This window comes from Prunus dulcis, chromosome 5, assembly GCF_902201215.1.
Source record: "Prunus dulcis chromosome 5, ALMONDv2, whole genome shotgun sequence".
Classification (NCBI taxonomy): Eukaryota; Viridiplantae; Streptophyta; class Magnoliopsida; order Rosales; family Rosaceae; genus Prunus; species Prunus dulcis.
Genome location: NC_047654.1, coordinates 2,296,085 through 2,437,551, shown reverse-complemented (window position 1 = coordinate 2,437,551; position 141,467 = coordinate 2,296,085). Strand labels below are relative to the sequence as shown.

The 141,467-nt window shown below is 35.8% G+C and overlaps 13 protein-coding genes, 1 long non-coding RNA gene and 1 pseudogene across 18 annotated transcripts in view; 10 read left to right on the top strand and 5 right to left on the bottom strand.

Annotated features, from left to right (window-relative positions):
- The window catches only part of LOC117627778 (DEAD-box ATP-dependent RNA helicase 5-like), a 10,676-nt gene extending 7,887 nt beyond the window's left edge, over positions 1–2,789 (bottom strand). Inside the window, exons 1-3 of the mRNA XM_034360019.1 lie at positions 2,141–2,789; positions 1,921–2,045; positions 447–554 (exon numbers count right to left, since the gene is read on the bottom strand). Coding sequence (XP_034215910.1) covers positions 447–554; positions 1,921–2,045; positions 2,141–2,648 — 741 coding nt within the window. The 5' untranslated portion in view covers positions 2,649–2,789. The remainder of the gene's footprint in view (positions 1–446; positions 555–1,920; positions 2,046–2,140) is intronic.
- A 3,426-nt stretch (positions 2,790–6,215) lies between these two features.
- LOC117627779 (rRNA-processing protein UTP23 homolog) lies at positions 6,216–10,456 on the top strand. 2 transcript variants are annotated; one of them, XM_034360021.1, is made up of 6 exons: positions 6,216–6,408; positions 7,683–7,978; positions 8,050–8,170; positions 8,379–8,681; positions 9,727–9,792; positions 10,102–10,456. In XM_034360021.1, the coding sequence occupies exons 2-6, from the start codon at positions 7,695–7,697 to the stop codon at positions 10,189–10,191; spliced, it is 864 nt and encodes a 287-aa protein (XP_034215912.1). In that variant the 5' UTR covers positions 6,216–6,408; positions 7,683–7,694; the 3' UTR covers positions 10,192–10,456. The 2 variants fall into 2 exon arrangements, with proteins under 2 accessions (XP_034215912.1, XP_034215911.1); XM_034360020.1 differs by lacking the exon at positions 6,216–6,408 and adding an exon at positions 6,776–6,941.
- Positions 10,457–15,970: 5,514 nt separating this feature from the next.
- LOC117627860 (secretory carrier-associated membrane protein 4) lies at positions 15,971–23,351 on the top strand. Of its 2 annotated transcripts, XM_034360124.1 has the most exons (12): positions 15,971–16,166; positions 17,647–17,760; positions 17,840–17,902; positions 18,135–18,168; positions 18,272–18,394; positions 19,943–20,005; positions 20,110–20,203; positions 20,466–20,511; positions 20,591–20,658; positions 21,252–21,300; positions 22,368–22,433; positions 23,059–23,351. In XM_034360124.1, the coding sequence occupies exons 1-12, from the start codon at positions 16,104–16,106 to the stop codon at positions 23,089–23,091; spliced, it is 816 nt and encodes a 271-aa protein (XP_034216015.1). In that variant the 5' UTR covers positions 15,971–16,103; the 3' UTR covers positions 23,092–23,351. The 2 variants fall into 2 exon arrangements, with proteins under 2 accessions (XP_034216015.1, XP_034216016.1); XM_034360125.1 differs by lacking the exons at positions 20,466–20,511; positions 20,591–20,658 and having other exon boundaries at positions 16,006–16,166.
- Positions 23,352–28,186: 4,835 nt separating this feature from the next.
- On the top strand, positions 28,187–32,014 carry LOC117628536 (phosphoribulokinase, chloroplastic). Its single transcript, XM_034361012.1, has 5 exons — positions 28,187–29,369; positions 30,463–30,547; positions 30,637–30,721; positions 30,833–31,077; positions 31,475–32,014. Exons 1-5 carry the CDS (start codon positions 28,792–28,794, stop codon positions 31,724–31,726), a joined length of 1,245 nt encoding a protein of 414 aa, XP_034216903.1. The 5' UTR covers positions 28,187–28,791; the 3' UTR covers positions 31,727–32,014.
- An 832-nt stretch (positions 32,015–32,846) lies between these two features.
- Positions 32,847–38,820, bottom strand: LOC117628534 (plastidal glycolate/glycerate translocator 1, chloroplastic). Its single transcript, XM_034361011.1, has 8 exons — positions 38,375–38,820; positions 37,952–38,267; positions 37,064–37,325; positions 36,775–36,890; positions 34,647–34,756; positions 33,891–34,068; positions 33,482–33,611; positions 32,847–33,154 (listed from the first exon to the last, which is right to left on the bottom strand). Exons 1-8 carry the CDS (start codon positions 38,678–38,680, stop codon positions 33,004–33,006), a joined length of 1,569 nt encoding a protein of 522 aa, XP_034216902.1. The 5' UTR covers positions 38,681–38,820; the 3' UTR covers positions 32,847–33,003.
- An 8,347-nt stretch (positions 38,821–47,167) lies between these two features.
- LOC117628533 (CSC1-like protein At1g32090) lies at positions 47,168–56,456 on the bottom strand. Its single transcript, XM_034361010.1, has 11 exons — positions 55,960–56,456; positions 54,417–54,569; positions 53,503–53,638; positions 52,870–52,971; positions 52,623–52,742; positions 52,374–52,454; positions 51,763–52,103; positions 50,543–50,788; positions 49,835–50,159; positions 49,202–49,435; positions 47,168–47,712 (listed from the first exon to the last, which is right to left on the bottom strand). The coding sequence occupies exons 1-11, from the start codon at positions 56,271–56,273 to the stop codon at positions 47,365–47,367; spliced, it is 2,400 nt and encodes a 799-aa protein (XP_034216901.1). The 5' UTR covers positions 56,274–56,456; the 3' UTR covers positions 47,168–47,364.
- Positions 56,457–60,796: 4,340 nt separating this feature from the next.
- Positions 60,797–63,812, top strand: LOC117627542 (annotated as a pseudogene).
- A 2,051-nt stretch (positions 63,813–65,863) lies between these two features.
- Positions 65,864–71,969, top strand: LOC117628177. The gene is made up of 4 exons (XM_034360564.1): positions 65,864–66,297; positions 66,583–66,686; positions 66,787–66,871; positions 71,540–71,969. The coding sequence occupies exons 1-4, from the start codon at positions 66,067–66,069 to the stop codon at positions 71,627–71,629; spliced, it is 510 nt and encodes a 169-aa protein (XP_034216455.1). The 5' UTR covers positions 65,864–66,066; the 3' UTR covers positions 71,630–71,969.
- A 7,918-nt stretch (positions 71,970–79,887) lies between these two features.
- On the top strand, positions 79,888–94,749 carry LOC117627541 (DNA (cytosine-5)-methyltransferase CMT2-like). Its single transcript, XM_034359664.1, is given in 23 exon segments — positions 79,888–79,916; positions 80,478–80,554; positions 80,557–81,524; positions 82,647–82,681; positions 83,153–83,255; positions 83,672–83,776; positions 83,872–83,991; positions 84,124–84,217; positions 84,669–84,874; positions 84,996–85,061; positions 85,147–85,377; positions 88,495–88,553; positions 88,623–88,689; positions 88,780–89,109; positions 89,347–89,415; positions 89,496–89,582; positions 89,657–89,744; positions 91,003–91,121; positions 91,217–91,321; positions 92,850–92,893; positions 92,982–93,051; positions 93,127–93,230; positions 94,215–94,749. Coding segments are annotated over 23 exon segments (3,354 nt in total). The 3' UTR covers positions 94,393–94,749.
- A 4,482-nt stretch (positions 94,750–99,231) lies between these two features.
- On the top strand, positions 99,232–100,475 carry LOC117627540. The gene is made up of 4 exons (XM_034359663.1): positions 99,232–99,553; positions 99,729–99,837; positions 99,901–100,147; positions 100,398–100,475. Exons 1-4 carry the CDS (start codon positions 99,232–99,234, stop codon positions 100,473–100,475), a joined length of 756 nt encoding a protein of 251 aa, XP_034215554.1.
- A 10,456-nt stretch (positions 100,476–110,931) lies between these two features.
- LOC117626913 (P-loop guanosine triphosphatase YjiA-like) lies at positions 110,932–119,134 on the top strand. Of its 2 annotated transcripts, none has more exons than XM_034358715.1 (10): positions 110,932–111,314; positions 111,528–111,593; positions 113,515–113,695; positions 113,933–114,129; positions 114,301–114,351; positions 116,768–116,859; positions 117,436–117,500; positions 118,068–118,156; positions 118,591–118,695; positions 118,815–119,134. In XM_034358715.1, the coding sequence occupies exons 1-10, from the start codon at positions 111,045–111,047 to the stop codon at positions 118,950–118,952; spliced, it is 1,254 nt and encodes a 417-aa protein (XP_034214606.1). In that variant the 5' UTR covers positions 110,932–111,044; the 3' UTR covers positions 118,953–119,134. The 2 variants fall into 2 exon arrangements, with proteins under 2 accessions (XP_034214606.1, XP_034214605.1); XM_034358714.1 differs by having other exon boundaries at positions 110,934–111,314; positions 117,436–117,506.
- A 1,976-nt stretch (positions 119,135–121,110) lies between these two features.
- LOC117627186 (myb family transcription factor PHL11) lies at positions 121,111–123,528 on the top strand. Its single transcript, XM_034359131.1, has 6 exons — positions 121,111–121,685; positions 121,932–122,008; positions 122,083–122,149; positions 122,258–122,339; positions 122,975–123,044; positions 123,131–123,528. The coding sequence occupies exons 1-6, from the start codon at positions 121,529–121,531 to the stop codon at positions 123,512–123,514; spliced, it is 837 nt and encodes a 278-aa protein (XP_034215022.1). The 5' UTR covers positions 121,111–121,528; the 3' UTR covers positions 123,515–123,528.
- Positions 123,529–127,665: 4,137 nt separating this feature from the next.
- On the bottom strand, positions 127,666–130,512 carry LOC117627184 (isoflavone reductase homolog). Its single transcript, XM_034359129.1, has 4 exons — positions 130,149–130,512; positions 128,968–129,208; positions 128,484–128,687; positions 127,666–128,062 (listed from the first exon to the last, which is right to left on the bottom strand). Exons 1-4 carry the CDS (start codon positions 130,476–130,478, stop codon positions 127,899–127,901), a joined length of 939 nt encoding a protein of 312 aa, XP_034215020.1. The 5' UTR covers positions 130,479–130,512; the 3' UTR covers positions 127,666–127,898.
- Positions 130,513–131,728: 1,216 nt separating this feature from the next.
- Positions 131,729–134,055, top strand: LOC117627189. Of its 2 annotated transcripts, XR_004585745.1 has the most exons (3): positions 131,729–131,965; positions 133,087–133,167; positions 133,864–134,055. It is a non-coding gene; the product is annotated as an uncharacterized LOC117627189 (long non-coding RNA). The 2 variants fall into 2 exon arrangements; XR_004585744.1 differs by having other exon boundaries at positions 133,087–134,055.
- A 1,072-nt stretch (positions 134,056–135,127) lies between these two features.
- On the bottom strand, positions 135,128–137,833 carry LOC117627185 (isoflavone reductase homolog). Its single transcript, XM_034359130.1, has 4 exons — positions 137,504–137,833; positions 136,068–136,308; positions 135,711–135,914; positions 135,128–135,452 (listed from the first exon to the last, which is right to left on the bottom strand). The coding sequence occupies exons 1-4, from the start codon at positions 137,831–137,833 to the stop codon at positions 135,289–135,291; spliced, it is 939 nt and encodes a 312-aa protein (XP_034215021.1). The 3' UTR covers positions 135,128–135,288.
- Between the last annotated feature and the right edge of the window lie 3,634 nt (positions 137,834–141,467).

Below are 141,467 nucleotides of genomic sequence, written 5' to 3'. Positions count from 1 at the left end.
ATACCGTGGTTGTTACATGACCCGCAAAAAAGGGAAAGCAAAAGAGGGAAACTGTTGAGTGCATCAAGTGCAGGATCAACTTCACATAATAGAATCCTCCATCATTTTACCACAATTAACTACAGGCAAAACTTTCAATCAAAAATATAAAAAATTCCATACATCATAATGGAGAAATTAACCTCATAATGTCTATGCAAAAAAGGACAAGTTAGCATTAAAATTTAATCCAGAGAGCCAACCCAATCATGATGACGGGTTTCCAAGTCACAAGATTACTGATCCAGTTTAGAAATTGAGGTTGATTCTGATATTTTCTTATTCAATTGCACATAGTGTCAACTGTGAACAAGTGTGAAGTCTAAATGAAAGGGAAGGAAGAATTTCATGAAAAATCAAATGAAATCAAATTTGTGCCATATAATCAAACAAATGGAGTATCTTACAACACCAGACTTCAGAGCAGATATTTGAGGTCCTTTAGATGCTCCGCCATACAAACAAACTGATATCACACCACAAGGTTTCCCAGCCTCAAACAGAACATCCGAAATCTGCAACCAGAGATAAAACAAATGGTCAGTCCCCCTTTTCAAGAACTAACCTTTAATTAATACAATTAACAAAACACATGACAAAGCAGCAGCTAAAAAAGGAATATGTGCAAGAACAACAAGAAAACCAGTATGACCAAGTTCCAACCTAGTAGCAAAATCCACAAATTGTTTTCACTCTATTATTCATAGACACACCACCCATATTAAGAATCCTTTGTATGCTTAAAAACAATTCCCCTTCTTTTTTTTACATTGGGAGCAACGGAACCCTTGACCTATCCTAATCCAAACCCGTTCCCCACACACCCTCACCACTTGGGCTAACCCCAAGAGCTAAAAGTAACTCACCATCATTGACAAAATAGTGCATAACTATAATTGACTTCTACATTTTTGTAAAGAAATGTAGGCATGAATACCAAGCTCATTATTTGTGCAAATATATGGTTTTTTTTTTTTTTTTTTCCAATAAACTAGATAGAAGTCCATGTAAATCAATAAATACACCTCATGTCTGTCATGGGAGAAAACATTTGTGTCAATGTCCATGGATCATATGCTTCCCTGTTTAAGTGAACTGTCACTTCCAAATTAATTTGCACAAGACTACATTTTTAAGCCCTTAGACTTGTTTATGCCACTACTACAAGCTCCCATTTTTTTCTTTCCAGGTTTGACCTATCAATGTGAACATAAGAGTAGCACTAACATTCTTATTGGTCATTAATAAGCAACAATGTAAAAGAAGGTTATCATCTTCTCTCAGTTTTCTGGTAAGTAAATGTGCTATTTGCAGTATCTCTGTTCAAAATTGATCTATGTATTATTATAGTGGCATATATGACCATCTCTACTCACTACGTATGTGAGTGATACCCCATTTCATTTTCTCGGATAAGAGTAAAATTTTTGAGAAGATTGTCTGGATCATGTATTGTCACATACTATACAATCTTTTTAATTGAATTTACCGCATAATGATATCTCTGATTTCCAACCTTCTTATTTTCTAGATTTCCTTTAGGTCAAGTATAACTGCAAAACATCCCATCAACATTACATAAGAAACCTGAGCATCACAGCCCATCACCATATATCTATGGCACATGATTATAAATGCCGACTGGCTTTACTCAATTTTCAAGGATTTAGGGTCTTAGAGAATTTAAACCTTCTGGAAACAACGAAATCTTGGAACCCTATGCTACAAGAGGTGAATTGAATCACTGAAATACTCAACGCCACCTCAGAGACACAACTCACCGCATAGCATATAATTTTAATTCTATGATCCATACTGAAAATAAAAATGAGAACCAAACACTAGTTCACATAAATGCATCTTGGGTTAATATGCACGTACTTGTTGAGCTAACTCCCTTGTAGGTGCAAGTGCAAGGCAAAGAGGAGTTCGGCCCTTCGAAAACTTACCCTTCCTCTTATTTAAAACGTGCATAATAGCTGGTACCCCAAATGCCAAAGTCTTACCTGCACACAAAAAACACAGAATTAGCTCGACCAGACAAAACAGCTCACAACACAACCCAAATTTCAACTTCCAAAATCCAAACCACAATACGCACCTGACCCCGTTTTCGCAATCCCAATAAAATCGCGGCCGTCCAATAAGAATGGCCATGCCCGGGATTGAATCGGAGAAGGACTCTTGAAATTCTCACAGCACCGCAAAACCTCACTCGGAAGCTTCGCTTCCGCAAAGGAATTCAATGACTTGTATTTGGCTTCATTCGCATCTTTCCCAGTAACCACAACAACCTGTTCTCTAGATTCACTTTCGCCGGCATCCCCATTTCTCTGTGGCTCCTTCACATTGTTTTCTGTTTCTTGCTCCTTATCTTTGGATTTCTTGTGCTTCTTGTTCTTCTTCTTATTAGAATCTGAGTTATCTTCTTGAGGGGCAATTTCTTCCAGCTTTCTCTTGGGACTGAGTTGGGTTAGTTGGCCTTGTTCTTCTTGGTCTTTGTTTTTCTGCTTCTTCTTCTTCCTCTCAGGTTTGGTTTCGCGAAGGTTTTGGGTTTCCTGAGCTTCTGGTTCGCTGAGATTGGAGAGGTCTTTGAGTTTGCGACCCATTATTGAAGCCGAACGAACTGAGCGCACCTGATAACTGCGGAAGCGAAGCGAACACAGGGCGACGGGTTTTTCAGAGGGAAACGGCCTAAGGGGTTTAATCTAGGGTTTTGACCTTATGCATACACGACCAAAAACAACCTTTTTTCTTTCTTTTAATTTTTCTATTTAAACCCCACTTTCTTTACCATAATATTTAAATCATTAATCTCTTAAATTTTATTATTGTGTAAAAAGACAAAAAAGTTTATTCAACTTAATGTTTTACCCTAATACATCTGTACACACACATCACCCATATTCATATCAGTTCTTCTCTTTTGTTAGTGTAATTTTAATTTTTGCATTTATCATTACGTTGTCTTTAGATTTAAGTTTATTGATTTACTTTTAATTGTTATGGGATTTTCTTTAAGTTTAATTTAATTTCAAATTGTATTATTTTATCGCCTTATAGTTCATACCATTCTTGTTTCGTCCTTACTTAATTTTACGTTTGTTGTTGCTTTGATCTTATTTTTACATTTACTTTCTTGTTATTTTGTTTAATCACCTATTTATTAAATGCGCATCATTATCACTAAATCCCAAAAGAAATCCTTAAAATACCCATACGAAGCCTAACCATCCTTGACTCCGAGGAAGTGAAAGAACCTAGGCCAAGAAGAGGTTCCTTGCTCAGCCGATCAATCGGTTGGTTAGAAGTCAGAAGCACGAACACAACAATCCAACTTTTCCATTCAAGCCAATCAATGGCTTAGTGGTAGCACGCCTACGCAATCTAAAAAAATGACCAAAAGTTCATTCCATTGGGCACCTAGGCAGAAATGAGGGAAACAACCGGCATCATTTCTTAGCCTTCATATATATAAGTTTGCTCAACCATAACACAAAAAATCATACAATAGTCATTTCAAACAATTTCGACTTACCATATTGCTTTTTCACCCTCCTCTTCAATCTACTTGGACAATATTTCTTCCCTGGACAACAACACACCTACTGAAACATGGCAAATCTAAAAAAACTCGTGATTTCTTATGTTGCAATATCCAACTGCAAACACCATCTCTCTAGTCTTTTTTTATTAGTTCTGCTGTGTCTAGATTTGCTTTAATCCTGGACTCCCTCCCTTTATCTTGTTGTAGCTTTTGTTTTCATTCTCTCTTATCCTCCTACTAGCTTGATGGACTGTTCAATTTGTGCGCTTCCCTCACATGACCAATTTTTTCTCTTGTAAGTAGCTTTATATGTACTAGTTTTTGTAATGCTTTCTCTGCTTGTACCGGAATACATGTCACTTTGTATGCTTAAGCTAGTACATTACTACATGTCGAATTGTTTTGTTGTATTAAATTGGTTACTCAATTAAGATGTCTTGAAATCAGAACCATTGGATCAATTAAAATTTAATCTAACGGTTACCAATAAGGGTCGGTACAGTCTAGATTGGATCAATTTTATCTCAAAATTATAACCGAACCAATTACAATATAACGATTTCGTGTGGTTCAGTTTTGGCAAAAGTCATGAAGAAAACCAAACCAATTTAAGACAATTTTGTTCAGTTTGGTTCGCCAATTTGGGCCTAAGCCAAATTCTCCTTCCTTTTGCATTTTTTCAATATTGTTAGCCTAATTACAATCAACACATTCACAACTTGCTCCATGCTTAAATCATTTTCTAGAGTACAAAACCATCCTAAAGCTCAACATGCCATAAAACTTCAAATTTCAATTACTAATATAGCTCAATTCAAATATTCATATGTAGTTATTACCTAATTGGAGTATTATACATGTAAAATATAATATAAATAATAAATATACACATAAACGGTCTGGTTTGATTTAAACAAGTTTACAAAAGCTCAAAACCAAACCAAACCATATATGGTCCAGTTTGATTTTTTCTTGGTCAAAATCAAATCAAAACGATAATTAGGGTTTAGTTCGGCCGGTTTCATCGGTTCGATTGGATTGATGCCCATCCTAGTTACCAAGGCTTTGTACATGCAAGGACCGAAGAAAAATCACAAAATAAAACCCCCTTTCCATTTGACAAAACATTTCGGCAAAGGGAAAAAAAATGCATTACATAAATGTATATACATAAAGGTTTTTTGGTCGTTTCGAAAAAAAGATAAAGAAAGAGTTTTTCTATTTAATCCCTGCACTTTTCTTTGTTCACCCCATATTCTAAGTTCACCTGAACTTCTACTTCAAATTTTTACAATTTGTAAGAAAACCCAACTATCTTCCTAAACTACCCCTAAATACACACCCAACCAAAAAAAAAAAAAAAAAACTCATCAACTTCACACACCATATCCTGCTATTTTGCCCCTCTCCACTCTACTTTGAAGCTTGGTGATTAACAACTAATTCTAGCTATCATTACTTATTGTAAAACAGAGAGACTCACAGTCTTTACCTTCCTTAAGGAGCCCTGCCCAAATTCTTGCATAAAATTCAGAAGTTTGAATGGGGAAATCAATAGGTTGTCTTCCTGATGGCGACTTCTCACATTACATACCACAATTGACGACTCACAAGCCACTATTTGCATACCGTATATTTAGGGTTTGTGAAGAGAAGATGAGAGTGTAGCTTTGGGATCTGGCCTTATATTATAGAGGAGTTTGTGTCTTTTTTTAAATTGCCAGTTTGGCATTGCTATGCTGTGAAAATACTCGCTGTCGGATTTGCTGTGAGAGAAAGCAAGTTGGCTTTTGATAAACTTTTTGTTAAGAGTGTTGTTGATACTAATTCCCACGTAATCAGAAAATGATTTTCACATAATCATTAAACCTAGCGCCTCTTTAAAACTGATTTCGGCATAATCAGAAAATGAAAGCACCTCATTAGTTGCTTTGCCTTATAGCTTTCTCTCACAACAATTTTTAACAATAAGTGATTTTCTCATAGTTTACCAAAAGGGCTGGGCTTCCCAAATTTTTTTTAAAATCACTTATGATCCCAAATAAGCAATGCCAAACTGACACTAAGTGAATGCAATATAACATGCAAACTTTAAAATGAATGAAAGAGAGGGAATTTGAGAGAAACGTACCTTCTCAGACGTTCAAATGAGAAATATTAGATGATGGAGGAAGTTAAAGAGACAGAGTACACAAGGTAGTTTCTGTGACAAGAGAAACACACAAATTTATGTCTGGTAGGTATTTTGGGTGTTTAGGGTTGATTCATAAATTCATAAATTTATTGACAAGAAAGGCGCGACTGGTGAAGTACGGCGCCACTGTCATGAAGAGGAAATGCGCGTTTTTTCGAAACAGGCGTGACTTGACACTTAGGCTAAGGGGAACTGCAGCCTACCCGTTTTTACTATAAGCTTGCTTTTTCTCTTTAGCCATTCAGATAATTTGGATGGCTGAATTTAATTCTCATATAAGGTTCGCACATAAGCGTTCTCACTAGATAACCTCACATTAGTCAAATATGTTACATTTGCTGGATAAGGCCTAAAATGTCAAAAGGGGTTTTATTTATTTTCGGTATGGGCTGAACTGGTATTATCTTTGTTTTGGGGATTGGGTTTGTTGTTGTGGGCTTAAGGGCCCAAGTGAGACTTGATTTTTCACCTTCGCACGCATCAGCTTCTTCCTGCCGCGCCGCCTCTGCAACTCCAAAGTTTTTCTTCATCTTCGCTCCACCTTCCGTCGTTGACTGCTGCCGCTGCCGCTGCCGCCGTCGTCTCTGCCAATACGACACACAAAGTCGGAATTCCTTATTTAACTTTGGTAATTTTATTTGCAAAGTCTTATATATTTTTGTTGTGAAGATTGCACAATTTGTTACCTGCCTCTAGTGGATGGTAATATATTATTAGTGAAGTAATTATTCCATTAATTACTGAAATGCACAGATGCAATCCACAAAGGAGCAAGTGGTCTAGGGTTTAGGGTTTATAAATTACCGACTTTTTTAAAACTTCCCCGACGTCACGAAGTCGTTCCACTGCTGCCCGATAACTCCCTGCCCCAAATGAGTTTTAACACTCAATTCAACCTTCAAACCGTAAATCCCCAACCCCCTAATCCTACCCAACCTTCACCCAATCCGACGGAACTCTCTCTCTCTCTCTCTCTCTCCACTTTGTCTTGTACAAATACTCTCTCTCTCTCTCTCTCTCTCTCTCTCTCTCTCTCTCTCCACTTTGTCTTGTACAAATACATACGACCGAATTGGTAAAACTAACTGAAGAAACTTTGACAGCAGCAACCGCAGAAAATACGTCCTCTAATAATAATCGTTGTCTCTTTGCTGTTTAAAGGTCAGTCCCTTTGCTCTCTTTAGTGATCTTTCTGCAATTCATTTCTTCGTTCTTCTTTGGGCCTTCTAATTTCTACAGTTCATTGTTCCAAGGAACAAAATTTCTGTTCTTTTCATTATTATAAATGGACCAGTCTGATTTGGTGTTCATGTGTGATTAGTGGATTGATTGTTTCAATTTTGAGTTTTACTTATGTTCTTTTTGGTTTTCTATTTCAATTTTGGATTTGATGTTCATTAATCATTTCAAGTTTGAGTTTGGAGTATGGTATGGACCTTTTTGTGCTCCACTATGAATCAACGTTTTGTTAATTAATATTTAAGATCTTTCTCTTCAAACTAAATGCTTTGCACTCCCACATTTCGCCCCTAACACTAAAAATTCCTGGATCCACCACTGGTACTGCATATCAAACATTGTCTTTACTGTACATTCATTCTTGACATGTTGTAGACAAATGTATTTAGTTTGGAATCCGTTTGGGAGGAAATTGTATTATTTACCTATACTTAATTAAATTGGATTATATATAGGAAATTGTATTAGTTTGGAATCCGTTTGGGAGGAAATTGTATTATTTACCTATACTTAATTAAATTGGATTATATATAGCTTTGTGAGACTGTTTCTTTCAGTTGATTGGTTTTACTTTTGTGAGAATGCAGCATATGCATCATTTGCTTTTTCTTTTATCTGTTTTGTTTATAAAGTTTAAGACTGAAAGGATTATCTCTGCTGCAGTAGGGTAGAATTATGAAAGTGAAAAAGCAGAGGAGGCACAGGAAGATAGTGCGGTTCTACACAGCATGCTATGGGTTGAGACAGCCGTACAAGGTGCTATGTGATGTGAATTTTGTGCATCACCTCGTTGTCAATCGCATTACGCCTGCTGACAAGGCCCTCGCTAATATCCTGGGTGCCCCTGTCATGCTTTTCACCACCAAATGCGCCATCAGTGAGTTGAAAAAGCAAGATCTAAGACATGTTCCTTCCCATTCTCAGGCTCTTGAAGCTGCAGAGAGCCTCATTATTGCAAGGTATGCCTCTCTTTTTCTTTCTTTGGAGATTATTTCACTGTTTCTTACATGGAACTATGTTTATTTCTCAGGTGCGATCATGAGAGAGCCGTGAGTGCTGATGATTGCATCATGGATATTATTGGTCAGAATAATCCCGAGCACTTCCTTGTTGCTACTCAGCATGCCGATCTTCGTGAGAAAATTCTCAAGGTTATTGACTCACTTTATTTCTTACTATTATTTTGGCAGTTGTCATTGTTGGTGTTACTTTTTCCACTGTATATCAGTTGTTGCTCTCACATTTACCCACATAAATGGCATCTTTGCCTTTGTTAAGCAATCTGGTTTGATGTGCATTACATTTGTCATATTGTATGTCCTTAAGCATGTATCCATGGAGACATTTTTTCACTTGCAGATACCAGGTGTCCCAGCTATATATGCTCTGAGAACCGCTCTTTTTCTTGAGTCCCCATCTGCCGTTCAACGGCAGTTTGTCAAAACTTCTGAAGAACAACGCTTGCATATGACTGACTTGGAATATGAGATGTTGACAAAGGGGACAAAAAATATGTCGACTACTCATCAAGAAAAGGATCGCTCTGATGAAGATGGTTTTGGAGATCAGAACTTGGAAGTGCAGGCTGTAGCAAAGAAGCATACTGCTAGGAAAGGATTGGGTGTGAAGGATAAAGTTCAGTTTAAGAGAAAGAAGGCAAAGGTATTACCAATTTCTTTCATTTTCCTGTATATTTATTACATACTTTTTTTTTCTCTCCTTCTACTTGTCTTCTTATTCTTAATCTTATGTAAGGTGTTAAGAGTTCACCCCATCTAACTTTTTTGATATGGACTGCACATAATTTGAAGTAGAATGTTGGAAGGACATCTGTTGTGTTTATATGGATTATGAAAACTCTTAGAATTTTTAGTATACACGGATAGGCTTGGTATAGGTGCATCATGGATTGACATTAATATGATTTATTTCTATTACACCATTCTTTATGACGCAGTATATGTTTCAACTCTATTCCCCATTTTGCTTACCAAGATATGTATCCCAGTCTTGGCTTGTTTAACTACGTAATGCCCCTGTCTTATGTAGTTAAACAAGGCAAACTGAGATATTTATATCAAGATATCATATTATGCAAGTAATCGCATGAAAAAATTATTTTTCACTAGGAAGATGCTTCGCTGGATCTACTTAAAATTTTAATGCAATCTTATTCATGCACCTGATACTTGAAGGAAGATAATAATGTATGATTGTAGTTAGAAGCCAATTTTGCTGATTACTATGCAAGTCTACAATGTTCACCCAATTCTATCTTCCTCACTTTCTTTGCATATATATTTTTATTGGATGGGGGACTAGACTCTAATGAATGCTATAAAAGTGAGTAGTGTTAAAGAACTAAGATAAAATAAGAACTGTTTAATCGTACAGCCTGTAGTTTCCTTATTCAGTGATTAGTTATTCATTTATTGATTCTGTATTCAAATTTATTTTGATAGCTCTTTTGTAATGGACAATGTTGAAATCAAATGCATTTGCAAGCCAGATGTTTCTGAGAATGTAATCATTTAGCTGATGTTCAGTGTGTTGACATATGTTATTTTTTTCAAATTTTGGGTGAAATTAAATAGAAATTGATTGGGATTAATACGTTGTCGATGCATATGCTAATACTGTTAGAAAATGGTTCCTTAAGATGCTGTTTCAATGTTTATGACTTTACCCTTTTTCTTCCACCTTGCAGGGTCCAAACCCCCTTTCGTGTAAGAAGAAAAAGACTTTGAAAAACCCAGATCTTCATTCAGTACAGGTGAGCTTGCAAATATTGTTTATAGCATGCCCCACTACTGGCTAGTCATTAGTTGAGGCAATATTTCGATGTCTCACTATCCCTTATAAAAAATTGCATGCCTATAACTATTGGTACTTGTGGCCCATGATGAAACTGATTGATATCTCACATTAGTTTACAAAGCTCTAAAGAACAATGTAGAATCACCTGGGAATTCAATTTCAATTGAAGCATGGATTAGAAACATTTTCTGATCTTTTGGAGAAGAGATTAGACATGATCACTTTCTCTTGCTTTGTGTGTCTTTTGATATTCTGTTTCATGCAGGAAAGGAAGGATGGAGATGCTACTTTGAGGAGTCGTAAGAAGCGGAATAGGTCGCGGAAAGGCAAAAGGCCTGTCGAGGCAGATAGTTAATGTTCCTTGGCTAAAAGTTTTGAAATTTGGCTTTCATTGGATGACGGGTTGAATGAGCACGCTGTACTTTGTTCAATTTGGAGGGAGATGATATTTTGGGTTATATTAGCTTATTTGTGTCTCCTTCAAAGTTGGGAGTTATTTTAGCATATTCATGTTTCCTTCACAGCGATAATGAAGGGAGCTCGCTCACACATGAAGCCAAAGTTATGATTTACATTAAAAAAAAATCAAAAGCAAGTGTACCCTTTTTGTTTTTTTTCAATTATTATTTATTAAACAAAGTAGACTCAAAATAAGTGCCACAGTATATGGAAAATTAAAAAAGGGTGCCCTTGAAAAAACAGACGCAAGGAAAAATTCTACCGTTGAAAAAGAAGCCTTTAGATATCCTTTACCTCTTAACAATAATATCATTGTTTTAGATTTCAATTAAAACCTTAAAATCTGTTTTCGTAATAAAACATTTGTAATACAAATGTATTGCTGCAATTTCAGTTCGAAGAACAGAAGCGTATCCAATAGGATAAGTGGAACTTAACATTTATTTTTGGCCTCGTCTGGTTATATTTTTGGAAATCATTTTCGCAGGACATTTTTAGAAAACAAAAATGAGAAAATGGAAATGCATTTTGGAAATTCAAGAATTTGGTAGTTAGTTTTAAAAACAGTTTTGAAAAACAAAAACAATGAAAACACGTCTAGCAATAATCCGTGAAAATGATAAAAACAGTGAGTATGCCTTGGGCTTGACAATTTTAAATTATGTTTTTGACATAATATTTTCAGGAATTTATATATATTATATATATATATATTTAAAAACTCATTTTATATTATGCATTAATGAACCAAACATATTTTCCTAAACTCAACTAGATAAAATTTGATAAGAAAAAATATTAACAAGTAACCAAAACACAATTCCATGATCTATGTGTTCCTCCAAATTATCATCTTAAAGACTAGCTAAAAAGGGTATTCATAGTCATACAAATCTCTGGACAAAGTATTACAAAAACAAAAATAATATAATTAAGAGCCTTAGGTAAAATCACGCCACAAATCTGCTGCAATCTTATCTCTAGTGATCGCAATCTGTGCAATGTTTCTTGAAGACATATCTATATTTGGCATTGCCATAATTTCACCATCAACAATCATGTCTTGTACTTGAAACTCTTCAAACATCCTATCATGAAATGCCTCCATTCTAATAAAATTATGTAACACACAACATGCAATAAAGATATGTCGTTGCGTACGTGGATAATATTGTAATTAAAAAATAAAGAATAATAAATAAATCAAAACGGTAAATTAAGACCGATATTCGAGCTTAGGGAAAACCAGTAATTAAACCAAAATAATTTTAGGAGTAGTAGAATTTCTCTATAAAAAAAAATTAGGAGTAGTAGATTCATGGTTGTGAGGTATTCCAAGGAGAAAATAAGAATTAGTAATTTTCATTTTACTACGTTGAAGTTTACTGAATTTCAGCTTTCAATACATCAAGTTTTTTTTTTGTCTCAGCTGCATGCATAACGTTTATTTTTGTATCACTTTCATACCTCTAATAGCTTGACCATCATGTTCTCCTTTAAATAATAACGTAGCAATTAGTGTTGCTAGCGGCAGATCCATGAATTTTTCGGCAGAGGTGCAAATTCCAAAAGCTAAGAGCTCAAAAAAAAAAAAAAACAAAAAAGACAACTAAACATCCGTATAATTTAAACAACACTAATGTTATTCATAATAAATTTAAAAAAAATAACATTACAATTAACCTACAATTGTTGCCGACAAGGTTTCATATCATACTGATCTTACTAATACAGAGAGAGCTAAATAAGAAAAAATAAATTTATTAAAAAATAAAAAATAAAAAACAAAAAACAAAAAACAAAATTGGCGTTTTCTCAAGAAATAAAAATGCATTCGACTTACTTTGGATTGGCGTACTCAAGAAGGAAAAAAAAAACATAGGATTCTTGTGATGCAAACACACTTTGATGAAATTGAGTAATGTTAAATTGGTCCTTTATAAAGAGAATTCCAATCCCACTTAAATAAGGAATTCCCAAAACCCAATTGAATAAAGATAACTCCCACTTAAAACCCAATTAAGTAAGGAATTATAGAAATTGGAAAGCCCAAGAGAAATGGCCCAGCAGCTTCCGTTTTTTTTTTTAAAAAAAAACCTTGGTCCAAAATGACGTTATTTTGGCCAGTTTTTTTTTTTTTTTTAAAACTTTTTTAAACCTTGGTCCAAAACGATGTCGTTTTGGCCAGACTGTGTTAAAAAAAAAAAAAAACGCGCCGCGCCCAGTTTGGTTTAGGCATTTTGTCGAGCATGTTGTGTGCGTCTCTAGTCCGTCACTGAGTGTTGCTACGTAGACTCACCCATATGTTTCCATGTGGACTAAATAATGTAAATATATTTAATTAATTAATTAGAATAATAATAAAAAATTTAACTGTGCTTTGTTCCCACTCTCTTCTTAGCCTTCACTCTCTTATGCGTGCTCACTCTTTCTCTCTTCTTCCTTTCCAATCCTCTTTCTTCTCCTTCCCCATCATCCTTGATTTACCAAAATGCCCTTCACTCTCCCCAAATTTCCACCCATGTCTTTGTAGCAAATCTCCCCAAATCCCTCAACTATTGCCTGCGGGACAAGTATTGGGCTTTTGAGCCTAATTCCCGGCTTGGTAGTGATGCGAACCACGAAATCCCGAAGACCCATTTGCCCAAAAGCCTTGAACTTTTGCCATATCCTGATAATGCATTGATCGAAACAGTGCATTGTCGAGTACTGGATTTTGGGGGACTTGATAAACCATTGGGAGAGAGAACTAGGTTTCTTGCCTAGAAGGTTTTCAGTCTTGTCAAAGCCGACATAGTTTTCATGCTGTTTTTTGCGACTTTGAGTGCAAAATTGCAACTAACTACTTCTTAAGGAGCCTTGAGGAACAAGTCTAGGAATGATGACTATGAGAGGCATAGGCAAATAGTTGACTTTATGAAGAACACCAAGGCTGGATCGACTTCAATTTCTTTCCGGCATCGAGCCGCATCACTTGGATTGGTAAGTTCATTTGGGTGCATACTATCAATTTGCTGCCACATAACATGTAATTTCTCATGGGACACATTCATGGGCTCACCATTCTGACATGTGGTCACGGATTGTCTTCAAAGTTAAAACAAACGAGAACTATTATGAGTAACAATATAGGTTTTTGGGCAGCATCCCAGACATTACTAGCAGTATGACCCTTGAAGTTAGAAGATATCTTAATGAAGATTGAAGATGCAATTTGTGTTTTTGAACTTGCAATATGGAATCCATGTTTTTGCAATTGCAATATGTTTTGGAACTTGCAAATTGTATTTTGGAACATATGGTTTATGTTGTCTTGGAACTTAATATACACACTTTGTTTTGAAAATTAATGGTTTGTACACATGTTTAGTTTGTTTTGGAACTTAATTTGTGTTCTTAATGGATAAGTGTAATCTTTGTTTTGCCTATTTTGGTTCAGCAAATGCTGGCAGAGAAATTACACCAATTTGCACCATTTCATAACATCATCAACACTGAATTACAAGGCAGAGAAGTTATATGACAAACTTCACTAAACAAACCTTCTAAAACAGATTTCATAATTCAAACATGCTTCATCACAACAAACATAAACAAGAAAAACAACACAACCACACATTTTTCTTGATTTTTCTCGATTTTTTGCATTTTTCTTTTCCAATCTATCAATCTTTCAAAGCAACCCAAGTATCACCATTTTCGAACATTCACAGATTTTAGGAGCAAAGCACTCCCAAAAACCACATCCTTTCTACCCTCTTCCCTGCATCAACCCACACAAGATTTATCATTTCTTGCTGTCAAATAACCAAGCATGAAGCATCGTATTTAGGCTCCTTCCTACCTTCGACTTTGGACATACTAAATCTCATTCCTGGGTTAGAATTAGTCCATGAAGTCTGAATTCTTGCTAACTTTCCACAATGACACTGATTCCTTCCTTTTCCAATCTCCATCTATTCTTCGATGAACTAGCATGCCTTCAATATGAACCAATTAAACATGCGTAACTTCAATAGCAGCAATGAAGACCCAAATTTGCTCCCCTCGTCATCAATTGATGCCAACCTTCAATTCCCAGGGCATTGAATTAGTGACTTAGGGCAAAATTAGGGAAATATGGTCAAGTTTTGCGGATATATAACCAAAGTGCATGAAATGTTGTAGCTGACAAATATACCCACGTTTTTCTACTATGTGGCTACTACATAAGCAAAGATAACAATTTATGTGAGGAAATAACGAAAAAGGGAAACGTAGGACACAAAAACAAGGCACATGAGGCATATCAATAACTAAGGGCCTGTTTAGGAGTGCTTCTGGAACAGTTAAAAGCATTTTATGACAACCAAAAGCGCTTCTAACAACGGTTGACAGAAAAGTTTAGAAGCGCTTTTGGGCTATAAAAATGTTTTCTGGAGAAGCACCTGCCATGTGCTTCTTCAGGAAGCACTCCCAAGTGCTTTTCCAAGAAGCACTCCCAAGTGTTTTTCCAAGAAGCACTTTGATTTGTTATGAAAATTTCAACGTTTTTATAATAAAAGCGCTTATAAGTACAAGTGCTTCCTAAAGAAGCAGTCACAAATGAGCCCTAAGTCTTAGGCCCCGTTTGAGATTGCTTTTTTTTTTTTTGGTTGTCAAAAACCTGCTTTACTTTAAAGTTAAGCAATTTAAGGTGTTCGGTAAAAATAAAATATCCCGATTATTTTAAAAGCAGTGGCCCTTTGACAGCAGCTTTTAAAAGCAGGCTTTGAGTTGATTTTCAAAACTGCTTTCAAAAGAAGCAGAGATGAACTTTTAAAGAATTTTTTTAATTCCCAAAATACCATCATTCATTTTTAAAAAATGACACCACCTCCACTTCCACATCCAACTTCACCACTTGCACCACCACATTCACTACCTCTACAACCACCGCCACCGCCACCACCACCACCACCACCACCACATCCTTCTCCTCCTCATACTCCTCCACCACCTTCACCACCTCCACCTCCACCTCCACCTCCACCACCTCCACCTCCTCCTCCAAGACCTCCACATCCACTACCACCTCCACAACCAACACCACAACCACCACCTCCACAATCGTCATCCCCACCACCACCACCACCACTATCACAATCACCAACTCCACCTTCATCACCACCACTACCTCCACTCCATCACTACCACTACCACCATATGATTAGTACATAACACTTTTAACATCATGTCTATTTTAGTCATTATTCACAGTTACAACAATTTTATATTAAAATTTACCAAACAGTTTTGACACTGATTTTTGTACTAACAGCACTTTAAAAATACTATTTACCAAACATCTGCTTTACTTTATAACAAATTATTTTCAAAGTACAGCAGAAGCAACTTTTTAAAAAAGTGATAGCAATCCCAAACTGGGCCTTAATTTTATCTTCTATCTTCTTCTTTCGTTTTCAAATTTTGAAATTGTTTTGGTTAAAATATTCATAAAAGAAAATCATGATGAGGTGAATCATTCTTGAGAGAAAAAACTGTTTGAGTTCGGGGTATATATGAATAGTTGTATTTTGGGAGGGATAAAATTTTAGTATTGGAGATGGCAGCAAAAGTAAAATTCAAAATCTTGGGTGGATACTGCAAACCGAACTTCATTCCAATTGTTATCCCGCGTAGGCGTAGCAAATAAGCCTGTCTCGCAGATAATAAAGTCGGTGGGAGTGTAGTGTGACACATTGCCCAACAGAGACACTGCCACACCCGCTTTCTCTCTCTCTCTCTCTCTCTCTCTCTAAATTTTCTGCAAAATTTGGGGATCTAACGATGAATCGGCACCACGACCCCAACCCATTTGACGAAGAAGTGGTCGAGGTCAATCCCTTTTCGGTAATTACAGCCAACACCCTTTCTCTTTCTCCATTTTTAACTGTTTTCTTCTTCTTCTTCTTCCTGTTTAGATCTGCCCTCTATTTCAGTTGTAATTTGAATTCCTGAATGTTGGTTTTTTGGGATCTGGATCGGAACCCTAGGTTTTCAATATTCCGACACTAAAGTGAATGTTTTTTTTAATAAAAAATTTGGAAACAATTATATGTAACCTATAAAATTGAGTTAAGAATTTGAAATAACATGTGGATTTGCAGTCTTAATCTCTTAATGACAGTAGAAACAGAGCCAATGCTCACTATGCAAGAGTCCTTAGCTTAGAGCAGATTTAATATGTTGAAAATCAGCTTTGAAAGATGACATTTTTTCGAGTTAAAATGCTTAAGAAATCTTAAATAAGTTAGGTTTTTACTTCTGTTAATTTGAATAAACATTGAAAATTTAATCAGAAGTTGAAAAGTTATACCTCATTCACTTCAAAGTCAGCTTTGCGGAAAAAAAGAAGGTGGTGAATTTGGGATACATTTCTCAACATATTCATTAAAATTAAAAATTATACAATGTCCTGGTCAATTTGGAAGAGGGGTATAATGTACAGCTTAGCGATTGATGTTTGGTTTTGAAGCTTTCTAACACTTTCAGGCAGTAAGTTAATTAATTTTCAGTTAAAGAGTATTTTTTATTTCATACTCTTGTTTTTTTCTATTTTTTTGAAAATTGTTTATCACTGAGCCCCCTTCCCCCTTTTACGAAATGTTGTCCTTTTACATTGTTCTGGCCTTCTCATTCTACTGTTTTAGTGTATTTAATCTTTTGCATTTTTCCCATAATGTATTTATTTAATAACCTAGTTATGATTTGTACCGCCAACCTCCCCACCTTAATATCGACATGATAGTCTTCAAGAATCATAGATTTGTACATATTCTGAGAGTTTAAAGAACGTTTCTCATTAATGTGTATAAAGTTCAAGCTATCTTGATTTTTTTTTTATGTCATTCGATTTTGAACCTCTGCTAAACATTATGAAACCATGATGGTTGACCATTTCAGTGATGCAACATGATGTATTAATGGTGAATTGGAGTTGTTTAACTTGCTTCCAAAAGGTTAATTTGGAATAGTGAGGGTTGCTAATGCAGTGCTTTGTGCTTCCCTCGCATCTTTATGAGGTCTCAGTTCTTTGTACATGGGCATTTTAGAAGTTATAAATTCTATTCCATGTCTTTGTGCATAAGCTATTTGATTGTCAGGCTGCTTTTAGATGCAAATAAGCGACGTTAAAGTCATGTTGCCACTACATGTGCGTGGTGCAATTTGCATTTTCTAGGATACCATACAAAATCACTTTCGGATTTTAAGCCATACGGCTTCATGGTTAAGGCATGCTTATCAAGACTAGTAAAAAGCTTAGTTGATATGTATTTTTCTTTTCCTTATAGTAATGTTCTAAATGTGCCATAATTTGAGAACTTTGCAGAATGGTGCTGGTGCTCCCAAGTCAAAGTCACGTGTTCCACCATTGGCATCTGAACCTCTGGGTTTTGGGCAGAAGCATGATGCAACAGTCGATATACCATTGGATACAATGAATGTAATGTAGTTTCTTTTTCCTATACTATTTTCTCTACTTATTTAGCTTGGTTACGTATTGTTCGGTATGATATCTACAGGATTCTAAGCAAAAGGCAAAAGAGCTTGCAACTTGGGAAGCAGATCTCAAGAGGAGAGAAAAGGTTAATTGTATAAATTTTATGAATGATTACTTATCTATAGGTCTGCCTTTATTGTTAATCTTTTAAACTGGAGTTTATTACATTATGAATCTATAAATTGCTCACATATCTGAAATGTTTCCTGTAATAATCTCTCATTTGTGCCATTCCTTAGTATTTCTCAAGTGTGCTGCTTAATGTGTTCCTATATTTTGTTTTTAATAGTGTTTGTATTTACATTTAACTTTTACAGGATATTAAACGGAGAGAAGATTCTGTTGCAAAGGGTAAGCACTATGAATATGCAGCCTAAACTATTAAAATTTGGGTTTTTTGTTGGCTTTTCTTAAATTATGAGTAATTACTTTTTCCTTCTTCTTTGTGAATCAGCTGGTGTCCCCGCTGATGATAGAAATTGGCCTCCATTTTTTCCAATTATTCACCATGATATAGCTAATGAAATACCAGTACATGCTCAAAGGCTACAATATCTGGCTTTTGCAAGCTGGCTAGGTAATGGAAGTTTATTATTCAAATGTGTTGCTATGCAGTTTTACTTGTATTATTTCCAAGTGTTAAGGTTGCCTTCTTTCGGTGTGACCATATGGTTGCTGTTCATAACCAGCCTTTTGGGTTCTTTGAATGGATAAGCTTTGCTATTTCCATTTTTATCTCAATAACATGTTTTTTATTCGGAAAAATGGAAACTGATTGATCAAATGGATGTAGCATTAAATTTTTTCTACATGTCTTTTCTGCCCTCAGTTTCTACATGTCGTGCCCAGAAATACATATCCTTCTGATCCAAATAGCACACTTTTTTTTGTGTTGGAAGACTGATTATCACATTTTATTTGATCAAAATAAAGGAAAAGCTCTAAGAATAATTTATTTGTTGGAAATTTTTTGACCTAATTATATAATTCTGATCTAAAGTTGAATTGTAAATAGAAAATGCAAATTTATATTTGCAACTCTTTTCTTCAAATAATTATATTTTATTAGGGTCAAAAAAACGATATATGAAGAGACAGCTCCAAATTTGTTAACTGAATGAATTCTTTAAGTTATTATTAATAAATAAGGTTATTAATGTATATTCTTACTTTTTAGAAGGATATTCTTTTGTTTTCATTGGAATTATATATAACAAAAGTATATTAGAATTATTTTCAGTAGAGACGAGGAAAAGTTATTTAAAAAATCAGTGGAGATTAACTTAGGGCATTATGAATGTGGAAAACTATTTCAGATAGTCTGGTAAAATTTAGGACTTGTCTTGTTGAGAGGGAAATGGGCCATTTTGTACCAGGACACACCCTCATTTTTTGTTATGCTAGCATGTTTTCATTGTTAAGGACCTCATAGTTAGGGGTGGGCGTCAATCCGGCCGAACTGATGATACTGGCTAATCCAAACCGTAATTACCAGTTTGGTTAATTTTTGACCAAGAAAAAGTCAAACGGTTTAAAAACCCAAACGGACCATATATGGTTTGGTTTTGACCTTTTGTAAACCGACCTATACCAAACCAGACCGTTTATGTGTATATTCATTTATTTATATTTTGTTTTACATGTGTAATACTCTAATTAGGCAATAGCTTTATATGGATATTTGAATTAAAATTAGTTATGAAATTTAAAGTTTTATGGCGTGTTGAGCTTTAGGATGGTTTTGTACTCTAGAAAATGATTGAAGTATGGAGCAAGTTGTGAATTTGTGGGGTTGTAATTCGGTTAACAATGTTGAAAAAATGCAAAAGAAAAGAGAATTGGGCTTAGGCCCAAACCGGCTGAACCAAACCAAACCGTCTTAAATTGGTTTGGTTTCCTTCATGAATTTTGTCAAAGCCGAACCGAACCAAACCATTATATTGTAATTGGTTCGGCCATGGTTTTGAGGTGATACCGATCCAATCCGGACCGTCCCACCCTACTAAAAGTAATGTTATATAGCAATATATTATGCCTTATTTTTTGTTTTTAAATTTATTTTGGTAATGCATGTAAATAGCAGGATGATATGCCCGTCTAATACTTAATAATATTGTCTTTGCAGGCATAGTTCTTTGCCTATCTTTTAACGCAATTGCTATTATTGTTTGTTGGATTAGAGGCGGAGGTAAGCTTTACAGAGTGATGTTTCATTATTTGTAGATTATATGTAGGATTAGCTCTTTGTCTATGATGCTAATTAGAGCTTCTGATGATGTTCATAAACTGCAGGTGTTAAAATATTTTTGCTTGCAACGATCTATGCTCTACTTGGATGCCCTCTTTCATATGTTCTGTGGTACAGGCCTCTCTATCGTGCAATGAGGTAAATATTTAAAGAGGGATTTGTTTCTAGTTTCTAGATAAATATAGGATTTGTAGTTCATCTGGAGCTCACAAGCTGCTTGTTAGCATAGAACTTTTGGCACTACATAGAAATATTTGTCGGAAATATCATGGATCATAGGCATAGCTAAGACAAGCTAATAACCAGATATAAAAGAATAAGCATTTGCATGTCTCACAAAATTATCTTTGTCTTCACTGCTTGTATTGATTGTTGAGGGGGTATTTTTTCCAATTTGCAGGACAGATAGTGCCTTTAAGTTTGGTTGGTTTTTCCTGTTCTACATGGTATGTACTGATACTGTATCCTTTTGAATTCTTACTGCTTAGCTTATTGATCTGATTTGTAATCAATTTCATGAGGCAGCTCCATATTGGGTTTTGCATTTTTGCGGCGATAGCTCCTCCAATTGTCTTTAATGGGAGATCATTGACGTAAGTTCTTCCCTTTACTTTTTTGTTTGTTTCTTTGTTTCTTGGGTATAATTTTCTATAGTAAGATGGTTGGCAAATGAAAATTTTGCATGGAACTTACCACCAAGTCAAAGTACATTTTGACAAGCCATCCGTAAAAGGAAATTTCTTGGCTCATTAGCTGCTGCATTAAACACATGTTTAGCAATTGGAAGTGTAAAACTAATAACTTATGCATAGGTACATTTGCTAATGTATACTTTCTTTCAAATTTCATTTCCTGTTGTCATAATGTTGATTGATTTGAAGTAAGGGAAGAAAGTTACTTCTGCAGTTTGTCATTTGAAATTTGTTTGTAACCATTTTCATATTTAACTAAATATATTTTTTTGAATTTTTACCTTGGTGGAATGGCAAGCCTGGAGATAAGTTACAACAGTTCAATTTCTGGTGGACTTTAAGTTATTAATAAGTTTCTTTTTCTTACTAAATTACATAGAGTTTTTCATTGAGTATAATTCTTTTCATGCTGTTTAACTGAACCAGTATATTTTCTTCCTTTATATTGATGCTGTTTCCTACTTTTTTGGTTTTTATTTCACAAAAAAATACAGGGGCATTCTTCCGGCAATTGATGTCTTCTCAGACCATGTGGTGGTAGGGGTAAGTTTGTAAACATGCCTGTATCTGTCTTTCATCAGCTTCAAAAGTGTGTGCTTGTTAACTTATATAATGCCTGCTAGAGGCTGAGTTGCCCTGAGAAGTGTGTGTGTTTTCTCCTGTTATTTTTTGTTCATTTGATTTTATAACTCTGCAGAGTATTAATAAGTAACAGATTTTATGATGAATTATGTTCTTAGAAGAATGTTGTTGGAAATATAGTGTTTCTTTTATTTTCATGCCCTAGTATGTTTAGTTTTTATTACAACTTCTAAAGTTTAAGGAACAGAGTAGACAATATTAGTTAAAAGCTTGTTACATAATACATACGTAGAGCTGTTTATAATACATTCAATTCAAGATACGAAACAGCAAACTTTTATGAAGAATTTGGACTACATTTAATCAGGGAAAAAAAAAAAAAAAAAAAAGAACAAGCATGATCTAAATCATGAAGTAGGTCAAGAAAGAAATACAAAGGTGCCTGCTGGTTTTCTGTGGAAGTCAAAACTTAAACCTGCTTTCGTATCTTTGGCATGTCTTCACTTTTGACTCCAAATTAATGTGTCTTCTTCCCCAAAATACTCTTAACAAATGAAACAGCAGCCACCTTCTCTGATGATCTAAACTGGGAGAAAAGATAAAAACAAGCGTGATACGTACAATGAACTTTAACTCACTTAAAAAAGATTCCATTTTCAAATTTCTCAATGCTATGCAAAGAATTCAGAATATCAGATTGTTGTTAAACCTTTGTTTGCTTAGCATAGCTGGATAGTCATAAATTTGTGCTATGCATTGACAAGGTACTGTAACAAGTTTGGTAAAAGAATATGTGTGCTTTTAATGTGGGACACATCCCTTGTGGGTCTTACTTACGTGTAGAAAGACTCTTAAGACAGAACAGTGAAGGTGTATTTGTTTGTCCAGAAAAAGGACAAAAGGTATATTAGTTGGTAAGGATATATTCATCATGATTTGGATTTCAGATGACAAAATTGCTTGAATGTTTGGGTTATAATATTATAAGATTACTAATATCATTTTGCTTTTTTTTTTTCTTTGTGCAGATATTTTACTTAACTGGGTTTGCCTTGTTTTGCTTAGAAACCCTTCTAAGCTTTTGGGTACTTCAGGTGAGATACAGAGTTTGCCTTGTTTTCAATATGCACTTTCAAATTTTAGTATTATCTTCTTCAGATGTATAGGAAATGCTTTTGGTGGCTCACAAAGAGATGCACTAAAGTAATCTGTAGATTTGGAAACTACTCTTAGTTTATGGAGCTGTAGACCACAGTGATTGTTCCTTGAAAGTGGTTTGTGCCCTGATATTTTGCCTCCACCAAATTTAGTCTGTAGTTGGAAACTTGGAATCAGACAATTACTTTAAGCTAAATTGCTACTTATTATTTCCCTTGATCTCTGCCACAACAAAGTGGTTGCTGAGATCACCTGAGGGTAATAATGAGTGAAAAGCAAATAACTTTCCTGTATTAAACTGATACTTGCAAGTTATAATTTATATGATTTGGATGAGATTTAGTGAATGGAAATAGATTATTTATTAATTATCTAGTTGACACAAGAAACACAATTTATCACTCACTTTCACCATATCGCCTTTTCAAAGATTGGAATTTCTTTACTAGTCTGAATGATTTTTTATTTTATTTTGGGGCCTAGTTAGAATGAAGTCATTGTTTACATGGTATTTATCCTTGGTATATATCTGATTGTCTTTTTCCTCTTCGGTTTGTGCAGAAAGTATACATGTATTTCAGGGGGAACAAGTGAGATTTGATCCTGGGGTTGTGTCCAATTGGGATTCAGAGTTACGTTGTTCTTTTCGAGTGATTTTAGTATATTCTTCTGCGGCCTATTATTATGTTGCATTTTGTTGCGGTAATTGCATTGCATGAGTAAGTAGAAGAATGATTTGTAAGATAAATATATATGACAAGAGGATGTATTGTTCTACCCTTAACTCTAAAAGTCTGTCTATTGTCCCCGTTTCCTCATCAAACTACCTAGTCTTATAATTGCTTTGTTTGTTATATGTTCATGTTCATCCAACTACCTGTGCAAAAGTCACTGCGAACATTATGAAAAATATATATGCCAGGCACAAAAGCTCTTTGGGATAGGCAACTGCAGGCTCGTATGGGACGGCTTCAACAGAAGCATTCATGCTGCTAAATGGTTTTATTAGAAGCGTTTTCAAAATCTGATGCTTCCAGTTGATGAAGACAATGTCAGAGTTTGATTCACCTCAATCATAACTTTGGGCTCCAAAAACTGTAAGGCCAGCTCCCTTACGTTTCGTTGAAGCTTTCTGAATGAAAAGGATCTGCAAAATCCCATCTACACCCAAAATAACCAACCGAAAAAGAAAAAAAAAACCACCTGCATATGTGTCAGAGCCAGGGATTGTTTGATGAATAAGAACTTCTTGGACATGTAGCAGGAGTAGATTATTTTCTGTTCCAAAACAAAAATCATGGTAACTAGTGATGTCACCTAAATAAATATTAAATTGGGAAACTGGTTAAATGACCAGACCCAACAAACAAACAAGTCTTCATAAACTATATATATATATATATATATTAAAAAGGGAGTTTTTATTGGCATCCCATTATTTGCTTTGTGCACCTTATACTAATTTTAAACATGAATATTTTATTTAACTTTTATACATAACTACCGTTAAGGACAAAAAACATTTATAATCAAAATTAAAATTTGCCCACTATACCCCACATATGTTCTTGCAACCCTAGTTAGACTTTTTTTCTCAAACCATCATGTTCCTACAACTCTAGTGAGGTTTATACGCTTATATTGGTGAAAAAATATATTGTATTTATTCAAGAATGGTGAGATTGAAGTTAGAGAGGCTTTGAATGAGGTATGAGTTTATTTTTTGGCGTTTTTCAAGCTTAGGATTTCATGATGGTTTGCTGGTTGCGTTCAGCACACCAGTACCGAACCCGATAGGTAAATTCGGTGGGATGCTACTGAAACATTGCATCTATTTCAGTTGTGTTTGAGCGACCGTTAACTTCAGATGCAGTGGAGATCCACCACAATATGGCAATTCAGTGGCAACGAACTGAAATATATTTATTTTTTCAGTAACTTATTGTTGACCACAAATTTAATGTAAGCTATTTTGACCTTACTCCCATTCAAGGAACAAAAACAAGGTGACGCCCTTAAAATAGATGACACATCATCCAATGTGATGGTCATCTCACCAAAAGGCATGTAAAAGATGCTCGTTTTGGGATGCCATCTCTCAACACGAAGGTAGATACAACAATCTTATCTGCATTCTGATAAGAACACCTAATAAGTTGCTCTAATCCAGACCTCTGAATGTACCATTTGAATATACCATTATTTGGATTAGCTCACCAATTTCACTAACGAAGGGTAGATGTCTTCGACATGCACCTAAGGTGCTCATATTCCTAGTCAAAAACAATATTAAGTACAAACTCGATAACAAATTCGATAGATGATCACTGAAATAAAAAACGAATTCACGGAAACAAAAAACAAATTCAGTAGACTACCACTGAAAAATGGAAACATATTCGGTTGACTACCATTAAAAAACTGAAACAGATTCGGTGGACTACTACTGAAAAATGTAAATACATTCGACGGATAGCCACTGAAAAAAAAAAATTCGATGGACTACCACTGAACAAGGTAACGATTTCAGTGGGGTTTACACGGGTCAATTAAGGAATGGGGTTCACGAGGGCAATCTAGGAAGAAAAATAAGGTGTAGTGTGTAATTTTAAAATTTACTAAAATTCAGTGGGGTATAAGGAGAATAGGGGGTGCAAAGAGCAAATTTTGAGGTGCCAATAAAATCACCCAAAAAGAAAAGAAAGAACTGTAGAAAGTTTATGAATGGAAGGACTTGGTATAATTAATGTATTTATTTTGGTTAATTTTCACACATTATTCCAATGGTTTACAAGGAATGCACACTTGATAAGAAATAGAAGTGTATATGTATGCTTGGTCAATTCATACGACACCAACATTATTTGAATATATATATATATATATATATAGAGAGAGAGAGAGAGAGAGAGAGAGATAGCTTCCATTGAGGGATTCCTCAAATTAGCTTATTTGAGGGATACCATTGTGGGGCCCATTCTGTATTGTATTTCATTAATCCAAACTGTCTCTTTTGTAGATACTCATTCAAAGATCATCTCTACAAAAAATCACTTGAATCCGATATCATTTGACCACTCAATTGAATTATTGAAATTTTAGTACTTTTTTGAAGCACCATATTCATTGATTTTGTATGACACAATTGGATATCGAAACAGTTTCCGATTTGTCTAATTTTTTTCAAGGATGATCTATGAATATAGACTTAAAAAATAGATGGTTTCGATCGTTGAAAAAAAGTTCGTAGGGGACCCTAAAGGGTGTCCCTCAAATAAAATTATTTGAGGGATCCCTCCATAGAAGGGTACTGATATACAGAGAGCTTCCATTGAGGGATCTCTCAAATTAGCTTATTTGAGGGATACCATTGTAGCCCACTCTGTATTGTATTTCACTAATCCAAACCGTCTCTTTTGTAGATACTCATTCAAAGATCATCTCTACAAAAAATCACTTGAATCCGATATCATTTGACCACTTCAATTGAATTATTGAAATTTTAGTACTTTCTTGAAGCACCGTGTTCATTGATTTTGTAGGACACAATTGGATATCGAAACAGTTTCCGATTTGTCTAATTTTTTTCAAGGATGATCTATGAATATAGACTTAAAAAATAGATGGTTTCGATCGTTGAAAAAAAAATTCGTAGGGGACCCTAAAGGGTGTCCCTCAATAGAAGGGTACTGATATACAGAGAGCTTTCATTGAGGGATCCCTCAAATAAGTTGAGGGACACCATTGTAGGGCCCACTCTGTATTGTATTTCACTAATCCAAACCGTCTCTTTTGTAGATACTCATTCAAATATCATCTCTACAAAAAATCACTTAAATCCGATATCATTTGACCACTCAATTGAATTATTGAAATTTTAGTACTTTCTTGAAGCACCATGTTCATTGATTTTGTAGGACACAATTGGATATCGAAACAGTTTCCAATTTGTCTAATTTTTTTCAAGGATGATCTATGAATATAGACTTAAAAATAGAAGGTTTCGATCGTTGAAAAAAAAATTCGTAGGGGACCCTAAAGGGTGTCCCTCAATAGAAGGGTACTGATATACAGAGAGCTTTCATTGAGGGATCCCTCAAATAAGTTGAGGGACACCATTGTAGGGCCCACTCTGTATTGTATTTCACTAATCCAAACCGTCTCTTTTGTAGATACTCATTCAAATATCATCTCTACAAAAAATCACTTAAATCCGATATCATTTGACCACTCAATTGAATTATTGAAATTTTAGTACTTTCTTGAAGCACCATGTTCATTGATTTTGTAGGAGACAATTAGATATCGAACCAGTTTCTAATTTGTCTAATTTTTTTCAAGGATGATCTATGAATATAGACTTAAAAAATAGATGGTTTCGATCGTTGAAAAAAAATTTGTAAGGGATCCCTCAATAGAAGCGTACTGATATACAGAGAGCTTCCAATGAGGGATCCCTCAAATTAGCTTATTTGAGGGATACCATTGTAAGGCCCACTCTGTATTGTATTTCACTGATCCAAGCCGTCTCTTTCGTAGATACTCATTCAAAGATCATCTCTACAAAAAATCACTTGAATCCGATATCATTTGACCACTCAATTGAATTATTGAAATTTTAGTACTTTCTTGAAGCACCATATTCATTGATTTTGTAGGACACAATTGGATATCGAAACAGTTTCCGATTTATCTAATTTTTTTCAAGGATGATCTATGAATATAGACTTAAAAAATAGATGGTTTCGATCGTTGAAAAAAAATTCGTAAGGAATCCCTGAATAAAAGAGTACTATATATATGCTTTATGGCTTCAAATAACCTGGTGAGTTTATTAGTATATGATATTCATGCGAAAACAGTGTTATTTGAATGGGAATGTTAATTTCGTTTTGCTAACTAATATTGTATGTTATATTGTCGTATTATCCATTGAATTATTTCTTAGGTTTATTTTTAATTTGAATGCATGATCCGAGTTGTTAGTTGGATACCAAAGGATGTCAAATTGTCTAGCAAGACATCATATTATTTAGACTATTAGTTTAACAATATCCATCGAGCGCTGAGTAGTTAGTAAGTTAATACAGAACTAACCAAATATTTTGACCCACACCACAATTTATCTCATGATTCGAACAATTTACTTTTTAAATCATCATTGAAAGATCATTCTAATAAAAATTCACTCAAATTGAAAAGCATTTAATTTTATAGTTATGACCAAATAAATAAATGAATACAAAATTATCACGACAATAATCAAGTGGCTAAATGTTCTTTGATTTAGATGAAATTTTGCAAATGATCTATGAACGATGAAACTTATTAGCCGATTAACGCTTAAACCCTATTGATTAATCTAACTAACAACATTCATTATGCAAAATCATATCAACACATGAGTATATGATCTAGATTGATGGTAAAACACACTAGAGTGACGTCGCTCATTGTAACTCGTCATGCTTCATTGTACACGTCATGACTATTTTCTAAAATATATATATATATATATATATATATATATATATACATTCACTTTGTTAAGAATATCATGTGTGTGTTGCTGCAGAATCATGGCAGCAGGTTTTACCAAACTGTGAAAACTTTATAATAAAATATTAATAATAGAAACTAGGCACAGTCCAAAGATTAAAGGGTATGGCCACATACTCTATCTATCTATCTCTCTCTCTCTCTCTCTCTCTCCTCCATATCTCTTCCATTCCTCACCCTTCACCCCTAATCTTCAACCAGCCACCACTGCCATGCCGCGTGGCACATCAAATATCCAAACTAAAACAAATGACCACCAAGCCTTCTTCTTCTCTCCATCCCTCAGGTTATCACAATTCATTTCACATAATGCCATCACCTCATCATCAAGAACTTCATCTTTTCTAAATTAAAAAAACAAAAGTTTTTTTTTTAATTTCAAATTTTTTTAAGTGTTAAAACAAAGCTGTGAAATGACAATTATACCCATCGCCCACTGGTTTAAGCCCGTCCTACAACCTTAGAATTAGGCTCCAAGGTTGTCCGAAACCAGGGGTACTCAGAGAAACCCACAAACCAGAAGACGCGTCAGCAAGCGGCCTTAGCATATCACCAAGACAACACAACATCCTGTCAGCAGCAACCTCTTATTTATGTTCCAACTTTTCAATTTTCTTTGCAACCCAAAAACCAAAAAAAAAGATTCAAAACCCATAAAACTTATGTGTCTTCTTCACAAAACCAAGCCATAACAGAAGAGGAGAGAGAGAGAGAGAGAGAGTATAGTGCTCCAAAATGGCAATTTGTGCAGTTTACACAACCACCCAACTGAACCCAACATGTTCATTTTCCACACCAGCATCAAAAACCCAAACCCAGCTGGGATTTGGATTTGGGTTCTGCCAGAAGCAGCAGGTGGTGTTTTACAAGAGAAGTCAAAGTAGTAGCAGAAGAGCAAGTGTGAGTTTGATAACATGCTCCGCGGGTGGCCAAGAGACGGTGGTGATTGGTCTAGCAGCAGACTCAGGGTGTGGGAAGAGCACATTCATGAGGAGGCTGACGAGCGTGTTCGGAGGAGCCGCGGAGCCACCCAAGGGAGGCAACCCGGACTCTAACACGCTCATCAGCGACACTACGACAGTCATATGCTTGGATGATTACCACTCTCTGGATAGGACAGGGAGGAAGGAGAAAGGGGTGACTGCTCTTGACCCAAGAGCCAACAACTTTGATCTCATGTATGAGCAGGTGAAGGCAATCAAGGAAGGGAAAGCTGTCGATAAGCCCATTTACAACCATGTCTCTGGTCTCTTGGACCCTCCTGAGCTCATCAAGCCCCCCAAGATTCTTGTCATTGAAGGCTTGCACCCAATGTAAGTATATTTATTTATGGAAAATTCTTGAAGGAGCTCGAAACAAATGATTATGGACACTTGTCCAATTCCTCTAACATTTTTTTTTTCTCAATATATTCCCCATTCATTAATTTTCCCTTTTACTAATAATAATTTATATATTTTGGGTACAAATTATAATGCAATCCACTTTTTTACTACTTATTCATGAAATCCTCAAATGTTGTTCTATATTTTTGCTTTTAAAAAAAAAAAAAAACATTTAGAGAAGGATTTTCAGACAATTTTTTTTTAATGTTGAGGAAAAAAAATTCTTCATATATACATTATTGAATAAGATTATCATCGTCTAAAGATGTGGTCCAAATTCTCAGTATTTGTTCAGGGCCCATCCTTGTGGCAAATTAAAATATTACTATACACACGTGTGTAAATAGGTAATGATAATATTAAAATATATATATTTATTTATAATCTAAAAAAATACAGGAGGAAATGAGAATGCTTTTGAAGAATCCTTTTTTTTTTTCTTTCTAAAAACCTCTCTTGTAACGGAATATTACTGTTTTGCTATTTCCGGTCAATAATACAATGATATGTAAAAAAAATTATCCCTGATCTCATTATGTTATTGACCGAAAAAAAGAAGATTGATAGAGTCATAAGGCTGGTAAAGGTGGATGGTTTTCAAAGTTCCTTTGTTGGTGGAGCTTAGTTTCTATTTAAATATTAAAAAAGCTGATGCTGATCAAATTGTGTCAAACCTGAGGCATAAGTCTAGGTTCAAAACCAAGGCGAAAGCCACTAATAAATAAAAATAACAAAAACAAAAACAATGTTTTTTTTATTAGTGTACAAGTGGCCTTCATTTATATATAAATTTTACTATTGCCTTTGATTGTTCAATGATTAATTAATGACACCAAAGAAAACAACCTACGTAGTACATACTAATTAATTCCAAGCTACTGGTCACTTTCAAATCTTTAAAAATATAAATTTGCTGTAAGAGACTTGTAGCTCAAGTCAAACAGTTATACTTACATCCGAGTTCATGCGTTCAAATTTCCCTTTTACTTTATATTAAATTTGAAATTAATTGGCTATGCAGGTATGATCAGCGAGTTAGGGACCTGTTGGACTTCAGCATCTACTTGGACATCAGCAATGAGGTCAAGTTTGCATGGAAAATTCAGGTGATTAACCTTAACCTATTTAATTATAAATTTAATTTCATGTGTTCAATTGGAGTGGTGCAATTAAATTAACCACTGGATTTGAACAGAGGGACATGGCGGAGCGTGGTCACAGTCTTGAGAGCATCAAGGCCAGTATTGAAGCCCGGAAGCCTGATTTCGATGCTTATATTGGTACACCAACCTAGTTAAACTTTGATTTTATTTAATTAAATAAGTGAGAAAAATTAATTAATCCTAATTTATTTAATTAATTAAATTTGTTAATTTTTGGTTGAATTGCAGATCCACAAAAGCAGTATGCTGATGCAGTGATTGAAGTGTTGCCAACCCAATTGATTCCAGGGGATAATGAGGGGAAGGTATTGAGAGTGAGGTTGATCATGAAAGAAGGTGTGAAATTTTTCAACCCAGTCTACTTGTTTGATGAGGGCTCCTCCATCTCCTGGATACCATGTGGAAGGAAGCTCACCTGCTCTTACCCTGGAATCAAGTTCACCTATGGCCCTGACACTTACTTTGGCAACGAGGTACTAATTTTATTTTCAGTTTGTTTACTTATCTGAATGGGTGTTGGAATTATTCAAATTCTTGCTTTCCTGTGTTTACTAACACATGGAATTTGAATTATTCCAATTCTCGACTTCCCATGTGTTTATTAATATATATGGAATCAAAAAATTTGTGAGTTATACGTTAAAATTCAATACCCTCAAAATCCGGAATCGGATCAACTAGGAGGGAGTAGTTGATCTAACTTCAATTCCTTAATTCCCGAGTTCATAACCTCCCTTATTCTTAGTAAGTAATTATTATTGGTAACAATTTTTCTTCAATAATGCTAGGATCACCAAATTTCTTTAGTGTCTCATATCTGTATTAGTATCCTACGTTTTAATGTTTTGCTTGTTATGGTCATATTATTAGGTGTCTGTGTTGGAGATGGATGGGCAATTTGACAGATTAGATGAGCTGATCTATGTAGAAAGCCATCTGAGCAACATCTCCACCAAGTTCTATGGAGAAGTCACCCAACAAATGTTGAAGCTTTCGGACTTCCCCGGCAGCAACAACGGCACCGGTCTCTTCCAAACCATAGTCGGATTAAAGATCCGAGACCTCTTTGAGCAGCTCATTGCAAGCAAGGCCAAAACTCCAGTAGAAGCAACTAAAGCTTAAATTAAAACTATGCCTTATCTTTCTATCTACTGTCTACGTACTTTAAGGCAACGCAGGCCACTCTACAAAAGCTTGTCTTCTTTCAGTTTTCCATTTTTCCACTCTCTCTCTCTCTCTCTCTCTCTCTCTCTCTCTCTCTAGTGTTTCTGTTAGTGTTAGGCTATTCCTAGCAAGAACAATGACACTTTGTAATATCTTCATGTTGTAATTTTATGGAACATTTGTATTATAGAGAAACAAATTTTAAAAAAAAGAAAAAAAAAAAGAGAAGAATACAAAATTCAGTTATGAGGTTCACACCCATTGATCACTTCCCAATGCTGCACTGCATTCCATTTCATCACTGACATAAGCAACCACATTTATGATGCTCCCCTTTGTCCTTTACTGTATTTGCTTCTTTTTCTGTTTTCTGTTCTAGTTCATATATGGGGACTGACCTTAGCATGACACTTCTGCTTCTATCTTCGACTATTGAGGCTTCTACCTCATCAAATTAACATCTCATGCTAATTTAGAATCAAAGATTAGACCCTTGTGAAATGAAAGCATTTTCACGTACCAACTAGTTCATGGTCTATAGGAACCACTCCCATATCATGGGGTGTATATCCATTTCTTTCTCTCTCCCCTAACATGAGGATAGAGATGGATAGAAAAGGGATAGACACCGCGGGATGTGTAAGTTTTTCTTCTCGATCTAGTAATATATCTCTTCTCAATGTTGGGAAGGGGTCTCAAGCTGAAATCTCCTTCCATGTTAATGAAAAAAAATTAAAAGTCCAGTTTAATATACATCGTTTAATCAGGCCTGAATCTTGGCAGTCAAGTTATATAGGGAGAAATGGAAATATAAAATGGCCCCAAAATGTTCTCCACTTCGTCATCTGTTTGAAACCTGCTAAACTCGTTTATGTTAATTTCTTCAATTCCTCAAGACATCAAATTGAAGGTCGTTCGGTGCAAGCTTATATGTGCGGAGGAGGCATTAATGCATGCTGTGTTAGCTTAACATACATTTTTAGGTCGCCCTCCTATAAAGTGCACAGTACTCCATGTAAATTGGCAAAGTCAATTCCCCTATAAATTTTGTTCTTTATAGTTCAGAATAAAATGAACGTTTAGATTTAAACTCGATGTTTTTCATAGTGTGTTTTTAATAAGAATATACGTACTAAGGGCAGAATTTCTTGTGTACATGTATACGGATACGGTTAACAAAAACATAGATTTCGAAGCAGTAGCTAATTGTAAGAACAACTAAGCAGCTGATAATTTCATCCAACTACAGCAAGCAAGCTTTGCCTAACTGCTGGAATTGAACAAAGCAAAGAGCCAAATATACCATTCAGAGCATAAGCAATGGCACAAAATGGGAGAGCCTCGGGTTCCTTGGCTGACAATGCTGCCGTTCCCAATCCATGAGCACTAAAGCAACAAAACAAAAACAAAACACACAGTTCATTGAATCATAGTTTTCAAAACTGATTGTGATGAGTAATGCTCTGAATCTAGTCAATAGCACCTATGTTTGAGTATAAATAACAATAAATCATAGGATTAAAAAGGTTTTGTGGCACAAAGGTAAAATCTTAATTATTTAATATATCTAAGAAAGAACTTTCAACCACAAAATTTTCCTGCAATAATTCAGATGCTTTAACGAATTCCTTTTAATTGTTTAAAATTTGGTCCCCTATACTTTCTCATTTATAATTGACCGTTTCATGTAGAGGGCTCAGCAGAGATGCATACCTAGATGCAGTAGCTATCCCTCGAACTATAGGATCACGGAATTGTAGTTTATCAAGTGTTGCTTGCACAAAATTAGCTCCAACCAGACCAGTTACCACAACCACAGCGGCTGTGAGCGATGGATTGGTACCTACAAAAAGTACAAAATAAATATTATAGAGATGTACATGCATAACTGTATTTCAAGGATACAAGATAAAGATGTACTGCATGCAATAATTTGTTCCTAAGTATTACTCAGTTGTAGCGTGTTGAAAGAAAGAAAAAAGAGGGGAATAGGTTGAGGAAAATGAGACAGGAATAGTCTCGAATTCATTATTCTAATATTTTATAAACTCATGCCAAACTTAGCACATGTTTATCAGGTGAGAAATTTGCTTGTCTACAACTCCAAAGTATGAACTAGTACCTTCAAACAAAGACACAATGCTGAGTGCTAATGCCACAGTTATACATCGTGGTAGAATTGAGACAGTCAAACCAGGTTCCAACCCAACAAGACGTCCAACAAGAGCAGTTGAATACAACGAGAATATGGTTGACAGGATGACCGATGTGAAAATCTCAGCTGCGTGCCTCTTGACTAGCTGAAAATTTGTAGTTCAGCAATAATCTTCATCAAATGGTTGTAATATGTATTTAAAAAATGTGTAAGTTGGTTTTAACATCAAATAGAATTTGGGGGAAATTATGACACCCATTGGGTGAATGCACAGAGTTGAATCAGGTTCAAACTGTAATGAAGTATGTAGACATAAAAGGCAAACCAAAATTCTTTGATTTGAACAACCATATCTCTTTAAAAAAAAATTTAAATAAATAAAGCTGTTCTAAGGCCTTTTGCAATCAGTTCTCAACTTTTTGCTATATTCCCTATGATATATTTCAGAATACCAAGTAAAGAAAGAAGATTATCATGAAATATTGTAATTATATATGATGAAAGAACTATCCTAGTTAAAGCATTGAAGAGTTATAATCTCCCAGTTATATTTACTCCACAGGTTGGAACGCAATGTTCTTCAGAAGAAATATATTTCCAATGGATAGTCCATAAAATTCAGTCCACCTACTCAATTATGCTTTTCAACTCACCATGGAATAAAAAATGAAAAACTAAAGATGACACAGAATGGGAAACCTGGGCTCTTCAAATGTTATTTACCTTCCTCTGTTTGAACATTGAGAAGGCAAATGAGAGGATAACAGACCCCAAGAATCCCATCAGAACATCACCAGCTCCAGGATTAGATGAAACCTTTGTAAGGTAAGATCCTGTGCATATCATTAAGAATGAAGATCTACATACTAAAAGCACTGCTGGTCCATTTGGATGGAAAGATTTAAAATGAGGGATTTGTATTGGAGTTTTTATTGGAAATTGCTTAGTTGGACTAACGACATATTCATTCCTATGTAAGAAAATCCACATATAAAACTGAGAAATCCGAAATATTATGTTCTTATTTAAGGAGGGAGAGAGTTGCAAACAGAATTTCAGTTAAAACAATGCAGAGAGGCTCTTTCTTATCAATGACTTGCCAATTTTAAAATGAAGAACCTAAGAAAAAAAAAGAGAAAACCAGAAGAGTATCCTGGACCATCATATTTTCTGACAATTGCAATGCTAACCTTTTTCTCCTTGTAAGGGCCTTGAAAAAATTAATTCTGATGATATTGATGTATTATGCATCCTAATAGATTAGCTCTGTTGTCATATGACATCTTAAGTTTTTCTATAAATCGTTGAAGCCTCAAAACTTGTGACGTGAAATTCCTTAGTATATTATAATCCAAGTATATATTCTTCAACCCTGCCAACTATTTCTAAATCTTGTAGCCATTTGCTTTCTAATGGTGAAGAATTTAGAGTCCCAAGTAATCTCTTTCAGGGTGGTCGGTACACAGTTTCTATCTGTTATTAAGGCAATATGAAACTAGCAATAGGCTCTCCTTGGATCAATGAAATTACAGACTAGTTGTAAGAAAATCAGATAAACTGATGCAGGGCAGTTGGTGTGTGCCTCTATGGAGCATTGGGATGAAAAGAAAAATTGATTGACATCAATGGCACTTAAGGGCTGGCTTCAGTAACTTTAAGAGTGGCAATAAATCCACATGCATGTTAGGGATTAAATGCGGGTCTTTTCTGTTTTCCAGGTTTATCTGATTTTCAGTCTTTTAAAAGTTTCTGCAGGTTTATTTTGTAAAACTTTTATCAATCATCTTTTTATTTTTCTGAGTTTATCTTGTAAGCCTCTATAAATAATACTTCTTGATGGAATTGTAGGGTGGCTTTCATTTTTCTAGTTGTCCGCAATTGTAGGGTGGTACTAGAAATAGGTAGGTAGGCGATGATTTCTAAGAACCCAAACACATAGAGGAAAATTTTGAGATCGAACGATGAAAACTAACAGGATATGTCTAATATGAGGTGACAATGAAGAGTGATATGAGAATTTATACATGTATTTTTCTTTTATTCTTAAGAAAGGCGGATGAAGAGAGAGAATCAGAAAATCTGCTGGGAGGTGGTTACCAAAAACAAAAAATTGTTTTGACCTGAATTTTATAAGAATTATCTTCATTTTATAATTTTTGTTTCAAGAATCATTGAGATAAATTGGAGTTTTGGGCCAAATATCCTCATTACAAACTAGCTTAGCATTGTTATTTTCTACCATAAATTTTGAAAACCTAATAAACATCAGACTTCTACTAACGTACCAGGGTGGCAGAAACTCCTGACTTCCATATTACGTAGGCAAACACTCAAAATTTATAATCCTGATTCCTGACATTTGAATTATCTAAGTTTCTGTCCTACAAGTTTGTTTAGTACCTGTCCTTGTTTTTTGTACGTGAGTCAAATGTTTATATCAAAACTATCTTCGTTTTAAGAATATAATTATATTCATGAACATGATACAGAGCATAAAATTCTTCCCTCAAGACCCATTTTCAGTATTCTTTAACTTGACCTAATAACAGGATGTACATTAAGTCCTCTTGATGGTACGTCAGGTCATTTTGTAGTTATAATGATTTATGGAGGAAAAAAGAAAAAGAAAGAAAACAGAAATTAATAGACTGGTGAAAGAGACCACATCCGAAAAGAAAATGAATAAAGAAAATAGCGATGGAAAAGCTAACTTTGAATCTATGAGGTATTTGTCATTGGGTGATTGTTGCAAGTTGTTAAAAGTCTGCCTTTTGTTTTAATCTTATTGCTCAGTAATCAAAGGGGGCATAGTGTACTAGCCAGAACCAAGAATGTGGTTTCAGAAGTGTACCAAGAACAGAGTCAAGCCCAGACTTAGAGAAGTGTCCAAAAGCCAATGCTGCCAAATCTGCAGATAGTGCACAGCAAATAATCGGGTGGAAAACCTTCTTCACATCTGATGGCAATCTGAAAATTAGAAGTCAACAAATGAGTGAGACCTTCAAAAGGGAAAAAATATAGCTGGAGAATTTGAGTAACTTGAATTAAAATGAAAACCTTTATTTGGTCTACATATTTGTTTAGTTTTCATAATAATATTCTTGTGAAGACAGAACTAAATTGAGGAAAATAAGTTTTACCCAGAACCAACTATATAGCCCAACACAGTTGACGCAAGTAGGAATGGAAGGCATGTTCGAGCACTTGTCCCCAGGGCTGTTGGATATAATAATGCAGAAACAAATGATATCAAGAGGATCCCACTCCAAGACCACACTTCAACCGCAGAAAATGGAGAGGGTTTTCCCATAGGCTCAGCATCTGTCATTTCTGTCTTTACCATTCTTCTAATAGCTATTGCTGTATATCCTGCAACAGCAAGTGAAGCCAGCCAGCCTCCAACTGCAGAAAACCACTTATAAGAAACAGACTCAAGAAGGAAGAAGGAAGATGAGAGATAGACGTATAGAGCAATTGAACTGACCAAGATGATTTTGGTCTCTGTATTACAGCCGTACATATCATGTACAGGAGGTAGACTTTCTCAAGTCTATTTACAGAAAATAAGCAATACAAGGTAAGTAGCATTAATCTTATATATGTCAGAATTATGCACATGTACACCAGAAGGGAGAGCGAGAGAGGTAACTGCTCCTACTACATAATTATTTGCTCAGAGAAACTTATGGTTGTCATCCGAAGACACCAAACTTATGGTTGTCATCCGAAGACACCACTCTCTAATTATTAAAGTATTCAAGAAAGACAGTTTCTAGATTGTCAAAAACGAATAACACAGTTTCTAGATTGTGAAAAATGAATAACGACTTAACGATTTTCCCCAAAACAACAAAGATAACAGTTTAAGCGTTTTTTTTTTTTTTTTTGCATGCTTCATTAGGATGGTATAGGCCAAAAAAGTTAAGTCATTCCCATTGATAACCAAAACAAACAATCACCATAGGAAAATTTAAATACTCTATAGCTTCACCAGAGAAAGTTATGTTAGAGTAGTAAAACTTGCGTACCTATAATATAGCAGATCTTGATGCCGGAAGCAGCGGGAATACTTTTTACAGAAAGTGGCAAAACAACCAAAGAAGGAACATAGAACAATGGCAGCCATCTCTGGATGAACAGTAGTGCCGGCTCAAAGAAGTTCATCAAGCTTGTTGCCACAGCAGGAACAGTGGAATCAAGAATAATTAGAATGGAGAATATACAAAACATCCCAAAAAGCGCACTGGGGAACTTAATGGAAGCCGCCACAAATGCTTGTTTCAAAAAATTGTCGATTGCAAGAATAATACCAACTGAAACAATCAGATGCAAAATCCCAAGCACCTGCAGTGCATCAAACTAAAGCTAAGAACTTTTGACAAAAAATCATTGAAATAACACAAAATACATAAACCCAAGAAATTTAAATGTCTAAACATTCATTTACTCACACTTTGAGACACAGTGGAACCGCCAGCACTCTCTGCACCAGTTGATTTCACTAAAACATGTCTACTAGAGGAGCTTTCCTCAGAACCAATTTGCAAGAACCTGGAATTCAGCACCCCAGGAACTGTATTTTGGACATTAGCCTGCTTATGTTGTAACCTGACGCCATTGAAAGCAACAGGAGAATTTTTGGGATGGCTTCTCTGAAAGACTGAAAGTGAAGGCAGGCAACTTGGAAAATAGAATAATGAATTGTGGTGGTTCAGGAGAGAGGTGGGTGTACAGGGTGTAGCTGAGAAGGTAGACATCGAAAGAGAGTAAGGGAGTGAGTGTGAGAAAGGTGAAAGCTGCTGCTGCTAGTGTGTTGATGCAGCAGGAAAACCATTGAAATTGTGCGGACCGGAGCCCAGCTGACGTTTTAACGCGAGGATGATGAGGTTTTTCACCCCATCCACCCTATCATATTTTGTCCCGAGACCGCAAGAAGCAACTTTTCCCGGGAAGTTCAAAAGCAACTTTTCCCGTGGGTTTAAAAAATTTCGGCTTATTATCACAACACATCTTTAAGGTTTACGAAATTATCATATTGCATCTTAAATGTTTTTTTTTTTGTGTCATTTATGGTCAAGATTAATATATGTGGTCACAAATAGTCCATGCTATTAGGTTCTGTAAAAAACTCTGTTAGTTTGCTGACGTGGCATATACATATATCACAAAACATCCTTGAGGTTCACACACCTTTCACAAATGGTCCCTACAAATTTTTTAATTTTAAAATTCATATAATTTTGGTTGGATAAATTACTCAAATGGTGACAGGACCCGACCCAATTTCCGCTTTGGAATCCGAGCCGAATCCTGTGCGAGTCCGACACCTGGCGAATGTCGGGCACGAAAGACCTTTTTACCCTTTCCTTTTTCAATTTCTTTTTTTAAATTTTCCTCCGACTTCTGCCGAAAATTCGGCAGAGTCTCCCCTGTACTTTGACCATACCCAAAGTCTTCCACCTGTCAAACAATCTCAAAAATCCTACCAACGGCCAGACTAATTCAACAAACAGATCTTAACTCCAGTTTCTCGAGTTCAACAAGATATCAGAGCATGTTTATACAAATTTACAGAACTAAGAAAAGTTAAAACGGGGTCCTACGCTTCGGTGGTGGGGCGGGAGCTAGGATGATGGCCCGGGTGGTTTCCTTCCTTCTTCTACGGCCTGGGGGCGAAAAACAAGTTAAAATTGTGAGTGGACCAAAAATAATGTTCGTGAAAACATTTGAGAACATAGTAACCCCCGTTTGAAAAACATAGGGACATAAAAGCTACTATTTGATCATAATCAAACTCGAGATAATCATTTAAACATAGATAAACGTAACTATAGAAATGTTCACATACTAAACAAAGATATAACAGTATAACACATGTTTGAGTATCAAATATACTGATAAAAATGAGTGAAACAATAACTGCAATAAAAAGTTTTAAAAAGAATCCTTTAAAACTGCCACCTAATTGTACCCCTGTGATAACCGTCAATTTCCTGGCAGGTCTCGGGCGTCACACAGGCTACCAAAGCAGCAAACTGGCGAAATCAAGGGACTATGATCAGCCTGATCCGCCGGCAGGTCCTCGATGACACCAAGTCAGCTCGAGTCGCTCAGGCAGAATACAGGGGACCGTAGTCAGCCTGATCCGCTATCCTGGCAGGTCTCGGGGACACAAAGTCAGCCGAGCCGCAATCCTGGCAGGTCTCGGGACACCAAGTCTGCCGAGCCGCAAATCCTGGCACTCACGGTCTGAGCGTCCCCGGAACTCGTGAGGCGAAGTCAAGTGCACTGACTAACTGAAATCGGACCGAATGTCCGCCGACATCGGTCCAACTCTGGTAATCACCAAATAGAGAGTGGGGTACATGGTGGTTTAAAATAACTATCTCTGATAAAATCTGATATCCTCTGAACTCTGGTAATTCTGAGCTAAAATACTAATTTCTGTATCAAAAATCTCAAATCTGTTTATCCAACTAAATTCTTATAAAAATAAAAAATATCTCACAATAACATTCATATTATATCACTTATTCAAGATCAATTATAAAATATAATTATAAAATCTTTTTAAGAAAGAAAAGTCCACTCATTGCTGGTCCAAGCTAGCTGAACCCTTCGAAGGTCCCTCCTGTGGGTTAGTTGGACTCCTGGTGCCTCACTCGAAAGATTTGGTGGCGAAATGAGGGAGAACGATTGAGTGGAAGTTTGGATGAAAATCTGGCAAAAAACACCAGTTTCCGGCCAAATCCCGGCGAGCTGGGGTCGGCGACGGGCCAAGGGAGGAAGGCGGCAGCGAGGCGAGTCGAACGGCACCGGTGGCGACGGTCGCCGTGCCCTGTGGCTGCCGCGGTGTTGATCGGAAGTGGGGAGGGCGCACGGCCTGTGCGCGACGGGAGGAGAGAGAGAGAGGAGAGAGAAGGGAGAGAGGGAGATAAAAATCTGACTTTTCCAAATTACATTTTTGCCCTTCGCGATATTTTGATCGTATTTTCTTCGTTAGAACTCCGATTTGGGTCTACTCCGTGTCTACAGACTCGTTTCTCCGTGCTCTACGCAATAGCGCAAGGTGAATTCTCAAATTCTTTTCCGATCAAAAAGTCAAATTTTCCCCCATTAAAATATGCGAGGGCAAAATCGTCTTTTGGTTAGAATAAAGAAATCTTAATTTTTAGATATTTTGGTTTGGGTTCTTACAAATGGTCCTCAAACTTATACCCAATTTACACTTTGGTCCCTAAATCAAATTATTAGTCCAAATAGTACATAAACTCTAGTTTAATTTCCCATTTGATCCAACTGTTTAATTTTCTATTAGATTTAACCAAATTTTAGGGTAAATATGACTTTTCATAATTGACAAATAAAAATAGGGTTAAAATAAATACAAAATTAGAAAAAATTAAAGAAAAGGAGAAAAAAAAATTATAATCCTAAGAATGGACCCAGAACTCACCCCCCCATCCTCTTTCATTCTGCGATTTCTCCTCCCATTCTCCCAAGAATCTCAGCATCTTTAGCAAGAAATAGAGTCATGTGATTAGTGAGATTAAAGGGCGCTGTAAGCCAGCGCCTAGGAGCACATTAGGTTGACCACTGCCTTTTTTGCCCAGCTTGGAAAAAGCCAACACAGCCTTCTCGAAGGCCTTAGTGTTCAAAGTAACCCCATCACCCACTGCCCCAAAATCAATCAAATTGAAAGCCACATGTCTCAGTTTTGGCATGGCTCTCACTGGAACTCGCTTAAATATTGAAAACCCATCTACAATATTCCTTTGCCACACAAAAATTGATGCAAATGCCCCGATCCAAAGCACAGTGAATAGGGTTTTGTGCAAGGACAGGAAGGTCGAGAACCAGCGCTTCAAGTCCAGCCTTTGGTGGTGGAACCACCCGAGTGGTAAGGTCTCCACCATCGTCACAGATGAACTATTGGGTTGGGCCGATTTGATGCAGAAAATCGAATGGAGCTGTAGATGGGTGTTGGGGAAGTCTGGGTGTTTGATTTTGATAGCATGGAAATTGTGGTGAGACGTTAATGTTGTTGGCAATCAGAGTCACGTGGGTTTGTTTGGACAATTTGATCATTTATGGGACAATAATTTGATCATTTATGGGACAATAATTTGATCATTTATGGGACAATGTTTGCAAATACAAACTGCCCAACCATCTTGGTGGAGAGAGGTTGATGCGCCATGCTACCCAGCTGTCAGATTGGGAAGACGAAGAAGAAGAAGAAATCTGACGAAGAAGAAGAAGAAGAAACCCAGTCGTCAAATTGGGAGGAGGAAGAAGAAGAAGAAAAAGAAGAAAAAGAAGAAGAAGAAAGAGAGAGAGAGAGAGAGAGTTGATGGACGAAATGACCAATTTGCACTCACATTTAATGGAAATATTGACAGAATGTAACGGTTGGATCAAATGGGCGATTAAAATAGAGTTTATGTACCATTGGGACTAATAATTTAATTTAGGGACCAAAATATAAATCGGGTATAAGTTTGAGAATCATTTGAGTAATTTACTCAATTTTGGTTTTCTTTTAAAAATTATTTATAAATGAAAAAACCATTTATGGAAGGATTTTAATCTTGATGACCATTTATGAACCCTAAACCCTTAGTTTTTTCATTTTTAAATTTTATGAATTTTAAATTATTTTTTAAAAACTCCATTAGTTTGTTGATGTGGCATACATATGGAGCCCACATCTACAATAATATAGTGTCACATGTATTTTAAATATAATATATATTTTAAAAAAATTTAAAATTCATATAATTTTAAAAGAAAACAATAATTTTATGAATTTTAAATTAAAAAATTAAAAAATTTCGTAGGGACCATTTGTGATAGGTGTGTGAATCTCAGGGATGTTTTGTGATATATGTATATGTCACGTCAGCAAACTAACGGAGTTTTTAACGGAACCTAACAGCAAGGACCATTTGTGATCACACATACTAACCTTGAGGACCACGAATGACACAAAAAAACATTAAGGATGCAATCTGATAGTTTCGTAAACGTTAGGGACGTTTTGTGATAATAAGCTAAAATTTTATATACCTAAATCTGAGTAAAAAAAGGTGTTTCTATTTCTTTTTGGTTGAAAAAATGTTTCTATTTGAACCCCATATTTGTGTAATTTGGTTACTCCTGACAATTTGAAAGCTTATGTACATTTTTCTGGGAGAGCCAATAAAGAAATTTGGGCCCCGTTTGGTTCATTGAATGAATTTAAGGGAAAATCATTTCCTATGTCATTCCCCGTTTGGCAATGCCCGGAAAGTAACCGGAAAATATCCATCTTTTTCCTTTCCCATGTTTGTTTTGAGTAGGAATGGAAAACAAAGTTTGTATAAATTTTTAATTATACCCATATTAAATCAAATAAAAAAATGCATTTAATGAGATATTGTAATTCTAAATTGTTAATGGGGATAAAATGGTCATTAAAAAATGTATTTAATGTTAGCTCATTTTCCCAAACTTTCTCATGAGGAGGGAAAACAAAACCCATGTTGGGAGGATGGCTTCACTTTCCCCTCTCCTTTTCCATGAGCCAGACAACGATTTCCTATACTTAGACTTACCAAACATGGGAAAACAATTAATTTCTCATTCCCAAGTCTCCTTTCCCATGAACCAAACGGGAGAGGAAAAAACAACTTGGATGTTGTAAAGAAAGTGGTGGAACTCACATAAATAAAAAAAAAAAGAAATAATATTCAAAAAGCTTAATGATGATATTGGAAGCCATCCAATTTGCCTATAAATAGGCTTCCCATTGCTTAGCAAAACACACCAAAAAGAGAAGAGATGAAAGAAAGGAAGAGAAGAAAGGAAGAGTGAGAGGAAACAAAAGAGAGTGAGTTCTATCTGAGAGGAAATTCTGTCAGTGTAAACATCACAAGAACTAATACAATTCTACTCCCAATATTCAATGGTACTTTTCATACTCTGATTAGTTTATTTTTATAATACGTTATCAGTACGATAGTCTCTCCTCTTTACTTCTAAATTTTCCCAGCTCAACACTATGTGGTTATTTCTCTGTCTCCTCTCACTTTACTACTATGGCAACATGCAAACTTTTTTGTTTTTTGTTTGTTTGTTTGTTTGTTTGTTTTTTTTTTTTGTATTATCACAATTTTTATGTTGCTTCATCCATGTTTATTTAATTTATTTTTTCGTACTGTAATTTAGAATGATGCGGTTTTATACCCCATCCTGTTATTTTATGGTAGTGTAATTTCATTACCCATCACGTTGTAACACATATTATCGTAATAAAAATGATGGCGTGATCTTAAAACCCGTCTTATTATCCCTTGAATATGTTGGCGAGTCCTTATTTAGTTAGAATTTTGGTTCCTTATTTAGTTAGAATTTTGGTTACTTACCAATTATTATTTAGTCCTACTGTAATAGAAATTTATTTCCTATTGTAATTTAGATATATCTCCTATTTTATTTAGGGTTAACACATCTTGTACTTATATAAATACCTCCATGTTGGGGAAGAATAATAATATGAGCAAATATGAGCATTACTGAATATTTGCCCTACTTTGTTTGACTTGGTATCGGAGCCAGGTTTTCTTGTGACCCGTGCTTGCCCTACTCACGTACAGAAGAATTAATACTTGGTCAAAACTCCTAAAGAGTTCAAGAAATATTTGTCTCGGCCTAAAGAGCAAGCATTATGCAACGAGATTCTTGTTTATACTAAGAAAGTATTGAAGCACTTTCATGTGGATTATTCGTTAGACACTTAAATGATTTTCTGGAAGTATACTAGACCATACATTATATTTTTCAGATGGAGCTCAACTCCATCACCACCACTTTGGGATTATTGAGACATATTTGATGCTATCTCGACATAAAATCATATACGGGTACGTTCTTTTCAACTAAACTTACAAATAGTCCAGGTTTTGTTTGATTCGCGGACTATGGAAATTTCCATGAATTACATAGAGATAGCTTACTGAAAATATATTTGCTTACTCAAGTACATGAAATGTTGATGGCTACATCATTCACTCAGTCCGAAAGATCTTCCCTCTAGAAGGATAGTCATGAAGATATCAGGGAGAGATATTCTTCACGGGGAGCATCCAACAATATTACAAGATTGACTCACAGAAGCAATGTCAACTATGACATTCAGAAAGATGATCAACAGTATGGCTTAAAAGATATTTTGCCAAGCATTAGGGGGAGAGTGTTGTCAATAAAGATCTTCACACAATGTACTCATTTTCCTTCATCCAAGTTTTTATCCCACTGATTTTTCCTGGCAAGGTTTTAACGAGGTAGTGTCACACATATGTCAATGTACACATAATTTTATGCTACACATGGTTATGTACTATTTTTCCCTTCGACCAGTTTTTTGTCCCATTGGATTTTATTGGCAAGGTTTTTAATGAGACATATTTCATACATTGTGGTCTTCAAGGGGGAGTGTTGTAAAGAAAATGGTGGAGCCCACATAAAGAAAAGAATGAAATAATATTAAAAAAAGGTTAATGATGATGTTGGAAGCCATCCAATTTACCTATAAATACGCTTCCCATTGCTTAGCAAAACACACCAACGGAGAAGAGAGGAAAGAAAGGAAGAGAAGAAAGGAAGAGTGAGATGAAATACGAGAGATTGAAATCTGAGTGTTAGTGAGTTCTATCTGAGAGAATTATGTCAGTGTAAACACCAGAAGAGCAAATATAATTATACTCCCAATATTCTGTGGTACTTTTCATTCTCTGATTATTTTGTTTTTAGGGTAAATTACTCAAATGGTCCTCAAACTTATACTCGATTTAAATTTTGGTCCCTCAATTAAATTATTCGTTCAAATGGTCCATCAACTCTATATTATTCGCTCCATTAGTCCTACCGTTACATTCTGTCAATATTTCTATTACATATGAGGGCAAATTGGTCATTATTTACACTAAAATTAGGTTAAATCTAATAGAAAATTAGACGGTAGGACCACTAGAGCGAATAATATAGAGTTGATGGACAATTTGCACGAATAATTTAGTTAAGGAACCAAAATATAAATCAGGTATAAATTTGAGGACCATTTGAGTAATTTACCCTTAAAATATATATATATATATATATATATATATATATACAGTCCTGATCTCTTGGACCCCTGTAGTCCAAGAGATTTATGGTCACTCGCTGTTGGATGTAAATTCAACGGTTCACTCATTTATGACTTGAATCGGGTAATAATCATTTATGTCATATTGCATTTATATATATCATTTTGAACCATTAGATTAATATCCAACGGTGGGTGACCACAATCTCTTGGACTCCTGTGGTCCAAGAGATCGGGACTGTATATATATATATATAACAATATGTTATATACAGTCCCGATCTCTTGGACCACAGGAGTCCAAGAGATTGTGGTCACCCACCGTTAGATATTAATCCAATGGTTCAAAATGATATATATAAATGTAATATGACATAAATGATTATTACCCGATTCAAGTCAACCGTTGAATTTACATCCAACGGTGAGTGACCATAAATCTCTTGGACTACAAGGGTCCAAGAGATCAGGACTGATGTTATATAATCTAAAATTTGCCTAATGGTTGGTATCAAACCACCTCATGTGACAAAAGCTATTAAAAGTAGTAGTAAACAGGTTAAAGTGATTACTTTACGGCGAACACATTCCAAAACAGTCGTCCTCTTTGGCAAAGGGATCTTCTTCCATCTGTTGTTAAGAAGATGCTGAAGTCATGGTTTCACCATCCAAGTCCAATAATTGAAGAATTTTCTTTTTCAGCTCTTCTTTAGACGAGGAGCTTGTTTTATAAATTACAGCTTTCATCTTCTGAGAAAGATCGGATTCACTGACCACAGAGAGAGGAAATGGAGCGTCGCTTGCCAATTCTTCCAGAATTAATCAGCTGAAAGTAAAGGATTTCAATTTCAGTTGGGTAATACAAAGACGAGCTGGACTCTATCTATAATGGAATCGAGCTGGACTGTATCTATAATGGAATCTTCTGTGCAAGGGTGTTGCAACATTACTTGGGAGTGCAAATTTGGATGACTTAGGCATAAGGATTATTATGATCCTGAAGGGTAAGAAAGGTCGCAGAGTGTGACACTCTTCGATGGTATGGCCCGCGTATCACACACTCATCCACATGATCCCGATCTTCTGGGACCATAGAAAGGCACTTATACAAAACCTCTGCATCTTTGAAATATTTCTTTCTATTCTGCCAAAAATCAGATTCAGAATATTTTCACACGGCAACTACACTTGCATTAATGAAACAATAATTACATTTATAAGGCACCTGAGAACTCAACGGAAAACATCAAGTAACTAGAAAATAAGCTAGATATCATGGTTAGAGGTCTTGTAAGCATACTAGCAAGTTAATGGTCAAGGTTCTTCGTTGTAATAGGCATAATGTGGTGGGTAGGTTGAATGATACTCATAACTGGGAGGAGAGTTTGAATTATAGACGTATTGGGGTGGAGATGATTGATAATGGGCATACTGGGGAGGAGACGGAGGTGTCTGATGGACGTAATGGGGCGGAGAGGGGGAACTGAGTTCGCTTGTTATGGGAGTGGCAGCATGAGTTTGATGCTTGTCTATTCTGACTTCAACCAACTCCTGTTCCTCGAATGACCGGAAAATGGGGTGCAAGTAGGCGTCGGCCAAGTATGACTTCAAATTTAGGTCAGGTTCCGCAGTTCGCTCCATTGTGTCTTTTGCCATTGCTTCCTGAGGAAGTAACAAGGAAATAATTTCCATCAGAAATTTGAAGAGAAAAATTACATGCTCCTGTGAAGTTGTATTACAGTCAAATGACCTCTAAGAAAGTTTGTAGCTCATAGCATACAGATCCAGCACAAGAATGGTACACTAACAATATCAATTCAACTTACGCACATCAGAAGGGACCTTGATTAAATAAGTCATAGCTTCGACCATAAAGTGCATTGCAAACATCTGACTTGGTCACACAAACAAATAACCAACGGAGACTGTAGAAATTATAAAATTAGGGCATTTTCCATTGCCTAACACTGAAGAATTGATTAGACTGAGGAATATAAAGAGAACCTCGACTGTATCAGCAAAAGCTTCAACCATACAGTACCTTGTATTGTGTAGATTGGTTACATTGACTTTGGTTAACCTTTTGCTAACATCCAAGAATAGAGACTAGTAGAGTATGTAGAAAGCCAATCCATGTTAGCAGTTAACCAGTTTGAAATGATACAAGGCCCTCCAAGATATAAATACCTTTAAATTGTTACAGAAATGTTAAATCAACTTACCAAAGGCCCATTCTGTAATATGAAGCCAATTTGTCACAAAGGGATATTTTATTCGTTAACATGAAAGGACCTATTTCAAATCCCCATCTAACACATATTAGAATCAATTTCTATCGAAAACTGGTAAGTAGGTAGCCAAATGTAATTACTCAAGCTAACTGTGCTTAAGGTTCAATTTAGGATATGCCAAAATGTGGTGCTAGTAGGCATCTTCATCACAACTTTCAATGGAATCCATTCCAATGTGTAAACAAGTTCTCACTTCTTCTGATTCATTTTAGGAAACAGTGCTGCTTATCCCGCCGATATTTTAATAGAATATTAATGATAAGTTTACAATTTTGTAAAATACCTCTAGGAACCACAAAATCGCTATCTTAAAAAAGTATTTGAATAGAAAGAAACTTATGATTGGACAGATAACAGAATTTAAGAAAACAATACATAGAATAGTCATACGTTTTGATGAATGGGAAAGAAAGGGAATAAGCTTGTAGGATGGGTAGCAACCAACTGGTATAAATGTTTAAGCTTTGGTGAGCTAATAGAATGAGGGTTTATGAAAGAAAAATAAATGGAGATAAGAGATGAGTGAGTGCATGGGATGACAATTTGGTGAGGGAAGATTGTTTAATTGGTGGGTGATTAAGTCATTATTTTGGGGTATTAAGTTAATAATGAGGGGTAGGAAGGGTGTTATTCATATCTTATAAAATTTTGTGGGCAGTGAGAAAATAAGGTGGGTGGGAAAATAAGACAGGTGGGTGGGAATAGTAGCCAGGAACTGTATAAACCAAGTGTTGGGGAAAACAACCTTTTCAACATGCAACTCCAAATGTATGACAGTGGAAAGTTTGGAAACATGAGTACATTACTTTAAAAAATTGAATGCAATGGATCAAAAAATTGATTAAAAGTCCCAAGATTACCTCAAGTGGGTACTCTCTGAATGCAGGTTCAAAACGATACTTGCAGTACTTGTGGAATGATAATGTTAATATGGGTAGAACAACAAGAAATGGAGTTGAATTAGCAGCCTTTTTTGTGCTTAGCAAACCCATCAAAAGTAGTTGAGATATCACTAAGCTTGCTATAATGCGGCTATGGACCTGTGGCCAAAATGCAGCAGCACTTTCATAGTGTTGATTGTACACATTGATTATCTGCAGGAGAAATAGAGAACAGATTACATAGAGAAACTAATAAGACCAAATATACAATTGTTACAGTTGTGATCCAAGAGGAAGTTTCATAGACATCTAATGGCTTTTCTTTCCGTGTTCACCATATCCGCAACCACTAGTGCTATTTGTAAAAATAGAAATAAAAATAAAAATCTCAATTTATTGATATTTTTATTTCATTTAGATTGAGATGAAAATTGAATTTTTTTTTTTTTTAATCTTGGATTAGCCATGACAAGTTTACAACCAGTTGCTTCTGAATTTAGGGACACGATGCAAAGTCATCCTTTGGCCCTTTTATCTTATGTTAATGCATTATTATACTTGAGTTTCCAAATGTTCTTCAAGACATATGCAAAATGTAATTAGTAAACTGACCTGATGACGGTAGACTAAGTATGCAAGGGCAAAGAAGACTAGTATGAAAGGAAGCAGGATTGGGGTAACCACAGCGTACACAATACCCAGAAGGAAGTAAAGTTGAAGACTCGGGAGAGTCTCTGGAAAATCCACACTCCCAGGGTCCATTGCCTTCACTCTATCTCTTTCCGTTTTTACCAAAAACATGTTCTTCAGATGAAATATAACTAATGGTTTTAAACGGAGAATCTCACCAGCAACTGCAGCCCACCCATCAACCATTATATATGTAATAAAGAAGGTAGCCTTCGTTGGTATAGAAACTCCAATGGTTCTTGGAATCCTATTGAAAATAAAAACAAGGTTCATTAAAAGTGCATGTTTATCAAGCTCTATAGAAAGTGAGATATATTTCTGGTATTGATAATATTTAGTAAAAATATTTTTACAAATATTAATGATTAGAATTTGGTCTATGTTCAAGATTAGCTTTTGGTTAATACAAGGATTTCAGTGGATGGATTTTTATCAGCAGTAGTTGTAATTAGAGGGATTTATCATTTACAACATACAGAAATATAAGATTAGTTATTGACAGTACAAGAAATTCACTTGAAAGCATGAAAAAAAGTGAGCATGATAATCATGGATGTTTGGAGCCTTTTGTATTGTCAAATTCCATTTTCTAATATCAAACATAGAGACCAGATAGAGATGGAATATTACTGGGTAGGAGATTGGTGAAGGAAAGCATGCAGTTGCTGAAAAGCTGTTCCAGTCACTATGCTTCCCAAGAATACGTTGACTAACATGAAGTAATAGTATTTTGCTGCTGTTTTCCGTTCAAGGGTTGATAATGCTATATGCCCCTCAATTTTCGACATGATCATTAATACAGTTGGGAGAATGTACAAAAATATCTTGAGGGCAAGGCCAGGAAGAAAGCCCTGTAGAAATGACTTGATGAATTTCCTGTGAAAAATAATTACATTAATTATTGGTAAGTAAGAACCAAATATTTGAAAACCATATGACATAACAAAACAAAATAAACCATCAATCGCAGCTGCTGGAGGACATATGAAAGGGTCAAAAGCCATGTCACAGAGGTCAAGCCTCTTTTTTCTTATAAAAAAACCAAGTTGTATTATAACTTCATGCAAATACAGATGCGATGGAAAAGATGTCCACTCAGAAGGTTGTACAAATACAAAATAACAATAGTATCTCTAAGTTGAAGCAAATACTTGAAGTTTCAATGAAACAAGGACTAATTTGATTGTAAATGCCACGTAAATAAGTACAAGAAAATGCTTTTACCATGAATTATTAGAATAATCAAAGACGTGAAAGTAATTATTTACAGAATTTTCGGTTTTTACATAATTAATGAGAAACATTTGAATGCAAAAGTATTATCTGAGAGAGAGAGAGAGAGAGAGAGAGAGAGAGAGGAATATGCTCTTGCGTTTATTCAATAATGATGAAACTACCAAAAAGCATAAGCATCAGATTTTAATGTATTAAGAAAGCAAGCAGGTATGGAAATAATATTGTTTTATAGTTCATCTGAGCTCATTGGTTAAAAAAGGATGATGAACTTTAAGGACTCTATGGCAAGATGAACAATTGTCATATATAAAAGTAAAGAAACCAAAGAGACGAGATCTATGTACATATTATTCAATCGTTCTATTAAAAAATACAAATTATGGTAAGGTTTATTATAATTCTATCATCCTTTATTGAAGAGGAGCGACCTTTCTAGAAGCAAGCAAACAGCAATATTACAAGTTTCTCAATATAATGAATATATAAGACCTTGGGACTTGATGGAAAGAAGAACTAGCTGGCATGAAACATAAAGCAAATTAGTTTAAGTACTATGGTAAATGTTATTTAACAATACTATCCAACAAACCTTATAATAAGGTAGGTTTACTTACAATTCTATAACCGGCCTGAGAAAAGGAGCAACTCTTTCCAGGCCTTCTAAATTTGCAAGCGATTGCACAAAGGCTATGGGTATCATGTAGAAGAACACCAAAGCAAACACTGAAAGCGTTATTACAAGTTTTCGGATGCTTAAAGAAACAAAAGGTATAGCCAAGTTACGCCAATAAACATCCCTGGGTTCTGGGGCCCAATTTGTCAACCATAGAGTGGGATTCTTGCTCTGCTGTGTCTGTGCACAAACAGCCGCACCCCAGCGTGAATCAAAAGATACAAAAGCAACCGGCAAAATAGACTTGGGGTCTTTGAGAATCTTTTGTTGTTCCAGTGTCATCTAAACATACAACACAAGAATGGAATATAATGCCCATTAATTCATGCATTTATATATATATATATATATATATATTTATGAGAGAGAGAGAGAGAGAGAGAGAGAGAGAGAGAGAGAGGTAATCCAAATGAAAATATAGATCCCACTACACAGCAAAACCTAACCCAAAAGAAGAAATGCCCCACCCTAAAGAAGATAGATAAAGAAAACTGAAAAATGGTAGCTTATAAAATAAAAAGTACAAGATTATCAATTTTAATCATAACTTACTATTTTATCAAATTGCTTTATCTGTTGTTTGTAGTACTCGATGGAATCAACGCTTTCACCCCAAAGCCCCAAAAATCCTTTCTGAAAATTCAAAGAGTGTTAAATGATCAGCATCCAAGATGAAGAATTGCACTCAAACTGTTAAATAAGTACATGCCACATACATTTATTGTCTGCTAATGTCAAACAATATCATTAATGATTAAATTTGAAATGTTTGCTCAATTTAAGTACATATGAAAACACTACCTTGGTAGTTGGTTTTTTGTCTGGATGCCTTTCGAACTTGAGGAGGTTATAGTCTAGCCAATTTTGGAGCCTATCTCGCTTTCTTGCAAGTTTGGCAAATTTGTTTGCATTGTACACTGCCTGAATGAATAAAAGTCAATTACAAATAAAAACCAAAGAAAATACTTCCAGGTATTGTATATATTGTTCAGCAATCAAACTCCTTACTAGTGAGCTTATTTACCCACGAACAGAAAATTTTTAGTACCTGGTGACAAAGATAATTATTCGGGTGGTTCTTTTGAAAGAAGTGGTCCACAGTATCTGATACTGAGCGACCAGAGACGTGTGGTATACTCCTAACCACTACCTGAAAGAAATAAAAGAAATAGAAGGTGAAAATTATAGCATTAACCTTGAAGTATAAAGAGATTTCAAACAAAAAGTTAAGAATATATTCACTTTACCTGATCAAACTGTCAAATAAGAAAGAATTACAATAAAATAAAACATTACCACAATCAATATTTTTATTGTCGGTACAAGAACTTGATCAGAATATGAATCATGTGAGAAAAAGGATTTTAGATCCTGAAAAAGTTCAGACTATATTTTTCTAAGTAGCAGCAGTATTTATGTAAAATAATTTCCTGAGATGGAGTCTCTGAGGGCAAAGCAGGGATCAGGAACAGCAACACATATAGTCATGCAGGTTGCACTCCGTAAATTTATGACTGAAGATCATAAAGATTCATACAAGCACCTAATCACCCCTAGAAATAGAACCACACTCTAAGGAGGTAGAAATGCAAGCAAACTGAAAGAAGGTGACTGTTCCTCCTCAACGAAAAACATGCTTAGTGGTTTACACAATTATGCGGTAATTGATGATTTTACTCACTGTGAACTGTTCTGCACGCCTGCGTTGAGAAGCTAAGAATTGTAACCTCATTGATGCTACATAGTCATACTCCTTGTATAACATGTAACAAGTCCAGAGTGTGAACAAGTATTCCAATCCTATGTGGAAAAAAAACCTGAAATTTATAGATTTCAATTCTTAAGTAAAATCTGCATTCGTATATGATAAAATTGAATACAACTGCAAATGATTAAAATAAACAAAACAAAACAAAAACAAAAATATAGTGGCAGATACCAGATCTTTAATTTCAAGATACAATTCTAATTCTCCCCCCTTCCCCCCCTAAATATGCTTGAAATTATTGTCTTGAACTATTACTCTTTCTTTCTTTTTTTCTTTTTCTTTTTTTATTGATTTTACATGTGTCACAGTACACCCATGGATGATATGTATAATAATGAAATCCCTTGACTAGAAAACACTCTAGTACTTGCTTATTTAACAAATACTTGGAATAACTTATGGTTGGTGAAACTAGAATTAATATCGCTCCTATTATATTAGTGGGTCAATCTATTTTTACTGGATTAATAGAATCACAACTTCAACTGTCCAAATAAACAAAGAACTATCCAACCGAAAGGAATTTTAGGCATGTTTTAATGTTAAATTCAATATAATAATCCAGGCACAACAATATTCTTCTCATCTATGTGCTATCATCAGTAAGTAAATAATTACTGGACGTATGGGTTGAACATGAAAAAATAAAAAGGTGAGTCATAACAATGGTGTTATTTTGACCTTCATTTACTCATTAATATCAAGAATGTCATCTTTTTTATGCATAATTTAAGAGAAGATTAAAGAGAAGTCAATACTGCTCCTCATACGTTAATCAGTTATCAAGCCTGAATATTTGTAAAAGTGTAAAAGAGTTAGAGAGTTACCTTATGGATTTAGGGCGCACATTTGATATAGAGAGCTTATCAATGTCACTCAAAACTAATTCTTTCCTTAGGAAAAATAATGTTCCACTTGATACATTGACTGGAATGAGAATAAGGAGTGCTAGGACTGCCATTGGAACAAAAATCTTCAAGCTACAAGTACAAGGTTGGAAAAAAAAAAGGTTCAGTTATGTATCGATAATAAATATATATACATATATATATATTTAAACGAATAATAATAATAAGAACTCTTTGGGGTTGCAGGATCAGGCAGTGTTTTGGGTCATATGGATGGAGCAAAATAGAATGCTTTTTTAGGATTATTCAAGGGTGTGTGTGGATGAACTTATGGATTGAGTTATTTTTACTCAGCAGTTTGGACCAAAAGTTTAAAAGGACCGAGCCTTATTACAATGTAATGACAGTTATTCCAAAGAGAGCTTAATAGAGTAGTGAAAGTAGTTCTTAGAAAACAATTATACTGTACGACAAACAAAACACATCGCGTCTGCATTGAGTTTATATAGTGGCTTGTCAACACTGCATAGTTTAGCATTCAAACACTGAGCAAGCTATCAATGGACAAGTAGCAACTAGAAACTAGCAAGTCTTATAAAGATGTGCTTACACCTCCAAAGTACCAGGATAGATTATGAAATGCAGTTCTATTGAAACATATTGGTATATGTTTGCTCATTTGATGGTTCAATTAAGTCTAAGTTGGCTTAAACAAAGCTGAAAAGGCAAAAAGTCAACACCAAGTATATTCTCTGAAGTCGAAAAACTACTAAAGCATCGAGAGATAGAATTGCTCACAGAATTAACAAATGAGGCTTTAGAATACTTTTTTATTTGAAAGACAAAATGGAATTGTTTGAACAATACAAATTTTGTGAGTCTGGATGCTAACACAAGTGACACTGAAAGCCAATCCGCACAAATAAACACACACAGATTTACATTCCGAAGTTTTTAAAATAAAAAATAGTAGTCTAATGTGAAGACCAACTAATGTTGAAGGCGAAATATTGTAACCCATAGATTATCATGGCAAACAATTAATTAATTCTAAATAAAAAATTGAGCCTACCATGTGCATAATTCCTAAGAACAGAATGGGAAATTCAAGTTTTTCAAGTCCAATTTCTGTATTCTTTTAATCCAGAGAAAAATATATATAACTCTAACCAAAAGAGTCAAAAAGTATTTATTTTCCATCCCGTAGATATTTTCGCTAGAAACAAAGAACACCCAGAGTCAAAATCATGTAATATTAACAGCAAAAAGAAGGGAAAATGATGATTATATGAAAACAACAGGGGAACAGAAATACAAAAATAAAAATAAAAAATTCTCGTCCAAGTCAAACTTAGCAGTGACCGGCAATTTCACCTAAAATTTATTTAAAACAACTCAAACAAAACCCATGTAATAATATCACTTAAAATTCCAAAACTTTCTAACAAAACAAGCAAACCAAGAACCCAAATAAATAAATAAAAGTTGAAAAATTGAAATTCAAGGGAAAAAGTGAAGTTACCCGAGAATGTAAATTCTGAGAAAAACAGCAGAGTCAAGGCCAGCATGGTTGATAATCTCAGACTCACTCATTTTCATGGCCTGAGGCATCCAATTCAAAAAAGTGAGGTAAGTCTTGAAGTTGAGATTTACAAACTTGCCCACAAAGTTGCCAGAGCCCCTTGGGCTGCTCCTGGAGCCATTAATGTACCATTTGGGAAAATAGACCCTGTCATTGACAGGTTGAATTCTAAGAAAAGCAAAGGCCAAAAGGAAAGCTATGGCACTCAGTATATTGATCAATGCTGAGACCCCAATATCACTCAGAGTTGCCATGGAAGAAACCCAGACGAAGAATCAGCTAGAATTTGGAGAGAGAGAGAAGATAAGGAGGAAAGTGGAGGAAGAAAAGTGAAGGTGAAGTAACAGACTGGACTGGAAGATAGAGGAAGAAAGAGGGAAAAGAATATAATCACTTCACTTTTGTACAATATTTTATTGTATGAGAGTGGGTTTGCAAATGCGTCTCGTGATCTGTTAAGGAGCCTTAAAAAGGTGGATGTTTATGTCGCAAAACAACAATTTATATTCTTCTCAAAAACACTTTTGCCGTTTTTGCCTTTTTGTTTTTTTTTGACGAAAGAAGACTTTTTACTTACAAATAATGGAAATGATTTTCATTCATAGATTCCCTTAAGTTTACTTGCATATAAGAAATCATTAATATATGATTTCACTTAAGATCCTAATCAAATAAACCAATGAATGACGATTGGATTGCTACCATCTTCTCGTTGATTTGATTTTTATTCCTTATTTATCCTATTTTATATATTTTTACTAGTAAATAAATATGAATGGAAGAAAATTTATCAAAGAGGATCAACACTAAATAGCGAGAGTGAGAATTTTACCTAATTGATTGGCTCATTCGTTTAAGAAATCATGACACATACAAACACACAAATTATCAAAGGGTGAGAAAGATCATGCGACCATAGTGGACCTTAATTGGCTCCGCACATGATTACCAGACAGACTAGTTAGTTTCACTTTTGTTTTAATTATTGTTGGTTGTGGTTTTTGGCTCTTTTGGGTGGTGCGTTTTGTTTGTTTTTAATTTAAAGTTCCCATGACTGGTTTGTTGCATGTGAAAGCGTGACTGGGTGACGTAGCTGACTACTTGAGCGTTTTGGGATGAGAGAAGAGAGAGACGTAAGGCTGGCTGTTGCTTTGTTCGTGTATGTATGTTGTGTCGTGTTTGGCATCAATTTGTTTTATCAAATTATTGGTTTTGTTTGTTGTCAATGTTTTGCATTTAAACACAAATTAAATCATTAAAAAATGTCACTATTTTCTTTGTCTCTTTCAGTTCGACGTGTTATAAACAGCGGGAAAGCTGGATGCAATTATGGAATTAGCTATAGTTACGGCAAATAATCTGCTGTTTAATTTTTAAATATTATTTTTCATGTCCAAAGGAAAGGAAGGAACGTAAATTTTGTAATCGAATCCAATGGAATGAAAGGAAGGAAAGGAACACAAATTATGGTAACGCGTCACTTTTTTCGTTTAGTACAGCAACACCAAAAGTCCAAACAAACTTTTTTTCCGGGTAACCAGAAAGATATTGGGTTGTACAGCATGTCCCCACTCGAGTTTTGACTATGTTCATTTTTCGGTCCCTAATTTTGACTTTGTGTGCTATATACTAAGATGTAAAATCTACCTAAATCTACCTTAAGTATATAATGTAATTAGCCTTGCTTGTAGAGGAGGTCAGAATCTTGAAATAAGTATGTAATATTATTGAGAAAAGCGATATGAAAACCAAAAGAAAAGGATCTAATTAAGATTCACTTAAATGTCACGTCTCGATTGCATAGTCATGTGACAATGACACTTATCTTGAAAATCTTGAGAATACAACACTCGCTTGTCAGAGTATTATATTTTTCAAGATATGTTAAGCTCTTTTAGACTTTGAATGAGCCTTACTCTCAATACATAAGTAAAACAAAAACCACAAGTAAATGTAATTAAATACAAATAATACTATTTAAATCTAAAATTGAGGAGAAGCTCAAAAAAAAGAAGGGTGAACTTGGAAGAACAATTGTTACGAAGATGTAAAGAATATGAGAAATCTGCTGGGCAACTAAAGATCTAGGGTTTCGTTTATCTAACTTTTAAATTTTGGGTTGGGCTAAAGATATGTATCCATTTTTTTTTCATAAAATTTTGGGCCAGCTTTATGTAGAACCGCCACTATGCTAGTTGGACCAAAGTTTTCCAATGGCAGTGAAAATTTATAAACAGAACAGTTAAATTTAAAATAGGGTTAACTGGTGATTTACCTCCTGAATTTGTACCTAACTTTCAATTAACTCCCTCTCCTTTTTTTATTTATAAGAATATTAAGGATATAAATTTTTTTTCTCCAATTTCCCCATTACCGTCTAAATCCTCAACATTTCATCCAATTTTCAGTTAAATCATTTTTAAAAAATTATTTTTTTGGAAAAATATTTGAAGAAAAATAATAAAATTGACCCAAAAAAAGAAGAAGAAAAAGACACTGAACCAGCAACCCTATTGCCTCCTCCCCCGTCTCTATCTCCTCTAGCACATTAACCCCATCAACCCTAAATCCTCCCCCCTAGCATTTAACCCCATTTAACCTCACCTGATATGTACATTTTTGAAAGCCTGAGCTAATAATAGTAAGAGTAGAGAATGGTGGCTCTTGAAATTGATTTGTAGTCTACCAAACCTTTTGCCATGCGGACATTAGGGCGCCATGCCTTTTGTTTCTTTTCTCCTCATAGAAAATTGAAATATTCCCTCTCCCATCCCCAGCCCTTGCCCCTAAGACCGAGACCCATCCCATTTCCCAGCCTTGCCCCTCTTGCCGAGGCCCATCCCCCAGTCTAAGGGTGGCAACTTCGAACACGTCTTGATACACGACTCGAAACCCGTACGATAAAAAAAAGGTCAATTTCGGGTCAACTTGTTCTGACCCGTTTAATAAACAGGTGGGTTTCGGGTCAACCCACTAACCCATTTATAATACCTATCTACCCGTTTATTAAACGGGTCGTGTTAATCCGTGTACAACCCGCTAACCCGCTAAAAAATAAAGACAAATGGAGACTTCAACACACACACACACAAGAGGTTTCGAACCCCTACCATCCTCATTTCTCTCAAACATCTTATCTACCATGCTACAAACAACTTTGTGATTTTATGGTATGCCTTTTGATATTTATAATGTTTCTTTTTCTTTTATGTTTTCCTTTCTTTTCCGTCTCTCTTCTCCTTTTTTTTTTTTTTTCCTTCTTTCTTTTCCTTCTTTCTTCTTTCTCCTCTTTTTTTTTCTCTCTCTTTTCCCTTCCTCCTCTCTCCTTTTTTCCTTCTTTTTTTTCCTTCTCTTTAATTTTCTCTCATCTCTCTTTTTTCTTTCTTTCTTTCCTTCTCTCTTTTCTCTCTCTCTCTCTCTCTCTCTCTCTCTCTCTCTCTATTTTTTTTTCTTTCTTTTCCTTCTCTCTTCTCTCCTCACTCTATCTTTTTTTTCTTTCTTTTCCTTATATTTTGTCTACTCTCTCTGTTTTTTTTAATTTAAATTTGTTCGGTTGTGAGTTTTGTAACATGCATGTTATTCTTTATGAACCCGTTACACGACTCGAAACCCGCACGATAAAAGACGAGCCGAACTCGACACGACATGTTTATTAAATTGGTTGGGTTCAGGTTGAGCATTCTTGACACATTTATTATTCCGACACAACACGAACTCGACACGACACGACCGATTGCCAGCCCTACCCCAGCCCCATCCCCACGTGAGATCCACCCGTAGACCACCACCCAACGCCACCAGACAACCACCTCCATCCCCACACAATCCTACAAAAAGAGAGAGAGAGAGAGAGAGAGAGAGAGAGAGAGAGAGAGTTTCAATTTTTTGTTTTTTATTTTTAATGTACAAAATGACCATTTTGCCCTCATTTGTAACGGTAAATTGGATGAAATGTTGTGGATTTAGACGGAGGGGGGAAATTACTGAAAAAAAGAAGTTCATGTCCTTAATTTTCTAAAAAAAATATAGGATAGAGGGTAAATCAAAAGTTAGATACAAGTTCATGGGGCAAATCACCAGTTAACCTTTTAAAATATTTACATAATCAACAGTTACAAGTCTTTAGTTTTGCATGCAACTTTGTTCAAAATTTTCAAAACAGAATAAGTTCAAAAACTCAAGCCAATCAATAAAGATGCAAGCTAAGATCTCAAAAGGAGTTTTACAAAAACAAAAGGAAAAAGCTCAAAAGAATGCCATATGTCTAGGGTGACATAAGAAAGGTTTTCTTGACTTGTAAGTAATGTGGAGCAGGAACAAGGGTTGACAAATTTGTGTCATGGTTCCACAGACCTCTAGGTAGTAAAACATGTACGTAATCTACACCAAAATGTTCGGGTGAGTATCACATTCATTTATTTGCTGAGTAAGGGGAAAGTGTAGTGGAGGATCTAGGATTTTTACATGTTTTAGACAAAAATAATTCTGAAAAATTAAACAATAGTACTTTTATTAAAGGATTTTTAGTCTAGTTGCTTTCCTAGCCAAAAAATGAAAACTAAGTTTCATTTATTATTCCATCTTTACGGCCCTATATTAAAAAAAGCCATCAAATATGCACATTTTGAACTAATGTCTTAAGAATTTGGTTTGAATAGTACCAAAGTCATGAACCACGCAAGGAAAGACTGATATCTCACGTGGTGCAAATTTGTAATTTTTTTTTTTTTTGCTGCCACTGTAACTCAGGTTGACAGACAAGAACGCTTAAAAAAAAATGGAGGTAGAAAAATAGAGAGATCGTAGGTTGTGACACCGAGATACAAAATCATACAAAATCAAATTTATATACTTATGTATATCATAGACAGATCAAATTAAATTAAAATCGAATATTTGAATGGGTTGGGAGCAGCAATTTTCGTTTGTACTTCGTATCACTTCGATCTTTAATGCGTCTCTCCCTTTCTCTCCATTTTTCTATCTATTTGCTTTGTTTGTATTGCGTTCTCTTCAGTTCTTGGCAATAACGCACTGCATAGCAGCCTTGGATTTCATTGAGCCCTTCATCGAGCATTTGGGGTTCATGTCGGGGTCGCCCACCAAAGGAGCTTCTAGGAGAATTTTCCAGTGTCCATGGGGTCAGGCGACCCCGTTTGTCCATTTATGCAGGCACCTAGCAAAAATTGAAGATAATTAGGTACATGTGGAAATATTTTATTTTAATTTTAAAAAAATAGTGCAATAAGTTGGAGTATATTTCCACATGTCCTATGCATATTGGATGGAACATTAGCTGGATGGTGTACCCAGAACAAACAAAAATTTCTCAAGAACTAGACATACCTTAACTAAGAGGTATCAAACGAGCCGTGTCGGGGTGAGCAAATTTGTTTAGAGTCAACCCAGTTAATAAACAGGTTGAGCCAAGCCCATCCATTTATGAAAACCATTAAGTCCGGCGCAAGCCCACAGCCCTAGCTCGAGACTGAGCTGGGCTCGTGTCGAGCTACTAAATGGACCAATATGGGCCCACACCAAGCTTGACTTATGTACTGCATTTTTTTTTTTTTTTTTTTTACAATTTCACTTCAATCCTTTTTTATAATTAGTATGTACTAACAAGATTTATTATTTGTTGTAAAATGAGGCCAAAGACTTTATTTAGAGTACATAAAAATAGAAAGGGCTACATTATTGTTCGGGTTTAAAAAACTGAAAAACAAAACATTGAATTTTAAAATGTATTATTAGAGAATAGAAAAAGACTTTAATTTAAAATATAAATATAATAATATTATGTATAATTTTCACTCAAAAAAATTTAATTTAATAAACAGGCTTTAAACGGGTCAACCCATTGGGCTTTGGGCCGGCACTGTCAGGCCAAAGACTTTATCTCGATTGACCATGGCCTGTTAGGCCAATTTACCTCATCCTGGCCCACTCAAAGATATGGGCTGTATCGTATCGGACCTTACTTATGTCGTGCTTGGGTCGGGCTAGTTTGTTTGACACCTCTAATTCCAAATAAGAATTTTTAGAAAACATTACATAAACCACTCACCTCGATAATGAGAACCCTTTAAAATCATTGGCAAGGGAACTCATCCACAAATCTCCACCAACACTCTTTCTCTATCTCTCTATTTCTCTCTCCATTTCTCATTTCTCATTTCTCATGTTAGAAACTATAAGGTTTTGCTCCTATTTATAGTGGTTATAGTCATAAGATAACTTGCAATCCTTAGAGAATAAACTTCAAATATTTAAACGGATAAGAACATCCAAGTTTATCCAAATAATAAATATCTTAACAAGATAAGATCATCCAAGTTATCCAAAGGATCATCCTTTTAAAATACGGTTCTTCATAGAGGAACATATCGTCAATGGTAATAGGGTGAACTGGGGCTGGGTATGTTGTTCCCATTCCGATCCCCGCTTTCATACCCATAATATTCAAATTGGAGATTCCTCATTCATTGGGAACAACTTTCCAGCCCCACGTCGTTACAAAAATTCCAAGAAAAAAATATATAAGTTAGAAACTATTTGACCATGGCAATAGACCAAATAAAAAATGTTGTTTTTTACTTATATTTTTTATTTATTATTTCATTCAAAAATAATAAAATAGGGAAAAATAAAGAGTTGTGAGACATAGTCAGAAGCCACTTCTGGCCAAAAAATAAATAACCCATATTCATATGGAAACCAATTAATATAGGGTAAAGTGCCGAAAACTCCCCTAAACTATAACGCTTGTCAAAATGTCCACCATAAATTATTTTTTCAGTCAATTTAGCCTTATAATAAATTTTATCACCAATTTAACACCTACCGCCAAGTTTCTACACTTCCATCCAATTTTCCGTCAATTATAAGGGTAAGTTTGTAATTTTACAAAGTACACTATAAAAAAAAAATTAAAAACAAACAAAACCCAGAGGCCTCAAGCTCTTCACCTGGCAATGGCTGCCCCTCCTCTCCCCTCCACGTGGCCTCATCTTCATGGTCCACGGCTACGGCAACGATATCAGTTGGACCTTCCAAGCCACCCCAATTTTCCTCGCCTAACAGGGTTTTGCCTGCTTCGCTCTCGACCTCAAAGACTGGCTAATCCCACAGCCTCAGGGCCTTCGTCCCCGGCGTCTATCTCGTGGTCCAATACTACCTCGCTTTCTTCACCCTGGTCAAGCAGTAAGAACCCAAATTTCTAAACGTCCTCTGTTTTCTCTACGACAAGTTCATGGGCGGCGCCATTTGCCTTCTGATCCACTTCACGGAGCTAAAAACTTTTCAAAGTGCAATTTTGGTGGCACCTATGTGTAAAATTTCTGATAAGGTGAAACCCAGGTGGCCAATTCTTTATTCTAAAGTTCATGGCCAGATTCTTTCCCAGCTTGGCCATTGTGCCCAACGCGGACCTCATGTACAAGTCTGTGAAGGTGGGTATATCTTCAAGTCCTCCTTCTTCTCCACCTCCGCTCCTGCTCTTTCACTGGAAAGACCTTACGGATGTGGGATTGCAGAGAGAGGGTCTGGGGGATGGGGTGGGGAAGACATTGATTGCTAGGGTTTTTAAATTATTTTTTGTTTGTTTAAGTTGCCTAAGCAACAAGAGGGAGATGGGAATCGAACAATGTCGAGGACAAGGTGAGAGAATCAGTATCAGATCCGGTGGACTCCATTCTTTTCTATCAGGGGAGGAAACCTTGTTTGATTTTCAACAGCTTTTCAAGCCAGAGTCGTCTTTTGAAACCTTTACCATTTTGCTTTTCAGTTTTTAAAGATTTAATTATTTGTAAAGGAAAGTTGGATGAAACTACAACGAAATTAACAGCATGGGCTAAATTGACCATTTAAAAGAGTATAATGGTTAAATTGGCTGAAAAAATAATCCATAGTGGACATTTAGACAAGTGTTATAGTTCATGGGGGTTTTCGGCAGTTTATCCATTAATATGGCATGTTCAAGTTGAGATTAGAATGTGTTCAAGTTGAGATTAGAATACCATCCTCACCTCCGGCCCGAACATTATTCTCGAAAATTTCTCCAATCAATCACCAAAATTCGATTTCAATCCTTCATATTCAATCCATTAAAGTATTTGCACCCATGCTCTTTGCCATGTTAAAAGGGGGGCATGGGTTGAAAAAAAGCAGCCACACCAAGGGCATAGCATACTAAGCAAAACCAACCATGGCAACTTGTGGGCTACATCAAAACCTAGAAAGCCCAAAGGCAAGACTAGCCCGAGCTGCTGCCTGAAGGCGTTGATGTCAGGCTAGCGTGAGCGAAGAAAATGTAAATTTTTGTTATCATTGGCGCATGCGCCATAAGCAAGGCGCACGCGTCATGCCTATCAAACACGCAACTAACGAACTGATGCCTTTTCTCCAACTGGCCAAAGCCACATGGCGCAATCTTAGGGCGTTTGATTCAATTTTTTTCTCCATCCAACGGCCATCAATTTTTGTATACTAAAAATTTAAAAAAAATTGGAAAAAAAAATCATGATTTAAAAAAAAAAATAAATACCTATTATTGTTCGTCACTTTCCATACCAAAACTTCATACAAATTCCTCTCCTCATATCATGTCTTTATTTTCTACTTCCTTATTCCATTTGTGTAAAATTACAAATGACACATGGCGCAATAGTAGCAACTGAAAATCTTATTTGAAATATGAGATGTGAATTTTATAATAAATAGGCTTATTATCACAAAACATCCCTAAAGTTTACGAAACTATCAGATTGCATCCTTAATGTTTTTTTTTGTCATTCGTGGTCCTCAAAGTTAGCATGTATGATCACAAATGGTCCCTGCCGTTAGGTACCGTCAAAAATTCCGTTAGTTTGCTGACGTGGCATATATGTATATCACAAAACATCCTTAAGGTTCACACACCTATCACAAATGGTCCTTACGAAATTTTTTTTAATTTAAAATTCATAAAATTTTTGTTTTCTTTTTAAAATTTTATGAATTATAATTATTTTAAAATATATATTAAATTTTAAATACATGTGACACTATATTATTGTAGATGTGGGCTCCATATATATGCCACATCAACAAACTAATGAAGTTTTTAAAAAATAATTTAAAATTCATAAAATTTAAAAATGAAAAAAAAACTAAAGGTTTAGGGTTCATAAATGGTCCTCAAGATTAAAATCCTTCTATAAATTGTTTTTTCATTTATAAATAATTTTAAAAAGAAAACCAAAATTTTATGAATTTTAAATTTTTTTAAAAAAAATTCGTAAGGACCATTTGTGATAAGTGTGTAAACCTCAGGGATGTTTTGTGATATATATGTATGCCACGATAGCAAACTAACAGAGTTTTTGACAGACCCTAACGTCAGGGACCATTTGTGATTGCACATACTAACTTTGAGGACCATAAGTGACACAAAAAAACATTAAGGATGCAATCTGATAGTTTCGTAAACCTCAGGGATGTTTTGTGATAATAAGCCTAATAAATATGGACACGTGGTAACTGAAAATCTTATACGAAATATGAGATGTGAATTTTATAATAAAAATGGATACGTTACAACCGAAAATCTTATCAAAATTAATCTCATAAGTATAAATAAAATTAATCTCATGTGAATAATGATTGTCTTTGGGTTGTCATGGCAACGGGTGAGAAAGCAAAAAAAAAAAAAAGAAAGGATATGGTAGGCATTACTCAAGTGAACAGTACTCGCCCTTACTTGTCCTTACTCTTTACTATGACAAATGAGTGGAAGCGCTCTTACGAGTGAAGTCAAGCCCCAAAGTCGGGAAAAATTGCCAGCCTAATTTGTGAGTGTGAGTTGATGGTTGAGTGGCCTTCCAACTCGCCAACCCGTCCGAATTTTGGGCAACCCAAACCCACAAAAGAAAACTCTCAATCCAACACCGGAATACAATGACTCAATAACCAAACAGACTCACTCACATTTTGCATTCCCAAATCCCAGTCCACCAAGGGAACCAAAACCCACGAGTTCAGTAAAACCCTTTACTGGCGGACGAGACGATGGCGATGCAGAGATTATGCACCAAGCTTCGGTCATTGTCCGTACACTCAACCCAAACTCTACCATATTTATCTTCGTCTTTCCTCTGTTCTTCTCCTCGTCTTCTCCAGCCTCTCCCTTTCGCTTCAAATAACAACAAATGGAGCTTAAGGTCACTTTTCAATGCCCATTCACCAACCCAACCTTCGCTAGCTATCGCCACTCTTCGCCCTTCAACATTCCCTATCTCGGTAAGCTGGGTGGTTTTTTTATTAATTATTTTGTTTGAATACTGAGAAAATGCCTGAGAAAGATTAATATCCTAATTCTTGAATAATAAGGAATGCAGAAAATTTCGCAGGAAATACCTGGGTTAGTTGGGTTTTCATTTAACATTTTTATTTTGCCTTATTATGTAATCTATCAAACGGAAATGTGAATTGGGGATTTCCATATGGTGTTGTTAAGTACATTTTGATGTACAATTCCATAGTAGTGCTTAAAAGAGAAATGTTGTTTTATGTGTGCATGTTAAGATGCTTCAAGTGCGGCATGTTTCTTCAAGAGAGCGTAAGAAGAGGAGAAAGCCAATGACACCAGTCACTTCCAAGTTAAAGAAAACCAAAATAAAGGCTTACTCGTAGGTTTATGTTTTCTCAGTCATCAAGTTATGTCATTATTTTCTTTTGGAAATGTTGATAAAGTTTTATGTAATAATGGTTTTGAAATTTCTTGGTCAGGTCTTACAAGTCCAGGTTTAGGACAATGAATGATGGGAAAATTCGACGATGGAGGGAGGGCAAGCGTCACAACGCACATTTGAAGGTGTGGTTTGCATTTTAATTTTTCAAAACTTGGGTTCCGTATGCGGTTTTGGTCACTACTCATCTAGCAAGTCGTTATATCTCAATCATGTTTAAATTCTGTATGGTTTAATTCTTTAATACATTTGGGATGATGCATTTAAATTCCCACAACATACACTAGAAAAATCCTTTAGTGTGATTTTCTTGTTTGGGCCAAATTTCTTTGCTATGTTAGGAAGCAACTTGAATGGGCTCAGCCCGAAGTCCCTGAATCCAATCCCAAAATTTCATCTCCTATGGTCAGGTTAAAGGTAGGTTGAGAGTTTGAGTTGAGAAAATACCAACCCCATCAAGTTTGAGCCGATCCAAGAGTTAACTCGAATTACTGATAAACTGGTGAACTGTTTCAAGACCTATCCTAATTGACATCATCACTAAATTCATTTGAGTAATACATGTATGTGCAGCACATTGTGAAAAGTAAAGTGGGAAGGGATGACAGAAAGGAAAGAATGATCACTTAGTAAAATGGGATGTGATGTGATGTGACTCAAGTCAAGGATAAGGGAGGCTTAGGGGTGCAAAATTTAGTAAAGAGGAATGAAGATTTGCTTGGGAAGTGGTTGTGGAGATTCTAAGCGAAGTCAAATTCTCTTTAGTATACTGTAACCTGGACCAAGTGTGGGTTGCATGAGAATGGTTGGGATCCCGAGATTGTGGCTAGAGCTTCAAGTTGATATCCATGGACGGATATTTTTAAAGGGATTGTTTCTTTCGCTGTGTATTGTTGTTTTGGGTTGGGTGGGGAATGTGGAAACGTGAGGTTTCGAAACTTGGGTATGGGAAACTGATTTTTGTGCTCTTTATCCTTGTCTGTATAGATTGTCCTGATATCATAATTATCCCATTGCTAGAATATGTGTTAATGTGTCTTGTTTTCCTCCTAGTTGGTATTTTGGGTATCGAAGACATTTTAACAAGCAGGAAGTGAGAGAGTACTTGTCTTTGCTGTCAGATCTAGAATCTATCTTGCTTGTCCAAGTAGAGCATTTATTATTATTTTCATATTTGTGTAAATGTTTCTTAAGGTATCTTGTGTAAAATCTTACTTTCTACTTTGACACCCTCCCATGTAATATGGAAAGCTAAAAATACCTCCTAAGGTACAAGTGTTAGCTTGAGTAATTGTTCATGGGAAGATTAATACTTGTGACATGGTTCAAAAAAGGCCTCCGTTTGCCCCTCTCTTTCTTCCCTTTGGTGCGTTATGTGTAGGAAAGAAGGATGCTTATGGATCATTTGTTGCTTCATTGGCCAGTGGCATGTTCTTTATGTTCATGTGACCATAAACCACGAACTGGTTTGGTCGTACTGAATTGTGGTGCGTTCGCGAACCAAATTGTAGAAACTAACCAGAGAGAGGGAAGAAGATGGCACACCTCTGTTGCAATACATCCATGAAGTCTGAGTCAGACTCTTGAGAGATGAGAAGAAGATGAGTCTGTCGACTCTGTTGAGTAGCGAGTCTATTAACTACTGAGAAGTTAGAAGAAAAAAACATAGAGAATATGAAAGAGGGAGGTGTTTGGGATGCTGTGTCAGTTTCATCTTCCAAGAGGAAGGTGCACTTGTGGAGAAGTCTCCATTTAATACAAGTAATCGGGGGTTGGGTAAAATAAATAGACAAAGTGAAGTTAGAAAAATTAAAAGTTAGGTTGAAAATTATGACATTTATTACGCAGGAAACAACTTGAAAAATTAACAACGACCTGAATTAAAGTCTCGAACAAATTGTGATTCGAAACACCGTATCGACTATGCCTACCCCCAACAAATCCATACCATAGAAACTAGCGACCCCGTATCCATTCGTGTTTCAAGAACCGTATCGCTCCCCGTACCAGGTAACACTGCTTTTTTTATGAGGCCACAAGGAATTTGATGGGAGAAGGCAAAATTTTTGTAGAATAGTGGTGTGTTCGGTTGTTTTTGGTGTCTGTTTGGAGAATAATAAAAGGATTTTTGAGGATCATAGCGGGCGGGGTTGCAGGGTTGGAGGGTTGGTGGGACGAAGTTAGTTTTGGTCTTCACTGTGAGTTTCAATGTCTTTCTGAATATCTGGATTTTCCGCTCTCATCTATACTGGCAGATTGGAAAGCTGCTGTTTTATAAGACTCTAATTAACACTTTGAATTTTCCATCTGCAAGAAAGTACTTGGTTTTTGTTGTTGTTTAGCCTTTTGTGATTCATACGTTGTGGTGGACAACTTGTCCACTACTTCATCTTGTTTAGTTTTTTTTTTTGTTTTTTTTTATTTTTAAAATTGATTTTTTTTCATTTAATAAAATTCCGTATTGAAGAATAAAGTTGAACTCTTTCAAGGAAGTTGAAAAAAAGTCTAAAGTTCTAAACAACTGCACCAATTAAAGTGTAGGAAAAAAAAAAAAAAGTCTAAGAAAACAAATTATCAGGTGTCACTTTTATTTTTTATTATGATAGAATGGAGAAAAATGAAAATGAAACAGAAAACAAAGATAGATATCAATAGATAAGATGTTTGCACTTTACATGAATAGAAACATAATATAAACATCAACATTTGTTATTTTACTGCTAATAATCCTAATGTGTTAGGTTTACATGATATTTAACCACAACCAGATTTACATGAATTGATTTAAATTATTATTTGAAACTTTTGCTAATGTTATAAAACCGTAGCTAGATTTGCTCATTTTCCAATATATACATATATATATTTATTCTAATAGCCCGCATATTTGTATTAGATCTGTCTATTCCCTGAAAAAAGGCCTACATATTAAATTTTTAGCCCCTTGACATTGAGCGCATAGGAAGTAGTGCCATATTTGATGTGGAACAATTGGATGGAGAAGAATAGAAAGGCAATTCGGGAATGTAGATTGGAAGATTTTGTAATTGGTCCTAAGAGGTCCTGTCTTGTGTTTGATATGATATTCTTTCCTTGCTTTTTTTAGGGTTTAGTAAGCTATGCCTGGATTTCCTATGGAGGGGATGCTGAGTTAGTAAGGAGTTCTGCAATTGTTTGCTGACAACTCCCTTCTGTATCCCTAGTGGAACAATAGATGCTTTGAGAATAAGGAGGCGTAAATTGGGGTCCGTCAGAATTCCATTGTGTGGATTGTCTTTTTGGATCATAGGGAGCCTTCTGGAATAAACTATGGCTGTAATTCCATAGGTTTAGATGGTTTGTCAGCTTTGAAATTTACTACTGAGTTTAACTTCTCGTACAAGTTTCAATTAACCCTTCCTACATGATACTTCACTAGACATTTGCTAGCCATAAATTGTAGGAATTCAGGCTCTATATCTAAATATCTTTATATTTTCCTATCTACTAATAAAAACTTGATATTCTGCATCTTCCTTAATATTTCTTTTTAATTTGGCGATGCTGTAGCTACTGGCCCAGAATTGGATATGCAGAATTGATAGCCAAGGAGCTTTAAAATGAAATTGCTGTGTTTGTATTAAGTTAGTCAGAGTCATCATCTTGAATTTATTTTAGGTCTTATTTGGTTTAGAAGTATTGGTGGTATGGCAATAATGATCACTACATAATTGGAGTTGAATCCTGGAGCAGACAAAAGTCTATAGGAGTTGAGATGGACTTCTGGAAGTTGGGTCATTGTCTGGTAGAATTCTTAAGAGAAGTCATCCATTCTTTGAGTTTTGGGGAAGACAGGCAATGTTGTCCTCTTAAACCAATTTTTATTGTATTTTCTTTGTGTAATCTTTTTCTAGATGGAATATAAGTATAATCCTTTGCCTTTGTTGAGACCACAATAGCGATGGAGGACAGCCTGGTGAAATGAAATGAGGCTCGAAGTAAAAGAATGGTGTTAAATGCAACATTTGGTTGCTGATTCATCAAATCTCACACAGAAGAAATCTGAGCCATTTCTTTGCGTGGGGCTTTCCTGTTTTTACTGGAAGAAAATAGTATGAACTTTCAGAATGCAGGGCATTTTACAGCAATTAGGAGAAAGGATTTAAGAAGATTTGACCTAAGGATCTTAGACCTTTTACCACAAGTTATGGAGATGTCTAGAGTCTAGTGATCACCATTGCCAAGCAAGAAGGGAATAGAAGGTCTGTTGAGGAAATATTTTGTTATACATATTCTGGATACAGGGGTCAACTTCAAGCATCTGAGTTTCTGTCATTTTCTTTCTGGTCTGATTTAAGCATCTAAATCCTAACATTGCATCATCTCAAAATCTGTTTCTATACGTCAGCCTCGATGACTTTGTTTAGCATGTAGGTAACATACCACTTCAAATGGAAAAACATTTTACTCAATCTGTGAGATCTGTACCTCAGACGAAAATAGGTGGTCCTCGGTTTTTATTTATTGGGGAACACAACTTTATTAACAAAGAAAGAGAGGTACAACACAAGGTGTCCCCTGTGAGAACAAACATGTATTTTACATCTAATGTTAGTGCAGCTAAACGTCTCTTAGTGGCGATCTCTTGACCTGCTTGAGCAGACTTAATTTCCTTTTAATTGTCCATGTACCTTTTCCTTGTAATGGTGCATTCATGATTTACTATTTTTCTTTTTCTTTTTTTTCGTAATTGAGCAGAATTCTGAACGTATCAATTTATTCTTGAAATTAATGAAATTTCATATTTGTTGCAGTCGAAGATATCTAAGCGTAGACTCAGACTACCTGCCTTAGTCCATCCTGCTTATGCTAAAGTTATGAAGAAGCTCAATTTCTGCGGTTAAAACTTTCAGAGTACCATGTAGGTACTGCCAATTTCCCGGAATGAAAGAGAGTACACTTTTGCATTTTCAAATGTGCTCTTTTCAATAGTTTACATTTCTGTTTCCTTCAGACAAGCAGGTGTTATATGCTTTTAGCGGCTAGATGTTCTTAACTATTGACTAGTTCAGTTTGAGGCTATAGCTGATTAGCTGATGAAAATAATCAGCAGCTATGCATGTCCTCTAAACTTGTATTCTGTGGACTACTACTTGCTGAGGAATTTTTTATGAGAGTTTTGCATTACTGTAATGTATCAGAAAAGAAATAACAAGTTCTCAGTTGACACGGTGAACGACTCAAGCTTGAAGCATGATATGGATGTTAGTAAAGGAAATCTGCAATGTTGTCTAAACATCAACAGTTTTACCGATTTGCATCTTATAAAATTCCAAAATTTGTGATCTCTTGCAGCACTTGTAGAAAATTCAAGTGGGAGTTTTGCAGTGAAGGGAGAAAAACATTTATCAATTTCTTAAGAGCATCTCTTACTTTTCCCCCGCCACTCCTAGCCACCATAGAATAGAACAGGATAGCAATTTTAGCATAGGCCCTCAAAACACAAACAATGAGAATTTGGGTACGTTAAGCTCTATGCACAAGGACAGGCGTATGAAACAGATAAAATAATACCCAAAGTTAGAAATGTCAAAACGCTTTAATACAAATTTAGAATGTTAAAAATGTTTAATTTTTTTAAAAAAAAAAAGTAATGGAAGAGGGGGGAGATCCTAATTTTCCAGAAAACAAAATCATATATCCGAGCTGATTATTGTTATTCCTAAAGAATGAAAGGCATAAAGCATAACGAATTGAGGAAATTAAATGCGACAGATTCCCTTTTAATTCGTCTTTACTTAAAATCTTTCACTAGGCAGATTCTTGTATCTCATAGGCAGTAGCTGCAGCATCAAGTCCCTGAACAGGTGAACCTCCTTCCTCACTATCATGCCTCACGTACCCTGCTGCTTTGGCTCCTCCAGAGTCGCTAATGTTCCCAAAGATCAAAACTAGCACTCCACAGACGGCGGTGATAAACGAGAGCCCGAAAGAAGTGGACACATTTCCCGGGATTGCCGATGCAACTGCGAAGCCAGCACACGTGCCAAGAGCTTTTGTCCAAGAAAACCAAGCAGAGAAAGCACCTTCTTTTCCGGGAGGCGAACAATCCATCAACAGAACGCGCCCGAAAGCGTGTAGAAGCCCCGCAGAAGTGCTTTGAACTGCGGCGAAGAGCAGAACATGGTGCTGCTTCCAAACTGAGCCCCCGAAATAGAACCCGTACCCTGAGGTGGTTAATGAGAGGAAGAAGCCCATGAGTTGCATTTTGACTGCATTCGCCTTGATGAAATGCTGCAGGGGTTGCAGCATTGGGAGAGAAAACAAGGGGAAGATGAAATACATTAGCCAAAAGTAGAGCAATGATCTTGGATCATAGCAAAGCTGCCCAACTAAGTAAAGAACCCCTCCTGTGAAAAGGCACATTGTTGTTGCCGAGGAGAGGAAAGCGCTAACAAGGCCTCCTACTGCATGAGGAAACTTGAAGATTGATAATGCATGGGACTTTGAGATTGGTGGGTTGAGGCAAGGCCTTTTAGTGACAAAGAAATGGAAGATTCCACAAAACCATTTGATGCCACTAAATATGGAGACAACCCAGAGGCTTATGAACTCTTCGTCCTCTCTAAGCATGTGGTACGTGAATGAGGACATGATGGCGGCGCCCAAGGAGCCTGCGGCAGCTGCGTAAAGCGATAGCCAGGCAGAGATGCCTCTGCGGTCTTGGAACTGGGATTTTTTAAGAGTTGGTCCAGTGAAGCCGCGGACCATTAGGCTAAGGTGGCGGGTGTGGCAGGCGGTGGAGATGATGTGGGCGGCGGTTATGGCGGCGATGTATGGGGGGAAGATCCAGAGGGTTTTGAAGAAGCCGGCAGGAAGACAAAAGATGGCGCCAATGGCGGTGGCAGCTGCAGCAATGATGGGCTGGTTGTAGCCGTGGTCAAGAATGATGGAGACAAAGGCAAGGAGTGGAGAAGCCAGAGCTAGACCTATGACCCATGAAATTGAAGTCCACTCTAGAGCTGAGTATTTGGAAAGTATTGACTTCTTTGTGAGTGAATGGTACCTGCAATATTAACACATAAACTTCACCATCTAAGCTATGGAAACTTAGTTGGAGTGTAGTGATCAATAGCTTAAGCCATAAAAAAAATGAGGATCAGATGCATGTTGAAGTTGAGTCTATTTCTAGACATGACATATTGAGAAGTCTGATTTCTACCCAACTTTTTTTTTTTATAATTTTTTTATAATTTTTTTTTTACGTTTATCTCATTTATTGACATGTGACTCTTCAGGATGTAAAATCACTATAGGTTTTCAGTATGAACTCAAAGTTTGAAACTTAACACCTTACTCCGAAACTCTAATAAGGGTCATTTACAATATCAATAAATAAGACCACGGTCCATAGGATTTTAAAAAAAAAAAAAAAAAAAAGTATAAGTGATAGTCTAAACTAGAGGAGAGAAGAGTATCTCACACGGGCACAACTAAGACACCATGAGGGTTTGAACCTAGATCTTTTATCTGCAAGTTAAGACTTTTTTTTTATTGAACTACGCTTGCTGGCAAGACCACGATAAATAATTGAATAAAATTTAGTATAACTAAGATTTTCTTAACACACTTGTCATTTAATAAAGAATAAACTTCATGCATAAAGAATCTCTGATGACTATAACAAAGCATAACAATGATTAAATGTAAAATGATGAGTAAATATATTTTCATCTAAAAAAATCTGACCTTTAATGGCCTATGAAGTTAGACATACAAAAGCAAGGGACCATAGACATCTCCATAGGGAAAAGGTGCCAAATTAGCCCATTTCGTTCGATACGAAACAAAAAAGAAAAACAGCAATGATATTTAAAGATAAAACAAAAATTATAAAATAAAAAGTTGCAAAAAAGTTTATTGACACGCGGGTGGGGGCAGGTCGAAAAACTAGTATAAATAAAAGAAAAATACTGCTGCCGCTAAACACTTAAAAGAATCCCTTAAAATATCCTTACTTATTAGGTAATATAGACTTTTCAAATAATTAATAAATCTAAAAAAAAAAAAAAAGAAGAAGTCTCATATCGAAAATTTAACTAAATAAAATAAAATATATATTAAATGGTTCTACTACTAATAATACTGATGCTTTTTGTGATAAAATCACACGCCTACTGAATTTTGTAAGTGGATTAAGTTGAAGACAATATCGGTGTTGCTAATAGTAGACCAATGCTGTCTCTCTGAAATTTAACACTCTTAAATTTTTAATATGAAGAGACAAAGACTGAACCAAAACTAATATACGACTAACAAATTATTTTTCTTTAAATTGAACTGTCTTGGTTACTTTATTTATTTATCAGTTTACTCTTTTTACTTATTTTGAAAAGGCATTTTGAAGCAAGCAAAAGGTCAAGAGACTAGCAAATGATATCACAAGTATAGGTCGTCTACTTACAGTTTGATTTCCTTTTGTTTGCAAACAAAGCCCTTGTCGCTGAACCCTCCCTCTACAGAGGCGAGTGATCCGTTTGCAACTTGGCTGATGATGAGGGGGAAGACGATAGGGATAAGAACAGTAAGAATGAAGTAAGAGCACAACTCATAAAAATACCAACTCAAAACCTCCACCTTGTTAGGCTTCTCTTCAACACCTGCATATGCTTTGTACACATCCCTTGCCCTCTGAATCTTCATGGCCGCCCCATGCACATCTGGAGTAGTTCCAATCCCCATATATGCTTTCTCCTCCTCATTCTCGACCGCTAGCGGCGCAGAACTGATGATCAACTCTTGTGCACTGCTACTTGTTCCAGTTTCCGGGCTAGGTTCAGCCATTTTTCTTTCAACCCTAATTTATTAATCAAGGGAAGTGCGTGTGTTCAGAACTTTTGCAAGCTTCTTTTTATAAATACTCAAAATAAGAAAATGGTATATACGCTTGGTGAAGAAGACTAAAGAATGGAGGATGTTGATGGCTGGACATGAAAAACCAGCTGGTTGCGGAAAATCCCAAGGGCTTCAAAAGCCTCGGTATGTACATATATATATGTAAATGCCAATAGGGGAAAGGTATAAATTTGGCATCATTCTCAACTCTCACTAGTCTTTTATCATTTTTCTACACCATACGGTCCAATTATTAATCTATCATACAACAAGGTGGCACTATTACTATATTCTTAATTCGTTTTCTTCATTAGGGTTTAAATATTTCACTCCATTAATATATTGTTGGTTGGGGTTTTTTGAGTGGACAATTTCTTCATCTCAAAAGGAAGACACAGAATTAACAAACACGTCTTATTTTTGTTATTTAACACTTATTTATTTTTTTATGCCTGCTATTCAAGTCTTTAAGAGGTAAAAGTACAACGTACAATACTATTTCTTATTTTTTTTTTTTTTCTTGAACGACCTAAATCAGAAATTAAGGCCGTGAATCAACCGATGCTTTCGCCCTTTTAGTGCGATTGCTGGTGTGTCGCTACTTGGTTTGGAATTGCTGTGCTGTGAAAATAATTGCTGTCAAATTTGCTGTGAGAGAAATCAGCTATGTAGGAAAGCAGTTTGGCGTTTGGTAAACTTTTTGTTAAAAGTGTTTTTGGTACTAATTCCCGCATAATCAGAAAATGATTCCCGCATAATCATTAAACTCAACACCTCTTCGAAACTGATTCCTTCATAATCAGAAAATTAAAGCACCTAATCAGCTACTTTTCCTTATAGTTTTCTCTCACATCAATTGTTAATAATAAGTAATTTTCTCATAGTTTACCAAACGGGCTGGGCTTTCTAAAAAAAAATTAAAAATCACTTATCACTCCAAATAAGCAATGCCAAACGGCCACTTAGAGCTCATTTAAGAGTGATTCTGGATAGGTCAATAATTAATTCTAAGGAGAATCATTTCTGAATAGGTCAATAATCACTTTTATGGACAAGTACGTAGGAGGTAGAGTTGTCAATGGATCGGATTTTGATTCGGATTCGATTCAAATCCGATGTAATTAATAGGAGATGGATTTGGTGACATAATTCGATAACCCGATTATGATCCAAATTCATTAACTCGTTAAGTTAACTGAACAAATATGAATCTTGCCTAATCCGATATGATAATTATCCAATTTGATATAATATATATCTATTATTTTTTTGACTTACTTAATATATATAGTTTTTCTGTAATGCAAACGTCCGCATTTTGTTAAACTACGGTTGTCCACTTTGCAACTTGTTTTTTTTTGCAGAAGAGGTGGATTTGATTCATGCAATTCCAATTAGCACTGGAAAGCTATTGGATTCATTGATTGAAAATGGCAGTTTAGTACAAAGTGCTTAACACGTTGCCGATGGTACTGCTTCTTTTTTCGCATCTCTATATTCCCATATTTGGGATACTTTTTGGAGGGCCCACACCTCTGTCAAGGTGAAAGTAATCTAGAAGCATGTATGCTTTTATTTGTATCAGTCTTGATCTATTGGACTACAGGGGTTCAAGCATCGTTATTTTTACTAATTTGCCCATCATGTGGGACCCACTTTCATTATAGTCCGTAAATATGGTACAAATAACAGGTCATTCATTCCTTTTTGTTTTGTGGGTTTGTGTTTATTTTTTATTTTCTGAGCTATGCTTTATATTTTGTGGTTTTGTATAATATTAAAAATGTGGATTTGCAAGCATAGTAGGATGGGCCCGTGGAAAAAAAACCTACTTGTAACTGGGAGAGCCAATAATATAATGACATGGGAGAGGTTATCCAACTTGTCGTTGTGTTATTGGTCCGGATAAAAAGTGCTATACTTGTTGCATGAGAGTTTCTTTGGGGCACATGGCCATCTCGCATCCATCTTGTCTTTGAATCAAAAGATGATGCGGACCTTAATTGGATCCCTTCATGTTTCATTAATTACAGCCCGCACCACTGTTCACATTTAATGTCGTTTTTACTCCTTTCATAATTTACAAGCAAATTCTTATGGGTAAATTGGCATTTTGCCCCATGAATTGTCACACTAATATGACTTTACCTCCGATTATTTTTCAGTCAAACTAAGAATTAGACTAGAAAAAAAATTGCCAATTTAGGACTTACAGTTAAGGTTTCAAAACTCTGCAACCATTCTAAGTTGGCTAGAGCGGAGGTGTTTCTCACTTTGCACCTGAGTTTGAATCCCCCTCCCCGTAATTTAGATTAGATTAGATTAAAGTAGAATATTGATTGTATAAAAAAAAGTTTTCAAAACTCCATCCAATTTTGCAGTCAATTATAAGGGCAAATTTGTCATTTGAAGGGAAATACTATGGAAAATTTGAAAAAAAAAAAAGAAAATATGAAAATTTAAAAAGGGTAACCCACGTGTCACTTTAAAGAAAAACAAAGAAAACATATTACTTATGTTTAAGGAAATGTGAGTGTTTTATTTTTCTATTTTTTTGAACTTTTCAATTTAAAATATTGTTAATTTACTATGTTGTCCTCATTTAAGAAATTTTTGCTTTTTAAACATTTTTATTAACTAAGAGCATGAGTTACACGCATGCCCATTGATTTTTTTATTTTTTGGTGATGTGGGAAAGAACAAACTTCAAGAGAAAACCCCTAAGGATCGGGATTTTTCGAAAGCCCCTTGGCACACGTCATTTTTGTGTGTGTATATATATATATATATATATATATAGCTTCTATTGAGGGACACTCTTATAAGGCCCACTCCGTATTGTATTTCACTAATCCAAACAGTCTATTTTGTAGATATTCATTCAAAGATCATATCTACAAAAAAATCACTTAATTTGACCACTCGATTAAATTATTGAAATTTAAGTTTTATTGAATTATCGTGTTCATTGATTTTATTGGTCTCAATTATATGCCTTAATGATTTTCAATTTGCATGATTTTTTGCAAGGATGATCTCTGAATTAAGATGTGAAAAATAGATTATTTGGATTATTGGAAAAAAAAAATTAGTAGGGTACCCTAAAGGGTGTCCCCTCAATAGAAGGGGGACTGGTCCCATTCTATTCGGGAGGGCTCAAGCTTTAACAGTTTAGTATGTTAAAACGATGCTAACGACCCATATGCGCCCACTCCACAACATCATCTCATGATCCGAACCATTTATTTTTTAGGTCGTCATTCAAAAATCGGTCAAAAAATTAGCCCAATTTTCTTCCTTATGTTTTCATTAACTAAGGGCATTATGGGGTATTTTGAAAGTTTCACATTTAAGGCCCTCCCCATTTATATATACTAACCCCCCCAATAGGCACACATCCCTTTTTTTGTTTTGTTTTTTGGATACAAGCGTTATTGGCGGAGGGGTGAGTCGAACCTAAGACCCTGGGTGCAAGGGTAAATGCTCTTAACCACTTGAGCTACAAACCCCTTGCGCACACGTCACCTTTTGTAATGACTTTTACAGTTTTTACTTGGTTTTTATGTTATTTATGTGCATATATATATATATTGTTCCCTTTTATTGAGGATGACTCAAGCGTTAATTGGTTAGTATGTTAAGACGACACTAACGAGCTGTTTGGGCCCACTCTAAAACATCATCTCATGACCCAAACCATTTAATTTTAGACCGTCATTCAAAAATCACCTTGCAAAAAATTAGCCTAATTAGCCAAGTCACCCAGTTGACGTAGCCCATTGAGGTGAAAAACATACTTCTTGTGTTTTGTGTTTGTGCCTATCTCTTAACCCTCACTCCATCTCTCACCACTCTTGTTGATCCATTTTTGGATATCAACATGTTTAGTTGACCATTTATCTTATTTTGCACTTCTAATTCCAAAAATGGATCCTTGCCTTATGCAGCATAAAAAAAGCAAGCTCGGATGCAAAAGAGGATCTAGAAATTTTTCTGGAGAGGGGCAATAATGATTTTGATACTGCCCAATAAAAAACATATTATGAAAACCAGACCCTTAGATAATTTAAAGATTGATTAGCACGATAAAATAAATACGTAAATAATAATAAAAATATATTATTACAGTGAAAAGATTAGATCAACAAACAAGTAGTATCAAACAAATCCTAATTAAACAAAAACTCTAATATCAAAGTGTGATTTGAGATCATTGTGCAAGGACTCCTCTTCGTTGTTGTTTTTTATCATTTAATTTTTTTGACAGATGGGCTTCTTCAAATTGGGAGCATCGAGGTAAGCCTTTTGGTATTACATTATTATTATTATAATGAAATATTTATTATAACAACCAAGTAATTGAAGCCAAACAATGAATCTTGAAACGGTTTGCACAAAAAACGAAGAGTTTGAATTTTTTTAAATACACTTCATTTACCATCAAACATAAATCAAGGACGACGCCGTTTGTGACAAATAAAAATAGGGTTGTCTTCTTCATTCGGGAACCAGAGCCTCCATCAGCGGCACACCTCTGCAACTCCTCCTCTACAACACAGTGTGTGCCTCAATCGTGTAACTTGCCATTTGCGATTTCAGGAGGCCTCAGATCGTCGCATTCAACGAGATGCGCCTTGATAACACCTTTTAAAACGCTAGAGAGCAAAGGGGCAAATCCAGCACATCCATGGCTTTTTCCGGCGAGGGGAGGTGCAACTGCACCTCCTTGCGCCTCTGTAGGTCCACCATTGCTCGCATGCATGGGATCAAAGTGAGTAGCTGTGGGTGTGGTTAGGGGGGGTCTTCACAGTCTTCATGTGTTAATAATATTGACTTTTTCATTTTCACTTGTTGCAGTGCTTACAAGGATGAAGATACAGTATCAAATGTAGAGAGCTCGGTAGAGAAGTCTGTCAGGAGATCTCCAATGCTGATCACTCTGAAGCGGAAAGCTGCTGTCTGAAAGTTTCTTCACAAGAGATATCTCTGAGAAACTTGGAATCCCTTGAAAAAAGCTGCTTCAAGGCCATGTCCTTAAAACCTTCTGATGTCGAAGCATCATCAAGAGATATAGAAGTCCAGCATTTATCTCTCTCATGGCATGAATGTGGTGATAAGGGACCTATGCCCTTGAGGAGGTCTTCAAGGCTAATGTCAGCCCCTGGAAACAGTGTTAGTGAATCATTGAAAAATTTTGACCTTGAAAAATTGGATGAAAAGCACATACGGAAATCTCCTAGATTTTCTTATTGTGTGAATGAAGGGCACATAAGGAGATCTCCTCGATTTTCCCTTTCTGTGGCAGCGGATGAGAAAAATTCTAATCTAAATTCTAGTATTGTTGGATTGTTTGTTTCTGAAGATGAGAGGAGGTCTTCAAGGCTAACGTCGGCCCCTGAAAACGGTGATAGTGAATCGTTGAAAAATGTTGACTTTGAAAAATTGGATGAAAAGCAGCGAAGATCTCCTATATTTTCTCATTGTGTGAATGGAAAGGAGATACGGAGATCTCCTAGATTTTCCCCTTTTGTAGCAGCAGCTGAGAAAAACTCTAATCTAAATTCTATTATCTTTGGATTGTCTGATTCAAAAGATGAGTTTCCATCCAAGAAGATATTGATGTCATTAGGAAAATCTGATTCAAGAATTTTTGATGAAAAATACTTGAGGCAATCTCCAAAAGAAGCCACAGCTGTGTTTGAGAATGAAGGAAGAGAAACAGAATGCTCTTTGATTGAATTGCCCGAGACATATGTGAAACAGCAACCAAAGAAAAGGAAAACAGTGGATTCATCAGAGAACAGGCAAAAGAAACAAAAGAATTGCAAAAGTACTTCCTTGATTGGGGATCCAATTCCTGATGTTGAAGCTCAAGAAAGATGGGGTTGGCGGTATCAAATGAAGGTGTTAAATCAACTCAGATACTATTTATTCTTTTGCATTTCTTTTACTTGACTCTGTTTCTCCTTTAAGGACCTCAAACATTAAATCAGACGTACATTATACTATTAACAAATTTTCGTCCTGGCCATTATTGTACTTAAAAAATGTAAAAAAATAAATTCAATGAATAGATAGAGTCAACGGTACGGCAGATTGGGGGTAGAGTTTGATGAGAGCCCCTTTGTATCGGTTCTGTTGATGACTTAAGTATTGAGTTGTCAATTATTGCAAAGCTTAAGTAGACTTCCTATAAGAAAAAGGGAAGAAGCTTAAGTTGATTTCCTGTAAGGAAAAAAGAAGAAGCTTAAGTTGATCAGGAATACATACATACACCTCATTGAATTGACTCACTGCTTCACGACTCAGCACATATCTTTCTCTCAATTGGACTTCCTACTGGTCCTTTAAAGAAGGTTTTGGGTTGGAAATTTGCTGATATAGATACTTCTCCTAGTTATAATACGTGGAAGTCAAAGCTTATCTAATAAGGGTTACAAAAAAGGTTATATCAATATGTTTCTTTGTGAGGAGTAAGAATAAGACATTTGAAAGATAAAGATATAGAGAGATCCGGGAACTGGTAGAGACAAAGAAAGAATCAGAAAAATCTAGGGAGAGGGGCGTAATGAGAGTTTGTTTTAACGTTTTAACACCCTCTGTTTAATGTTGACTATGTGCTACCTTATTTCCTAATCAAATATGCATTTTCAGTGAACCTTTTGCAGTGGAGATATTTCTATTATATCTTCTACAGTTATATTGAAATTTTATATGCATTTTTTTATACGAAAATTATATGCATATATTGTGCTCTTGAACCTGTTTGCATTATATGTATATAAATGAGTGTGCATGTTTTAATGCAAATTTGTGCATTTTTGTATGGTGTGGGTAGAATAATTTCTGGCTCTTGAACATTGAACTTGTACCTTTGAAGCCATTTGACGACTTGGCATGGATTATACTCTGTTGTAGGGTTGTTTGAGGTTTTATGCTCATTGTAATTAGACTATTTTAAATTTCACCTCATTATGGCGTTTAATATGTCTTAGATTTGTTTGTGGCTGTGTTGGAGTTTTGCAGAGTCAAAGATCTAAAAGTCAAAGCTTGAAGTTAAAGTGAGTAATAAACAGTTCACAATTTGTCTCTTTGATAGTTTGGTTGTTGTTTTCTTCAGTTCTATGTTGTGGTTTTCTTCAGTTCTATGCTTTGCATGCGGTGATGCATTGCTCCTCACTTGTCAAGAGCGCATTGTCTTGACTGGTGAGGAGGTACAAACATGTAATGGAACATTCTTACCAAACATTCTTTTCCTTGAAAGCAATATGTTCTCTTTGATCACACCCTTACTTCCACTGTTTCTCTTTTGACCAACTACGAGATAAAAAAAAGATTTTTATTTTTATTTTTATTTTTATTTTTATTTTTATTTTAATAAAAAAAGCTTGTTTGTTGTTACACGGAATATGTGCCATTACATGATTAGACCTGAGAACAATGTGCTCCTGACTTAAGTGAAGCATGATCGTTTTTAATATAATCCTCTTTGGTTCAATGTTTTTTTCTGTTCATGTCATGCTTGCTTGTAGTGAAAATGAAGAAGATGAGATAATTTTGAATGTGGAATGTCACTTTTCTCAAGCCAAAATTGGCAATTGCATCTTCAGTCTTGGAGATTGTGCATACATAAAGGTAATTGCTCTCTCTTTCCCAAGTATGTACTGGTTATGGGCATTTCTTCCTATAGCCAATGTAGATATACTAGTCCCTCCACATGCTATACCTGCTTGAGATGTCTCCTCTTCAATATTGTTGTTTTTCTCTTACTTTTATTTTATTTTAAATAAATGTTAATTAAGATAGAAATGTAAAAAACTAGGAGTTATATATGGGTGTATTGCTACATAGTTATTCTTTTGAGTTATGCTCATGTTGGATCTATGATATATCGAATACATCCAATACACCCTTAAGTCTTCAGAGCAGCTCTAGTTACAGTTTGTATTGGAGGCATCCAAAAGAATGCTCATGCACAGTTTTGGGTATTTCTGTTGGCATTCCTAAGATGAAGGCTGCATTTGAAATAAATGTTAAAGTAATGTTTACAGGGTGATGGAGGAAAAAAGCATGTGGGAAGGATCTTAGAATTTTTCAAGACAACTGATGGAGAAAATTATTTTAGAGTCCAATGGTTTTATAAAGTTGAAGATACGGTGAGTTTGTAAAAACTGTTTCAAGTCTGGAATGCCATGAGCAGAATATCCAACTAAGTACTAAACATTTTTTGTTCTTTCTATTTGTTTCTCAGGTTATCAAAGATGTAGGGGATGTTCATGACAAGAGGCGTTTATTCTATTCTACTATAATGAATGATAATTTGATAGATTGCATAGTTTCAAAAGTCAATGTTAAACATGTATCTCCTAGGGTATAATTAAATCTTGATTTTTTTCCCTTTAAATTTGACTTCTGTGATATGATTGCTTTTTGTTTTTGTAATTTCCAGGCCTATGTCATATATTATATTAATGAACTTTATCTATGTTTTGACTTTTTTCAGGTGGGGTTAAAAGGGAACTCCATTTTGTCGTCTGACTTCTACTATGATATGGAATACTGTGTGGACTATTCCACGTTTCGCTCCTTGATTACTGGTGAGTGGATCATACTGTGACAGTGATAGGTGTTTATATTTGTTTCTGGTTTGGTGTGCAGGATTTAAATTGGATTGTTACTTTGCTCAGGGATTGGACTAGATTGGATATGATTGTTTTAATACCATGTAATGTTTGCTGTAATATAGGATTAATTAAGTAATACTATCTTCTGTTTGGTTTCAGTATCTTGGTTTCGGGATATCCAATTCAATTGTTGACTTATCAATTTCAGTGGATAAATTTTTTGAGAAAGTCTTTTATTTTCTTGTCTTTATAGACAATACCTTCCATGTTCAATTTCAGTGAATAAAAAACTTTGTAGTATGGTTGTTTTCTACTACATGGCCCTCCAAGATCTACCTAAAATGTGAGACGTTGAAATTTAAATTTGCACTAAAATTTCAAGTTCAAAGGTTTGACAATTCCTACTTGTCTAATTTTACTTCAGATAATTCTCTTAAGAACCAAAACTTGCCAGCATACAATTCAATCGAAGCAGTCTCTCTACTGTCAACTGCAAACTTGTTGGAGAATATGCCCAGCTCTGAAACCTACAATGCAGAGTTAGCAGTCTTAGATCTTTATTGTGGTTGTGGTGGTATGTCAACTGGATTGTGCCTTGGTGCCAAACTGTCTTGTGTTAATCTTGTCACGGTATTCAACAAATTTTTTTTTAAATTTTCATTTTCTTTGTATTTTTTTTTTTTAAATTACTATCAGCTGCCTCAAACATGTTATGGGTTTAAGTGAATCTTATTTTCTGGCCTTTATTTAGAGATGGGCCCTTGACAGTGATAAATCTGCCTGTGAAAGCTTGAAGTTAAATCATCCAGAAACGCAAGTGAGTATACATAGGCAATAGCCAATTTTCTCACCCCTTTAATGTTCAATGACATTACAGAATAGTTCTATGTTTTTCTTTGTAGGTCAGGAATGAAGCAGCTGAGGATTTTCTAGAACTGTTAAAAGAATGGGAAAAGTTATGCAGACGGTATACAGTCAATGATGTTGAAAGAACTTATCCATTAAGATCAAAAACATCAAAAATACCCAAGAATAGTAATGAGATTGCTACAGACGAATATGAAGTTTCGAGGATTGTTGATATCTGCTACGGTGATCCTAATAAGACAGGAAAGCATGGAGTAAACTTTAAGGTAAAAGAAATTCGTTTAAGATGTCTGATGACAATGTCTGCTAGGTCATGATGAGATTTTATTTTCACTTACATTCAAAGACAGTAACTCATTGCCAGTGGGTGTGAGATTCTTAAGCAAAGTAATGCATGCGGCTGTTCACACTCTTTGTTTAATGAATTTTCACGAAGAAAACATGATCATATATTAACTTACTAACCGGTTAGTGCTTGGGTCCTCCTCTCTATATATATATATATGATGTGAAACCAAAAATACTAAAGGGGAAAATGTAATTTCTTAGTAAAAGATTTTTGGGAAGGGGGATAATTAAGCAAATTTGGTAATTCATATGGACTCACTTTCATATTTTTTGTGATTATTTCGTTCTAGGGGTTTTTCATCCGAAATTAAGAGTCAAGACACTTGTTTGAGTCTTGGGTAGTCCTTCATTATCTCAATATGCTTTCTCTATTCGAGATATAAGATGTGGCTGGGCTTTCCCAACTATTTACGACCATTTATACTGGATGAGGCTAGAGATTTGAAACTTTGTCATTTCCAATCATTGAAATAAAAGATTCATACGCATAGTTTCTTTATATCTTTTGTTATGGGTATACACGATATGTCTCTTACATTTAGTGCCCTTCGAGTAATTTACTTTGCTTGTCTTTCAGAAAGAACTAAAAATATTGGTGATCAATTGACGTGCTAATGTATATAATATGAACAGAGCTATATGTACATTCCATCTCCTAACTATTTCCAAACCCTATGAGTAGTTCAAGTGCTCTAGACTATAAAATAGCTGAACCTTTTTTCTTTCTAATAATTTGTATCTCTGATGGAAGGGTCAACTCCCCTTCTATTTGTGGGGTTCTCGAATTGCAATTATATTTTTTAACTCATGTTTGATATTGTAGTATCAGGGGCCAGAAACAAAAAGCGATTGTGGACAGTAAGTTAGTGGTGAGTGTTTTGTTGTTCAGTTTTAAGGATTTGGTGTTTGCTCCTTCAAGGGGTAGATAGTAGGCATTGTAGTGATGTGGAACACAAATCATGTATCGGTTTTGGAATCTGTTGTAGGGGAGTTCTTGGCATCCATAAATAAAAGGTTTATGGAGCAGACTGGTGGCTTTGAGGAGTCTATGGCCCGTGCAGACATAGGAAAATGAAGAGCTTTTGGGAAGAATCATGTGGTGTGTGGAGGAGACTTTAATACGGTGAGGTTTGTCATTGAGAGACAAATGATGGAAGGATGACTAAACAGGTAGTCAATGTGTCTTGTAGGAATCCATGGCGAGAGATTTCGAAAGGGTATAATTCTTTTCTTCAATGCTGCCGTTTTTTTGTTGGCAATGGGAAGAAGATTAGATTTTGGGAGGACTATTGGCTGAAAGAAGGGTTACTGAAAAATTTGTTTCCTAGACTCTTTTCCTTGTCCAGGAAAAAAAAATCTAAGTATCTCTCGTTTTGTTAACACTCAAGAGCTGCCTCTTAATTGGGATTTTGGCTTCAGAAGGAATTTGTCCGAGGCTGAGATTGCAGAAGTGGTAATACTTTTGGATATATTGGGGAATGTAAGATTAAGTAGTTCTAGATTGGATCGGAGAATATGGGAGATCGAGGAGCAGGGTTCGTTTTTGTGCACATCTTTTAGGTCTTTTCTTCTTCCTAACGACATCAGGGATGTCTTCTCCCCTTTCGTCTCAATCTGGAAGGCGAAGACACCTCCAAAAATTCAATTCTTTGTGTGGTTGGTAGCGAATGGCAAGATTAATACTTGTGATGTTATTCAAAGGAGGCAACCAATGATGTGTTTATCCCCTTCTTGGTGTGTTCTTTGCAAGGAGAATGCAGAAAACATTGATTACTTGTTCATTCACTGTTCGTATTCACTAAAATTATGGTGGAAGATGCTGTGCGCACTCGGAGCAGAGTGGGTGATTCCTAAAGGGTGTTTTGAGTTCCTTAGTATCAAGTTGGTGGTTTCAGGGAGGGGAAAGAGACTTCGAATTCTACAAGATTGTCTAGTTCATGCTATCTTCTGGAATATTTGGATGGAGCGCAATCGAAGAATTTTTCAGGGACATATAGGAGTAAGGGTTGAGGAATTATGGGATAGAGTTAAATTTTGGGCATCTCTTTGGGCATCCGTTTTGGGGCAGTTCAAGGATTCTCATTATTCTATCATCATGAGAGATATGGTGGCAGTCTTAAGATGATTTTATATAAGTTGTTTTCTAATTACAGATTTATTTTCGGGCATAGTAGTTTAGTTGTTTTTTATTTTAGGTATTCTGGTGCTTAATGAGTCCGAATTCCTTTTGTTGTATGATCGAGGATAATTTCTCCTCTTGATTATCAATACAACTGTTTATATTATAAAAAAAAAAAATGCTGGTTTTTTTTTATAATGATTTTATCCAAGAAACAAATTTGAGAGATCCAATAAATGCTGATTTTACTTGGTCAAATTTTAGAGAAGAAGCAATGTGTCAAAGATTTGACAGGTTATATTTGCTGGAATTTTAGCGTAAGAATTCTTATTGATTTGGAGTCAGAAGTTGGAAGGGGTTCATTTGTCAATTTCTAGGGTGGATGATAGGAGATGGAAGCTAGAGGACTCTGGGATTTTTTCTATGCATATCATACAGTAGCGTTTTGTGGAACAAATAAGATGTTCCATTTTTTTTACCTTCTAATGTTAGTTGGGTCATTCCAAAAGGGTGTTATGAGGTGTTGACTACTCAGTTTTTACAGGCTTTGGGAAAAGGAAAGATAAAACCCTACGGCACTGTCTGTTGTTGCAGTGTTTTGGGCCATTTGGATGGAGCGTACTATAAAGCTTTGTTATTTTTATTTTTTAAAGGATTAGTGAGATTTTGGGGTGGAAGAACTTTTGGATCGAGTTAGATTTTAGTAATCTTTCTGGGCATTGGTTACTTCAGATTTTTAGGACTCTTCATTATCAAGTATTATGCTGGATTTGTTAGTTGTTGTAAATTGTTGCTCCATAGTGGTTGACTGTGAATTTCTTATCCATGCTTGTATGATTAGCATTCGCGATTTAGTAATATCTCGTTTTGCATAAAATAATTAAAAAAAACATTTTAATCATAGCTGTTTTAATAGGTGCATTGGAAGGGTTATAGTAGCAGTGAAGATACATGGGAACCAATTGGAGGGTTGAGGTATTGCGACTCGTTATGATTTGAAATATATGTGTGTTCTTCAGCACTAATTGTTCCGTCTCTTCTCAGTAACTGCCTAGGAAGAATACAGGATTTTGTAAAATATGGGAAGAAGGTGAAGATCTTGCCACTCCCAGTAAGTATTTACTGATTGTACAATTTAAAGTAGTCCCAATAGGTGTTGATCTCATATTATCTGAATCCTGATATTTATCTATAATGCCAGGGTGATGTTGATGTAATTTGTGGGGGCCCTCCTTGCCAAGGAATTAGCGGCTATAATCGCTACAGAAATGTTGATTCTCCATTAGATGATGAGAGAAATCATCAAATTGTAGTCTTCATGGACATTGTAAAATTTTTGAAGCCAAAGTATGTGTTGATGGAAAATGTAGTTGACATTTTGAGATTTGATAAAGCTTCTCTTGGTAGGTATGCACTTAGTCGTTTGGTGCATATGAATTACCAAGCAAGGCTAGGAATACTTGCTGCCGGTTGTTATGGCCTTCCGCAATTTCGGTTGCGTGTTTTCTTGTGGGGTGCTCATCCTTGTGAGGTGGTCTCTTTGTGTCTTTGTCATTGTCTAAATAAATGTTTGAGGGTAATACAAAAATACATAGGGGTCACATGAGGCTCCAAACAACAGAAAAATAATAAGAAAGAGAATAAATATACTTCAATTGATAATGAATCAAGCTCAATCAAATTCTTGTGGGACACATTGAATAGTGTTTTCATTCATGTTGGATGACGGAACAAGAACATGATGTGTTTTTATCCTGTTTGCTTGCAGAATCTACCTCAATTTCCTCTTCCTACACATGATGTCATAATTAGATACTGGCCTCCACCAGAGTTCGAGGTACCTATTGTGTTTTATGGAATGCTTAAACCTTCTTCAGTTCTTTCTTTTCGAGTTAAGTTGTTTACCTTCATGTGCAGCGCAATACTGTTGCTTATGATGAAGACCAACCTCGTGTATTAGAAGAAGCTGTGGTTCTTCACGATGCCATCTCTGATCTTCCTGCTGTGCGTTCATTGTATTTGAAGCTTAGCTATTCTCTTACAGTTGAACAAATTTCTGATTTAGTTTTATGTTATAGGTCACAAACGATGAAACAAGTGAAGAAATGTCGTACCAAAAGCCTCCTGGAACAGATTTCCAAAGATATATAAGGTCAACGCAATATGGTAATATCGCTATTCTCATACTTTGTATGCAGTTAATATTCATATAAATTTTTTCATTGATTTAGGGTTTGTCTCTAGATTCGGTATTCAGCATAGTTGCAGAGGTAGGATAAATTTTTTTTAAAAAAAAAAAAAAACACTGCTGTGATGTGAAGTGTTTTTTTGCATCTTGTTTTATTTGGGTCTTTCTGATGTAGCAGTCTCTGTAGTTTGGCTGGTGTCTTTGTTTTTTTAGTCTGTTTTTTCTGTTGTTGTTCGTTTGGCTTGTGGATGCCTTATCCACTTGTGTGTTCCTTTTCGTTTCTTTCAATAAATTTCGTTTCTATCCAAAACAAAAAAAACGAAAACAAAAACAAAAACTAGAGTTTCAAGACCCCAAATATAGAAAAACAAAGCCTCCGTAGAAGGTGACCATGACTACGCCCAACTGCTAGGATAGCGGAAAGAGGTGGAAAATTTAGGGGAGTACTGGCGACCATCAGAAGGTGTGCTAGATTTTTATTTCTTTGTTGAAGGGGCCGGTCGTTTCACTAGGGTTTAGGGCTATAGTTTTGTCTTTTCTCGTGGAGGCTACATTTCAGGTTTTTATACCAAATCATAACAATATTGGTGTAACTTGATTATCTCAATTTGAGGCCAAAAGCATATTTACGTTGGAAATATTTACACGACTATGAAAAAAAAAATATCCTTGCAGGTAGAACAGTGAAAATAACAATAATGAAGTTCATGACCTGTGTTTCCAATTGGTAGATTCATCTGATCCCCAAAGATGTCTCCAAATATTAATATAGTTCAACAATGCAACTAATGTAAACCACCTCTTGATCGGGGTGTAACTTGTTACACAACCAGTGGTGCATATCAAGCTTAGATTACTGCCCACATAACACTATTATATCATAGAAATACAGTTACACTTAATAAAGTATTCATAACTGGTTTAGTATAAAAGAACAATAAGGAAATAAAGCCAAGAGCATGATGGAATAGTACAGACTGTACAAACTTGATCTGTTTTTTGTACTATAGCGTGGTCAGCATATTGCTGAACATTTATTTTGGCATTCTAGTCATGGCCATCAACCTCATCAAACTTGATCAATTGGCTGTTTGATGAGGTTGAAGGCCATGTTGGGTGTCTGGAGGTTTATTGATATACCAATTGGTTCTGCTTATCTTTTTATATCTTCCGTCCTTCCAACTGCATATATTTATATGATTTCCATTTTTACTTTCATTTATGCTGGTTCTGTAGAGATGATGGGATCTGTGTTAGATGGCACTATGAAAACAAAAGTTTCACTGTATGACCATCGGCCTTACCCATTGTTCGAAGATGATTACTTACGAGTTTGTCAAATTCCAAAAAGAAAGGTCAGATATGTATACAGCATGGATAAGTGTAACATTACGTTTGTGCCATTAATTTTTTTATCCATCTGTTATTTCTAATCTATAGCTATTTTCAGGGAGCAAACTTCCGCGACCTCCCTGGTGTTGTTGTAGGAAATGACAATGTGGCTCGGAGGGATTCAACTGAAAAGCATTTGCTGTTGCCATCAGGAAAACCATTAGTAAGTGTTGATGCTCTTTACTTAATCTTATCATTGCTGTTTCTTCAAAAGTTTCCTGCCTTGAAACAGTACAAATTTGAACTTATGCCTTGTTGTCGAAAAGGTCTGCTGCTGTAGTTGTACTTGTATACATATCAAAGCAATCTGTGTTATCTTGTTTTCTTTTTGTAAGCCTGGAAATTGTGCAGAAAATATACAAGATTGCCCGACAAATTGAACATAACCTGAGTGGTTTCCTTGTCAATCTTTCAACCTGCTTGGTCAAAGTTTGTGTACCCTACTTCTAGATGACCATGCTTTGAGAAAATTATACCCTTTCTAGGAGCAGACTAAATACCTTAGGATTCGATAAACATCTTCCTTGTGGTGAGTGCACAAATTGGCCACCACACCAATTGCATTAGATCAGATCGTGTGCTAGATAGATAGATTAACCTCCTAATTAGCTTCTAATATCTCTCCTTATCAGTTGGAACCTGACTAGGATATTGCAAGGTGCCTTGTACCTTTTAATGGATCCATCAGCTCTATGTTTCACAGTAAACACCCCTTTACGCCCCACGGTCTTCTTACCCTCGAGTATTTCTCCACAGTATCTCACGTAGAGTTTTTCTGGAAAGCCTTCCTCTTCTGTAGCATAGCATTTTTTTCACTTAGGATTGCCAAGAGCTTCCTGTACATTCTTTGGGATAGACACGACAGATAATTGATTTTTGAAAGCTATGTGGTCGAGGGAAAACCATACCTATTAGGAGACAATGTTCACAGAAAGGACTGAAGTCCTTGCTAGATGGAACCAAAGGAGTTGTATTTGAATTGATACAAGTGGATTAAGTTTGCAGGAGTTGTGTTCATACCAAATAAGTTGCAAGAGTAAGTTATTTGAGAGATCAGGAACACCCACCCCATAAACAGGAGTAGATACCTCATTAGCAGCCCTGATAGCAGTACAACAAGGTAGGGTAAAGGAGACAAACCGAGAGGGATCATTAGTCTTTGATCAGTGGCGTCTGAATCAATGATCCAACGTTACATGTTTCCAGAGGAGTCACCGGAATGGTGATAATAGGAGCAGCATGATCAGTTGAAGACTCATGAAGAATATTATCACCCATGGTAATTGGAACCCAGTGATGTAGGAAAAACAAATCTGATCAAGATTTTAGGGAAAAACAGAGTTTAATTTTGTGTGGAAGAAGACTAGAGGGGAAAACAGCACCTAGGTGGCAGCTGTAGCAGATTTTAAGCTTTTGTTTTCAGAGAATGGCCCACGCCTGCTCTGATACCATGCAGAATATTTTGTAAGAATTTGAATTGTTTATTCTTCTGTCATGGAGAGGCATATAAACATATTTACAAAGGATTCCTAAAAAAGCTAGGAATCAATAATAGGAACGTATTTACAAGGTCAACTCTTATAGGGCTGAAAGGGGCTCAGAGGACTGAAACTGCCTCCGTTGTGTCATGAGCATCTGGCTCAAGTGGAATGAAAATTGGCTCGTATTTAACCAAAATCTTCTCCTGTCAGGTACCAGATTATGCCTTCACTTATGAACAAGGCAAGTCAAAAAGGTTAGATCTCTTGTTTTGGTAGCCTTCTCATGTGTTTCTCCATTTTTTTTTTTCTTTCTCGTATTTTCTGATTCTTTGATATTTTTAGACCATTTGCAAGGTTGTGGTGGGATGAGACAGTGCCCACTGTACTGACATTCCCAACTTGTCACAGCCAGGTTTGACCATGGTCTCAAATGTTCTTAATGGCATCTCATGGTTTGAATATTGTAGTGACCTATAAACTTCTGTAGGCAATATTACATCCAGAGCAAGATCGAATCCTCACTTTACGAGAATGTGCAAGATTGCAAGGGTTTCCTGATTATTATAGATTCTGTGGGACGGTTAAGGAGAGGTATACTCCTCTAATTCTTATGAATGTATAATTTCATATTTAATTCCTTTTGACCGTTTCTTTAAAAAATATGAATTTCATTTTTTGAGTCATGCCCGAGTTTGTGATCGATGTTTTCAGATTTCTGCAGAAAATGAAAATTGAAAACAGAATACATTAGAAATTTAAATGAAACGAAGAGATTTTAAATAACAAAATAAAATGAAACCTTAAAGTTTCTTACTATTCAACATCTAATTACACTGAAAGCATGCCCGCCTACACTTCTCTCTCTATAGTTTCATTTATGTTTTTGATACACTTTTTAGTATATATATTTAGTGTGTAGTCTCAATTGTTATATATTTTCATGTTATATTGACATAATGTAAAGTTGGGAGTGCTAATATGCTCAAATGTTAGAACCTAACGGAGAATATATGATTTCTTATTTCATTATTTATTATTATATACCTCTCATGTGCTTGGCTATTCCGTTTTCGAAATTTTCCTATGCAAAATCTTATATGCAGAACTCTGATAATTTTGAGGTTCTTCAAAGTTTTGGTAAACTTTTTAACTTAGCTGTTCATTTCCGTAGTTATAATTGATATTTTATATCATAATTCCGATGTTTACACTTTATTATTGTGTTTGTCAAATCTGTATTTGAACTTAGTTTACATGTTTTGTAGAGAACAAATTTCTTCTACGGCATTGCTCCTTTAAGATATTAAAAACTTGTTTGGGTATTTCGCTTAAAAGCAGCTTTTCTTTTTTTATCTTAATCATTAATATACAAAATTGTTATAAATAAAAAAGAGCTACCAAAACAAAGCATTTGTAATTAGGATAGAACTGAAATCATTTTTGACACTGTTTTCTAACCAATGATCTTGTTACATAATATTGGAATTTCAGTGTGCATATTCTATCCAATGCGCTTGGTAAGTGTTTTTGAATAATCATATGATGTGTATTGCAAATTCTGTCTACTTTGTGCAGATATTGTCAAGTTGGAAATGCAGTTGCAGTCCCTGTTGCGCGAGCTTTGGGATATGCTTTGGGATTGGCAGTTCGAAAGCTCAGCGGGAATGAACCACTCATGACTCTCCCCCGAAATTTTTCTCATTCAAATTATTTTCAATTCACAGAAGTTTGGCCTCTTGAGACTGAAGAATAATGATTCTCTCCATCATCACCTATAACGTACTCTCATAAGTTGCGGCATTTACATGAAATTTTCCTTTGATCCTTTTTGTCAAGGCTCACTGTGCATCCTAGTGGAATGGATAGGATTTAACCATTTTTTCAACTCGTAGTGCCCAATTTATTTGCCCCATTTCTAGATCAAGTCCACTAGACTTCGACATGTCCGTTTGCATTTGTTCTTGAACCGTAGGTTCATTTAAACCTAACGGGAATTGGTGTCTTGTTCCTATGTTGTATTTATAATTGTCAAGCTTGTAATTGTTATAATTCATTATTTGCCAGGATAATTAATTTGATGCACATTGTATTAGGCAATAATACTAACCTATATGGAAAACTTGCAACATGTCACTTCTTTATCTTTGAACAATCCAAAAGTAATAATAAATGTTGTCCCCGTTAACGTAGAATCCTGTCTCACGTTGCAGGGGTTCTGGAGCTCGCATGTCATTGAAAGCAGCTACGCAAGAAATGCGAAGTCTCACAAAGTTTGGCAAGTTTATGCGTTTTGTGAAATATGGCAAAATGCAGACTCTTGTTGGTTCACAGATCGGCCAATATTCAAAAGTGAGCTTGATCTGCTTGATCTACTAATAAAGCTTAATGAACTCGTTATTTAAGTAGGGAATTTCAAAACTTTGATTTTTTTTGTTCTAAAATTTATTTTTAAAGATTCAAAAACTTGTTAGGTATGTAATTGAAAACTTTTTTTTGAAAAAAAAATAAAAATTCAAAAAAAAAAAAACAGATTTGTTAGTAAGGAAGTGTGAAAAAAAGAGCCACAAGAATCTTTTAGGGTTAAGATCTCTTGTTATACAACGAATATATCTCTAAGTGGATAGCCATGTTTACTAGCGATTTCCTAACACTCCCCTTGGGTATCCATTACAAATAGCATATGCCTCATTGAAACCTAACTAGCAAAAACCCTATGGGACAAAAAGACTAGCTAGGGAAAAGAGTACATTATTCATGTGTCAACTTATAGCACATGCCAAATTATTAGATGATGGTTTTACAATAAAACATCATCTTCACGGCTAATAAACAACAGTTTTAAGTCATTAATTCACATGTCAACTTATTAGACGATGATTTTACAATAAAAACGTCGTCTTCATAACTAATCAACAATGATTTTAAGTCATTAATTCACATGCCAACAACTTGGGAACGTATTAGACATCGATTTTAACAATGAAATCGCTTCTTCATAAGCGGCGATTTAAACAATAAAATCGCTTCTTCATAAGCTCACGAATGAAACCAATCTTGGTGAGCTTGTCAACCTCCTTTTTTATGGCAGCGTACCATTTTGCATCATAAGCTCAGCGTTTACGGTGGGATCGATACTTCGACGGTGTGATATGATCTCGGGATCTATTCCAGGCATGCTTTCATACGACCCTTTGAAGACCTCAACGTTCTCAAGTAGGAAGTTTATCATGTCAACACGAATCTGAGGTGGTAATTGGGCGCTTATCTTGACGACCTGATATGGGTGACTATCATTGATTGGCACTTTGAAGAAGGGTCTCTTCATCCTTCTATATCATCCTAGATGACCTAGTCCTTCCCGAAGCAGAACTCTAGAACAACCTAGCCCTCCTTGAACTAGGGCTCCAGAACAACCTAGTCCTCCTCGAACTAGGATATATTGTGTTTTTCTCAAAAACAAGGTTCATTTAGACATCTAGATTATCAAAAATTCATTTGATAGGCAACGAAAGACTTTAAACAAAACCATAAAGCCTAAAAACAAAACCTTTCAAAGAGTTGATGTGAATTGCAAACTATTATACTTAAAATTAAAGAGATGAAGGTTGATAGAAACTCACCCTTGGAGCGCAACTTGAGTCCAACCCAAGTATTCCACCTAGTGATGGTGGTAGGATCCACTTTCTACGTATCTTCCAAGCCACAAAGTAGTGACCTCCAAAGTCTCCACACCAAGCTTTCTCTTCGGAATGAAGATGATACACAAGAGAAGTATGTGGTGCTAGAAACACTTCTCTTGGGACCGATTTTAGCTTGCCTTAGGAAGAGACTTGATGCTTCCTCACCCTTGCAAGACTTAAAACCCTAGGGAGAAAGATAAGCTAAGTGGTGAATATATAGAACACATGGGAGAACCCTAAGGTTCTCCCTCTCTCTGCATTTGGACGACATAGGTGGGTGGGGGTGACGTAGGCTTTCTCTTAGGCCTCTTGGTCCAGCTTGAAGTTAAAAGGATCAGACTCCGAAAATTGTGAAATGACAGGGGCATCACCTCCACCTACTGGTATATCAGTATCTCTTTCGGGGTCGACAATTAAGGGTGCCGACACGTTCACAGCCTCAACTTGCGATGCACTCTGTTCCTTCATAGCCACTGGCATCAAGGAAGGCAAAGTAGGGAAAATTCCCGTATCAACAACTGGGGCTCGGGATCACCAGCCTGCCGTACACCACGAATATGAGGCCTAACCTGAGCCATCAGATTACCAATAGCACCCAGCATATGGTTCCGTCTATTCTTGCTTGGAGATGATGCAGAATTAACTAACTCCTCCTTTTCGCAGTGATTCACACGGACAGTGGGGTGCGATGAGGATGGCCACCAAGGCCTATCACTTGGGAAAAATGAGAACTACCCTGCAATGTAGATTGAGGAGGGGAGGAATGTCATACTGAAGTCCCAATTGGTTTACCATGAAGATTTGTAAACTGATGCAAAGATAATGAATTAAAACGCCCATGCCCTCTCATGCGCCTTGACATAGACTTGGGTCGAATGACAAATCTGTTAGTGTATAAGCATTGAGCTAATATGAGCTTAGGATAAATAAGCCTTGTGTTTAAATTGTGTATTAAATGACAAGTGAGAGGTTTTCAATATGTAAGGCTAAAATAGCCATATGTAGAAACTTTAAGGGGGTGTATCCAATTCTAACTTTTAAAGACATTTTTTAAGTGAGTGACTTTTCTAGAGTTGACAAATTCTTAATGACTTTTACATACTTTAAAAAGTTAAGTGACAAACTTTCATATACTTTTGTCGTAGAGTTTTAGACTTTTAAATACTTATTTTTTTAATTTATTTTACAAATAACATTTATCTTTTATGTTGAATGAATTAGTCGGCATACATGGAACAAAAAATTAGGGAAAAAAAACAATTGGATACAAATCCTTATTAATTGTGTATATTTTCATAATAGCTTATAGGTAAAATGCATCCAATGCACCTTTTAAATTTTTATTTATCAAAATCTAATCACATAGTAACATATTCTTATCAAAAGAAATAAATATTACTCAATCATCAATAATATTTCATAAACACTTACAAATCAACAGAAATGGTCAGATTACAACTTACAAGAGTCTATATTCCCGCAATTCTCCTAGCCCAATATATGGGATGTAATCAAATTGAGAATGTTATATGAAAAAATTATTCACCTAACGAATTATGGGTTAAGAAACAGTACCTAAATAATAAATTAATGGGTTTAAGGGCAAAAAATTATATAATAAAATATTATATGCAAACCTAGCATATGAGACAATCAATATAATAAAATATTTATATGCAAACATAGCTTTGTGATGAAATATTGATAAGCTTCAGGATGCAAGCATGAAGAAAAGAATAGAAGAAATATTCATCAACAGAGGGAAAGTACACGTGTGGATGGGAAGAGAAGAAAAACATTCAAGATTTTTTACTAACATGAAGGAAGTGGATGACAAGATGGGATACCAAAGTGGAGCCCTAACCATAAAGAAAAAAGATATATCTGCTTGCTACTTGATATAACGAGGGAAGAAAGAATTGGAACGTTTTGGTTCTATCTTCCTAGCTTCCCAATATTTCATAAAGTCTGGTGTAAATTAGCAAGACTTTTGGTAGTAAGAATTAGCTTCAAAAGTATTGAAAAGTCATTTATTTCACAAAGTTTTTAAAAGTCATTTACATTTTGGATACCTCAAAATTTTTACATACTCTTTAAAACTCACAATTGAATACAACTAAACTTTTAAAGACTATTTAAAAGTCACAATTGAATACCTTCAAACTTCTAAACTCATTCAAAATTAGAATTGGATACATCCCCCTAAGAATAGCTAGATGTAAGACTGAGATCTAATATGACGTGTGTGGGTCCAGCTAAGGCTAACGGATATGAGATGCTCTTGTGTGTGCTCATTTTTATTAAGAGAAAATATATTCCTCTCTGTTTTCAGCAGAGAGAAGGAGAACTCTTCATTCATCATCGTTTTCATTCTTTCTTCTTCATTTTCATACCCAGACAAACACAAACTCTAACATGGCCTCAGAGCCAGGTTCGATCAATTGAATCTGGGCCATTTTCAAAACTGTGAACTCGAGCCTCATTCACGCTCGCTCCTTAGAATCAGATTTCAATTTGTGTTCATAGCATCTAAGCTTAGAGATGGTTGGATCTGGAAGTTCTGAGGTGAGAACTACGAGTTCTGGAGAATCAAGATGGGGAGAATCTTCAAATCTCATGGGTTATGGAAATTAGTTGAAAAAGGGGTTACGACCTCAGATTGAAAGAAGAAGAAGAAGGCTAAAGGAAGCTCAGAAGAGGAAGATGATGAGAAAATTGTGGCTGCATATATGCAAGATGCAAAAGCTCTGGGTATTATCCAGAGTGCAGTCTCGGATCAAATATTCTCTCGAATTGCCAACGTCGATTCAGCAAAGATGGCGTAGGAACTGTTATATGGAGAATACCACGGTGGTGATCAGGTACGATCGGTTAAACCCCAAAATCTTCGATGGGAATTTGAGTATACTAGAATGCGTGATGATGAAACATTGTCTGGGTATCTTACGCATCTGAATGAATTGATTAATCAAATGAAGACGTTTGGTGAAGTGTTATCTAATGCAAGACTTATGCAAAAGGTCTTAATCAATCTTAGCAAACCCTATGATCCTATCTGTCTTGTGATTGAGAATACGAAAAATATAGAAACGGTTGAATTACAGGAGATCCTAGCTATTCTTAAAAGCCAGGAACAACGTTTTGATATGCACACTGTTGATGCTACTGATAAGGCATTTGCCTCCTCTGTGAGTTCAAAAGGACAACAAAACAGGGGTAACTCTCAGTCCAATGGTTAGAAGTCTCAAAAGAATTGGAATCCTAAGGGGAAACCATGGGAGTCAAAAGGAAAGTCCCAACAGAATAATCCTGCACCAAATCACAGCTTCAGTTCATCACAGCCAGCAAACCAAGAAGCTGTAAAGCCTCAGTGCAAAGTGTGCTCAAAGTACCATTTTGGAGAATGCAGTTATAAAGGCAAGCCAAAATGCTACAATTATGATAGATTTGGTCACTTGGCTAGAGAGTGCACTGCTGAAAAATCTGTGCACAAGGCTAACTGTGCAAATCAAGTGGAGGTATCTGGTGATCTATTCTATGCTAATTGTGCAATGATTGAATGGAAATTGGTACATTGACAGTGGATGCAGCAACCACATGACAGGAAATGTCAATCTTCTTATTGATGTGAGAACCAATGTGGCAGGAAAAGTGCAAATGCCAACTGGTGATCTAGTTAATGTGGCAGGAATGGGATCTCTTGTGATTGATACAACTAAAGGAAGGAAATACATCAAAGAGGTGATGTATTTACCAGGGTTGAAGGAGAACTTGCTAACTGTTGGTCACATGGATGAGCATGGGTATTACTTGCTCTTTGGAGGAAAAGTATGCAGTGTTTTTGATGGACCATCACTTGACAACTTGGTTATAAAAGTGGGAATGAAAGAGAACATATGTTATCCTCTGCACTTAATGCATAATGATCAGATGATGTTAAGGTCAAGTATCACTCCTTGTACCTAGACTTGGCACAAGAGGCTAGGTCATCTCAATCTCAAGAGTCTTAAGCAGCTTAGAGAGAATGATATGGTCCATGGTCTTCCACACCTTGAAGATGTTGATGGTGTATGTGCAGGATGCCAATTTGGAAAATAGCATCGAGATTGGTTTCCAAAAGAGCAAGCTTGGAGAGCAAATAGTCCACTGGAGCTAATACACACTGACTTGCGTGGCCCCATGCAAAATGAATCCATTGCCGAGAAAAAAATATTTTATGCTCCTTATTAATGATCGCACAAGGATGTCATGGGTTTATTTCCTAAGGCACAAATCTGAGGCCCTAAATTGTTTCAGAAAGTTCAAAGCAATGGTGGAATTACAGTGTGGTTTCAAGGTGAAGTGTCTTAGAAGTGACAGAGGGGGTGAATTTGTGTCAAATGAGTTCGACAGGTTCTTAGAGACTGAAGGAATTCAAAGACAGTTATCTATGGCTTATACCCCACAGCAGAATGGAGTAATGGAGAGAAAGAATAGAATAATTGTAGAGATGGCTAAGGCAATGCTTGATGATAAAAATATCCCATACGTTCTGTGGGCAGAAGCTGTACATACAGCTGTTTATTTTCTAAACAGGTCACCTACAAAAGCTCTTGGCAATCTAACTCCATTTGAGGCCTATAGTGGCAGAAAACCAGGTATTGGTCATTTAAAAGTGTTTGGATCGCTCTGTTATGTGCATGTACCAAATGAAATAAGACAAAAGCTCGATGCAAAGAGTGCCAAAAGGTGTGTTTGTTGGGTATGCAACATCTGAGAAGGGATACAAGATATTTGATCCATGCACCAAGAAGTTAATGTTGTCAAGAGATGTAGTTTTTGATGAAACCATGTCCTGGAATTGGAAAGAAAATTCAGAGAATTCTGTTGCTATGACATATATTCAGAATCAATTTGAAAATGTGGTTGGTGAGAATGCACATGGGTTGAGTGAAATTGAAGAAAGTCCCTCTAGTCTCTATACTCATTCACATAATGCCGAACAAGAAAGGAGCATCCATGAGTCAGCAAAGATTTCACAACCTTATGATCATACACCAGTGAAGTGGAGAAATATAAGTGACATTCTGGCACAGTGCAACCTTTGTATTGTAGAACCTGAGAAATAAGAAGAAGTGCACAAGACAAGGCCTGGATAAAACCAATGGAAGAAGAACTGTCCATGATTGAGAAAAATGGAACTTGGGAGCTTGTAGATAGGCCAAGTGATAAGCAAGTCATCGGAGTGAAATGGGTCTTCAAAACCAAGCTGAATTTGGATGGCTCAGTACAAAAGAACAATGCAAGGTTGGTTGCCAAAGGGTATGTGCAAAAACCAGGGATCGATTACTATGAAACTTTTGCTCCGGTTGCTAGATTGGATACAATCAGAACCTTGATTGCTCTTGCTGCACAAAGAAGCTGGAAGTTGTTCCAACTAGATGTTAAATCAGCGTTTTTGAATGGAAAATTACAGGAAGAGGTGTATGTTGACCAACTTGAGGGATTTTACTTGATGGCAAGGAGGACAAGGTCTACAGATTGCACAAGGCCCTTTATAGACTAAAACAAGCACCTAGAGCCTGGTATGGAGAGATTGGCAACTATCTCCTTCAGTGTGGATTTGAGAAAAGCTCGAGCGAGGCAACTCTCTATACTAAGACAAGGGGAGATAAAGAAATTCTAATTGTGTCTATCTATGTGGATGAGATAGTATATACTGGAAGCAATGTAGAAATGTGGAAAGAATTCAAAGAAGATATGCAGGTGAAGTATGAAATGACTGATTTAGGACTTCTTCATCATTTCCTAGGAATGGGAGTGATACAAACTGATTCAAGGATCTTTATTCATCACAGGAAGTATGCTTCTTCCTTGTTGGATAAATTTGGTTTGAAAGAGTGCAAATCTGTCTCCATCCCTCTTGTTGCTACTGAGAAACTAAGTAAAGATGATGGAAGTGGTGCTGCAAGTGAAGAACAATATAGAAAAATTGTGGGAAGTCTGCTATACCTCACTGTGTTTGGGCCAAAAGAAATCCAAAAGCACCAGCCCACTTCTCACGAAGAAGCCCAGAAACAGGAAAACAGAAGACCGGGCCTTGACTCCAAAAGAAAAGCCCAATCCACGTCAGAGACCCATATCTTTTTGAAAAGGACAGAATTGTAAAAAACGCCAAAAATAAATGGCGGTTACAAACTAAGCAGATTTATAAAAGTGAGTTGGGGCCAGTCTACAAAAAAACCTACCATTTCTCTCAAAAGCCCAAGATCAATTTGGCAGACTTTTAGGAACCTGTTCTCAAGGAAGCCCACGTGACAACCTAAAAGACTTTGAAAAAGTCAACAATTTAAGCTAAAGTCACAAAGGAATTTGACAGGAGGTTAGTAAAGGCACTCTTGCAGGAAGATTTCCCCAGTCTGTCACAGACAGAAAAGAAGATCAAAATCCTTTTCTAAAAACAGAAAATTCGATAGACATCATTTCCAAGGGATAAGCAGGCTATATTTTCTAAAAAGATAAGTAGAAGACAGGGAGTTGTTCAAACGGGAAAATCAAACTAACCATCACAGTTTGAATTCTTACAGAGCAGTTAAAATTAGAAAGAGGGTTAGGTTTTCTTTCAAGAAATATAGGGAAGTGATTGACCTTGGAGCTGACTATTGAGAGCTTATCTGCTAGAATTGATAAAAACCAATTTTCCCTTGCATTTAAAAATGAAAGATCTTTTGAGGAATTTTTTGCAGCCCATTATTAAAAGAAAGAAACCCCACTCCAAAGCATTTCTTATACATATAGGAGAGGGTGAACAGAGGCGAGGACAAATCAATCAAACAACCAAAAAATCAACCAAAGGCAAAAACTCGAAATGATCACTTGATCTCTGAGAACTTTTAAATAAACTGAAGCAAAAGAAGCTCATCTGAGCCACAAAAGAAGCCAGCGATAAATTAGAACTTCCAAGTTCAAACTTAGAGAAGTAATTCATTCAAAACGAGATTCCTCTCGTTACAAATTTGGTTTAGCAAAAGTCAAAACAAGCGGAGTTTGAATGTTTTACAAATATGAAAACCTCAACAAATTTATGGAGAGCCCTGAACAAGCAGAACAGGTACCACCGTGCAGTTCCAGCTCAGTAATCCTCAAGTCCAGCGACTTCTGCCCCCTTTCAGACTGAAGAGGTCGCAATTCTGCCTATTCAGAAAGCCTTCCAGGGCTCGAAATAGATTAAAGCTCTGCCAAACTCAAACTTTGGTATCGATTTATAGCTGAAGCTTAGCAGTTGAAGTTGGGAACAGTCCAGTCCAGTACAGGCATACCCAATCCAGCCCGGATCAGAAGCTTCTATCCAGGCAGAGATGGAATTCCAACCTTCTTTTTGCCTTTCTAGAGTTGATTTTTTACTATAGAGTTTTGTAAAAGTCAGTTCTGCCTGAAAACAGTTCATTTTCTTACTATTTATTCTGGCAAGAACTACCAACATTATACTGTGAAAAATTATGAAGTCCTCACTAGTTTGAGGCAGAAAAAGAACTTACTTGAGAGATATTCCTCACCCAAATTCACAATCGCTCGCTTAGAAATCAGTAACTTGGGGTGCAAGTTATCTATTTTTAAAGAAGTCTGCTAGGATTTTTATTGTTAGCAGTGGCACGCTCGCACACTAAAGAAAGTTGACTTGTTGACTAGTTAATGGTTTTCAAGGTAATGGGGAACTTTACCCTTCCATCACAAGAACAAACATAAAACGAGTGAACACACTGTTACAAGGCCAGATGTGATGTACGCAACTAGTATACTAGCTAGATATATGCATTGTCCTACCAACAAGCACTATGAGACAGCAAAGAGAGTGCTCAGATATGTTAAAAGGGACACTAGATTATGGTTTAAAGTATGAGAAACGCAAGAAGGCAGTTCTAATTGGATATTGTGACAGTGATTGGGGAGGTTCCTTTGTGGATAGCAAAAGCACATCCGGCTATGCTTTCTCATTTGGAAGTGGAGTTTTCTCATGGTCATCTGTTAAGCAGAATTGTGTTGCACTCTTAACTGCGGAGGCAGAGTATATCAATGCATTAGAAGCTACATCATAGGCTATCTGGCTCAGATTTGTTCTGGAGGATTTTGGGGAACTACAAACAAAAGCAACTCCTTTGTAGTATGACAATACATTTGCAATTTGAATCACTAAGAATCCAGTGTTCCATCAGCAGACAAAACACATTGACAGAAGGTACCACTTCATCAAAGATGCTTTGCAGCAAGGTAGTATTTATCTGATCTATTGTTCTACCAAGGATCAAGTAGCAGACATCTTTACCAAAGCTTTACTGAAGGAAAAGTTCAATTATCTCATAGATAAACTTGGAGTTATATAAGCTCAAAGCTTAAAGGGGAGTCTTAGTGTATAAGCATTGAGCTAATATGAGCTTAGGATAAATAAGCCTTGCATTTAAATTGTGTATGGACTTAGTCTGTTAAATGACAAGTGAGAGGTTTTCAATATGTAAGGCTAAAATTTCCATATGTAGAAACTTTAAGAATAGCTAGATGTGAGGCTGAGATCTAATATGACCTGTGTTGATCCAACTAAGGCTAACGGTTATGAGATGCTCTTGTGCGTGCTCATTTTTACTAAGAGAAAATATAGTCCTCTTTGTTTTCAGCAGAGAGAAGGAGAACTCTTCGTTCATCATCATTTTCATTCTTTCTTCTTCATTTTCATACCCAGACAAACACAAACTCTAACAAAATCGAACCACAAGCAAAGCAGTTTTTCGAGAGGTATTCATAATTAAAATCCACTACCCTTACCTCAACTTCCGAAAAAGTGACTGGTATTCGACATATGAGAGGCAACTCCACATCAAACCGAACCCAAATACGAATGAATCGACCCACACAGTCATCCCCATCACGATTATACACACACAGCACGTCGCCCAACTTTGCTTCAATGGCTTTCGCAATAGCCACTATCATACAGAGACCTGGGAGGCCATGTAGTTCAACCTGAAAAGTCCCAAACTTTAACAGCAAGGTATGAGGCCTACCATCATCTAGCACTTCCGCAAGCAAGACCACAGAGCGACGGTAAGCCCACGGTTCCATATCAACAACTCGGCTTTGGTAGATCGCCCCTTTCATTCTGGGGTGACGGAGGGATCGTACCATTCGAGCCTTTTTTTTCATGCTTTTCCTGGAGGAACAGCTGGGAATAGACTTCAGATTTTTTCTTCTCTAGTATTGTACTTCTCACTTTCGGAGTTTCCTAACTATATACACCTTCAGCTATTGTCCTTTCAAGGCTTTTGATGCCTTATGAATTTACATAACACTTCCTTACAAAAACCCTTCACACTACTTCACATGCACACACCACTTACATAAACAAACAAATTCATATGCACACTAAGACAAAAGGCATTCAAACATATGCACAAGCAATTAAAATTTTTAAACATGGGCTGCTACATTGCTAACCCTGCACTTTTGCTGAATAATAACAAAATCTTCACATGTTGCTTTGAGTCTAAGACTTGCATGTCTTTGGTGCTAAAGATAAGGGATTTTTTCATCTTTTTAAAAATATTTTGGGTTTGTTTAGAGCAGGTTGCTACTTTTGGGCTTTTTACTTATACTCATTTTATTATGTTATTATACACATTTTTATTCACTTCCTTGTTGTATTCATTTTCATGAAATACATTTTTTTTTCTTCAAAATTTGCATGTTTTTAGTTTAAAACTAATTCAAAGAAAGTTAACAAAAAATATATATATAAATACTTTTTAAACAATTAATAAAGTTACAAATTTTGAGATTTATGGGAGGAAAACCTGAACTGAATATTCTATATATATTGAGAATTCTATAGTGAGGGTCTTACTAAGACCCTTAGATGACATCCTATCTCTTAACCGTTTGATCAAACTAACCAATTTGATTCACAAACCAATTGGATCCAATAGCGAACCAATTGGATCCAACGGTTAAGAAATAGATCACCATCTAAGAGCCTTAGGCAATCCCAAAATATCTCAAATCTTAGCCCAATTCCTCTCCCAACCAAATAAAAGTAAGGAGCTAAAATTTGGGAAAATCCAAACTTGAGGCCAAATACCAGTCTAGCTATTGTCTGGACTGGAAATTTTTTTGGTGTAGCCCACTCGTAGCCTATGTGCAATGAGGACAAATGGGGCATGTCGCTACTGTGCTCCATAATATCTTTCGCCACATGTCAGCTACTGGTGATGTTATCGTTGGACAATTCAAATATCTCCTTCTTCTTTTTTTCAACAGTAACCCAAATCAACGATCCATATTAAAGCAAAGCTATTTTAACAGTAAAAAGAAAGATCCAACGACTGAAATTTAAATCTAACAGTCAAAATAATATTTTTAATTAATCTAAATCAGATCCAACTCCAAAACTCACTCTAAACTCTATAAATACCCACCCATTTCTTAAACAATTTAATTTGTGGAATTTCAATTTTTTTAGGTCAAATTGTTCAAAAAAAATTAAATTATAAAGTTATTTGAAAAGATTAAATCAAGAAAAGTTATCCATTTAAAAAAATTAGACTTAAACTATTCTTAAATAATTTAATAAAGTTGCAAACTTAAAATTTAAGTATGAAGGGTTAGGAAAATAAATAGTTTGAGTCGGGGCAAAACCCAAATATTTACTTTTTGGAAGGGGAAAATTTGGGTTTAGGACCAAATGGTAGGAGAAGGTCTTATGTAAGACACTTAGGGCTCGTTTGGCATGTCAGACTTGTCGAATAGTATTACTCTGTTTTGGAGAGTGCTAACTGCTTATCTATAATATTATAAAGTATTTGGTGTTATTCCAGATAAATAGTCAGACTAAGTTATACTGTGTTTGGTGCTTCGTCGGATAACATTGGATCAAACTATTATTATTATTTTTTAAATTCTTTGATAATTTAAGTGGAAATTGAAATTCAAGTGACACGAAATTTTTTTGATAAGATTCATATGAAAAAATTGTTTTTCATTTGTTTTTGCCAAATCATTGACAAATCATTTTAGCCATTACATACATCGAACGACTGCCTAATACTAAAACAAGAAACCTCTCTCCTAATTCTCTCTTCCCTCTATCTGCTTCCTTCATTGTCTTCTTTGCCTGCTCACCATATCATTGATGCAAAACCCCCCAAGTTAAATCTGGAATATGGGATTTTGACCAAAAAATTAATACATAAAAAATCTGGAATCTAACTGAGCTTTGAATCGAGAGCCAATTATACAGACCCACCAATAAAAAAATTAAAACATGATTGAAAACCAAACTTGTTTGGCTGAGCTTTGAATCAAAACAACATAAATGGGCAAGAACGATTTTCAATACTAAGCAAAGCTGCAAACTTGGGTGTTTGAAATTCAAACAAAAAAACCACCAAATAGCCTCTAAAGAAGATAGCACAGAAGAATATGAAGAGTGAAGAGGAGAAGCATATTGGAGAGAGAGAGAGAGAGAGAGAGAGAGAGAGAGAGAGAGAGAGAGAGAGAGAGAGAGATGGATACTTGGAGAAGAGTGAAGAGAATAACCACTAGAAATGATAGTAGAGAAGAACCCGGGAGAAGAAGATGAAAATATAGCATCTGATTTTTCACGTGTATTCTTTTTTTTTTCTAGCCTTATAATTAAGCGTGTATTATGTAAACCGGAGTGTGTGGATTGTATTAGTTAATCAAGTAAGAAGAGTACTAAAAGCCCAAACTGTTTAAAATAGTCAGGTAATTAAATAATACAAGTTTACATCAAACAACTGACCTGGACTATTTACCCCTATCTAGAGTCTAATACGGTATTCCAACAAAGCCCTTAGGAGTCGTTTGGTACGGCAAACTGTCATGGATTGGACTAAATCTTAGGATTGTCTTGGATTAGCTCGGATTGGCCTAATCGGGATTACGTACTGATCAACGTTTGGTGTTGCATCAGACTAAGAAGCTGGATTGTAAAAATAGTGAAGACCTATGTTTAGTATTGTGTCGTACTAAAAAAATATTTTAATAATTAATTTTAACTAAAAATAAATAAAATTCTAATATTCATTTTAATATTTAATTAAGGATTTTGACATAAAAATAAAAAATAAAAAAATTATAACATTTTTTAAAGGCTAAAACTATCTTATCTCTTTTTTTTTTTTTCCCTATTTTTTCTTCCTTCCTTCCTCTTCTCTCCTTTGTCTTTTCTTCTTCCTTTTCTTCCTGACCCCTTTTTTTTTTTTTTTTTTCTTCCTTCCCTGGAAGTCCCTTCTTTTTTCTTTCTTTCTTCCTATTCTTTCCTTTCTATTTTCTTTTTCCTTCCCTTCTTTTCATTCTCTCTTCATCCACTTCTAGGTATGTGGTGGTCAAGCTCGCATGTTTGATGGTGGTATTGGTATCACCATCGATATATTGCGAATGACGTTTATATTAGACAAGCAAGTCCGATGTTTTTTTCCCCATTGGACTATACAATCCCATTTAAGTTAATCCCCTCCCTTACTGAATATGGGTTTCTAGTAGGGGTGACAATTTTCGATATGACCCATTACACGACTCAAACCTGCATTCCTGCCAACCCGCTAAAAATGAAGGAAATGGAGATTTCACCACACACACAAGTGGTTTTGAACCCCTGCCACTTACATTCCTCTCTAACACCTTATCCACCATGTTACATACAACTTTGTGATTATATAATACATTATGTGATATTTATAATGTTTGTACAAGAAGTAGAATTTCACATGTCTTTTTTCTTTTTCTTTTTTTCCGTTCTTTTCCTTCTATCTTCTCTCCTCTCTCTCTATCTTTCTTTTTTCTAATTAAGTGGGTCGAAGTGGAAAACCAGAAAAACATGGGTGTACAGCTCGAGGTGGAAAGTGAGAAAACATGGAAAGCGAAAAACACGGAGGTAAAAAGCTAGAAATTATGGGTGTGGAGATCAAGGAATGTGGGAAAAATTATAAACGGGTGTCAAAATGGACGTCTATTAAAGGAGACAAGGGGAGAAAAAAATCACAACTCAAAAAACAAAAAACCTAGCTCCTCCAATTTTCTTGCTTCCCATTTCTCTCGATCGAAACCTATCTCCTCAAACTCAGAAATAAAATAGCCTCTTCATTCCCATTTTCTATCGATCTAAACCTAGCTCCACCAACACAGGCATGGGGGCAAGGGGATGCACCAGTGTGGATGCCCTACTGTGCTTCCTCACGAGGACTAGTTACCTTAAACGACTCTTTACTCCTTGATAACGATGTTGCTGTTGGAGTTGTGAGGAGTTTGGTGACTCCCAGGAATGTGCGTGTGCTGGGAACGAGGAATCATAACTAGGTGGTGAGTGATGTCATGACACTGAGCATGCAAAGTGCTGCATCTATCGCAAGGGTGGGACATCACCTAATTGCGAAATCCCATAAGGTGTAGGTGCTAAGAGCTTAGTTGGTGGCAGAGCGGAGTTTGGTTGAAGATTGTCAGCGTGTTATAAGGAGTTCGAAGAGGGAGAGGACAAAGACGGCGGAGGTGAATCGACGTCAACTTGAAACATTGCAGGAAGAGAATCAAAAGCTATCCAAGATGGTAGATTTTTACTCTCAAGACATGCAAAAGCAACTGGAGGCCATTGATCGACCGAGTCGCAAGCAACGAGATCACGACACAAGTTATGCTCAAGCTAAGGGTGTGATCTTTGGGAAGTGATGAGCCCCAAGAAGCTGTGTGTGAAAACCCAAGAGAAGAGATACAGAGGGCCAAACTAAAGGCTCCTATTGTCGAATCAGGAAGCGCGCTATGATGTTGTCTTTTTATAAATAAAAAAAAAAAAGTTAACGTAGTCCCCTGTTTTCTTTTTTATTTTTAATTTTTTTAAAATGTGAAATAAATATGTTTCTCATTTTTTTATTTTTTATTTTAATTGTAACGACACAAATTAATGTACTAATCATCCAACTATAAATACTCACAAGTGTATGAATCTATTGGAAACTAGGAATGAGTAAATAGGTTATTAACCAGGTAACTTGTTTAACCTGTTTAAGACGACCCGAACTCGACACGACACGTTTATTAAATAGGTCAGGTTCAGGTTGAGTATTCTTGACACATTTATTATTCCGAAACGACATGAACCCGACACCTAATTTCTTGTACTACTTAACCCAGTCCCGTGAGGCCTAGTGTGCCAAACATGGGTTTTACATCTCTTTCCAACCCAAAATAGGGTGTAAGAGCACTTCCAACAACAAGGGCTGAGGGGGTTTTAGGCCCAAAAACCGTTTCCAACAACAAGGGCTGGCCAAGGCAGCTGTTGGGGCTCAAGAAACCAGGGCAGCCCTCAGGCAAGATGAGCCCGAGTTCAAGTTCGAGTTTGCTGTCAGCAATGACATCAGCAACCAAATTTTTTATATAAAAAAATCTAAAAAAAATACAAAACATTTCAGATTTTTTAAAAAAATAAATACTTAGTCATAGTTTTCACTTCCCACACCAAATTCTATACAAATTTCTCTCTTTATGTGAATTTGCCACGGTAATGGGTGGAAACACCACAACCTTTTGCAAGGACAGTCACTATTTACGTAAATAGTAGCTGGCCTAGCCCCTTGCCATGACAAATGGCAAATTGGTGAAGTGCTGTAAAATGAAAAATCCTTGAAATAAATTCTAAAACCTTGAATGGGTTTAAGCACTCACTACATTCTTCAGGCGCAAAAACATGATGGCTACGAGATTCATACTCTCAAGAGCAAGAACATCAACTAAAAATCTCAATCTCAAATGTTTCTCACCACTCTCTCAATTCATCAGAAACCTCTCCTCCGTCGTTTCCAGAGAATCCAATTTCCGCAACCTCAAGAATCCACGTCCCGGATATTCCAGGAGCATGGTCTCTGCTTCAAACTACAATCTCGACCAGGACTCGGCCTTGAGTCTCGATACTCGTGTTCTAGCCACCGTCATCACCGGCTTTCTTGGTTCTGGAAAGGTTCGTTTTTTATTAGTACTTTTGTAACAATGGAGAAATAGAAATGGTGTGTTGTACTGTACCTGCTTAATTTGAAGTTCTGCTTGTTTCTTGAAGTGGGTATTTGTCGGTTTTTGCTAAAACAAAGAGATAGGCGTCATCTTAACTGTATGTTTCCTTTTTTGTTTTCCCATTTCTGTTTGAATTTGAATCGAATTGTTACTTATTATGCAGACTACACTGCTGAATCATATTCTGACATCTCAACATGGGAAGCGGATTGCGGTCATAGAAAATGAGGTATTTTTTATTTTGCGCCAATAGAAAATGAAGTTGATTTTCACGATTGCCACTATTTTTGTGCTATATTTTTTCTTTGTATTGATTTTATGTGAACATTCACAGTGAAATACACAAGAAATATATGCATTATTTGTTTAGATTATCTAAATGTTAATGACGGAGTATGGGATGACCAAAGAAGGATTAGACTCAAGTTTCATGGTGTGCATATCTGCGACTTCTACACTTTTGGCTTAAAACAAAAGCAAATGATTTTATTTTTGTGTCGTTTCAGTTTCTTTTTCTTTTGGGGTATACCTCTATGATTTATTAGAGTTTGGAATAAAAAACTTTCTTGCTTGAGCAATCTTATTAGTGAAATTGCGTGGTGTAGGGGTCAATATGACAAAGTAATGTTTAGCTTGAATATCCAAAATATTTTTTCCCTTTTCTTCATTGTTTTCTTGAATTAACCCTAACTTGGTGTTTTTATTTTATATTAAGCTCCTACCTTATGTTGTCAATTTTCTGTTTAAGTAGTTCCATATTTTTTCAGGGGATATTTACTATTTTTTATATTATGTTTCACTCTTAAATTGTTCCTAGGTCCGAGTATCTTTTGTCCTCAAGAGTGTTGGTCATTATGTTGATATGTTTCATATTTATTCTGGTATATGCTTATAATATTAGGCATTCAGTACAAACTGTTTATTGTGAATACTGTGTGTATCTTTTATGCGAAGCAAAGTCTTTAACCATTTAATATTATCCATGCAAACAAAAGACCATTTAACAAACTAAATCAATAAGCATCTATACAGTGAACAACAAAATTTAGTTGAATTTGACCCTGGCTACATCCACAACAAAATCAATGGATTTAAGTTAACCCAAGATGCAGTAGTACCTAAAACACTCCTAAAGCTTGACGATGTCTTGATTCGATTATGACTATCTTGACGTTGTCTTGACTCTGCCTTTAGTCTTTGATCTGATCGGATCTCAAGTCCATGCGCTGATGCCATCATTAAGTGCGCATTTGACCTTTCAATTGGATGTGAAAATTCAACGCATATGCATGTCATAGATTTGTCAACCGAAATTTGTAGCATTTGCAATTATTTTAATTAAAATTTTCCAGGGTATCAGGATTGTTAGAGTATAAGAATGAAAATATTTTTGGTTAAAATAATGTAATTACTAGTTTAACAGGAAATTAGCTGCTTTCTTATTGAGGAATTGCTTTACTATCCCTGACGTTAGTTGGATAGTTGATTTCAATAAAAAACGTGTTGATAAAGAACACAAAATTCCTCTGCAAGATTTCCATTCTATGCATTAAGCCTGTTCTTTGTATCAAGCATTATTAGATTAAGCCATAAGAGCCTCATCATTTTATTTATTTAAGTTCTCATTTGATTAGAGTAAGCAGTAGCCGCCTAGCAGTGAAGCACTTTGAATAAGCAGTAGCCACAAATGAGGGATAATTGGGGCATCCACATATGTTAGTCTTTCACCAGATGTGGAAATACGTTTTTCAATCCATTTCTTTCCCATTCAATTCGCCTACTCCACATTTTGCGCCCAACTCATTAGGGGTAGTTGTGTTGGGACAGCCACATTTGAGGAGTTGACGTAGCCACACATGAGGGATAATTGGGGCATCCACATATGAGGGGGAATGTTATGTTAGGATATTGAACACTTTTTTACCCACATCTTTATATGTTGAGAGTTTTTTTTTTTTTTTTTTGTTTTGTTTTGTTTTTTTTGTTTGGAGACTTAATATATTAAGTTGGAAGTGATAAATAATTTAACTTATATAGTGAAATTTTTTTTTCATACAGTATTTGTATCTGTTCTTGAGATTTATTTATTTTCTTTAATTGGAATGGTTTGTTCTTAAGTTTGTTTTAATAATAGGATTATGTACATGCAGTTTGGTGAGGTGGATATTGATGGATCATTGGTTGCTAGTCATTCATCTGTGAGTGAAGACATTGTCATGGTCAATAATGGTTGCCTATGCTGTACTGTTCGGGGTGATCTAGTTAAAATGCTGTTGGAGTTGGTTAAGAAAAAACGAGACAAGTTTAATCATATTGTTATAGAAACCACGGGTATGTTGGATTTCTCAAATTTTACTCATAGGTGGTGGTGTAAGTATTATTTAAATTCTAAATAATTAAAGATTTGAGTATGTATGAAATTCATTTGGATGCAATTTAAAGAAGTTCTATTCCAAATTGTTGTTCTCATTAAAAGGAAAGTACAGAACAATAAAGAGAAAGGGGGGCCAATAATGTTTTGACTTTAGGGTGCCAGAACTCAAGATTGACATAAAATCTTTTCTGCAGGCCTTGCTAACCCAGCTCCCGTTATAGAAACATTTTGTATGGATGAACTTGTTTCAAGACATGTGAAACTGGATGGAGTTGTTACTTTGGTTGATGCCAAGCATGCAATGCAACATTTGAACGAAGTGAAACCAAGATTTGTGGTGAATGAGGCAGTGGAACAAGTGGCATATGCTGATCGTATTATATTGAACAAGGTGGGTTTTTGTTTCTTACTCTAAAAGTGCTGTTCTTTTCCTTGTCTGTTGTTCCTTCCGTCTTTCCCTTCCTTTTTCTGCTGTCTAATTTCTGTACTCCAGCCATCTCTTTCCAATTAGAATTCTATTTTCTGCTCCAAGCTTATGAGATTCTATCAATTGTTTTGGCAGATAGATTTGGTGACCGAGACTGAATTGGAGGTGTTGACTAACAGAATCAAGGTATGTTGTTCCACTGCGCAAGATTTATTCAGTTGGTTTGTTTGAACAAAGAGTATACGGGAGTATAGTAGAGAGAGAAGAAAGATTTATGTTAGGGTCGAGCATCTAACCTGAAATCATTTGGCAATGGGCCGACAGCAGACCCAGGATGTTATACATTGTGGTGCATGGCTTGACATAACCAATTAAAATAAAGTTTAGAAAATAAGGGGAAGATCAATATCTTCCATTCAAGATGAATAGAGTACATGGGTGCTTATATTGAACAACACCACATCAGATTCTCCTAGTATTATGCTCTAGGAATCAGCCTTGACTTATGCAAAAAACAAGAATTAAGCTAACAGATAACTCTTGAATGGAGGCAATCTAACAGGATGTAAAAGAATATATACCAGCACAGCCCCTGAATTTGGAGAGTAGACACCAACTACTCCCAGCTAGCTGATTTTCCGAGAGCCCATAAAGAGCCCTTTAACTTTGCACTATCATAGAGTCAAAGAAGAGTGAGTTCTTTTCCTCTTTTTTTTTTCTTTCCATCAACAAGGGGCCAAATTATTCAAACCAAGTACCAGACGCGACTCAAAGCAAGATTCTGGATAAGAATTATGGTTCAAATTAATGATGGGTGACGTGGAGCATTGGGCCTGACATGTGGGTGAATTGCCTTCTTTCATACCATCGTCGACAATCAAGAGACCCGAAAAACTTAAGCTGTTAGGCAATGGGGCAATAATGTATATCAAGATAGCATATAGGTGCAGCCCCACCTTGCAGCACACAAACAAACGAAAAGGTTGAGAATGATGATTCAAGGCCCAGGGCCTACTACAGACCAAGGCTCTTATAACATGTCAGGGTTAGAGTATCGTACCCAAAAACATTTGGCCCATTCAAATTTCCATTGGATGGAGTAGGATGAGGCATTGGAGTCGAAATGCGAGGTAAAACATCATGGGGGTAACTGATATCTAGTGATGTTTTGCACACTTTGACTGTCTTGTTCATGTGCACCAAGGTGAAAGAAGATTTCTAGGTGTTTATAGAGATGCCAGTAAGCTCATTATCTTTCTGCCTCTTGATCTGGGGTCACTAAAAACATTTGGCAATGGTGGAGGGAGTCATGATATTATTGTGGTGCAAGGGTTGGCACACCCAAAGTGGGATTATATTCTCAACAATTTAGATGGTAGGCAGATTGAAAATTGAATATATTATATAATCCTAGGCCCATTCAAATTTCCATTGGATGGAGTAGGATGAGGCATTGGAGTTGAAATGTGAGGTAAAACATCATGGGGGTAACTGATATCTAGTGATGTTTTGCACACTTTGGCTGTCTTGTTCATGTGCGCCAAGGTGAAAGAAGGTTTCTAGGTGTTTATAGAGATGCCAGTAAGCTCATTATCTTTCTGTCTCTTGATCTGGGGTCACTAAAAACATTTGGCAATGGTGGAGGGATTCATGATATTATTGTGATGCAAGGGTTGGCACACCCAAAGTAGGATTATATTCTCAACAATTTAGATGGTAGGCGGATTGAAAATTGAATATATTATATAATCCTAGGCCCATTCAAATTTCCATTGGATGGAGTAGGATGAGGCATTGGAGTCGAAATGTGAGGTAAAACATCATGGGGGTAACTGATATCTAGTGATGTTTTGCACACTTTGACTATCTTGTTCATGTGCGCCAAGGTGAAAGAAGGTTTCTAGGTGTTTATAGAGATGCCAGTAAGCTCATTATCTTTCTGCCTCTTGATCTGGGGGTCACTAACTTCTCTCCAACGCGCGCTTAGGCATGCCTTCAAGGTCTCTGCCTCGCATAGCGGACTAAAAATGCCTTGTCTCTACGCCTCGCCTTTTAAAACATTGAGTAGTATATAACTTTGTCCACACTCCAAGTGGTACAAAAGTTGGCCTGGACAGAATCAATGCTAAGCTCGTGGAATCATGGACACCAATCGGTCCAATATCCCGTGCATACTAATCAGCCTATATTAATGTTAGTTGCAGAGATCATATAAACATTGACTGGAGCCTTCGATAAATGAGCAAGATTGTTAGCCTTTAGCAGCTACAAGGGCTCTTATCTTGTTACCTTGTGAAAAAACTTATCCTAGGGTATGGGAACTTGCGAGCTGCAAATAGTCAACATTTAATCAATAACATGTAAGATGCATGTTATTCATAATTTGAAATGTGGGACTATTTTAATAGTGGAATTGCATATGCTAAACTGGGTTAATCACTTGGCTTGTAGAAATTATTGCTGAACTTCAAACTAGATTGGCAATGCTTCATTTCTTTCTGTTTTATGCTTTTGTTGCATGTATTTGGATTTTTTAATTACACCTTAAAAAAGGAGAAATATTATTATTTTTTTAATTTTGCAATACTTGTGCATGGATTAGCATATCAATGGGATGGCGCAAATCAAGCTAGCTAAATTTGGATCTGTGGACATGGACTTTGTTTTGGGTGTAGGAGGATATGATCTCGAAAGGTCATTGTCTAATCTTTGTGTGTTTGTTTTTTTTGCCATCTCAAATTTGTTCATACATTTTAAAATAATATTACTCTTGTTGCTTTGTTGCTATCTTTTATTCTTTTGAGTTCTAGAAAAAAGAGATTTGTTACGCGTATTCATTTATAGTGCATACTGTTGATTCCCTACAATGTATTTCAATGATCGAAACATCCATTCTTTAGTTCCTCCTTCAAGGATCATCCCTACAGAAAATCAGACATACAAGAAGTTGTGTGGTCTTCTAAACTGTACAGACAAACATAGTGTGCTCGAGAAGACTTTAATGATGTGGAAGGTAGTTAATCGGATAGTTGAGTTACGATTGGTGATTTTTTATGGGGATGATTTATTTTTTAAGGAGCACCTAAAAAATTGATCGTTTCGATTATTGAACTGCAAATTGTGAAGGACCCACACTTTTCACACTTTTACCTTCCTCTGATTCCTCCCTTAGGAAAGGGTGTCTATATATATGTATAGATATATTATCTACATGTACACCTATATAGTGCATACTAATCTTTGTAGCACGTTAAATGCCTTGATCTGCAGGATCGATAGTCAAGTTCAAGTAGATAGTTCCTGTTCTCCATCCCATCACCATGAAGCTGGACATGGTGCCGGTCTCTGTCTCTTTCGCTCTCTGTTTTTTTGTTCTTTCTTTCATCTGAGTGTTTTGTGTTTGTCTTCGTTGTAAATAAATTTGCTAAGGTGAACTGCATAATCTGTTCTCATTTATGCAGGTGAAGCTTCCTATTTCTATTGGATTTAGATAAATTTATTTTATTTTATACGAAACAGTAATTTTATGAAATTTATCATTAAATGTTAGGGGTTGTTTGTTTATCATTAGTGTTTGTCTTCGTTGTAACTCATCTTGCAAATTAAAGTTTCATCTCTGTTGCTTGTCCACATATTGTAATTTCCTTTTCTTTAATAAACTTTTTATATCATTAGAAGTGTAGCGAAATCAAACTACATGTGGTTGCACTCGAGGGGATCACTTAAACTTGTTAGTTTCTGTTTGAATAACTTTCTCCTTGAATATTCCTTTTTTTTTAAATCCTAATTCTTTTGTTTTTCTCGTTAGTTAATTGAATAATCTACTTAGGGTTTTCTCTAAAGTGATTCCAAGCTTATTTTCTTCTGTTCCATTTATTTCTAATATGGCTGGGATTTTACAGAACACCACAATCATCATCATGACCATGTACATGATTCTACTGTCTCAAGTGTCAGCATAGTTTATGAGGGAACCCTTGATCTTGACGAGGTAGCAAAATTTTACTTTATCATTTTGTTTACATATATTTATATTGGCGGTTTGGTGTCTGTTTCTGCTTCTGTCTAATTTACTTTGGAAACATAAGCTCATCTTGGAAGTTAATTGGAATTTTTACTTGATCAAATATTTAAGCCACTAGTTAATCAAAGCATAGTTGCACAATACTTCATAACCAAAATGAGTACCAATTTAAATGAATTGAGTCTAGGAATACATTTGTTTTTCATATACATAGAATGATCATAATTCCTGGAATAGAAGGTATTGAAATTTCTCAATTGCCATACCCACTGAAGATGCTTTGTTTAAGAAAAGAAATTTTATGAAAACGATAGGAAAAGGCAACAACAATTTTGTTTTCAACTGTTTCCTTACGGAATTAGAATTTATTCCACCTTTGTTTGATCAAATGGATGGACCAGGTGGACGATTGGCTTGAAAGGTTGATCGAAGAAAAAGGAGAAGACTTGTACAGGATGAAGGGTGTCTTATCTATAAATGGTTCTGATCAACGTTATGTTTTCCAGGTTCTCATTTTTTTCGTTTGTTTCTATTTTATGATTTGATGAAAAACATTTTATAATTTTTGCCAAATCTAAATTTAGCTTGTATTTTGGCCTTCTGCCATTATGTTTAATCTCTTCAGGGGGTGCACTCCACATTGGATGGGTGCCCAGGCAGTACATGGGGACCTGATGAGAAGAGGATTAACAAGCTTGTGTTCATAGGAAGGAATTTGGATGAAACTACTCTTAGAAAAGGTTTTAGAGGTTGTCTAGTATGATGTTCTTATAGTAGCTATGCGGTGGGGATCGTAATGAGTTCAATGCTTCTTAGTGTCACCGGCGAGTTCTTTCAGAGTTTTGGCATCAAATGATTTACAATCTTGTTCGGACTCATGACCCAAACATGTTTATGCAACATTTAAACTTTTGACAAGGTTTTATACTAGTGTTTATGATGTCTCTGAAGTTTAATTTTTGCCTTTTTTTTATTTTTATTTTTTATAATGGATTTGTAGAGTGTGTTTTCATAATAGTGGCGTGTGAGCGTGGCGGTTGATGAATCATAGTGGATTCATATTGCAGATTTATATTACACAGGTCCCTTAGCAGATCCTCCATTGACAATGTAAACCTTTAGTTTGTATATGAAATTGATATGTATTTAGTTATACTTCAGTAACTAGTGAACATTTTGTAAAAAACAATAGCTGACAATGGGCATTATATTCAAGTTTAGTCGTATACAATTCCGCCATGCAACTAAGTCTTATAAAATTATTTTGTCAAACGGTAGGGACTTGATTAAGTAAACATGTTTTAGAGTTTCATTCAAAACTTTCATATTTTTTTCACAATTTCTATTCGAGTAAGTTCTTATCGAAATTTTTGCATTTTTGGATCGTTGATATTTTCGTTTGCAAAGATGACATGACTATATCTAGTGCAATTTATTGATAAACTTCACATTTTTTTAATTTAAAAGTTATAAATAAAAAAACCCTAACCGAAATAACCGATTAAACTCTTGAAGCATCGTTCACCATTATTCCCTTTGTTGGAATAAGTCATTAAATATGAAGACTCCAAAGCTGACCCTCGTAGTTTATTGTCTCTGTCTGTTTGTTTGTAGGCGTCTTTGGAGTTTTAAAACTTGCACCGGCAGTGACCTCTCAAAAACGATAGAACCATATGATCCGTTTTTAAAATTAAAAAAAAAAACTCAAATAAATTATGTCAACCAAATCTAACAAGTAAACCAACAATTAATAATATTAATAATATTAATTTTTAATTATTAATGAAATTAGGAGAATGCAGAGGACTAAAATAGGAGAGGCAGCAGAAGGTGGAAAGAGGGGGTTGGATGGACATGACAGCTTTTCACGGGACAAATGGCCCCCATGGGCCACACGGTCCTTCCCCTTGGGCAGTGGGAATATTCTGCACTCCCGTCGCATGCGGAGCTTTCGCAACGTGTCTTTCTCTGCACATGTGAACCTTTACGTCTATCATCATTGACACTGTGAGACAAGACGAGATGAGCTTATGGCTTACCGTCGAATATTCCACGCTGGCCTCCACGCCTTTTTAAAAAAAAAATTATCAAACGACCTATGTGCAACTTAAAAATTTTCTGGTAGGCCTAGGCCTAGCTATTACGTTCAAGATAAAACCCTAATAAATCATCACGAAGTGTTTATTGATAATTTGAAAATAATATAATATAACCCTAACTACGGACTAAAGTTGGTTTATATATTCTAGAAATCCTAAAAATCCAAAAAGAGTTAAAATAATAAAATAACAAAATTTTTGAAAACTAATAAAACATTAAAATGCATTTTTGGGCTGCTAAATGATTTTGGAAGCCTGAGAGAAGCTTGTACATAATAGCAAAATAAATGTGTTTTATTTGTGACAGTGTTCTTTTCAAAACGGCGAATTATGGGATCAAATTCGAGCTCGGAGTTCAAATACATGCAGCTTTCTGGGTTTAACTTTGCCCGTACGTCTTTCCAACTCCTCTTCGATTGCTTCCGTCATCTGTTCTACATCATAATGACGTGGTGGAAAATCGGCTCTTATTTACATGTTTTGTGTTGTAGTTTTTTTTAAAGTTGTAATAAATACCTCAACTTCTTTTGAGTTTGTTACGTTTTATTATGAGAGTTAAAAAATTGTAGTTGGTTTGATGCGCATAGGTATATGATTGATTTTCCTGAACATTTCTTGCGCTATGTATGACTATTAGTGAATGTATACCTTATGCATCACCCAAAAAAATGTATACTTTATGCGCTTCCTGTTGTTGGTGGATTAGTGGTTACTCTGCTTCAGTTATTTGTATCTACACTGATTATTGTTACGGACATCCTTTAAGCCTAAATTATGAATGCTTTTGTTTAAAAATATTTCTGATTTTGTTTATTAATATATACAGCCCGCCAGCCAGCCCCCGGCTAATGCATTGCTGCTTCCTCTTCAGATTCGTCGCCGAGCTTTTCTCTACAAAAACAAATTATACAATTCTTCTATTGCATAGCTGAAATTATATGCGCATTATTCAAATAAATAAATATATAAATAAATAAATGCCACTTAAAAACAACGCGTTCTCTGTGTTCTGTTCTGTTCTGTTCTCAAAAGTAACTTATTCCCTCCTCTTCCCTCTCTCTGTCCCTGCTTCTGATTCTGTCTTTCTTACAACTCAATTCACTTCCATCACTCTCACCTTTCTTCTTGTTGGCTTCTGGGGGTTTTTTGGGTTTTGAGAATTATTTGGTGGAGAGAGAGAAGCAAGATTGCTGCTTGAATTTGGGAAGTGGGATTTGGGGAGGCTTGCATTTGTTTGTTAATGGAAAGGAATTATGGAGGTGGCTGTGATGGGGAAGGGAATTGTGGATACGAGAATGGGGTGATGATGACAAGAGACCCCAAACCAAGGCTAAGGTGGACGCCTGATCTTCATGACAGATTTGTAGATGCTGTCACTAAACTTGGTGGCCCTGACAGTATGTCTTCTTAAATTCTTTTATTTTTATTTTTTTGTTTTTCTATCAACAACTTGTTTATGTTTCTTTTAATTCTTGATGCTGTAATATTTTGTGGGATTTTAATTTAAACCTGAAATATGAATAAATATTGGGTGATCAATTTGTCATTTTGGCAGAATTTTCAATGGTATTAGTGCATGTAATTTGCAAAGCTTAATTATCTGATCCAGCTAATTTAATTTTGAAGAGGGTTTCTGTTTTCAGAAGCAACTCCCAAGTCTGTCTTGAGGCTAATGGGCTTGAAGGGATTAACATTGTACCACTTGAAAAGCCATTTGCAGGTATCTTTTGCCTTTTTATTTTATTTATTTTTTGATGGACAAATGCATCCACTACTAAGCTAGTCAATTTGCAGAAGTACAGGCTTGGACAGCATGCTCGGAAACAAAGCTCTGGAGACGAACACAACAGAGAGAATAATCGTGAGTTTATTATAAACCTAGAAATATTTGTGTGTAATTTTGGTAATATGTTCTTTCAATATCTTTTGCAGTTTGACTGATGCTTTTTTCCTTTTAAAAAAATTATAGGGGATTCATATGTACATTTCAGTAATCATCATTCAACAGGTTCGAGCGCCAAATCGTCGAGAGGTGGTAATGCCGAACAAGGGTATGTGAAACCATCACTTATCATCAACTGCAATTTGATTACTTAGCTAATACATAGTTTACAGTTTGGTTCATTTGTTAGCATTAGCTAGCCTTCCTTCTGAGGTTTCAGTCATTAGCTTAGATGAGAAAAACTTCTGGTGCTTTGGATATTGTTGTTGCCATTGCTGTCTTTTGGATCATTTTGTTTTATATACGTCCTTTTTACTTTGTGGTGTATAGAAATGAAGTCTCTATATGTGAAATGTAGCTTCGTTCAATGCACTATATTTCTTATGTTAAATGAATCAAAGGGAGAAACAAATTAAAATAATTAGTCATTACAAGTATGCAAAACTTTTCTTATAGTAGAGAGTGTGCTTTTAGCAGAAAGTTTTTCTTCTTGTTGCAATCTCATCCTCTTCTGGACTCGTGAAAAAGAACGCTGGTATTTCTTCATGAAAACGGAGTTGGTTTTCTATATTCTTGAAAAAAATAAAAAATTTCTACATCAGGATTCTCCTTTTTGGATTATATCTCCGTTAAACCTATTAAAATGCTTATTATCCTTATTGAAATGCTTTTGGTTTAAGATTGTTATGCTCATTTTCCTTACGAACCCGCTTGGATACTAATGAACGAAAATGCTGAAAACAGAACACTTCCATTTTCTGAGGCACTCAAGTGTCAGATTGAAGTACAAAACAGATTGCAAGAGCAGCTTGAGGTATGTTGTTTTGCTATCAGAAATCTGAATGGCCAAATAATATGCTAGCATTTTCTTATAATAAAAATCTTAAACTTTTCCAATAGGTTCAGAAGAAGTTGCAGATGAGAATAGAAGCCCAAGGGAAGTACTTGCAAGCCATATTGGAGAAGGCCCAAAAGGGCCTCTCCCTAGACATGAAGGGGCCCACTACTATAGAAGCTACAAGAGCCCAATTAACTGACTTCAATTTGGCTCTTTCAAATTTTATGGAGAATATAAATGAGGAGGATAGAAGAGGAAAGAGCAATGGTTCAACTTTTGAGATTTATGAAGAGGGAAATACAGAAGAACATAAAGATGCAAAGCTTAAGGTTGAGAGGGGCTCTATAAATTTTGACTTAAATACTAAAGAGAGCTATGATTATGTTGGTTCAAATGCCGGTGATTTCGAACCGAGATGCTTTCGTTTACAAGATACTACACTTTGATGACAAACACTCAACACTTTGCTTATATTCACATTCTATTCAAAAGAAGAGGCTGCTAAGTGCTATATTTGTTGCCAAAAAGAAAAAAAAAATAGCTGTCTTTTGTTGAGTTCTCATTGTTTATGAGTTCTTTCAACTTTCTTTTTTCTGTGGTTAAAAGATGCATGTGTTATTATTGATCACAATATCATCCGATTATAAATTAGATTACTATTATTCAGAATCTCCCCAGACACTTCATTTACATCACTCGTATAGTTAGAGAAATATACTGTGTTCCAATTAATTTTATTTGGTCTTTTGGGTTAGGGTAGTTGGTGTGGTTTTGTGTTGTAATTCAATTTCTCTCAGTAAAAAGATTATTGTTCTTTAACGATAAAAGCTGTAGTTTATAAGGGTAGCAGAAGAACTCATAATCAATTGAATATACTAGCATTGGCCATCAAAACAACTGCAATATCGATTGGAACCATGCAATTGCAAAAGGAGAACACAACCAGCAAATCAGGGTTCTTGTTTTTTGTTTTTGTTTTTGTTTTTTTGCTAAAGGTCCATTTGGATGAAGGGATTTGAAAGAAATGATTTGGATTTGATAACAAGACTAAATTTTCTATAAAAACAACATTGATTGACTAAATTTGAAATAACTAGATGTAGCACATATGAAAGAAATAGGTAGTTGGGCCATAACTATATTTATCAAAAAAAGCAAGGAGTTGGCCCGTGAAACACTACTACAATGTACTATTTGCGCGACGACGACAAATTGATCACGCAAGAAACACTTGAGCGACGAAAAAATTATTCGTCGCGCAAACTATTCAAAACTTGCGCGACCAAAAATTTTGTCGCAAAAGAAAACTTAGCGTGACCAAAAACGTGGTCGTCGCGCAAAGTGAGGAAGAAAAACGCGGGTTTATTTTTTTTGATGCCAAACACTTGCGCGATGACACATATCGTAGCGAAAAAACCCTAGTGCGACGGTAATTGTTATCGTCGCGTAAAGTTAGACAGAAAACTGCGGGTTAATTTATTTGGAGTGCTGTTATTTCCACCCCTCTGTCCCATCATATAAATTTGAAAAAACACAATCCTATCTTTCCACCCACCATAATTCCTAAAATACCCATTCATAATTAATAATATTCTGGCAAATATATATATATATATATTTATAAATTAAAAAAACTTAAAAAATAATCCACCCCAACCCCACCTCCCCAAAGCTGCCCCTTGTTCCTATGGAAAACAGCCATCTCTCAGTAAGGTTGCACAGAAGTGATAATTGGAATTAGATCGAAATTGGAGTGAAAGAAGAGTGCATAGAAAGGCAACCAATTGGAAGCACATTGCAATCAGTTTGTGGTCTGATATCCAAGAAAGACACTAAAGATATATACTCTGTCTAACCCGCAATCAAAGAGCTATTGCCAGCAACCTTCTTCCTAAGAAAGGTACCATTTAACTAATTTCTTCAACCATTTCTGCAGATTTGTTGTGGGCTTGTTAGATGGCATGAGATGTTTGCTGGGGTAAATAGAACCCCCCATATAACGAAGAAGAAGTTAAAGAAAAGCTTTGCTGGAAAAGTCGCTCTTCAGTGGAGTTGCCCGAAGGAGATTGAGGGGCATGAGGATAGTTGGGCGTGGCTCTGCGCTCATTTTTAGGCCCCCGATTATGTGTTATTTTTTTATATTAAGTTCAAAATTATTACATGTTTCTTACTAATGTTTATTTAATTTTTTATATTTCATTTCAATTTCAACTAATATGTTTATTTTTTGTATAATAGAATAAGGCCAAAGTAAATAAGGGAATAGGAACAAGAAGACTCTTCTCCACCATTCAGGCTCCAGGCACTTCTCATATAGGATGGATGCACGGTGGCGGGTAATTATAAAAGAGTTTGTATTCAATTTTTAATATGTCATTAATATTAATTTATTTTTTTGTACTAACATTTTTCTTCTCTTGTTCAATTCAGGGGGTAATCTAATTTCCTGGAGATCGACGTCTTTGATGCGTTTATGTTCGACTTGGGAATGAGTTGGTCGAGTCCCTTCATGTAAGTATTCTTTAATTTTAATTATTATCTTATGGATTCAAGTTTCAGGGTTACTATATGAATGTTTTAATTAATATTTTATGTTATGTTAAATAGACGGCAATGGTGGAGAGGAACCAGTTGGTTCTTCAGGAGTCTGCCTCCTAACTTCCTCCCGATACTCCACTCGAGTCTGTGGATCCTCCATAGGATGCTGGGTTTCAGATCTTGATAGAGATGTTGGATCAGACCCTCGGGAGGAGACCGCAAACGTATTGTCGAGGAATGGGGAATGCTCGGCGACGGGAACCTAGACCCCGCGCATCGTCGCAGTCAAACGAGGTAACTGCTTTGACAGCGATGGTGGCCTAGCTTAAGGGTCAGATGTCTGTGCTTCTAGAGTCCCTTGCTCGGTTCGGCATTCCAATCCCGCATTTTGGTTCCTCATTGACCTCCCAGCCTCTCCAACCCGAGCATGGCCACCAGACATCTGTCCCTGTCGACAATGTCCAGACCTTCGAGCCGCAATTGCCAGACGACCAAGTAGATTTTGGAACATTGTTTGATTAGTATTTTACTTTCTTAATTAAATTAAAAAAATTTCTCTTGTACTATACATTTATATTTTTTTATAAATTTTTTTTTTCTCTTCATTACATTTTTTTATTGCAAAAAAAAAAAAACCAAACAAATTTTTTTTTTACAAAATTAAAAAAATGTAAAATGAAATGAAATAAAATATATTTTATTTTTGCGCAACAAAACTCTTTTGGTCGCGGCAATTCATGTTTTTACAAAATAAAAAAGCATAAAATGAAATTTTAAAGATATTTTATTTTATCTTTGCGTGACGAAATCTTTTGTCTCACGAAAAAAAAAATGCGCGACAAAGACGATTTCGTTGTGCAACAAAAATCGTTGCATAAATGTCCGAGACACGAATTCAAATCGTCGAGCAATTAGTTGCGACACAAATATCATCCGTCGCGCTTTGTACTCGCAACGAACATGCTGTTGTCACGCAAAAGTTTGTGAGACGAACAATTCTGTCGCCCCTAAACTTTTTGTGCAACAAAGGTTAACCGTCGCACAGTTTTGCGCGACCAATAAGAAAATTTGGTCGCGCAAAGTCTTTCTTCACGATCTTTGAGCGAGGAAGTTTCTGTCGCGTTGAAATTTGAGAGACTAAAATGTACTTTGCGCAATGAAATTCTCATCGTCACGCAAATTGTAAAATGTAGTAGTGAGAGCAATTAGATACCCAACTAAGAAAGCCAAGGCATGGATCCAAGAAAGAGTGATCTTCTTCCATTTTCCCAAGTGGGTTAGGGCCTGTTTGGCATTGCTGTGCTATGAAAATAATCGCTATCAAATTTTCTGTGAGAGAAATCAACTGTGGAATAAAACAGTTGGGAATTTTGTAAACTTTTTGAAAACTGACGGGGTTTTGGAAAGATACCATAATCCTCATGTTAATGTAAATAAATCTTTTTTTCTTTTTTTCTTTTTTGCTTCTATTTTTTTTTTATACAAGCGATAGTCTAAACCACATAGGAGGGGGATTTCACACACACACACACACAACTATAATGCCATGGGGATTCGAACCTAAAACCTTTGGTCTACAAGTAAAGGCCATTTTCCACTAAGCTAGACTTCGTTGGCTATTGTTTGCTTCTTTGATTTCTCTCTATAAGCAACACATACTACTTGTATGTTTAGGGATCATGTTGTAATTTTATTAGCATATAGATAAATTCTACACCATTTAATTTCTATAAACAAACCCACAAAAAACCCAGAAGGACAGCTGGTCCTATTGAATTTAATTTTGATTATTAAATTACTGTGATGCCCGTTTGAGTGTTTTTGATTTTTTTTATGAGGTTTTGGGGTTGGACTTGTGTTAAGAAATCGATGGCAGTTTTATAATTTATAGAAAGTTCGAAGCCTCTTTGTTATGTTGTAAATGAGTTTTGGGTGTGTTTCTAAAGTCCATTTCATTTAGGGTTTTTTTATTTTATAATTTGAACCCCTATATTGTGCATAATAGTGAAACTCCATAATTTTATTTCTTGTTAAAAAATAAAAAAACATGTAGGACACCTTTTTTGGTTCAAAGTGTTGTAGTAATTACGGTTTTCGTTTACTTAATAAGAAATTCTTATTCCATACAAATGCATAGAGGCATATATATTTGTCCCAGTTTGAGACCTCACACTGAGATCACCTAGGAAACTATAGCCTCACTAACAATACATAATAATAAGTAATTAATATGCTGTATTACATACACAATATAGAGCATCAGGCACGATTACTAAACACGTTGTTTTGTTCTCATGTATAAAGTTTTAAGTATTCATCCATGCGGGTGTATTTCACTTCTGGGTAAAGCTTTGAAGCTTCTTTTCCTTCTTCCCCGATTTCAAAGTTTGTCAGAGCGCCTTCATAGAACATGTGGTAGAAATGCCCCACTCCTACCTGGCCTGCAAAGTCCATACCTGAAATATGGTATTACATATATGAGATCAAAAGAAAGCTACGCATATAGAGATTAAATTTAATTTTCTAATACTGGCTAACCACACAAGCAGTTTAGAATGCCGATTTATTGACCATTACCGCCACAGCTCAACATCTTACAATTTTTTATGTTCATTTATGGATTACTTCAAGGTTTGAAATTTCAGTTTAGAGTTTATATTTGGTTCAGATCTTTGATTTTAGGCTACTACAACTCAAGAGTTCAAACCTAAAATCCGAATAATGAGTGAATGTCGATCGATCTACGCGTACAAAAAATCATAGAATTTTATTGTGTGGGCAGATAAAATCCATGAGTAGAGCTGATGATTAATCGACAAGGTTAACCATAGATGCAATTTGGTAACTTTCTTGATACAATAGATTTTATTTGCGTACCTTTCATAGAGGCAAGGAAGTCTTGTTCAGAAATGGAAATATGTTCTAGTTTCTTGCCTATTAGGTTCTCCCACATCTCGACCAATTGCTTTTGACTGAGTTCGTTTTCGGGTGGACGAAGGTACAATGTTTTGTTCAATGTTCGCGGATCATCTATTGTTTTGATTGTATATGCTGCGATGTCATCTTCCTCCAAAATAGTTACTGCACAGTACATGAAAAGCATAAACTAAGACGATTAATTCTATGTCATATATACTTAAATCATTGCTCTTGCATGCAGAAACAAATATAGAAGTATATATTTTCTATATATATTTTTAGACAGGTGATATTGAGCGAGAGGGAAATCGAACCTAGGACCTCGGATGCAGGGTTGAATACTCTTAACTACTTGAGCTAGAAATCCGTTGCTAAACATGTTCTATATATGAATGCCTATAGTGGTAAAAAGTGATGCTTAACTTAATTTATAAACTTTTACCTTTAGCGTTACCATCTCCATAAATAAGCACCTTTTCCTTTGGAGGGAAGAGTGTTCCCATCTGAGAAAGGTTGCCGGCAAAATAGCTGGCGAAGGCGGCGCCACATACATAAGTGAAAGGAATTTTAGCATCTTGTATTTCCTTTCTCACTATCATTTTCTCATCAAATGTAACTCTTCCAGGTTCAAGTGCATGTCCCATACGTGCTGGATCGAAACCGAACTCTGATGGCAAGAAACGCTGCACAAAAAAAACCAGTGAAACAAAAAGAGTAAGAAATACAGTGGTTTGTATCATACTTAGTGTTCTTTTAAGTATTTAATTTGGAAACATTTATATGTAATATTAATTCATTTTTTTCCTCTTTTAGGGTAGATTACTGAGTGAGGCGAATTAACGAGGACAATGAGCCTTTGTACCCAAGTATTGAACCGTGGTAAATTAAATTCATAAGTTTAGTATCAAATAATATTTAGGACTCACTTTGTTTCTTTTCATATTGAAGACTTGGAATATCACTATTAACCACCCACCACCCTGACCTTCGATACCCATAAGCCACTTTTTCTTTGATTCTCTTCCTTATCAGGAAAAAGTTAAACCACTTCTTAAGCAAAATCATATCATTTCTATTAATGGTAACTAGATACTTACAAGTGCCACCTGACACGAGCAATAATGAAAAATAATTAGAAGGTGTACTCCAAAAAAATGAAGGGTAGCTATAAAGATAGATAAAATATTGTCGCAACTGAGAGTTCGAAAAAACTTTTTGGTGTGACTGGAATACCGGTAGGTGAAGAAATTTTTGGTGTGAGCCTCACAATCAATCCGCTTATTTTATAACGTGTGTATATACCCTAAATCTCTTAAATATATCGATGTCATTGACCAATATTATAATACTTGGGTTTGTAACACCATATATTGGGGTGACGTTACAACCAATAATTTTGCCATCACATGATGTTACTAATCCATATGATATATAATATGAATGGACATCGTATTTATATTTTAGGTATAGGATATTAATAAGTTCAAAAAATTAAAACATGATGTGTAGTAACATGAGAGTGAAAACGCACACGGAGCAAATGAACATCCATCCATTCATTTGTAAATTGTATATATGCCTATTACACACATATATGATATTTTGGAGATCGATCACTAATACCTTAATATTTCCAGCTTCTTTGATAGCTTGAACAAGCTTGAGCTGCATCAAAATGTTGTGACTCCGATTATGAGCCCCAGACATGGGGCAGATGACAACATCAACAAGCTTGACAGCATCAACAAGGCTTTGGAAATCAGAAAATGAACCCTCCACAAGGTGAGCTCCTTGCTTCTTAAATCCCAAGAGCATTTCTAGCTTATCAACGTCGAGACCAATCTCTGGCCTTTGAAGGACATAGGTTGGGTGGCCTTGGGCTAGGCTTGCCCTTACAATCCTTCTCCCCACGTACCCAGTTCCACCTACCACAAGCACCTTGCTCTTTCCCATTTCGATCTTAATGTGTTTTTTCTTGCGAATGTGAAGGACTGAAGAGACCTATATTTATATAGACACTTCTCACTTGGTGGTGACCTATGTTTCCTTTGCAAGCTAGGGTTTGTACTTTTGTAATACAGTACAAGTTACTCTTCATCAACTAGTTGGTGGGCTAGCTAGCTATATATAGACTCAATAACAAAAACAGCAAAAATGTTGAATCAAATTTCTAGTGGTTGAAGGTGCACGAGACATATAGTACAAGGGTTTCGAACAATAAAATAAAATATATTAGTATTCCAGAAGTGGTTGATGTGCCTAAATATCACAGAAGTGGTTGATGTGTTAATTCAAGTTATGACCCTTACAAGTGCTCTGCAGGTTTCAATTAATTCATGGACTGTAATATTCACGTATTACGAATTTTAGTTTATTAGTATGATTTTGTGGTTAACGTAATAAGATGAAAACTTTCAGATCACATTGCAGCTAATGATTGATACATTGCATAATAGCTGTGATTGAAGTACTGTTAATAGCTCTGATTAAATCTCACAACTAATTTATTATTATTTTTCTGATAATTCTTTTACCACATCTCCTTCCTACATGCCCACTGTTGGGTAGTCTCCATACCCCATGTGCTAAAAATCTCTATGTCTCTTTCCACTACCTACTACTACTAGTTGTTGTTGGACGCTAAATCTTTTTTGGTCAATTGGGTGGATTCTTCGGAGTTAAATAATTGATGAGTCGAGCTTATTTGGCAACAAAGTCGTCCTTTTTAGTGTGAGCGCTTGTGTGGCGTGTTAGCTTTCGTTGTCGATGATGGTCGTGAAAGGAAAAAGAGTGGTATGATGGTGAGCGCCTTGATCTTGACTTCATCAATCAATTTGGGCCGAGTTAGGAACATTTTCTCCACCGCTGGGTGGTCCTTTGGAAATCTCTTAAACAATCGGCCATCCTCCCATGGGGCCTAAATCCAAATACCTCGAAAAATTAAAGGTGAATTTTCATTTTTTTTAGTGAAAATAAAATTATGGTGGACAATGATTATGGGTATTTCATCAAGTGACTTTGGATTGAGATCATTAAATTAAGTGTGTTTAATTTGAAGTTGGACAAACATGACCACAATACCCTTATGTGTGAATAATTACCAAAATATCCTTGTAGGCCCAAAACAAAAACAAATAATATTTATAAATAAATAAATAAATAAATAAGAAGATAAGAAGAATCCGAAACGTGGAGGGAATCAAACCATCCTCCTCCCATTCTTCCCCCATTGCCTCATTTCAAAGCTTCCATTATGAAGGGATGAGGATGAGTCACCTAGTCTAAGTGGTGAGACACCTAGCCTAAGGGATTTTTCTTGATGAAGCTAAGAACTAGGGGAGGTGAGTTGCTGGTAGGAGAGAGAGAGAGAGAGAGAGAAGAAGAAGAAAATTAAGAACAAGGAGAAAAAGAAGAAGATAAGAGAAGAAAAAATCTCTAAGGTGAGTCAAGTTTCGAACTTGTGTTTTTTAACTTTGTGTTCATGTGTTTTTAGTCCCTTAAAGAGTATTTTGAGTCTCTTGAGTGATGGGGAAATTGAATTGGAAGAGGTTGAATTTCTATTTTCGGGTTGGGTGGATAGAGCAATTTTTCAAGTGTGGGTATTGTTGATTTTGGTTTCATTTTGAGTTTTTGATGAGTTTAATTGATAGGTATGAAGTTTAGAAGTGTTTTAGAAGCCTTAGGAACAACTTGGAGGTGTTAGAATGGTTGGAAACAACTTTGAACCAAATCTGGAAATTTGCAGTCCGCGAGCCTCACTTTGGCTCTATTTTTCTCCCAATCCTTTGAGTGTTTGAGGAAGCCATTTGCTGTTTTTTAAACTAGAATTGGCAAGGAACAAAAAAAAGTTGGTTACGTTGAATTTGGTTTAGTTTTGATAGGTCCAACACAGGTGCAAAGTTTGGAAAAAAAAATCTGTTTTCTGCAGAAAAACCAGCCACGAGTCCAAATTTGGAGCTAGTTTTCTCCTTCGTTTTATCTCCGTTTTTAGTGTGGTTTGTTGGGTTAGAAACTAGAGTTATTAAGCTTCAAAACCACTAAAATTTTGCCCAATTTTGTTAAAGTTTGGCTGGTCAAAATGGCTCACAAAATCTGACATTTAAACTTAAAAATAGGGGAAGTTGCAGGATTTTTGGGGAAGACGATGAATAGTAACCGGAAACAAGCCCACTCTCGGCTCCGGCGAGTGGCGGCTGTTCCGGATGTCTCCAACACCCCATATTTTTGGTACAGTTGACTCAATTTCTCGATCTGAGTCCAATGGTATATGTTTTGAGTCAATCTGAGGTAGTACAAAGTATTATTTGTTGTGGGGCCCACGAGACCCAAATAGTAACTTTTGGATAATGGGTGTAGTTGACCTTGTTTCGGTGTTGACAGGGCATAGGACAGAGTTTTTGATTATTTTGGACGAGATTTGGCCTATTTGGACCCCGGGTTGGTCCTAGGGGCATTTTCGTCATTTTTACGCAAAATCTTTGAAATGCATCAGGTTGAGGTTGGTCTTAGGTGAAATAAAGTGAAGACTGCTCAATAATAGTTTGGATTTGAATTTGTTCAGGAATTGGATCAAAAGTGTAGATTCGACAACTCCGAGAATCTTCGAAGGGTAAATTTGGTACTTTAGCTAGCTTGACTTGAGGTAGGGTTTCCTGATTCCCAATGATTGGGCTATGTCACTTTTAATCTTGGTGCTTATATATAGTACTATAAATATGAATATTATTGTTGCTTTGCTCGGCGAATATTATTTGATGTTATGTGAATACTATTATTGATGTTTTTTCGTGGATTTTATTTGATGTTGGGTGAATATTATTATTCATGTGATGAAGCTTGCAATATTATTTTTATTATTTGTATTATTATTCAACAGAGATAAATGATGTTTTCGTTGCATTACATATGCATTATAAATACAGTGGTGTTAAGGGGGTGTATGTCGTTTGACGTGTATCTAAAGGGTGGGAGAAGGCCTTAGATATATATGAGTAAAAATGCGGAATACATTCAAGTGATGGGAGCAGAGCTTGAATATATTGAGGTGATGGGAATAGGGCCTCTAAAGAAAAGTGAAAGTTGAGAAATTCGTAAACAAAAGAAAAATAGGTTAAGAGACGGATGAGCGCTAGTTCATATTTTAGGGTATTCAAAGCTACATTGGTAAAACGAATGGTATGGGACATGTAGGCTTGTTGCCCTAAGATATGAATTAGTGGGATTAGAAGGGATTTTGTTCATGGCATCACTGCATATGCAAATTTATTTATCTAGTATGATTGCATAATTTCTATATCTTGCGTTGTTTGATGCATGACACTTTGATTAACTGTGGTAGCTGACCTTGAGGGGTTTGACGGAACTCTATTGGGCATTAGAATGCTCATACCCTAATAGATTGTGCATGATTCAAGGCGAAGTTTGAAGAAGCGGGTTTCAACCAAGCTACTAGGTTTTTGTTGACGATTTGTGTAATTAACATTTGTAAGTAGTCAACCGTTTGATAAAGATCTTAGTGTGTATTTAACTACGAGCTATACTGCGACTTTGATTTTGTGGTGTTAAGTAAATTTGTTTTCATTTGTGGCTCTCTTTCTCATCATATCATGGTTATAGGATTTTATTCTTATGACTATGGTATGACTCACACCCTGATTCGAGAATATTCCTTATTTTCGAATCGGATCATGATAGTCTAGGATTGATATGGACATTGGACCAACTCCAAAGTCGAAAGTGTTGGTGGCACTGTTCCAAAACATAAGTGCTAAGCCCATAAGTGGAGCACTAGCTTTAAGCTGGATGGTGCAGGTTAATGTGGCATGATAGATCCCATTATTAATTTAGGACTGTTTAACATGGGTTTCCATCCTTTTCACTCAGTCTAAGCCCATAAATGTTCACGCTTGTTTATTTCAACAAAAGGGAAGAAGTGTGTGTTGTGTAAAAACACCCCAAGACCTTGTCATTTGATGGATTATGCAATTACCACACACAAGCCACATAAAGATAAAGCACACACATCAACCGAAAAGTAAAAACACACACACACACACACACACACAAAGAACACAAGAATTTATAGAGGTTCGGCGTTGTGTCTACGTCGTCTTTGGTGATCCCCGAGAAATTCACTAGTAAGAAAGAACCTCTTTGATTACAATGAAGAATCCCCTTTACTCTCTCACAAACTCTAGCTTTCGTTTCTCTTACCCTTGGTTGAAACCCAATTTGATGCCTTAGTTTTTTCTCTTGCACTCGTTAGATTAAACCCTAGCACTAAATTGCCTATTTATATGTTATAGTACTTTAGTACAATCATACAAAGGAACAGGAAACTTAAAAGACCCCAAAATTAGGAAAAAATCTATTCTAATTCGCCACGAATCTGCGTTGGATTCGCACCTCCCACTCGAACGCCTATGTTTGCTCGAGTTTGATCTCCTCCCCATACATTAAAATAGTGGAGCATCAGCCTTATGCTGGATGGTGGAGCTTAATATGGCATGATAGATCCCATCTTAGATTTAAAATCATTCATTAAAAATGGAGTAATCTATTGACCCAAAAATTATGTCAAAACTTGTGTATAAAATATAATGTCACTAATCCACCCCCATTTATAACAATAGATAATACGTGTTTAATATGCTGTATTACATACACAAAATAGCTGCAAGAAAGCTGTAATATCCTTCATGAAAGTGATCACAAGATAAATGTATTCTTTGAGAAACTATTATTAAACACCTTGTTTTGTTTCTCATGCATAAATTTTTAAGTATTCATTCATGCGGGTGTATTTCACTTCTGGGTAAATCTTTGAAGCTTCTACTCCTTCTTCCCCGATTTCAAAGTTTGTCAGAGTGCCTTCGTAGAACATGTGGTAGAAATGCCCCACTCCTACCTGGCTTGCATAGTCCATACCTGAAATATAGTATTTCATAAGGTGTGAAATTTCTGCTTAGAGCTTGGATTTTAGGCACCACAACTCAAGAGTTAAAATTTAAAATCTGAGTAATGAGTCAAAGTCTGATCGATCTGCGCAAAAATAACCTAGGAATTTTAATGTGCTGATCAATGAAATCCATTCAAGGAGCTGATTGATTGGCGAGGTTAACCATATATAGATGCAACTTGGTAACTTTCGTGCATTCAATAGATTTCATATGATATCATGCGTACCTTTCATAGAGGCAAGGAAGTCTTCTTCTGAAATGGAGATATGTTCTAGTTTCTTGCCTATGAGGTTTTCCCACATCTCAACCAATTGTTTTTGACTGAGTTCGTTTTCGGGTGGACGAAGGTATAATGTTTTGTTCAATGTTCGCGGATCATCTATTGTTTTGATTGTATATGCTGCGATGTCATCTTCATCCACTATAGATACTGCACGGTACATGAAGATGATCAACAAAGATGATTAATTCTATGTCATATATACATAAACCAAAGTATCTATATACTATTAGCCTGCATTATAGTAAATGCTTATGGAGGTGAAAAGTGGTGTTTTAATTTAATTTATTAGTTTTGGCGTACCTTTAGCGTTACCATCTCCATAAATAAGAACTTTCTCCTTTGGAGGAACGAGTGTCCCCATCTGTGAAAGGTTGCCGCCGAAATAAGCAGCGAAGGCGGCACCACATACATAAGTGAAGGGGATTTTAGCATCTTGTATTGCCTTTCTCACTACCATTTTTTCATCAAATGAAACTCTTCCAGGTTCAAGTGCATGTCCCATACGTGCTGGATCAAAACCGAACTCTGATGGCAAAAAACGCTACACAGAAAAAGCCAGGGCAGGAAAAAAGTGACATATATGAGTTCGTAATGAGTATGTTAATTTGATCACGAGTCACGACCAAAAATATCAAAAATATCATTCACAGTTCTTATTCAGACTAAAAAGACAAGTCTGACTCCTATAAAAAACACTTTCACTTCCTCAGCATAAATTGGCTGAGGCATTTAAAGTCGCGCGCTCTTATTACAATATTCTTCTATTATAACAATAAAATCAAGGGAGCTGATTTTCTCTTCCCCTTTTTATTTATTGACACTCCTTTTACTTGGAAATTATATGTTCCCACTTATCTTTTATTCACTTACATTCCCTTTTTTGTTATAGTAAAAAGTATTGAAAAAAACAAAATGGAGTATAAATGGAGAAAAAGGAAGTGGGAAAATGAGCACCCTAATATCAGTTGTGTTTTCAAATATTGAAGTAGACCCTAATTAATGAAAAAGTTAAACCACTAATAATTAAACTAAGTTGTTGTGACAAAAAAAATATATATAATTAAGCTAAATCATCAACGCGGTCTAACCCAATGGTAAAGAGCCTTAACTTGAAGACCAGTGATTTCAAATTCAAATCATCATAACACCTTGATAGTTTGTATATGAGAAACTCCGTCCCCTGTAGTTCAGTTGCATTTATATGAAACAAAAAAAGATAAATCATATCATTCATATCAATAATGAAGAAAAAAAGGTGCTCCTCCATAAGGACCTATACGGGGAAATAAAGCTGTCTTACCAGATTATTTGAAACGTTTTTTATGTGACGTGACACTATTACACAAAGAAATGTTACAGTGTGACCATCCTGTTGTAATTGGTACTACCAATCCCCTCAGAATGCGTATATTTATTAATTAATGTCATCCAACTAACATTTGAGTTAATTAGTAACACCACATATTACACACCCAAGAACTTTTATGTCATGTAGTGTTACTAATCCATGTGTTATTATATGAGTGCAAAATAAACAAAATCCTGTAGAATAACATGAGAGTAAAAACCTTTTGAGAAACAAAAAGCACATAGAGCAATTGTCCACCCTTGCTTAATTCATGTATATATCCCTAATACAAATAGGATCTTTGGCCACAGGTTGTTTGTGACTGACACTAGCACTGGCCACGAGTGTATCCATGACTTATATGAAGCTTTTCTATTAGTGTTTGTACCTTAATATTTCCGGCTCTTTTGATAGCTTCAACAAGCTGGAGCTGCAGCAAAATGTTGTGACTCCGAATATGTACCCCAGATATGGGGCAGATGACAACATCAACAAGCTTGATAGCACGGACAAGGCTTTCCAGATCAGAAAATGAGCCCTCCACAAGGTGAGCCCCTTGCTTCTTGAACGCCAAGAGCATTTGGACCTTATCAATGTCAAGGCCAATCTCTGGCCTTTGAAGAACATACGTTGGGTGGCCTTGGGATAGGCTTGCAGCAACAATCCTACGCCCCAGGTACCCAGTACCACCAACCACAAGCACCTTGCTCTTTTCCATATCAATCTAATTGTACCACTTTTCCCTCTGAATGTGTATATATATATATATATATATATGCGATAGACACAAGAAGAAAAACATGGACAAAAATGTCGAATCAATGGACTACGTCATGGACTACAATGTTCCACGTATATGCCAAACGATGACATTGCACCAGCAAAGCTAGTCTAACCTAACGATGACAAGACAAATCCCACTCCAGGAAGGCAACAATTTTCTTATAAAAAATATATATGACCAATTTTTACGTAATGTCATCTCAAAGCTTGGTATGCATTAAACACCAAAAAATAAAAAAAGAAGAAAAAGTGAAAAAAAGAAGAAGGAAGAAAGCAAGAATTGTTATAAAATGAATTGGAATATGTGCGAATATTGAGCTGCACGTAAAGTAGATGAGACACAGCATTTAACGAGGTTCGGCTATGCCTACTTCCTCGGAGAGCAGCAGCAGTAACTTTTCCACTATATAAAATAATAGGGCTACAACTTTAGTATTTACAATATGTGTGGCTCACTGAATTTTCTCTCTTGAAGAATTTCTCTCTGCTCTCTTTCATTTCCACTCACTCACCCTCTTTCTTCCTTCTCTTCCTCTTCTCTAAGCGCACTCTTCTACTGATGGAGGTATCTATTTATAGGCCAAAGACATTGGCTGTTCACTTCACAAGCATTTGGCTTCACTCGAATAATTGGCAGACAAGCATCATTAATATTCTTCAATCAATTGGGTAGTGGGGCTTGCCATTTTGGGATCCACATTGTTGACTTTACAACACTCCCCCTTGGAGACCACAAATGATATTGTTGCATCATTAAAGACTTGCTTGGAGAAAACCTAGTGAGGTAGAAAACTGATGGAAGGAAGAAAGAAGAGTACAACAATCAGTATAGCATACTTCTGGATGCTCCCCCTGATTAATATCTCCCCCTGATGTCTTCATGACTATCTTTTGGAGTGAGAATCTTTCGGAGTGAGTGGAGGATGTAGCCATTAACAATTCTCGTAGTTGAGTAAGTAAATATATTTCCAGTGAGCTATCTCTATGTAAATCATAGAAATTTTCAGAGTCCGCGTTTCCAACAAAACCTGGGCTATTTGTAAGTTCACTTGAAAAGAATATGCCCGTACATGGTGTTATGCGGAGATAGCATCAAATATGCCTCACATCATCCCAAAATGATGGTGATGGAGTTGAGCTCTATCTGGAAAATACGATGTCCGGTCCAATATACTTCCGGAAAATCCTTAAAGTGCCCAACGGATAATCCTCATAAAAATGCTTCAATACTTTCTTAGTATAAGCAAGAATCTTGTTGGCATAATGCTCGATCTTTAAGTCGAGACAAATATTTCTTGAACTCTTCAAGAGTTTCAATATGTTGCAAACATATTATAATCAATGTACTCACTGAGGCAATTTATGCGTATTTAGAATTGAGTAGGTTTTGTGCTTCAGGCACATGTCCTTTAGGGACTTGCTTCATGCAATTGCAATCCTTTCAGGGATTTTGTTTAAGCGATTAAACTTTATGACACATTATATAGCTTTAACCCTGCTATTTATACATCTTTAGGGAATCACTTCTGGTGATATGCTCCGTGCATTTAATAACCCTTAAAGATAACATGTTGGTCTCCGTAAATGTGCAATAAAGGGGCACAATTGAATCTGTAAATATGGAGAAAACCCAACATTCCTTGTTTCTGCCAGAAACATTGTGTCATACAAAGTAGGTATATTCCCTTTTATTCCGAACACCCAAGTATAACTTTCAGTATTAACATCTTTTGGGGTTCGTACTGTGGGTTTGTTCTTTCACGTTCATTCTCATCTATAATGGAATTGCCTCATTCCATTTTGGCCAATGATATTGTCGACATTTAATAATTGAACGTGGTTCCAATCAACACAGCCCATTGATGATTTGAGTAGCTACTCCAAAATCAAAATTTGTCATTCATCAATTCATGATCCCACCATTCTCATGTGCATGCGCATGCATCAATTATAAGCATTTCTTTGCTTTTGGGTACCCAAGCCACTTCAGGGGGCTTTTATGATGTGAGAATGTGGATTATAACCTCCAATGGAGCGTTATTTTATAGTAGGGCGTGGATAATCTCCATTTAGGGAGTTGGAACATTTAGAACCCATATATCTGTCATGCTGCAGGCATGCCACAGATTAATACATACATGTCAATTAATTTCTGGGACTTTAACCCATATAATTTGCTACGCATTAGGCGTGCACAATATCAATATTGACATGTTAAAGGATTGTCCTTTCGGGACTTCAATCCATATCATTTGCTACGCAACAGGCGTGCATCATATTGATCACTGCTATACCCATATTTTGTTCTTATGGGACTTTAATCTGTGCAGTGTATTATCAATGTATCCAACTTGCAATCTGTAAAATTTGCATTAATAATTCATGGATACATACAAGCCATTCTTTTGGAACGGACTTATCTCCCCATTTGGTTACCTTTCAAGATAAAATATCAAATAAGTATATAAGCATAAAATAACACAAGTATTGCTTACATCCTTAGGTGGGAGAAACTTTTCTCAAGTATCATTCAAGCTCGTATCGGCCCAGTAAATATAATGTAGCGCTTGATGATCTAGTTATATCCTGCAAGAGCAAAAATCACAATTCTTTTGCCTCTGTCAAAACAAATAACCCTCAGAGTTAGGATCACTTCATGGATTCTTTCTTCAGATGTTCATTCTAAAGAAATAAAATCCCTTATGAACAGAGAGTTATAAAAAGAGAAAAAGATACAAAAATTGTGATATTGATTGCAAGATAAGGTAAGCAATCAAGGAAGGAAGCTGGTGGGAGCAGACAACAAGCTCTCATTTCTCCTAGTCTAGAAGGACCTCAGGAGATTAGAGCATAAGGTCGCCTTCACAGTTCCCTGATGTAGCGGAAACGTGATCAGGGATAGTCTCGCTTCCTGAATGGATGATCAGAGATAGTCTTGCTTCTCGAGCATATTGAGTGCTCACTGATAAGAAAAACAAGTAGATATCGCATCACTAGGTATGGAGAAAACTGGATGTCTTCTGCAAAGAAAATTTCGTTAGTAACATATTTATACACAAATAAGAGGAATAGGTAGAACCAATGAATTTCAAATTAACCATAGGAAAATTGCGAGATTCTCGGGGTGCTTTTGAAAAAGTAGCTCCGTGAAATCCGCAAAGCAAGATCGGCTTTGACGAAAATAATACTTGAAAACGCCGAAAGTGCCGACAAACATTATTAGAGGCCGCGTGAAGTTTTGGAATCTGGGAAAGAAAAAGATAATATGGGGATCTGAGAAGATATTGGGATCCTGGAAATGTTGCCACATTTTCGTCTATAGATATTGCCTTTGCAAAACTTGATTGGAGCAACTGCGTTTCAACTCAACTTCCTTCATTTTCTGAAACTTTAGTTTTTCTAAGACTTTCTTCGAAACCTTCTTAAAATGGCTTCCTCTTCTTCCTGCCCAAATTATTTCAATTTAAATGATGCTCCCACAACAACCAATGACGCCAAAGTTTGGCGTCCATCCTTTGTATCCCAAAATCGTCATCTCACAGTTAATGATTCTGTGATGATGAATGATG

Coding starts and splice junctions, on each gene's coding strand:
- LOC117628536 (XM_034361012.1), top strand. CDS start 28,792: ATGGCAATTTGTGCAGTTTACACAACCACCCAACTGAACCCAACATGT. Junction 29,370..30,462: donor ATTGAAGGCTTGCACCCAAT/GTAAGTATATTT, acceptor TTGGCTATGCAG/GTATGATCAGCGAGTTAGGG. Junction 31,078..31,474: donor ACACTTACTTTGGCAACGAG/GTACTAATTTTA, acceptor TCATATTATTAG/GTGTCTGTGTTGGAGATGGA.
- LOC117627860 (XM_034360124.1), top strand. CDS start 16,104: ATGAATCGGCACCACGACCCCAACCCATTTGACGAAGAAGTGGTCGAG. Junction 18,395..19,942: donor GGCTTTTGCAAGCTGGCTAG/GTAATGGAAGTT, acceptor TTGTCTTTGCAG/GCATAGTTCTTTGCCTATCT. Junction 20,006..20,109: donor TTGTTGGATTAGAGGCGGAG/GTAAGCTTTACA, acceptor CATAAACTGCAG/GTGTTAAAATATTTTTGCTT.
- LOC117628534 (XM_034361011.1), bottom strand. CDS start 38,680: ATGTCTACCTTCTCAGCTACACCCTGTACACCCACCTCTCTCCTGAAC. Junction 38,268..38,374: donor GTTCCACTGTGTCTCAAAGT/GTGAGTAAATGA, acceptor GATGCACTGCAG/GTGCTTGGGATTTTGCATCT. Junction 34,757..36,774: donor TGGGCTTGACTCTGTTCTTG/GTACACTTCTGA, acceptor TGATATGCACAG/GATCTTACCTTACAAAGGTT.
- LOC117627186 (XM_034359131.1), top strand. CDS start 121,529: ATGGAAAGGAATTATGGAGGTGGCTGTGATGGGGAAGGGAATTGTGGA. Junction 122,009..122,082: donor ACTTGAAAAGCCATTTGCAG/GTATCTTTTGCC, acceptor GTCAATTTGCAG/AAGTACAGGCTTGGACAGCA. Junction 122,340..122,974: donor GGTGGTAATGCCGAACAAGG/GTATGTGAAACC, acceptor TGCTGAAAACAG/AACACTTCCATTTTCTGAGG.
- LOC117626913 (XM_034358714.1), top strand. CDS start 111,045: ATGATGGCTACGAGATTCATACTCTCAAGAGCAAGAACATCAACTAAA. Junction 111,594..113,514: donor TTGCGGTCATAGAAAATGAG/GTATTTTTTATT, acceptor ATGTACATGCAG/TTTGGTGAGGTGGATATTGA. Junction 118,696..118,814: donor ATCAACGTTATGTTTTCCAG/GTTCTCATTTTT, acceptor TAATCTCTTCAG/GGGGTGCACTCCACATTGGA.
- LOC117628177 (XM_034360564.1), top strand. CDS start 66,067: ATGGCGATGCAGAGATTATGCACCAAGCTTCGGTCATTGTCCGTACAC. Junction 66,298..66,582: donor CTTCAACATTCCCTATCTCG/GTAAGCTGGGTG, acceptor GTGCATGTTAAG/ATGCTTCAAGTGCGGCATGT. Junction 66,687..66,786: donor ACCAAAATAAAGGCTTACTC/GTAGGTTTATGT, acceptor TTTCTTGGTCAG/GTCTTACAAGTCCAGGTTTA.
- LOC117627779 (XM_034360021.1), top strand. CDS start 7,695: ATGAAAGTGAAAAAGCAGAGGAGGCACAGGAAGATAGTGCGGTTCTAC. Junction 7,979..8,049: donor GAGAGCCTCATTATTGCAAG/GTATGCCTCTCT, acceptor TTTATTTCTCAG/GTGCGATCATGAGAGAGCCG. Junction 8,171..8,378: donor TTCGTGAGAAAATTCTCAAG/GTTATTGACTCA, acceptor TTTCACTTGCAG/ATACCAGGTGTCCCAGCTAT.
- LOC117627540 (XM_034359663.1), top strand. CDS start 99,232: ATGCGTGATGATGAAACATTGTCTGGGTATCTTACGCATCTGAATGAA. Junction 99,838..99,900: donor ACTGTGCAAATCAAGTGGAG/GTATCTGGTGAT, acceptor GTACATTGACAG/TGGATGCAGCAACCACATGA. Junction 100,148..100,397: donor ACTTGCTCTTTGGAGGAAAA/GTATGCAGTGTT, acceptor GTGTATGTGCAG/GATGCCAATTTGGAAAATAG.
- LOC117627184 (XM_034359129.1), bottom strand. CDS start 130,478: ATGGGAAAGAGCAAGGTGCTTGTGGTAGGTGGAACTGGGTACGTGGGG. Junction 129,209..130,148: donor AAGAAGCTGGAAATATTAAG/GTATTAGTGATC, acceptor TTTTTTGTGCAG/CGTTTCTTGCCATCAGAGTT. Junction 128,063..128,483: donor CTTCCTTGCCTCTATGAAAG/GTACGCAAATAA, acceptor ACCATATTTCAG/GTATGGACTTTGCAGGCCAG.
- LOC117628533 (XM_034361010.1), bottom strand. CDS start 56,273: ATGGCAACTCTGAGTGATATTGGGGTCTCAGCATTGATCAATATACTG. Junction 52,743..52,869: donor ATAATTATCTTTGTCACCAG/GTACTAAAAATT, acceptor TTATTCATTCAG/GCAGTGTACAATGCAAACAA. Junction 50,789..51,762: donor CTCAGGCCGGTTATAGAATT/GTAAGTAAACCT, acceptor TATTTTTCACAG/GAAATTCATCAAGTCATTTC.
- LOC117627185 (XM_034359130.1), bottom strand. CDS start 137,833: ATGGAAAAGAGCAAGGTGCTTGTGGTTGGTGGTACTGGGTACCTGGGG. Junction 136,309..137,503: donor AAAGAGCCGGAAATATTAAG/GTACAAACACTA, acceptor TTTTCTGTGTAG/CGTTTTTTGCCATCAGAGTT. Junction 135,915..136,067: donor TGGAGATGGTAACGCTAAAG/GTACGCCAAAAC, acceptor TGTACCGTGCAG/TATCTATAGTGGATGAAGAT.